The sequence below is a fragment of the Phoenix dactylifera genome, chromosome 1 (assembly GCF_051530095.1).
Source record: "Phoenix dactylifera cultivar Ajwa chromosome 1, Ajwa_hap1_PhDact_Kaust_v1.1, whole genome shotgun sequence".
Taxonomy (NCBI): Eukaryota; Viridiplantae; Streptophyta; class Magnoliopsida; order Arecales; family Arecaceae; genus Phoenix; species Phoenix dactylifera.
In genome coordinates this window covers 38,229,081-38,373,259 of record NC_143190.1, presented here as the reverse complement: position 1 = coordinate 38,373,259, position 144,179 = coordinate 38,229,081, and the positions used below count along the sequence as shown (strand labels likewise).

At 39.0% G+C, this 144,179-nt stretch overlaps 5 protein-coding genes, 1 long non-coding RNA gene and 1 pseudogene across 13 annotated transcripts; 2 read left to right on the top strand and 5 right to left on the bottom strand.

The window, feature by feature from the left end:
• The first annotated feature begins 75,259 nt into the window (after positions 1-75,259).
• Positions 75,260-84,874, top strand: LOC149768626 (uncharacterized). 2 transcript variants are annotated; one of them, XR_016413311.1, is made up of 3 exons: positions 75,260-77,609; positions 77,714-77,898; positions 83,256-84,874. It is a non-coding gene; the product is annotated as an uncharacterized LOC149768626 (long non-coding RNA). The 2 variants fall into 2 exon arrangements; XR_016413310.1 differs by lacking the exon at positions 83,256-84,874 and having other exon boundaries at positions 77,714-79,784.
• LOC113461220 (cysteine-rich receptor-like protein kinase 6) lies at positions 78,750-121,514 on the bottom strand. 4 transcript variants are annotated; one of them, XM_089930866.1, is made up of 7 exons: positions 121,459-121,514; positions 81,003-81,162; positions 80,450-80,583; positions 80,070-80,280; positions 79,546-79,783; positions 79,283-79,433; positions 78,750-79,212 (listed from the first exon to the last, which is right to left on the bottom strand). In XM_089930866.1, exons 2-7 carry the CDS (start codon positions 81,103-81,105, stop codon positions 78,862-78,864), a joined length of 1,188 nt encoding a protein of 395 aa, XP_089786992.1. In that variant the 5' UTR covers positions 81,106-81,162; positions 121,459-121,514; the 3' UTR covers positions 78,750-78,861. The 4 variants fall into 4 exon arrangements, with proteins under 4 accessions (XP_089786992.1, XP_089786993.1, XP_088580385.2 ...); XM_089930867.1 differs by having other exon boundaries at positions 80,450-80,580; XM_088724259.2 differs by lacking the exon at positions 121,459-121,514 and adding an exon at positions 83,232-84,045 and having other exon boundaries at positions 81,003-81,128.
• Positions 89,772-103,137, bottom strand: LOC113461548 (cysteine-rich receptor-like protein kinase 10). Its single transcript, XM_089923587.1, has 9 exons — positions 99,251-103,137; positions 93,239-93,407; positions 92,978-93,035; positions 92,801-92,872; positions 92,067-92,252; positions 91,718-91,928; positions 90,529-90,766; positions 90,301-90,451; positions 89,772-90,212 (listed from the first exon to the last, which is right to left on the bottom strand). Exons 1-9 carry the CDS (start codon positions 99,855-99,857, stop codon positions 89,862-89,864), a joined length of 2,043 nt encoding a protein of 680 aa, XP_089779713.1. The 5' UTR covers positions 99,858-103,137; the 3' UTR covers positions 89,772-89,861.
• On the bottom strand, positions 106,425-122,898 carry LOC103717695 (cysteine-rich receptor-like protein kinase 6). Of its 2 annotated transcripts, none has more exons than XM_089930864.1 (7): positions 121,459-122,898; positions 108,374-108,496; positions 108,136-108,266; positions 107,763-107,973; positions 107,267-107,504; positions 107,046-107,196; positions 106,425-106,940 (listed from the first exon to the last, which is right to left on the bottom strand). In XM_089930864.1, the coding sequence occupies exons 1-7, from the start codon at positions 122,288-122,290 to the stop codon at positions 106,596-106,598; spliced, it is 2,031 nt and encodes a 676-aa protein (XP_089786990.1). In that variant the 5' UTR covers positions 122,291-122,898; the 3' UTR covers positions 106,425-106,595. The 2 variants fall into 2 exon arrangements, with proteins under 2 accessions (XP_089786990.1, XP_089786989.1); XM_089930863.1 differs by having other exon boundaries at positions 108,136-108,269; positions 121,459-122,885.
• Positions 116,576-120,805, top strand: LOC149768625 (uncharacterized). The gene is made up of 2 exons (XM_089930889.1): positions 116,576-119,478; positions 119,510-120,805. Exon 1 carries the CDS (start codon positions 116,674-116,676, stop codon positions 117,652-117,654), a length of 981 nt encoding a protein of 326 aa, XP_089787015.1. The 5' UTR covers positions 116,576-116,673; the 3' UTR covers positions 117,655-119,478; positions 119,510-120,805.
• A 2,208-nt stretch (positions 122,899-125,106) lies between the features above and the next one.
• On the bottom strand, positions 125,107-126,477 carry LOC149768624 (cysteine-rich receptor-like protein kinase 8 pseudogene; annotated as a pseudogene). The gene is made up of 3 exons (XR_016395586.1): positions 126,236-126,477; positions 126,008-126,158; positions 125,107-125,920 (listed from the first exon to the last, which is right to left on the bottom strand). The product of XR_016395586.1 is annotated as a cysteine-rich receptor-like protein kinase 8 pseudogene (transcript).
• A 174-nt stretch (positions 126,478-126,651) lies between these two features.
• Positions 126,652-134,395, bottom strand: LOC149768623 (cysteine-rich receptor-like protein kinase 11). Of its 2 annotated transcripts, XM_089930895.1 has the most exons (4): positions 133,948-134,395; positions 132,779-132,906; positions 132,430-132,640; positions 126,652-126,713 (listed from the first exon to the last, which is right to left on the bottom strand). In XM_089930895.1, the coding sequence occupies exons 1-4, from the start codon at positions 134,090-134,092 to the stop codon at positions 126,697-126,699; spliced, it is 501 nt and encodes a 166-aa protein (XP_089787021.1). In that variant the 5' UTR covers positions 134,093-134,395; the 3' UTR covers positions 126,652-126,696. The 2 variants fall into 2 exon arrangements, with proteins under 2 accessions (XP_089787021.1, XP_089787020.1); XM_089930894.1 differs by lacking the exon at positions 126,652-126,713 and having other exon boundaries at positions 130,857-132,640.
• Positions 134,396-144,179: the final 9,784 nt, after the last annotated feature.

The window sequence follows — 144,179 nt, the reverse complement described above, 5'->3', positions numbered from 1 at the left end:
CCTTCGATTGCTTTCTTCTTCAATAATTGTTAAACGCATCCTCACCAAACAGCTGTGGAGACATTCTATCACAGAAAAATACAAGATTTCCATGTGATGGGCCATCAACATCATATAGTTAACAGAAGGAAACCTGAGGGGGAATTGGTGTACACATCAAAGTTGTCTTCTTTGTAATCATTAACCATCTTGTCTGAGAGATCTGTTTTATATGCTCTTTATCTTTATTTGTAAAGAAACCTGAAGAGGTTTTATCCGGAAAACAGGGGAGTTGGAAGAAAAGATGAACAGTGTTATTTCCCGTGAATTGAATTACCTCTTTACTTACACGATAGGACCTATATATAATAGTCCATCAACTAAATAACTAACTAACAAAGAAAACTAATAGTCTAACTGTGATTGGTTAAATCAGTTATCAGGCAGTTTCCCTCCAGCTAATAGTTGCTCTGTTCTTGAACTGGAGAAGCTTCTTCCAGGCTTCCAGGTTAATGCTGAGAGCTGCCTACGTGGATATATTTCAACACTCCCCCTCAAGATGGAGAGTACAAATTATGTACACCCATCTTGCGCATCAGAACGTGAAATCTACTTGCTCCGAGTGCTTTAGTTAACAGGTCAGCGATCTGCATATTGCCTGACACATGAAGAGTTCGGATGATCCCCAGTTGAATTTTATCGCGCACTATATGACAGTCAATTTCAATGTGTTTAGTTCTTTCATGGAATACTGGATTTGCAGCAATGTGTAATGCTGCCTGGTTATCACAAAACAATAGTGCTGGTTTTGGGTGTTGAACTTCCAAATCATTGAGAAGATGTAATAACCATTGAACCTCACAGCACGTAGAAGCCATGGATCGGTATTCGGCCTCAGCAGATGAACGAGAAACAGTGTGTTGTTTCTTTGATTTCCATGAAATGAGGGAATCGCCAAGGAAAATGCAAAACCCAGTGACTGAACGACGCGTATCTTGACAAGCTGCCCAATCTGCATCACAAAATGCTTTCAAGTGAACCTCAGAATGGGATGGAAGAAACAGACCTTGCCCTGGTGTGGCTTTTAAGTATCGCAATACTCTATATGTAGCATCCAGGTGTGGCTGTCTAGGGGAATCCATGAACTGACTAAGAACTTGCATGGAGTAACTTAGATCGGGCCTTGTGATGGTGAGATACAGAAGCCTGCCTATCAGCCTTCTATAAACTGTAGGATCTTCAAGCAATTGGCCTTCCAATCTACTTAATTTCAAATTCTGCATCATGGGACATTTCACAGGTTTCGAGCCGAGGTAGCCAGCATCCTCCAGAACCTCTAAGGCATACTTTCGTTGGCTTATGGAGATTCCTTTGGAACTTCTGGCAATCTCAAGACCGAGGAAGAATTTCAGAGTGCCTAGATCTTTGAGCTTGAACCTGGCATCAAGAATGCTCTTGAGATCATTGATGTATGAGAGATCATTCCCTGCAAGTATTATGTCATCAACATAGACAAGGAGTGCAGTGTAGGAACACCCATTCGTCCTTACAAACAATGAATAATCAGCCTTAGACTGAACAAAACCATGAAGTATGATGAAGGTAGAGAGTTTGGCAAACCATTGTCTTGAGGCTTGTTTCAATCCATAGATGGATTTATTTAGGCGGCACACCATCTTCCTTGCTTTCTCCCCCTGAAACTCATATCCAGGAGGTAAGTTCATATATACTTCTTCATCCAAATCCCCATGCAAAAATGCATTGTTGACATCAAGCTGATGCAAATGCCAATTTTTAATTGCTGCAACTGATAACAAGGTCTTAACAGTAACCATCTTTGCAACCGGGGAGAAAGTATCTTGATAATCTAGGCCAGGTCGTTGAGTATAACCTTTAGCAACCAACCTGGCTTTCTTCCTTTCCTCAGTCCCATCTGCTTTGAACTTGGTTTTATATACCCATTTACAATCAACTGGTTTATTGCCTTCCGGTAGTGGAGTGATTGTCCAAGTTTGATTGTCATTCAGTGCCTTCAACTCTTTTTCCATTGCATCACACCACTCAGGATACATGGAAGCTGCTGCATAGTTCTTTGGATCAACTGATGATGAAATGGATAGGGTGAAAGCATGATGAGATGGAGAAAGTCTTGTATAGTTCAAAAAAGGTGAGATGTCATAAGGATCTCCAGACTTTGTATATGACTTCTGCTGATCTTGGAGTGAGTGAAGATGAGGATTTGAAGAGGCCAAACTGCAATGGTACTCTTTTAGGTAAGTAGGAGACTGCCTAATCCTAGAAGATCTTCTAAGGTGCTGAGTAGGAGAAAGGTTGGGCAGTGGCACAGTTTTGGAAGAAGGTGTGGGATTGAGCCTAGAAGATCTCCGAAGGGGCTGAATATTGGTAGGCTGATTTGGCATTGCTGGTGCAAGAGAGAGTGAAGGAGACTAAGGGAAATAAACTGAGTTATGGGGTGTGCCATCATGCGTGCCAGTGGGTGTGCCACTTGAGACAAATTCTTCAGCATAGGGTGCAGTAATGGTGTTAGGACTAATTGGAAGTGAGTATTCAGGGACAACAACTGATGAGGGAAGAAATATAGTGTCACAAGATGAAAATGGTTTCTGCAATGTAGGAGAAATAATGTGTTGAAAGGGAAATTCAGATTCATGAAATACTACATCCCTGGAAACAAATGTTTGTTTAGATTGAATGTCATATAGCTTATAGCCCTTTATGCCATGGGGGTAGCCAAAAAAGATACATTGTTTGGCTCTTGAATCGAACTTAGACCTATGTCTTTTTAGAGTGGAAGCATAACATAGGCAACCAAACACCCTTAAATGCTTGTAAGAGGGTTTAGAGGAAAATAACATCTCATAAGGGGATTTATCAGATAATTTTGGAGTTGGTATTATATTGATTAAGTATACTGCTGTTAAAACACATTCTCCCCAGAATTGTAAAGTAAATTTGATTGAAATCGTAGTGCTCTAGCCACATTTAGTATGTGTTGATGCTTCCTCTCAACCACTCCATTTTGTTGAGGGGTATCAACACAACTAACTTGATGGATAATTCCTTTTGAGTTATAGAACTCCTTCATGTCAAACTCCTTACCATTATCTGATCTAATCATCTTAATCTTGGTTGAAAACTGAACCTCAATTAAAACGTAGAAAGACTTAATGATGTCTCTAGTTTGTGCCTTAGATTGCATGAGGTAAACCCAAGTAGCTCTACTATAATCGTCCACAATGGTAAGAAAATATCTTGAACCATCAAGGGATGTTGTAGAAAAAGGTCCCCATATGTCACAATGTACCAATTCAAAAACCGAACTTGCAACATGATCACTGGGAGAAAAATTCAGTCTTCGTTGTTTAGCAATAGGGCAAATGCTACAATGGCTGTTCAAACAAACATTTATCTCAGGAACAGACTTATTCAAGGTACTAAGACGTGGGAAAGAAAGATGTCCTAATCGGCAATGCCAAAGATCAAATTCATGTGAACTAGCAACAGCAGATGAGCTTGACAGTGGAGAGGAAGTTTTTGACAATGAAGAGTTCAGAGTACCAGTAGCAGTTTGGATTTCATTCAATTGAAGATGATATAATCCATCTTCAAGCTTCCCCATTCCAATCGTCCTCCAGTTCAACAGGTCCTGTATGAAGCAAAATGCAGATATGAACATCAAACAACAGTGGTTGGAAGCTATGAGTTTACTGGCTGAAATGAGGTTGAATGAGAACTTAGGAACACAGAGCACATCTGTCATTGTGAGAAACTTTGAAAGTTTAACCGTTCCCACATGTGTTGCAGAAGTTCGTTCTCCAGTAGGGAGCTTCACAGTGGCATTGATGCTAGCTTTGATTGTAGAAAAATGGGAGATAGAGCATACCATGTGATCTGTTGCTCCAGTATCTATAATCCAAGGGACACGGCTTTGATTTGGAGCAAAAAACATTCATCAAACAGGCTGAATTACCTGAAAAATTATGAATGGGTGGTGATCGGGCATTTTTGGCTGTCATTTGAAGACGCCCAACCTAATTCACCGAAGACTGTGGTGCATCCTTTATAGCAGCAGTCATCTCGGAAGGCTGCATTTGGGATTGTAGAAGGACTGAAATTATCTTTTGACACTGATCCGGAGTGATGGTGAGCTTAGAGAGATCATATGAGAGATCTGGAGCTTTGGCGCTAGAGATCTGATTAGCTATAGGGGCTTTTCCTTTTGTGAAGTTATAACCAGGTGGAAAACCATAAAGTCTATAACACTTATCCTTTGTGTGGCCTGATTTTCCACAATAGCTGCATATGGGTCTTTCTTTCTTGTGAAGTTGTCCCATAGCATTTTGTTTTTGAATGGATTTCGAATTAGAAGAAGGGTGATCATTGGGAATTAACCTGTCATAGGTTTTACTAGCAAATGCAGCAACCTCAGGGCTGTGAACTGTGGTAGCGATCTCACGTTGCCTTTCTTCCTGCAGCACGAGTGCAAATACCTTGTTGACTGGCGGTAAGGGGTCCATCAACAAGATTTGCCCACGTATACTTGAGTAGGAGTCATCTAACCCCATCAAGAATTGGATGACTTGTTCTTCGGATTGGTACTCTTGTTGTTGACGAGGTCTGAAATTTGCTAATTCTTCCCATAGTCCCTTTAAGCGGGTGAAATAGGAGATCACACTCCCATGATTCTGAGAAAGGGAAGAGATCATCTTTTGCAGTTGATAAATTCTTGGGCCATTGCTTTGTCCAAATCTTTCTTTTAGATCGAGCCAGATTTCTCTAGCTGTCTCCATGTAAATCACACTGGTGCTCATCTCCTTTGGGATGGAATTTAGCATCCATGCGGATATCACCATGTTACATCTCCTCCAAGCTGCATAGTGAGGATCATTCGGTGGAGGTTGGGAGATACTTCCATCAACGAACCCTTCCTTGTTCTTGACACTCAGGGCCATGAGCATTGACCTGCTCCAAATAGAATAGTTTTCCTCGTTTAAAACTAGGGAGATGAGCTGCAGACCTGTGCTGTCGCCATGATGTAGAAAATACGGGCTTGCCGGGTCTTCAACTCCGCTTAGAACTGGTGATGGTACCGAACTGGTACTACTGTGGGTGGGTGCAGCCATGGGAAGATGCCTTCAGTGCTCTGATACCATGTAAAGAAACTTGAAGAGGTTTTATCCGGACAACAGGGGAGTTGGAAGAAAAGATGAACAGTGTTATTTCCTGTGAATTGAATTACCTCTTTACTTACACGATAGGATCTATATATAATAGTCCATCAACTAAATAACTAACTAACAGAGAAAACTAACAGTCTAACTGTGATTGGTTAAATCAGTTATCAGGCAGTTTCCCTCCAGCTAACAGTTGCTCTGTTCTTGAACTGGAGAAGCTTCTTCCAGGCTTCCAGGTTAATGCTGAGAGCTACTTACGTGGATATATTTCAACATTATTCAAGCATGGTTTCAAGATCCGTGGCTAGCTAGGTAGATTTTAATTCCTTATGATTGGAATGGAGGTCAAAGAAATTATTGTGGAATTCATGAGAAGGTTGATTCTGCTGGTCATAACAGTTTGTTGGTGCTTTTGGAAGGAAAGAAACAGTCATCTACTGATGAAGAAAAAGACCTTCCAATTTAGGTCTCTCAATCATATTTTGAAAGGGCTTGGAGTTTCAGTACTACAGGCATTGTATTGGATGTTGAAGGGTCTATTGCCCCACTTGCAGGGTTTAGGGGTACCTTCTTATTCATTCTGGCTTACTTGGTCTTAGCTAAATCTTTTCTGAACATTTTATCTACTCCATGAAAAGTTTGGTGGGTTTTATCCCACCCTTTTCTCCGAAAAAACGAAGATTGCCTTATTTGCTAATTAAACTAAAGCCAGTTTGTTATTATATTATTAGGATAAGAAGGCACAGGATATGGTGTTAGTGTTGTGTAAAAAAGTGTCTGGATGCAATACACACATTTTAGAGGTCAGATTCTTGCTTGTAGTAAATGCATTATATGATGGAGGAGGAAGGGATGGTATTATCACGGGCGGCCCAATACATTTGGGGGCCTAGGGCGAACTCACTAAATGAGGCCTTTTTTAAAATAATAATAATAATAATAATAAATTTTTAATAAGTATAAAATAGAAGTGAAAAATTGTAACAAAATTATAGAAATTGCAACAAAATTAGGGGAATTAAACGCTGGATGTTGAAATTTGAAAATATAATTAAAAGGGGATTAGAAGAATAACAATCAAAAGGGGATTAGAAGAATCACACCGTGTATGCCCACTGAGTCACCGTCACAGTGTCAGACTGACAACAGTGACAGGCTCAGTCTCAGAAGTCAGACCGTCAGACGTGAGGGAGGGACTGAGGGGACGGACGGGCCCGCCGGGGTCACGGCCTCACGGGACTACGGGAGCCGGGGCCGGGGAGGGAGCCTCACGCCGTCTGCCGTCACGGCCTCACGCCTCACGGGAGCCGGGGCCGGGGGCGAGCGAGGAGCGAAGGAGGTCACAGCTCACGGGAGACGGGAGTGACGGCCAGACATGGTCACAGGAGCCGGGGCCGGGGAGGGAGGCGACTGGCAAGGAGGTGGAGCCGTGGAGCGGTGGAGGTCACTGCGGCCTGCGGGCTGCGGCCTGCGGCACTGCCTCTGCCTCACTGGTCACGGGAGGCGGGAGCCGGGGCCGGAGGCCCGGGAGGGAGGCGAGGAGGTCGTAGCCTCGCAGGATCGCCGGGATGCTGCCGGGGACTGGGAGGCGCTCAGGCGGAGCCGTGGAGGAGACGACCTCGCCGGCTCGCTGGATTGAGCCGGACGGGCCGACGGGGTCACGGCGACACGGCCTCACGGGAGCCGGGGGCCCGGGAGGGAGGCGAGGAGCCGAGGAGGTCGCGGGCGGTGGGACCGCCTGGATGCCGGGGAGGCGGGCTGGCGGGGACCGTCGCGGGATGCCGGGGCCCGGGGAGGCGGGGACTGGGAGGCGGACTAGCGGAGGCGCGGGAGCACGATGAGGATTTTAAAGAGAGCCAGAGACCCAGTCGAACAGAGTTATAGAAGTACAGAACAGAAGAGGATTGAGGACTGAGGAGTGGAGGAGAAGTGGAGACGATGAGGATTTTAAAGAGAGCCAGAGAGGAATGATGGGCAATGGCCGATGGGAGTGGAGCACCCGCGTCTTGTCGAGGTAGCCGTTGGCTCCTGCGGCCTTGCCTCTACTCTACAGACAGTGACACTGTAGCTAGCTAGGAGCGGGAGGCCAAGCTGAAAGGCTAGGAGCCTAGTAGCCTACGAGGCCGTCGCGCGGGGCTGCGGGGGCCTTCTCTCGAGCCGGGGCCTTGGGCGACCGCCTAGGTCGCCTAAGGCTTGGGCCGCCCCTGGGTATTATTGATGGTGGAATTGGATCTAGAGGAGGTGATGGAACTGTCCAAACTGAAGCTGGCTCAAAGAAGTGGGTCATGTTGCACTTCAAAATACAGCTTATTTCTAGAAGTGTCGCTTGTCACGGATTAAGCATTTCAGGCAATTTCATCAAAATATTTGGTGCAAACCTTTCCCTACTGAAAGGAGCCTAAAGAGCTAGTGATCTGTGGAATTCTCTAGAAGCCTACAGATGTAGCAAGAAGGCTAGATATTTTTCTAAGCTTTTATAGAAGTTGCTGTAAGAATCCTAACCATTAGAATTATGCCACTTTTACGTAATCCTAACCATTTATTGTACTTGGTAGATCCTATAAAAGGAAGGGAGGTCTCACTGGCCAAACCACCAAGTGAGGAGTTGAGAGTTCTCTAGTAAATACTACTCTTCATTCTCCCAAATTCTCTCTCTCGTGGGCTCTTCTCCTCTCTTTCTAAAAGTTCTAGCTTAAGGTGCTAGAGTGATAGGCTAACTTAGAAATCATTGTAGCCAAGCAAGGCTTCTAAGTGCCGCATGGGAACTCGAGGAAATACGAAGCCCGCGACATCCTGCCTGTGCTGCATAGCAGCAATCATGAAGAGTGCCACAAGAGTGTTTAAGGCATTGGAGGCACTGTTTGCTTGATAGATGATATCAAGTGCATTGAACCAGCCCATAGTTTTCTATAGATCTTGTAACATGCAAGTTTTTCGGTGGCAAACATAAGAGAGAAGAATTTGAAAGATGTCATTTAGAAATCTCAATCATCATTTTTCCTAGTTGCGGATCAAATCTTTTTCCCTCTGTAACGTTGATTGTATCCCACATGTGAACTCTTGGAGACTCGTCCAACTTTGAGCAGAAATTTGTGATAGTGGAGTACTTGCGACATTCATCAAACCAGATAATTGCAGATGGGCGTAGCTGAATGAGATCCAAAGATGCATTGTTGAGGCAATCTAAACATGCAGATGGTGTTGACATATTCCTCTAGTACCGTCCTGTTCCGCTGAGAGAACGATATTTTTGATCTTTTTTCTTTCCTTCATGTACTTATTAACCTTCAAGAATTCATATCCTGATGGCATTGATGTGTTCCTCTGGTATTATATAGTTCCGGTAAGAGAATGGTATTTGGGATGCCCCTGAGAGACTGCTTCGCTCATAGACTAGGATTTCTCAGCTGTCCCAGTTGGTACTGGTCAGGACAGACCAGGAAGCTATCTGGGTCCCTTGGTACCAAACAGATAGGTGGATCCCTCTCTTTTTTCTGAACAAAAGTGGGTTCTCTTTTATCTCCTCTTGTTCATCCACAGAAGGGAGGAAAAGTGAGAAATACAGGAAGAGAGGAAGGACAAGCAGGGAGAAAAGAGAGAGAGGAGAGGAAAAAGTCAAACCCCATAAACCTATCTATCGACTTCAAAATTCTATCAAGGATTTTAAAAAATGTAAAAATGCACTAATATTTTATTAAAAACAATAAAAGTTATAAAATTGACGAAAAAATTTAGGACAAAGGAAAAGTGGCATAATCTAGGATGCCAGCTTGTTATGAGTGTTGGGATAGAAATGCCCCAGTATTGTACTGACCTGGGACCAAACTGAGGTGGGTACCAATACTGAGACTTGAATCTTTGTTAACCTTCATTCATAAACTCCAATTTTCAGAGTTTATGTTGGAAATTCAGTCATCTGTCTATTTGTTGCAAACAGAATAATCTGAAATTCACTATACTTGCAATTGCATTTGGTACCCCTTTCTTTTTGAACGTACCAGAAACTATAGGTGTCATTACACAGAGATACTTAGCATAGACTGGAAGTGAGAAACGAAGATACTTGTTGCATCTGCAAAGGCAGTTTATGTATTTATATAAACTACTAAAGCACACAAGAAAAGTTTCCAATACTATTGTCAGTGGCACCCATCTTGCTTAAATATCAATCTGCCTTCTTAACCTGGTAAAAACTTACACAGTTCATTCCTTTGTCCATTGATACAGGTGAGGCTTGATTTAACCTGGACCCCTGCAAATCTCTGAACTTTGTGATAATCCAAATTCTGAGTGCATAACAACTTTATGAAGCCATTTTGTGTCCTAACTAATGTCAACATCCTTTTGTACCTTAACAATTGCTGAAATACTCATAAAAATCGAGTAAAAGTGATGCTGCAAGGATCAATTTGGATTCTATGTATACTTCAAAAAATCACGGAGTAGCTACAAACTCTGAAGTATCGCTATACCGGGGGTGTACCAGTCTATGTCATTTAAGGATTGGGTCTTTTGGGTGTTGGCACAGGCACACGTTGTCAGCTTCTTCTCTATCTGCAGAACCTGGTAGATCTCAATAATGTAGAGCTGAAATTTCAGCGATCTCATTCGGAACATCTAGTCGTAGTCTAGCTTAATATCTTGCAACTATCACCTCTTCAAACTCGTAAACCTCTGTTTACATGGACGGTTCCTAGAATTCCCAGTACCTGTCCATGCTATTGAATAGTCATTAGTGAAATCCGTGAAATTGGATAAATAGTGACTGCTGATGGCCCATGAGGAGAAACTGCATGCAGCCACCTCATTTCTGTTTCTTAGCTTGTATGGCTCCAAGAGACTAACATAAAACTCACTGTTTTTAAGTTTTTAGATTGGAATCCTTTTCATTTCCTCCAAAAGTTTTTAAACGAATGTTTAACTCAAAGCATAATTCTTTAATTTTATCGGTAGGCCACTTGAAACTCCCATTTTAGTTATAGGATGAATTACTGCAGATAAAATTTACTATCTAAACAATTGTATAATCTAAACAATTTTCAGTATTTATTTTGTCCCAGGCTCCTCTTCGGCAGGCATGTGGCGCCTCCACCGAAAGTCCTGATTAGGTCCAACCATTAACATGATAGGGTTCAGTGTAATCTACTAATAGATGACCAGGCCCGAGTGTGGCTCGGTCAACCCAATCACCTATAGAAGGTACACTTGACGCATCACATTATGAATGACAATTTCAATGGTCAGATAATCACCAAGCGTGTGGCGCCTCCAATGATTATCTAGCCATTAGACCCATTATCACCCAACTTAATGGTAGGCTATGACCTAGTTATCTCCATAACTATTTCATTTTATGGATCTAATAATTTAGAGGGTTTGATTTAATTGAAAATAGATGAGAAGAACCGGTTAATTTAGATCCTCTCACTAACTTCATCAAGTCAGATTAATAAGAACTAGATTTAATCCGGTTAAGGAGGTACCTAAATCAGTCATACTAATTTTTCTTAAAGGCATGGGTCAACTCGAATCATTAAGTGATCTAATCAAAATGTGATTGACCATGCCAACCAGGTAAGTGAGATCGGTGGTTAACTCGACAAAGACGAATCAGTGCGAGTAGTTCCTAATTAAAAACCACCGATCAAGTCTGCCAAACTTACCTTAGACACCGACTGGTTAATCAATTTTGATTTGATTACTCAAATGACTCGGTCTCAACCTCTGAGCCTCAATCAAGTTCCATCTTGGTCTAATCGAAACATGGAATTTGATTAACTATAACTATTGTATTTGACCTAGAATTTCTTTGACCTAATCTAGTTACTATTTAGTTAGATTTGATCAATTAACTCTAATTAGACCATGTTTGATTCTAACCCTAGGTCTAACCCAATTCTAGAACTTGACTTGAGCTAACCCAAAACTCCAAGAATTATGCAATGTCATTTAATTGAGTTCACAATTGTAGATCTAAGCTTTCATATCACTTAATTCTTAATTAAGTGTAAGCTTATGAAAATTTTAGATCATTGCATATTCTTTTAATTACATACAAATTACAAAATTTCAATTCTTACAACTTATTGTTCAGATCTGAGATTTGCAATTAATCATGTTAAAATTTAGATTTAATTCATGTTTAAATCTTAGATGATTTATGGTTATATATCACATATACAAACTAATATGAATTAACTTAAACAACATACATCATATGCATTTATTTTCAGATCTGATTTGTTATTCAAAATCAGAAATAAATAAGTCATAAATTTCATTTAGATCTAATCTAATCAAGTTTATGATTTCAGATTTATTCATATTCTCTATATCCCATATACTAACATGAATATACATCACATGCATCCTATTTTTTAGATCTAATTAATCATGTAAAAACAACAATTAAATCAATCATAAATCTTTTTTAGATCTGATCTAAACATATCTATGATTTTAGATTTAATTACAAAGATTAAAACTACGTTTAATCTTCTTTTCGTGGTTCATCTTCAATGATTGAATCACAGTGGCACCCCTATATACCATAAGAGATCCCATTGAATGGAAAAAGAGGGTTATGAACCCTTCTTTTTTCTATGACCGGATGGCCTGGTGATCATTCCAATCAGATTACTTGACTACTAGGATTAGAAAACTTGTTTTAGGCATAAATGTTTAAACTACTTTGAATCTATGGCTCTGATACCACTGTTGGGAACCCTAGTGATCGCATGCATATATTTTTAAAGATTTTACAGCGGAAGCATGAATTAAACTATTTAATTTCTGTGCATGCTAGAGATCATATCTTTACAACAAAAATAGATCCAGAACTTTAAACATTTATCGTAAACAAGTATGCATGATTCTATGTCTAACATGTAGGCATGCAGAATTTCAGCAACCTAGTTGATTACTAATCCTAATTTTTAATGAGATCAGATCTCATACTTTTTTGATTTGAGAACTTTTAGAGTTCACTGTCAACTCTTTAATCAGTTCATCCATAATGTGTTTCAACTTTACAAATCCTGTGACTCTTCACAAGGATTACCCTGGCCAAGGTTTTGCTAAATTGAACATAAGGGCATTATTTCCTGTCACCAGGAGGGATCAATTCTGTCTTGACTCATACACCGACTTCGCAAGTACTTGACTGCACCCAGTAACCTTCCGTCACTGAATTAGAAACTCGGATAGTTCGGTACCAAAGTACAGTGAGTTGCTTGCTAGTCACTGTGGTGATCTTAGGTCGGAGGGACACATATACCTATATCCACTCAGAACATCTCTTGATAGCAGAGTGTTTCGGAACTAGTCACGTTTAGTGAAGTGTACTCCTATACTTATGTGGCATATCAGTGTCTCTACACTCCTTGGTTAAGAGGACAACCAATGATATGACACACAACAACCTATTCTTGATAATGCTATTATCCTAGTAATAACACATCGTTTGGTCGCGAACAGGTTTAAGGACTCATAGACAAATCCTACTTTATCTTTTAAAGAATTTTAAGGACTTCATCACATTACAAGAGTTCAAGAATATGTACAAAATATATGTGATGAATAATGCCAAATAACCTTTTATTAGTTCATTAATTCATATACAATTCAATCATCAACAGGTTGACGATTGACTTTTAGGACATAATTCCCAACAGTTGCTTGGTTAGGACCAGGCTGAACAGGAGGACTAGAAAGTGGCCTAGGTTGGAGAAGGTAATTTTGTGTAGGTCGGGCTCCTGACGGTGTTGGTTGAGGGTCGAAGCACTTCACCACAGGTGTTGCCCAATAGACAACCCAAGAGGGGGGGTGAATTGAAAGAATAGATGTCCTACAAGCCAATCGCAATATGTATTGCGATTGGTTTTTCTTTTGATTTTCCAAATTTGTATGTGATATTTAATTATGAATAAAGGCTTTATGTTTCATCATATGCTGTTTCTTATATTTGTGATGAACCCCTTAGATTAGGGCAATGATTTTAGAGGTATGATGAGATCATACTAGTGAGACCTAAAATCCTAAAATCCTAATCTTAAGTATTCCCAGTCGTTGGTATATTGAGTCGGGATCAATGCTACCGACAAGACTGGTACATCTTATGTATACTCGATGCAGAGGGTGACTGATCTTACAATCATTTGTGTGAGACACTAATACAAAGATGTGGGTGCTCATTAGAGGAATGAGTTTACTGAATTGACCTACAAAGAGAAATCTTATGAAGTCTTACTTACATGTCAAAAGATGATTCTCTTAGTGGAAGTTGTGCAACTGATCCTTTGACCTGAGATCACCATGGTATCTTGTGCACATGAATCTATGTTTTGGTTTACACTCATTCATGACAATGAGTTGTGTACGAGGTCTTCTGGATATGGTGAATTATATATGAAGATTATGAGTAGGTAAACAAGAAATCAATCACTTCTAGTAAGAGAAGATAGCATCCCATTTATTCTAATTATATGATAATTTAGGGAACCTTTGGTCAAAGCAGAATGAAAATTAGAAAGAGTTTCTAATGTTTCATGATTCGGATTATCATTAGAAGATCAAGAGAAATATGAATATGAAATTGAGTTTGACATACATTCATACTCATATACATATTCGGGATGCAGTTTGATTGAAGGATTGAATTGTCCGGTAACTTGCCACTGGAGGGTATTTTTGGTATTTCCATTAATTTTTATATTTTCCGGATAGACATGATACGTTGCTAGACGTCAATCTTGTCTTGTAGGTTTGATCGAATTAAAGAGTTTAATTCGATTGTAATTTAGAAAAGATTCTAATTGTTAAGTTTGGGTTCGCGCAGTTTGGACCTAAATCGATTAGAAGATTTCTAATTAGGTTAGGTCAACTCAAACCCACACCTACTGCTGGCTAAGTATGGAACCCAATGGGACACACACAAAAAAACTGATCAAGGGTCTAATTGGATTAGATCATGTTTGCAAGATAGACATCCTAGCAGGTGTTGCAAATCTTAGCTCCTGATTCGAATTAGATTCGAATCTGATTTGAATTGGATTCAAATCTGATTCTTAATTGATCTAATTTGATTAGATCATATCCTAACATGGGTTAGCCAAGAGTTGGCACCTAATTGGCTTGGTTTGAGTGGATTAGATTTGATAAAATATTTATTTTTGACCGTTGGATCTTCTTCAAGCCGTTGGATGAAGACTTAATGGATCAAATGGATGGCGCCATGGATTGGATCCATTGGATTTTCATCATAGGATGATGGGAGATCATGATAGCGTGATGCATACCATTGGGAGGCGTGATGATGAAAAATACGTGAAGGAAAGAGAGAGAGAATACATGAAGATTGTAAGTGGATAAGGATGAAACATCCTTTTGATCTTATCCACTTAAATCTCTCTCTCATCCTCACGCCTAAGGGGATTATGGCGCCACTAATTATGGCCTTTGGATCATCATCAAGATTTGATCAATGGATGAGAATGGCTCCTACTTTTCATGCGTGAGAAGAAAAGAAAATAGGGAGGAGTACGGCGCATGAATGAAGAGACGTATCATGAAAGCCTCTCTTGGTTGGATAAGGATGAAAAAATACTAACTCCTTGGTTGGATAAGGATGAAAAAATACTAACTCCTTATCACAACCCTTCATTTGATATGTCCTTTGATTCATGATTGGATGGCACCCCTTCATGTAGGGATGTGTGGATGGGATGCATCCCTTGGAGATGCATCCGTACGCCACCTATAAAAGGGAGTCGCTCCCGGTGTTTTCATCCATCGAAACTCTAGAATTCCAACTCTCTCTCTTATCCCTTCTTTCTTACATTAGTTTCTTTCTTTCTGGCATTGCTTCTAGTGTGTCCTAAGCCAAGACAAGGTGGTCTTCTTTAGGACAAAAAGATTAGAAGTGATTTTAGAAGGTGAAAGAAAAATAGAAAGGAAGCAAAGCAAGCCATTAGAGTTCTTTAGAAGAATTCTGCATTAAGGATCAAAGTCTTTGGAGATAAAGTCATGAATCAAATTTTCATGTGGATCACCATTGGAGGGCGAACATTTCGACGCCTCGTGAAGATTGTACACAATGGATTAGCATTAGAGGTATTCTTCTATTTCTGCATTTATATTATATCATTTGATTGCTACCATTAAGGTGATCTTGGCTTAATAGGGTTTCATGTTAAGAAACTTTATTAAGAAAATACTTTAAATCCCTAGCTTCCGCTGCACCCACATGACATGTTAGAACCCTACAATGGTATCAGAGCCACCCTTAATTGGTTCAATCAAATGTTTATGCATGATGTATGATTGTTAATTTACTATGAGATAGTAATGTCATATGTTTAGAAGGATGCTGAATTATATGATATGATATATAATAAAATGTCATGATATGAATTTTTTCATATGAAGATATGTTGAAGCATGTTAATTGATTCAATCAATTGGTAATAATTTGTACATGCTATGAGATAGCTATGATAATTGCTTTTCATTTATATATGCTATGAGATAGATATATAGTTTATTGTAGCATATACATAGACATGTTAAATATGTTGTTGCCCAAGAAGACAACCCAAGAGGGAGGGGGGTGAATTGGGTTTAAGTAATAATTGCAAATTAAAACTTAATGAGTAACTAATTAAGATTATTGCAGGCAGATTAATTAGATTACTAGTTGTAGTGAGTGGAGAGGATGGAAGAGACAATGAACCAATTACAAACACAAGAGGTTTTATAGTGGTTCGGAGCTAACCCTTGCTCCTACGTCCACTCCCCAAGCTTCACTTGGGAGTTCACTATAATTCCTAGGATTACAGCCGGTTGTTTTACAAGTTCACAACCCAACTTGTTGTTTTCATGAGATCACAACGAACTCGGTCGGTTTTCACAGGCTCACCGACTAGAACCACCCGATTGTTTTTCTGGAATCACAATCGAACCCTTACACCGTTGGTTTTAACCTTAGCTCACCAACAAATCTTACAATCCTTGATTCAATCCCCTGATTGAATCAAATAAGAAAATAGTTTGGAAAAAGTTACAAGGTAAGCTTCTTAGTAAGCAAATATTAAACAATATGAAAAGAGAAGAGTTAGAAGCCCTCAAACAGATTTTGGAAGAGGAAGAAAGGGGCTTCTCAAACTCTAAGTCTCCTCTTTGAATGCGCTAAAGATTTGATGTCAGAAGGAGAGCCTTGAATGCGAAGGAAAGAGTTCGTTGGATGGAGTTCAATGCGCTTTTTCCTTCTTTCTCTTGTATTTACTCTTGAGAGCCTTTGGTAGGTGGAAATTCCTTTTTGTTTGAATGGAATAGCTCTTTTAGTGTCTACTACTGTTCACTCTGACTATTTAAGAAGTCCCCATTGAAAACAAGCTATTAGACACCAATTTATGGCCGTTCTGCACAATCTGCAACTCCTGACAATGTATCCGTTGGGATCGGAGTCGACTCGCTCGATCTGGAGTCGACTCGGCTATTGCTGGAGTTGACTCATGCTTTACTGGAGACGACTCGCCCACTGGTCAGGATTTGAATTAAAGTGCTGTCCCATTCTGGAGTCGACTCGGCTCTCAGAGCCCAAAAATTGATCTTCTGCCTTTGGAGTTGAACTGCCTTGGAGTCGACTCAGATCGTCTTGGAGTCGACTCGGCTCTCAGAGCCCGAAAACTGATCCTCTGTCTTTGGAGTTGAACTGCCTCGGAGTCGACTCGGATCGTCTTGGAGTCGACTCGGCTCTTAGAGCCCGAAGTTGGTTCTCTGACTTTTAGTCTTGCTTTCCTCTGAGAGTCGACTCGGACGTAACTAGGAGTCGACTCACCAAACTTCGGAGTCGACTCGTAACCTTCTGGAGTCGACTCGGTTGCAGGGTCTGAAATACATCGTTCTGTCTTTCTTCTGTTACCCTTAGGAGTCGACTCGGAAACGTCGGAAGTCGACTCGGCAACCATCGGAGTCGCCTCGAACCCTTCTGGAGTCGACACGCTGACAGGATCTTAAAATCAACTTTCTGTCCTTCTGTCAGTTCTCAGTCGGAGTCGACTCGTAGTGTACCGGAGTCGACTCGAGCTTGTGCCAGAATCTCTAAAACACTTGGAGTCGACTCGCAAGCTTCTGGAGTCGACTCGAGCTTCAGACTTTGGCTTAATTGTGTTCAACACTTAGCCGAATAATCTTGAACAACAGCTCGATGCTTTTAAAGATAAATTCACATATATTTGCCTGAAACTCTAGATTGAATTCATTAATATAACTTAAAATATACTCAAATGCTTTGAGCTCATCAAAATCAAATGGGGGTATAACCAATCACTCCACAATCTCCTCCTTTTTGATGATGACAAAACATTGAGTATTTGTAAAGTGAATTGCTCAACCAAGAGGAGATTTATAATAGAGTTTTGAAATGAATTCAAATGTCTAGTCATTTAATTTATCCAAAATTGAAAGGTATGAAACAGTAAATCCTGAAATTAAAGCTTCCCCTTTCATTTGGAATTGTATAAGCCTTCATATCATGCAATCAATTGTTTGGCTTATATGCGTTTAATGAATTTGCTTTCTTAAGATTTCAGATTCTTCCTCTCAACATATGCATTCAATTTTGTTTAGGTTCTCTGAATTTTCTTTTAATGTCCTGAAGCTTTTGAGCTTAAATTTTTAGTTTTAGAGAAAAAATCTGACAATTTGTTCTTGAGTATGATTCAACTAATCTCCGAATATTCCTTGAATAGATTCTGGAGATTACTCCTTGAGGAGCCCCAACAGAGAGATAATGAGCCTCGAGGTATCGAATCCACTAAGAACAAATTACTTTTTGCATTAAGGATTTTCTTTTTAGTGATTCCCTTTACATTTCAAATATACATATTTTCTTCCCCTTTTTGTCATCATAGCAAAAAGACACAGAATTAGAACTCAAGAATGCACAATTTTGAAAGGAGATTTCTACTCATTGTATTAAATTCAAATTTGAGTACAAGTGTGATTACATATCAAAAGAAGTCTTCAAGGGACTGTACATCATAAAAAACAGATAAGAATACACTACTTTTTCTTTGTAGTGGAGGATGTGGCTCCCGTACTCAGTCTAGTGTGTTTGATGACCATGCTTAACCCCTCATTGATGTTTCCTATTTGTTCAAGAATCTCCGAGGTGACTTTAGACTGTGTCGAGGAAATCTCGTTCACACTCTCCTGGAGGGTGTCAAGCTTGAGGATCAATGCATTAGCTAGCCGCTCTGCACCCTGACTCTGGTTGCCTAGCTCATGTCTGATGCTGTCTCGCATCTTCCTTGTGTCGTCCTTGACGTCACTCATGTTCCAGTATTGAGCTTGAACTAGGCTTCGTACATTGGATATTTCCTCCTTCAGGTGTGCAGTCATCTCTGTCACGGCTGCCAAGGAGGGGACTATCTCGGTGGAGGGAGCAGTCTGAGGACCTCGTAGCTCCCTCAGCAGATCATCCCTCAGCTCCCTCACTATCTCCTGCCTCAACTCTCGGAGCTGCTCAGAAGATATCCGGACTTCGAGAGGTTGCTGAGGTGGTGGAGCTGCAGATGGTCCGGCTGAAGTGGATGGGAATGAAGGACCAGAAGTGGAAGAAAAAGTGGGAAGATCTGTATAGTGCTCCTGGTCATGGTCAGGGCTAGGGGAGTGATGAGTGGTAGGGTCAGATGGTGTGGATGTGGATGGTTTCCGTACCCAGACTCCTCCGACCTTATGGAATCCGATTCGATGGAAGGTTCCCTCACCCATGCGATCTGTAAAACGCAGTGAGCGAGAGGGTTCCCCCTCAGGGATAGGGACCTCTAACTTCCTAAAGATAAGAGTGAATAGCATTCTGATGACCCAAAGATTGATTTAAAGATTGATTTTGATGATCACAAAACCTTGAAGTATAAATACTAATGTTTGTGTTGCAAGAAGAAAGATAATTTGTTTTGCAAGGAACATAGCAAGTTGAAAAATACAAGAAGGCCTCAAAAGCTCTCAAGAAAAGTTAGAAAAAAGCTACACTTTATTGGCCCAAGTTTCAAGTTCAAAGGATTCAAGTTAGAGGAGCAAATTCAAAGAAAGATTCAAAAGAATAGTCCTCGAGTCGACTCCTGGAAGTTTAGAGTCGACTCTGGCACTCTGGAGTTTCAAGAAGCAGTGCTCGAGTCAACTCCGATACTCTACGAGTCGACTCCGACTGAGAACAAACAAAAAGACAGAGAGTTGATTTTCAGCGCTACAGTGCTCGAGTCGACTCCTACTTCAGCGCTACAGTGCTCGAGTCGACTCCTACTTCAGCGCTACAGTGCGGAGTTGACTCCCAGCTACAGTGCCGACAGACTACTATTCATAAGTGACTCCTGTTTCAGCCGAGTCGACTCCTACTTCAGCCGAGTCGACTCCAGCACGCTGGGAGGCATAACGGCTAGTTTTTTCTTGACTCCAACGGCTCTATTTTTGTCTCTAATGGCTAGATTTTTGTTTCCACGCCATCTAAAGCTATAAAATCAAGAGGAGAGCTAGGGGAGAAGGTATGGAAGTGGGAGAGAACATTTAGGGAAGAGATTTCAAAGAGATTACAAGAGAAATCTCCCAAAAGCACAAAAGGGCCATTCAAAGTAAAAGAGAGAGAAGAAGAGCATCCAAGTGAATCCAAAGCTTCCTCACCAACTGTGTACTGCCTCGGTGATCCTCTACTTCATGCAAAATCAGAAGAGGGTCAAGTAAAGAAGAAGCCGAGTTCCTTCATCTACAAATTTGTTTGAGGGCTTCTTCTCTTTACTTTACTTGGTTATATTTGCTATATTTGCTTATTTGAGAAGCTTGTATTTGATTTAAACTCTTGCTCTAATATCTTGTAACTTGATTCAATCAAGGGATTGAATCAAGGGGTTAAGGTTTGTTGGTGAGCCAAAGGGAAAACCAACTTTGTAAGATTGTGGTTGGTGAGCCTTTGGGAAAACCAACTGGGTTGATTGTGAACCCGGAAAACAATCGTTGTAAGGTTGTGGTTGGTGAGCCTTTGGGAAAACCAACTGGGTTGGATTGTGAGCCCGTGAAAACAATCGGTTGGTTCTAGTCGGTGAGCCTGTGAAAACCGACCGAGTTTGTTGTGATCTCGCAAAACAACAAGTTGGGTTGTGAGCTTGTAAAACAACCGGCTGTAATCTGAGGGATTATAGTAAAATTCCCAAGAGGTCTTGGGGAGTGGATGTAGGTGCTGGGGTGCACCGAACCACTATACATCTTTGTGTTTGTGATGCCTTATCTCGTGTATTTCATGCCTTACATTCGTACTTGATTATGTAATATCTCTAGCTTTGTTTTCTATAGAGTTATAAGTGATTGTTTAGAATTTGCTTAGCTTCCTCTCCATTCTTATCATACACATAGATTAAAATTGATCACACAACTATAAGTTAATTTTAGATCAATTGCACCCTAAAGCCATAGTATAATTGCTCTAGCTTAATTTTCCACTACTTTACTTGTAATTGCCTAGAGCTTAAGTAAATAACATCTTATCATTCCGCTGCATTCAATTCAAAGTAAAAATTAGGAAACATAATTTTTAGAAAACCCAATTCATCCCCCCCCCCTCTTGGGTTGTCACCTTGGGCAACAAGTGGTATCAGAGCAGGTGCTCTTCTATTAATTATAGTCTTAACCGACTAGAGCTAAAGATTATGACAACCCCACATAACATATTATTTGCCGAGGGACTTTCCATAAACAGACCTCCACTGTTTGATGGAACTTACTATATTCAATGGAAAGCTAGAATGAAAATTTTTGTTCAATCACAAAACTATAAAATATGGAATATCATTATAAATGGCCCTCACACACTCTCTCAAGATGTTAATGAAAAGGACCTAGCACAATTAAATGCTAATGCTATGAACATATTATATTGTGCTATTCATGAAACGAAATTTAATAAAATTTCTGCATGCTTATCTGCTAAGGAGATTTGGGATACTTTAAAAACTATTTATGATAAATCTCAGATTAGCTCACATATGCTTCAATTGCATACTAACAATGAGACTGCAGAATCCTCCACATTAGCCGAGTCGACTCTCATTTTGTCCGAGTTGACTCCTAGAGAAGAACAGTCTGAAAGGCAGAGACTCAGTCTTGAAGATCCTGTGAACGAGTCGACTCCAAGTATTTCAGAGTCGACTCCCAAGTTAGCCGAGTCGACTCCAACAAGGCCCGAGTCGACTCCAACAAGGCCCGAGTCGACTCCGAGGCAGAACAGTTTAAAAGACAGAGAATCATCTTTTAGGCCTCTGAGAACGAGACGTCTCCCGAAGATCTCGAGTCGACTCTCAAGTCAGTCGAGTCGACTCCAAGTAAACCCGAGTCGACTCGAGGAAGAAAGAACAACAAAAAAATTCAAAAGCTTCCTAAAGACAAAGAAGAAGAGGAAGCAAGAAGAAAGAAAGAAAGAGATAAAAAGGAAGAAAGCCTTGACCAAGGAAGAGTCAAGCAAGAAGATGAAAGCTAGGAGCAACAATGATGATATTAGCTCCAAAGAACTACAAGAGGTAACTAACTTTTGCTTTATGGCACAAGAAGATAAGGTAAAATCTGAATCTACTTTTACATCAAATGATTTTCAAGAAGAATTTTCTTATGATGAACTTTTAAATGCTTTTCATGATTTGTATGGTGAATGTAGAAAATTAGCTATGAAAAATAAAAATTTAAAAAGCTAAATTTGGAAATTTCAAAAGAAAGAAATTCTATTGCTGAAATACAAGACAAACTAAATTCTGAAAATAAAAGCTTAAGGTTAATTTCAGAAGAATTGATTCAGAAAAATCATAGCTTAATCAAAACAAACCAAAACTTGAGTAAAGAAGTTGACCAACTGAAATCTCTTATTAACAAGTTCACTGGAAGTTCAGAAAGATTAAAAATGATGTTTGAAAATCAACATGTTATTTTTGATAAATCCAAACTTGGGTTAACTCCTTTGGTTAACAATAAATCTCTAGAGAAAAAGGTTATCAATGCATCAAGCAAACCATTAAATAAGATAACTTATTTCAAACATGAAAAGAATGGGCATAACAACTTTACCTATCGTTCTAACACAATTAAATCAAATGGTAAAGTTATTACTATTAAACAGATTTGGGTTCCAAAAGGAACCATATGTCCTAACTCTCAAGGACCCAAGCAAACTTGGGTACCCAAAATAAAAATATGAGGATGTAGATGTAGGTGTGCCAAGATACCCATGGAACAAATAGAACTTTCATACAAATGGGTGTTCTAGACACACGTCAAAAAAAAAATGAAACTTAAAATATACTTATGAAAAGTAATTAAAAAATAATAATAATTAGTAACCCTTACATCTCATCATTATTTTTGCTTTAGTATTTGATTAAAATATGAATTGCAAGTATTGATCAATTTTGTGATATAGAAAATACTTTTGGAAATATAATCAAATCACTTCATTTTATAGTATGCTTTACTCACTATTGGATAAGTTGCTAAATGATTAATCAATTTATTAAGAATAACTCTATGAATTCTCTATATGCTTGATTGAGAGTTTTTATCCATGGCATTATTGTTTATTGATCATAGATATGAAAATGTGTACTTGGTATGCCTTTGAATATATGCACTATGAATACCAAGATTAAAGAAACCATCTTTGGCATATAAAATCAACTCATGCTAGTAAGTACTTAATCTCAAAAGATCTTGCCATTGGCTTACTTAGATTATCTTCTGAAAAGTCAAAGTTTGCTATGCATGTTAACTAAGGAAATAAACAAAAATTAATTTCTAAATCTAAAGATGTTGTTTCCATCACTAAAGTTTTCAAAAGCTAACATTAGTTTTGTTCTTGGCACTCAAATTGAAATATTTTGGCACAAACTCACAAAAAGGGTTCAAATGAAAAAGGTTTGCAAACTATGAAAACAAAGAAGTATCATGGCATAGTTTTGAAAACCAATTTTGTATTAAGTTGTGCACAGAAAATAATATTGAATACAATTATTTCTGCACTAAGAACACCATAAGTAAAATAGGATTAATAGAATCCTTGAATACATATGGTTTCTATTAAATCTATTTTTGATGAAAACTACTTTTGATCTTCTGAAAAATAGAAAATGAACTATTGCATATCTTTCATATTTTTCAGTCGTACATATTATGCTTGATATGTTCTTATGAAAATAATGCCAAATCTGATAAAGATATTTCTATCCTTGGATATCATTCATCAAGCAATGCATATAGAATATTCAATGAAAAGATTCTAGTTGTAGAAATATCAATTCATTTTATTCTTTATGAGACTAATGATCTTTCATGAAAACACTAAAATCAGATTATTTGACATGTATATGATTAATCTTTTTGCATACATATAACAATCTAAAACTAAAACACTTAAGAATGAACAAGATTATAATTGGTCAAGTTAAACTAAATCATTTTTTTTTAAAGAGATAGAATTTGAAATCTTACCGATGAAATCTGAAAACTTGTTAATAATTAGAACCAAATTGAATTCTTCAGAAATGCACTTAATGAAGAAAAATTGATGACTACTAAAAGACTAAATCAAGAAAAGATGAAATAGATCTTGATGAAATTCTTGCATGATTAGAAGTAAAGATCACCAGTATCATTTGCTTGCTTTATGAGCTTTATATTCTGTCAAATGAATGTGTAGAACGCACTCCTATGTGGTTATTTCATTAGAAAAGATCTATGTAAAATAACCACCTTATTTAAAAACACTCATTACAAATATGATAAAGCAATATGTGATTTGGAACAAGCATCAAAAGCATGATATATAAAAGCTTGAGTAACTTTTTGATAAAAAGTAATAATGATAAATCTCTACATTAAAAAGAAGAATTTGTGATATCTTGCTTGCTCAAAGCATACATTGATGGCATCATTTTTAGTTCTATTAATGAAAATTTATATGGAGATTTTACTAAGCTCATGCAAAGTGAGTTTGAAATATGTATAATGAATGAATTAACATTTTTTTCTTGAACTCCAAATTAAGACAAACAAGAAAGGGGATCTTCATTGACCAAAAAAAACTCTTATAGAAGTTTGGCATGAAGAAGGTATGTCTATGATCCCATCTTGTAGAATTTGAAAAGGATGAGCAAAATAGATCTATTGTTTTTAAAGCTGTATTGAAGCATTATTTTATCATACAGCTAGCAGACCAGATTGTATGCTCATTATGTGCACTTGTGCAAGACTTCTCTAATGAATCATATTTTATTGATAACAAATAAATCATAATCTGAATTTTGATAGAAACAACTGTTTAAGATAAATTGATTAAAACTTAGCTAGCATATCTTATTGATAATTATCTTAAGCAAATAGAATCTGAGCTAAATTGATTCTAAAAATAAAAAATTTTGATTTGACCTTGATGAATCTTCCTATTGCTTCACATGCTTGTCCTTGAACCATCTTGGTTAATGAAACTATCTCTTTAGTTCAAGTGATATGTGCTTGCTTATATTTAGGCAATCTCTTGAGTAAAGTGACTCAACATTCAACTATTGTCATATCTTATATTAAGTCATCTAGTTAAAAATATGTTGGATGAATGGTTTGTATCTTGAAGAAACTAATGACTTTCTTTCAAGAAAGAAAAGGAGTTTGTTAATAATGCAGGATCCTTGAGCAAGAAAATGAGAGATATCAACTTGAAGGACACCTCCACATAAGATACAATAAACATTCACATGCAAACAAGAGAGAGGACCTTCTTCAGCCAAAAGTTCACACATAAGAAATCTAGTTTGACTTGAAGAATATAGAATGAATAGGTAATTTTAGATACCTCTCTCATAAATTAGCTGAGCAAAGTCAATAACTTAAATCTTATTGTGGCATGATTAAAATCTTTAACTATTAATTTCTTGATATCATGTCTATATATGTATTAATTGACTTATGTTTTTAGAAATTGATTCATGGTTTGCTCAAACTAAAATATTCCTTTGCCTATATCATAACCATGAAATACACAAGTATATGCTTAAAATGTTGATTTAAAATGACTTGTGAGAGGCTATGAATTCTTGAGCATAATAAAAATATTGTTTGCATGATATACATCTATATGATACATAAGATTATTTCTTTATTCTGCTCTTTCATGTAAATTACTTGAGAATAACAAAAAGAGAGAGAGATAAAGAAAAGAAAATGGATATTATTCAAGAGAAGTAAAATCTAAGTAAAGGCAAATACTCCAATCTTAAGGAAAAGCAAAACAAGCATAATATATTCGGCACATTTGTGAGACTTGTGTGAACATTCTTTTGAAAGGGATAAAATCCGTAATTAATTACACTTAAACAGGGAGAGTTTGAAGTGAACATTTTAACCTTTCTATATTGCTCATCATAGGGATGGTGCAATGGGGAGACTAGTGGTAGTACCCGGCACTATTTGACCCAACTATTCGGTGTAGGGTATATTAGGGACGGCACAAGAGGGAGGCTAGTGGTAGTACCTCGTGCCCCTTCCAACTCCACCGGATAGGGAGCAAATAGAGTATAGAGCATAAGAAAGTAAAAACGAAAAACAATATCAAAATGTTCGTTAATCGGTTACGAAAAGAAATTCAAAAAAAAAGAAAATGAATGACAAAGTAAATGAAAGTATATAAGAACAATCAAGTCAAGTTTTAATCACTTGAAAATACACCTTAAGGATGAAATCAGTGCAAGATTATATTTAAATAGGGGGAGTGTATTTGAAAAGAATTGATTTTGATCCTTGACATGCTTGTTCTTAATATTTTAATGCATGACTTAACACATAATATATTTTGCATGTGGCATGATGTTTTGAATTATGGGTTCTCAATATCTTGTAATGCTCCATGCTTGGATAAGTTGATTGAAATATGTCCTAACTTGGAATATGTCTTAACTTTGCTCACAAGTCTTTGCTTCACCCTTGCTTCAAACTAACTTGCGTTCCAATGCTTGAATGTTTGAAATACTACATAAAGTTTTTTTTTATAAGTAATATTAAAAAGAAATTTCAGTTTTATCATTCACGATTATCTTTGAAAGTTAAATAGATTTACAAAAAGAAGAAGAGAAGGATATTTCTATTTAGGCAAAATGAATTGATCTTGATCTATCTTTCCACTTGCCTAATTTTGATACATAATGTCCTAATACTTGTTAAAATATCCTCCATTTTGTATCGAAACTCAATATTAAATACAAAGATTCTGAAAGTGCTCAAATGTTATTGAAATATGTGTTTTCAATACAATGTAGAAGATACATATCTCAAATTATAATTTTGAAAGCCTTCTTGGAAATTCTTATGAAAATTCAGAATCTGATTTTGTATAAAAGCTTAAACTTAACTTAAAAATGCTTATATCGTTACATCTTTGTAACCTTAGTTATATGCTTCAATGATCGCGTCATTCAGGAGAATAACTCAATATGATTTCTAAATAAAAATTTTAACATAAGAAAAATAGAATAATTTTGATGCCTTGATTATTTGCCCTGATACGCATCTGAAACATACCATTTCTTATATTTAAAGCGTACTAATATTAGTCTAAATGATGTGTCTTTCAATGATCTTGATTGCAAGCAAATATTTTTAAATATATGATTTTATTTTGATATTAAAAAGATTTATTGTGATTCATGTATACATTGCTGAAAAACTATGATAAAGAAATTGAGTTCTATAAATATATACCTCAATGATCATGTATATATTTTTTCTCCCTACATTATTAAAGACTTCCATCAAAATATATATATATATATATTAAAAAAAAAAGGAGTGAATGATCTTAAAGCTATAAATATTTCAGCTCACTCAAATGATTCTTAAAAGAAAGAAAATGTAAATGCTTTTGAAAGAAATTGAGCTTCAAATGAATCATTTTCTGATTAATATTTCTATACATTTTCTCAAAGATTAAGAGAAAGCATAACTTGTTCTTGAAGGATTAAAAAGAGTGATTGCTATAAATTTTGAATAAATCTAGATCACTCTACATTCTTGATATCATAGAATTTCTGTTTTTATTTACGCTTATCATTAAAATCTGAAATTCAACAAAAAGAAAAGAATGATTAAAGAAGAATACATCTTTTGAGGGGGAGCTTAGACATATCAAGATTTTACATCTTATTCAAAAGCCACCATCACTTGATGCATTTCTTGAATGTTTTATGGATTGATTTTGATAAACTTCTTTATGTTGCCATTGCTTGCCTTGAGTTGAGTTCTATAAAGGTTGTCTTATCTCAAACCTTGAGTCTTATGAAAATATGCTGAAACTTATAGAAAATATATTTTCGAGATTGACAATTTTATTGAACATTATCTTCAAATTCTAAACTCTTAAATGGAACGATCAATTAAGGGAGAGAAAGAAAATTTCAGAAGAAAAGATCGTATGGAACTTAATCGCATAAATCCATAACTAAAGGAGAGAAAAAGAATACTAAATGAAAAGTGATCCTAATACTCTCCAATATGTATCATCTGAAATTTAATCTGAAAATCTTTACGATACACCTTGAGGCTTGTTATTTGGTTAGTATATCTTATGCATCAATCATGAACCAAATTGCAATTCAAATAGTTGATCTTAAGAGCCTCTAATTTAATGAAAAAGGGAGAGAATAATGTGTTGAAGTTTCTTGAGTATCTTTTAGAAAACCTATTTTTGGAATTCACTAATGAGTTCTTATTGGCTTGTTCTTTAGAACTTCAATTTTGTGCCAATTCATTATTATATGTACCAAAATGTGCTTCTTTTTAAAGGAATAAAGTCTTTAAAAGAGCTTTAAAAGAACCTTCAAAGCTTTGAATTTTATGTATGCTCTAAGATATATCATAAATTGCATTAATTCATATTTTGGTATTTATGCCACAATATTTTTACATCATAAAAGAACTTTGCAATCATACTTAATATATTGCTCTTATACTCTAAAAATTAGTTAAATTGCTCTCATGTTGCTAAAATACTTAATATATTGGGCAAAAGATCTTGAATGAACAAGCTTTCATACTTATTATTGAAGAGAGGTTAGATTTCCATTCGTGCTTTCTTTGAATATCATTCGTAGTACTTCTTGAATTGACTTAAGAAAGATTCCACCTACACTTGATTTGAAAACTATCTTTGGAATCACATTCGATGTGTTCTGCTCTGAAATTATCTTAATTGACTCTGATCTATGCTCATTAGTCTTATTCTAACATTATTGCCTTGAGTTATATGATTCATATTCTTGCAATAATTTGATATGCATTAACTAAAAATCAGAGTACAATAAGGAAAAGACATAATTAAGTATTATTATCTTTGTGCTTTATGTTACACTATCTTGCAACCTTTTTGATGTTGTCAAAAAGGGGGAGAAATATCTGAGTATATGCTCATAATGCTTTATGTGTTGATTATGTTAAGTTGATTAAATCTAAAGCATTATCATGAAGTATATTTTAAAGATACATATTTTCTACTTCATGCAACTTAGCTATGTATTACTTCTAGAACACAATATATTTTATATTACATATACTCCAAATTTTGTCATCATCAAAAAGGGGGAGACTGATGACCCAAAGATTGATTTAAAGATTGATTTTGATGATCACAAAATCTTGAAGTATAAATACTAATGTTTGTGTTGCAAGAAGAAAGATAATTTGTTTTGCAAGGAACATAGCAAGTTGAAAAATACAAGAAGGCCTCAAAAGCTCTCAAGAAAAGTTAGAAGAAAGCTACACTTTATTGGCCCAAGTTTCAAGTTCAAAGAATTCAAGTTAGAGGAGCAAATTCAAAGAAAGATTCAAAAGAATAGTCCTCGAGTCGACTCCTGAAAGTTTAGAGTCGACTCTGGCACTCTGGAGTTTCAAGAAGCAGTGCTCGAGTCGACTCCGATACTCTACGAGTCGACTTCGACTGAGAACAAACAAAAAGACAGAGAGTTGATTTTCAGCGCTACAGTGCTCGAGTCGACTCCTACTTCAGCACTACAGTGCTCGAGTCGACTCCTACTTCAGCGCTACAGTGCGGAGTCGACTCCCAGCTACAGTGCCGACAGACTACTATTCATAAGTGACTCCTGTTTCAGCCGAGTCGACTCCTACTTCAGCCGAGTCGACTCCAGCACGCTGGGAGGCATAACGGCTAGTTTTTTCTTGACTCCAACGGCTCTATTTTTGTCTCTAACGGCTAGATTTTTGTTTCCACGCCATCTAAAGCTATAAAATCAAGAGGAGAGCTAGGGGAGAAGGTATGGAAGTGGGAGAGAACATTTAGGGAAGAGATTTCAAAGAGATTACAAGAGAAATCTCCCAAAAGCACAAAAGGGTCATTCAAAGTAAAAGAGAGAGAAGAAGAGCATCCAAGTGAATCCAAAGCTTCCTCACCAACTGTGTGCTGCCTCGGTGATCCTCTACTTCATGCAAAATCAGAAGAGGGTCAAGTAAAGAAGAAGCCGAGTTCCTTCATCTACAAATTTGTTTGAGGGCTTCTTCTCTTTACTTTACTTGGTTATATTTGCTATATTTGCTTATTTGAGAAGCTTGTATTTGATTTAAACTCTTGCTCTAATATCTTGTAACTTGATTCAATCAAGGGATTGAATCAAGGGGTTAAGGTTTGTTGGTGAGCCAAAGGGAAAACCAACTTTGCAAGGTTGTGGTTGGTGAGCCTTTGGAAAAACCAACTGGGTTGATTGTGAACCCGAAAAACAATTGTTGTAAGGTTGTGGTTGGTGAGCCTTTGGGAAAACCAACTGGGTTGGATTGTGAGCCCGTGAAAACAATCGGTTGGTTCTAGTCGGTGAGCCTGTGAAAACCGACCGAGTTCGTTGTGATCTCGCAAAACAACAAGTTGGGTTGTGAGCTTGTAAAACAACCGGCTGTAATATGAGGGATTATAGTGAAATTCCCAAGAGGTCTTGGGGAGTGGATGTAGGTGCTGGGGTGCACCGAACCACTATACATCTTTGTGTTTGTGATGCCTTATCTCGTCTATTTCATGCCTTACATTCGTACTTGATTATGTAATATCTCTAGCTTTGTTTTCTATAGAGTTATAAGTGATTGTTTAGAATTTGCTTAGCTTCCTCTCCATTCTTATCATACACATAGATTAAAATTGATCACACAACTATAAGTTAATTTTAGATCAATTGCACCCTAAAGCCATAGTATAATTGCTCTAGCTTAATTTTCCACTACTTTACTTGTAATTGCCTAGAGCTTAAGTAAATAACATCTTATCATTCCGCTGTATTCAATTCAAAGTAAAAATTAGGAAACATAATTTTTAGAAAACCCAATTCACCCCCCCCCTCTTGGGTTGTCACCTTGGGCAACACATTCCATATGGGAGACTCAACCTAGGTTTGTCTAGGGGTTCACAGAGATACTTGTAGATGAGTTTAGAAAAGTTGATAGGAGTGTCTTGGAGTATGTGGAACATCAAAACTAGGTCTCTCTCTAAGATGAAGTCAAACCTACCAGTTTTGGGGAAGAGAGTCCTAGAAATGATACTTAGGAGAAGCCGCATTTCAGCCAAAAGCTGATTTGCGAACACCTCCTCTATGGGGGACTGAGGTGGACTCCCTAAGATAGCCGTAAGGGCCTCTGTCCTATCTGAGGGGTGTGTGGGAACGATCCCCTCTCGGAAGAGATGGAGGACTCGAGCAATGAAGTCCTCGAAAATGAAAACTGGGGCACCCGCTACAGTCCCATGGATACGCCGCTACCCCGTGCGACAGTACCATAAAATTTCCTAACTAACCCTGGATAGGTAGGGAGGTCAAGAGAACAAAAGAACTCTAAGCTCTGGGCCCTAAGGTGATGCCCTAGGTTGAACCCTTCCCGGGAGAGGAAGTCAAAGTTGACTTGCCTCCCGGTAGAGACAACCTTCCCGGCGCATGAGCGCGAGGGAACCGGCCTAGGCGGGGAAGGAACCGGAAGTGGTGGCCTCGTGGGTTCGTTCCGAGCCTTGGACCGTCACTCGGCCCCATTCGCGGAGGAGGGTCCCTTCCGACTTAGGACAACAGCTTTCCTAGGCATTTTTGATCTAAACACGGAGTGATGGACAAGAAAAATGGAGGAAAACTCGACGGAGAGGACCTAGAACGGGTCGGAGACGAGGTCGGAGATGACTCTAGAGCTTTCGAACAGTGGCGGCTGAAAATAGAAGTGAAGAGAAAAACATTCCGCTTAGGGTTAAAAGTCGGATTTCCGACCTCGAGTCGACTCTGGTAAGTCGCGAGTCGACTCGACCTCGAGTCGACTCCCAAATATGCGCGAGTCGACTCGCCCACGAGCCGACTCTAAAATCTTTTCGAGTCGACTCGAACTCTGGTCCATAACCAAAAAACTTGTTATTTCCATGCCAAAAGAGAGAGTTATGGAACTATCTAAGATTTAAGAACTGATTTGATGATCATAGATAAGAAACCCTATGTCTAACATAAGCTAATCATCAAAATCAATGAATTAGAGGAGAGTATCACTAGAATGGATCAATCACTTCTAATCCTCTTCTAAGTATACAAAATCGATCTTCACTCAAAGATTTTGTGAAGATGTCAGCAAGTTGATCATCAGTACAAACAAATTGAAGTGTCACATCACCATTCAATACATGATCTCTTATGAAGTGATGTCTTATCTCAATGTGTTTAGTTCTGGAATGCTGAATTGGATTTTTAGCTAGATTAATGGCACTTGTATTATCACAGTTAATGAAAATTTTATCTTGTTTAATGTCATAATCTTCAAGTTGTTGTTTAATCCACAAGATTTGAGCACAGCAACTTCCGGCAGCAACATATTCGGCTTCAGCCGTAGATAGTGCAACCGAGTTTTGTTTCTTGCTAAACCAAGAGATTAAGTTTTCTCCTAAGAATTGACATGACCCGCTGGTGCTTTTTCTATCAAGTTTACAACCAGCGAAGTCTGAATCAGTGTACCCTATTAAGTTTATGCTTGATTCTTTAGAGTACCATAGACCTATGTTTTTTGTTCCTATGAGATATTTAAAAATTCTCTTAACTGTAATTAGGTGTGATTCCTTAGGATTAGATTGATATCTAGCACACATGCATACACTAAACATGATATCAGGTCTACTTGCTGTAAGATATAATAAAGATCCTATCATACCTCTATACATCTTTTGATCTACTGATTTACCTGATTCATCTTTGTCTAGTTTGCATGATGAACTCATGGGTGTGCTGATTGGCTTGTTTCCATCCATATCAAACTTCTTAAGCATCTCCTTGATGTATTTTGCTTGATTGATGAAGATGCCTTCTTTAGATTGTTTGATTTGGAGCCCGAGGAAATAGTTCAGCTCTCCCATCATGCTCATTTCAAATTCACTCTGCATTAAGTCAGCAAATTCTTCGCAGAGGTGATTGTTAGTAGCACCGAAAATAATATCATCTACATAAATCTATACTACTAACATATCTTTGTTTTTCTTCTTTAAAAACAGTGTTGTATCAACATTCCCTCTAGAGAATTCATGGTCTAATAGAAATTTGCTAAGTCTTTCATACCATGCTCTAGGAGCTTGTTTTAGACCATAAAGTGCTTTGTTTAGTTTATAAACATGATTGGGGTATTGATGATTTTCAAAACCAGGAGGTTGTTCTACATACACCTCCTCATTAATATACCCATTCAAAAAGGCACTTTTTACATCCATTTGAAATAGTTTGAAGTCTTTAGAGCATGCAAATGCTAGTAACAATCTAATTGCTTCAAGTCTAGCTACAGGAGCAAAAGTCTCATCAAAGTCTATACCTTCTTCTTAATTATAGCCCTTTGCTACTAGTCTAGCCTTGTTCCTAATCACAATTTCATTTTCATCAAGTTTATTTTTGTATATCCATTTAGTTCCTATTATTGAGTATTCAGTGGGTCTTTCAACTAAGTTCCATACTTTATTTCTTGTAAATTGGTTAAGTTCCTTTTGCATAGCATTTATCCAATTTACATCACTTTCAGCTTCTTCTATGTTCTTAGGTTCAAAGTGTGAGACAAATGCAAGATGATTATTTAAGTTCCTAAGAGATGCTCTAGTTCTAACAGGTTGAGATGGATCATCTAAAATTAATTCTTTAGGGTGACCATGAGCATACCTCCAAGCCTTAGTAAGCCCATGATCAACAATTACCTCTTGGCTTGTTGAAGTTTCTCTAATTTGCTTCGGTTCATTCTCTTGTAATGTCATATCATCTATCCTTTTCTCAAGTATTCCTGCATCATCATCAAGAGCTACTCTCTTGCTAGGAGAGACATCATTAGTATCATCAAAAACAACATGTATAGACTCTTCAATAACAAGGGTTCTTTTGTTGAAGACTCTATAAGCTTTACTTGATGTAGAATATCCCAAAAAGATACCTTCATCAGATTTAGAATCAAATTTGCCTAAGTTATCTTTGCCATTATTATGAATGAAACACCTACACCTAAAAACATGAAAATAGTTTACTTTGGGCTTTCTATCTCTCCAAAGTTCATAAGGTGTTTTGTTTATAATTGGTCTCAATAAAACTCTATTTAAGATATGACATGACGTGTTAATGGCTTCTCCCCAAAAATACTTAGGGAGGTTACTTTCACACAACATGGTTCTAGCCATTTTCTCTAGGGTTCTATTCTTTCTTTCCACAACTCCATTTTGTTGTGGTGTCCTAGGTGCAGAGAAATTATGAGTTATCCCCTTTTTACTATAGAATTCATCAAATAGATGATTTTCAAATTTCGTTCCATGATCACTCCTAATAGCTATAATTGAAGCATTTCTTGAGTTAGTTACTTCCTTATGAAATTTCTTAAATACTGAAAATGCTTCATCTTTATGAGCTAAAAACATGACCCATGTGTATCTAAAAAAATCATCTACAATGACAAGACCATACTTGTTTCCACCAAGGCTTGTGGTTCTAGTTGGTTCGAAAAGATCCATGTGAAGTAGTTCAAGGGGTCTAGTAGTAGAGACACAATTTATGGATTTAAAGGAACTTCTAGATTTTTTGCCATATTGACATGCTTCACAAATTTTATTTTTCTCAAATTTTAGCTTTGGCAAACCAATCATAGAATCTCTTTTAACTAATTTTGATATTGTATCCATACTTGCATGACCTAATTTACGGTGCCAAAACCAACTTGCATCATTGACTTTAGAATCACTAGCTACTAGGCAACAGCTATTATTGGCGAGATCTTCAAGATCTACTACATAAACATTGCCACGTCTTATTCCTTTGAATACTAAGCTATTGTCAATTGAGTTGGTTATGAGGGCTTAAACAGAACATCAAAACCTCTATCACATAATTGACTAACGCTAAGTAAGTTATGCTTAAGACCATCTACAAATCGTACATTATCAATGAAGGTTGAAGAGGTGATTTGTACTTTACCTATGCCAATGATGTGGCCTTGATTATCATCTCCAAAAGTCACAGCACCTTCCTTTTTAGGCTCTAGGGTGAAAAATTGCTCCTTGTCACCCGTCATGTGTCTTGAGCAGCCACTATCCAAATACTAACAGTTTTTGTCGACTTTGGCTGCAAGACACTCCTACACAAGGAAATCATATAATTTTAGGTACCCAAGTTTTCTTGGATCCTTTAAGGTTAGTAATGTTGGTTCCTTTTGGAACCCAAATCTTTTTAATTTTTCTTTTAGCTTCTACTTTCCTATGGTCACACACATTAGCTTTATGTCCTACTTTTTCACAGCAAAAATAAGTTATATTTTTAGTTTTACTTTTCCCAGCTTTTACAAAAAAGTTTTTAAGAAATTTTTGCTTATTCTTAGGCTTATACCCTAAACCAGCTCTATTAAACACAGCTCGTTGATTATTAAGTATCATCTCCAATTTTTCAGAACTATATATAAACTTTTCTACAATAGGTTTGTATTTTTCAAGTTCTTTTGTTAACTTCAGTTTTTCTGTTTTTAGTAGGTTTAAGTCTTTTGTAAGATTATATTTTATAGTTTGTTTACTGTTTTTAAGTTCTGAAACTTTCTTAGTTAGTTTTTCGTTATCTTTAATTAAGGTATTAGTTTTTTGAGTTAACATTTGGTTGCTTGTTTTAAGTTCTAAATTTTCTTTGATGATAGAATCCTTGTCCTTAATTAATTTATCGTACTTATGGAAGTGAGATTGATTAGTTAGTTTTAATTCTTTATTTTTAAGATTTATTGTCTTATATTCATTCATTAGTTCATTAAAAGCATCATACAATTCATCAAAGGTAAAATCTAAATGCATTTCAGATGTTACCTCATTTTCATTTGCCATAAAACAGAAATTGGCATTTTCCTCTTGTTCCTCATCCGATGATGATGATGATGAATCGGAGTCCGTCAAAGTGGAGACGAGAGTTTTTTTTTCTTGTATCTGCTGCCCTTCTTCAGCAAGGGACAGTCGACTCTGAAATATCCCGGCTTCTTACATTCATAGCATCCGATTCCCTCACTTTTCCTTTTCTTATCTTTATCCTTGTTGTAGTAACTTGAGGAACCTCTCTTCTGATGAACAGACTTCTTCCGGTTGATGAATCTTCGAAACTTTCTCACGAGAAGAGCCTCTTCATCATCTCCCTCATTGTCTTCTTCTTCGTTGCTGCTACTGCAAGATGGATCTTTGTTAGAAGAAGTAGATTTGAGGGCTATTACCTTTTTTCTTATGAGAGGATTCTTCTTCCCTGTGTTGTTTCATCGTGAGCTCATGCGTCATCAGGAATCCAAGAAGCTCCTCGAGTGGCAGCTTATTCAAGTCCTTGGCTTCTTGGATTGCCGTTACCTTGGCTTCCCATGACCTTGGCAAAGATCAAAGAATTTTCCTGACAAGGTCACTGTTAGCATAACTTTTGCCAAGGCTTTTTAGACCATTGACAATATCAATAAATCTAGTAAACATGCAAGTGATAGTTTCATTAGAATCCATTTTAAATAGTTCATACTTATGAACTAGCATGTTTATTTTAGATTCCTTGACTTGATTCGTACCCTCGTGAGTCACTTCAAGTCTATCCCATATCTCTTTTGCAGAATTGCAAGTAGAGACTCTATTGAATTCATTACGGTCTAAGGCACAATAAAGCACATTCATTGCTTTGGCATTTAGTTGTGCCTTCCTTCTATCATTGTCATCCCAATCTTTTTCAAGTTTGGGCATAGTAATGTTATCTACAAAAATAGAAGGAATGTATGGTCCATTAACTATGATGCTCCAAATCTCATAGTCTTGAGCTTGGATAAATATCCTCATCCTAGCCTCCCAATAGGTGTAGTCGGTTCCATTGAAGAATGAAGGCCTATTGGTGGATTGCCCCTCAATAAGAGAAGATCCAAAAGGGGTTGTCATTTTGATCTTTTACTCTTTTAATATAAGAGCTCCGGCTCTGATACCACTTGTTGCCCAAGAAGACAACCCAAGAGGGGGGGTGAATTGGGTTTTAAGTAATAATTGCAAATTAAAACTTAATGAGTAACTAATTAAGATTATTGCAGGCAGATTAATTAGATTACTAGTTGTAGTGTGGAGAGGATGGAAGAGACAATGAACCAATTACAAACACAAGAGGTTTTATAGTGGTTCGGAGCTAACCCTTGCTCCTACGTCCACTCCCCAAGCTTCACTTGGGAGTTTACTATAATCTCTAGGATTACAGCCGGTTGTTTTACAAGTTCACAACCCAACTTATTGTTTTTACGAGATCACAACGAACTCGGTCGGTTTTCACAGGCTCACCGACTAGAACCACCGATTGTTTTTTCGGGATCACAATCGAACCCTTACGCCGTTGGTTTTAACCTTGGCTCATCAACAAACCTTACAACCCTTGATTCAATCCCCTGATTGAATCAAGTAAGAAAATAGTTTGGGAAAAGTTACAAGGTAAGCTTCTTAGTAAACAAATATTAAACAATATAAAAAGAGAAGAGTTAGAAGCCCTCAAACATATTTTGGAAGAGGAAGAAAGGGGCTTCTCGAACTCTGAGTCTCCTCTTTGAATGCGCTAAAGATTTGATGTCAGAAGGAGCCTTGAATGCGAAGGAAAGAGTTTGTTGGATGGAGTTCAATGCGTTTCTTCCTTCTTTCTCTTGTATTTACTTTTGAGAGCCTTTGGTAGGTGGAAATCCCTTTTTGTTTGAATGGAATAGCTCTCTTAGTGTCTACTACTGTTCACTCTGACTATTTAAGCAGTCCCCATTGAAAACTAGCCGTTAGACACCAATTTGTGGCCGTTCTGCACAATCTGCAACTATGTATCCGTTGGGGTCGGAGTCGACTCGCTCGATCTGGAGTCGACTCGGCTGTTGCTGGAGTCGACTTATGCTTTACTGGAGATGACTCGCCCACTGGTCAGGATTTGAATTAAAGTGCTGTCCCGTTCTGGAGTCGACTTGGCCAAACCTGGAGTCGACTCGGCTCTCAGAGCCTAAAAACTGATCTTCTGTCTTTGGAGTTGAACTGCCTCGGAGTTGACTCGGATCGTCTTGGAGTCGACTCGGCTCTTAGTGTTAGATGTATGCCCTAGAAGCCAATCTGGCTGATACATTATTAATTCTAGGGACATAATTTTGTACTTGACTATTTATTATTGAATAAATAAAAGGCATCTTTTCATTCATATTATTTATGTGTCTCTAAATCGTCCAAGAAATTAATAAGATGATGATACATATTCTCAAAGCGTTGAGAATTTGAGCCATGTATCATTGGTGATTAATTTCTAAATGCTCCTGATCAATGGATCATCACGAGGACGGTGATCGATCCGATCAGTGCACAGATCACTTTCCTTCTGGATGGACAAGACTTGAGTCCACAGTGTAGGGACACTGAAGTGATAGTGCAGGTGCTTGTTAGAGAACAAGGGTACTGAGCGTGACCAAGACAAGAAGTCACTTGGATGTCTATCCACTCGTCAGTGACTTACTTGATGTTGCAGTAGTGTGACTGGTCCTTTGACCTGCGGTGCTTCGGCTACTCACAGTGAGGTTATTGTAGTTTGACTGCACACATACATGGTCTCTAGCCATATGGGTCTATGCAGTGTAGATTGGGTGCAGTAGGTTCACTGTAGGAGTAGGGTATGCACCTACAAGGAATCTATCGACCTTGATAGAAGAGGAGTGATCCTATGTGATTTGTTAGACTGAGTTCTAAGACCTTGGCCAGGGCAGTAATATAAAGTGGAGAAAGAGTTTTTCACTATCGAACTCGAGTCGAATAAATCTTGACATATGACAGACGATGGAGTTTGACGAGTTGTCCATGACCTCCGTCCTGTAGGGATCCACGATAGTAGGACTGTATCACACGTTAACTGCACCTAGAGGTTCATCATTCCATTCTGCTGGGTAGTCACTACATGCTGCTAGGTGTCACTGGTGGATGGTGGGACTCACAGGGATTATCTCGATGATCGATAAACCCTAATGAGTTGAGTTGGAATCGTTCCAACCCATTGAAAGGAGTTTTTAATGATATAGTGATAGAGATCACAATATATCTCACTACCAGTCAGAATAGAACCTATGGGGTCACACACACTAGAAGTATTGACCGATCCGATGGTTGAAAAGTGATTATGAATCACGAGTAATCAATTCGATTGATAAGAAGTTGAAGAAGGAAAGGGAATTAATTAATTGGACTTGAAACATGAATCCTACTTCGAGTAGGATTCCTAGAGTCCTAATTGGATTAGGACTGAGAATCCTAGTTGGAGTAGGACTGGGATTCCTACTTGGAATAGGATTCCTGCAATCCTAATGAGATTAGGAGTTTTGAATCAAAATTGGATTCCTACTTGGAGTAGGATTCCTAGAGTCCTAATCGGATTAGGACTTCGGATTCAAATAGAGTCCTAATTGGATTAGGACTAAAATTAAATATGTCCTGTTGCCCAGAGATGGTCACCCAAGAGGGGGGTGAATTGGGTGTTTTAAAAACTTTTGACTAATTAAAAATAAAACACACGAATATATGCACTAAAGTAAAGAAGGAGGAATGAGAAAGGTCAATCGCAAACACAAGGTTTTATAGTGGTTCGGAGCTTCCACTGCTCCTACATCCACTCCCCAAATCACCTTTGGAAATTTCCACTATAATCCACGATTACAGTACGGTAGTTTTGCGAGTTTACTACCCAACTCGTTGTTTTACACCGGGCTCACAACAAACCCTAAAACCCCCAATTTCACTTAGGCTTGGGACGCCTTTTCCTTGTTCCAAGTTCTTTGACTGGAACAAGCACCACAACGAAAGAGTTTACAAAAGAAAGGAAAAGCTCTAAAAAGCAAATATTGCAATTATGAACAATAGAACCCGGAAGAATCCTTTTGCCGTTGGAAGCGTGGGAGATATTGATTCTTCCGATGTGGAGCGCGTAGGATTGAGTGTGAGCTTTGAATCCCAAGCGCACGAGAGTGATTGAGCTTGAAATCACTTGGGAAGCTTGAAAACACTTGATTTCTTCACTTGAATGCACTCACTCCCTTGAACTTTTCTTTCTTACTTCTCTCTTGAATGATCTAGCTTTGGGTTGGTGAAGAGTTGTTGAGAAGCACTTAAGAGGTCCCTTTTATAGCCCAAAAAGCAAATATAGCCGTTAGAGACAAAGAAAGAAGGATTTGAAATTCAAACCAAACCTGAAAAGCTGTCAGTCGCGTCCCAGTCGCTCCGGGGACGTCTCCGCTTCAACGGGAGACGTCTCGGCTACAAGATTTTACTTTTTCCGTTGTCTGGGGTCGACTCGGCACTTTCAGGGGACGTCTCGACTTGTTTGCACTTTTTGAATGGGGACGACTCCGCTGATCTGGGGACGACTCCGCTTCTTTATCTCCGAAGAACATGTCCTCTGGTATTTCCTGAGAGAGTCGACTCCGCTCCTTCAGGGGACGTCTCGGGTTGTCTGCACTTTATGCATGGGGACGACTCCGCTGTCTCAGAGTCGACTCCGCTTCCTTATCACCCAAAAAATCATTCTCTGGAAAACCCTGAGAGAGCCGTCTCCGCTATCTTGGGGACGACTCGGGAAGTCTCCTTTTTACTTGCGGGGATGACTCGGCTTACTGTGGAGACGTCTCGCGCATATCTCTTGAAAACTGCCTTTCTGCCGCGACTGAGAGAGTCGACTCCGCTACTGAGAGAGTCGACTCCACTAACGCGGGGACGACTCGGCAGGTGTCGGGGACGTCTCCAAGTGTGCCGATTCTTCCTGTTTGTGCCAGAGACGTCTCTGAAACTATCCGGAGACGTCTCGGCTGTCCCTGATCTGTTTTCTTTAACTCAAAATATTCTTCAATAAATTCATAAAAATTATGGAAACTTGCCTAGACATTTCTTAACAATATTCTTAATAAGACACATGAATTCCTCAATTAAATTGTTAAGATATAATGGAATTTTACTCTAGTGTTTTGTATTCATCAAAATCTATTAGGGGGTCAACAATCTCCCTCTTTTTGATGATGACAAAACACTGAGTATATGCAAAATTTGAGATTTAAACATATACACAGTATTTGATCAGATGTACAAGTATAATGTTTTGATTAGAACTAGATACAATGTGCATCACTCAAAGTATTCAATTTTCAGTTCTTTCCTTGTGCATAAGATTGATCTTTATAGTTCTTAAATGATTTTAGCATATCAACTGAATTTGAATCAAGTTAAAATGAAGTATTGATGCTGAGGATAATTGAAAGCTAGATTCTTTTTGACTCCCCCTTTCTTTTCCAGAAGGGCAATTATCTTAAGGTCAATATTCTTCAATTTTATCTTTTCTAAATCAACTTTGGAGTATGATTATAAATTTTGCATTCCATATTCAATATCCATATATATAACTGCTCCCCCCTTTCACTATCTCTACATTCAATATCTACTCCCCCTTTTTGTCATCAACAATGAAGGGGACAAATTATCTCTATATTCAATATATTCAGTGTTCATTTGACTCCCCCTTTGATATTCAGGTTGTGCTCCCCCTGTTTCATATGCTTTGATACGTTGTGCCAAATCTGAATACTTAATGTATGTTATGAGATTCTTATGACACATCAAGAGGCACATTCACATTCATAGAAACACATACATAGAGTTGGCAATGTACACAGTTTTCAAAAGGGATTGTATTCATGTATCATTGTGAACCTTTGAAGTCAGTACATAGTCAAAAAGAAGAAATCATTACAAGTATTGATTTCTAATACAAAAGTGTTTCAAAAATAGCCTAGGATTTACAAAAAGAAGATCCTACAAGATATCCATCATCGGCGATGTTGCTCATGGGCCCTACCAGCTGTATTTTGTTCATAAACCTTACAAGCTGCATCTATGAATGTGTTGATGGAATCCATGAGGGTCTTAAATTGATCTCCCTGTGACTTGTGGAAACCTGCCACAAGTGCCTCAAACTCTATAGTTGCCATTTCAATTCTTCCTCTGAGTTGGGCAACTAAGGTGCTCACATTGCCATCTGGTTTTGTTAGCTCTTTAAGACTCTTGGAAATGCTCTTCAAGCTGTCCTTGAGCTCTAATGATCTGATGGTTTGGGTGGCACCCACACCAATTATTTCTTGTGTTGTAGCTTCAATTTGACTTCTAATATCCTTCATCTCTTGTAGAAGCCCTTCATGTGAAGCTCTGATGGGGGCCAACTCTGTGGAGATCATGGATCTCATCTCCTCCCTCATCTGCTGGCAAATGGCAGATGCTAAGGTGCGCATCTGATCTTCTGACAGAAAGGAGGGCCCACTAACTGGAGGAGGTGGTGGCATGGATGTGGAAGGTCCAGCTGAGCTGGAGGGAATATCAGGGATATCCATGTGGCTAGGTGGAGGAGAGTGATGGTCAGACTCATGATGTGGGATCTCAGGCTCTAGGATTTGGGTTTTTCTCTTTGGTACCTTGACCCACGATCCATCTATCTTATGAAATTCCATTCTTCTCATTGTGCCCTCATTGTAATAGTCGGTGTTTCTCAAGGGCTTTGCAGGTTCATTTGTTGGAATGGGAACCTTGAAGTGTTTAAAGATTAAGGTAAAGATCATGCCATAGGGTATACTAAACCTAGAATACCTATGACATAGGGCAATGTAATTTAGCATGAGTCTAGGGAGGTTTAGAGGGATCCCTAGTAGGATGTGGTGCATTATAACTAAGTCTCGCTCCGAAACAAAATCGAAGCGACCGGTTTTAGGAAATAGGACCCGGTTGACAATACTTAAGAGAAGTCTCATCTCTGCATTTAGGTCCTGGAAATTGACAACATCAAGAGGGCCGCAGTCCTCTCTTCCTAAAAGTAAATTTAGGGCTGACTCCCTTTGGGGATGTGAGGTTGGAGCCTCACCGTCCCTAGGAATTTGTAAGACAGTGGATAGGACATCTTCATTGACTTCTACTAATGTCCCTTGGACATATCCAGTGTACCCTAGGTCCCCTAAGGCCATATTGCTAAAAAGTTCTCTAACTAGGCCGGGGTAGGTCGAGGTATTGAGGGTACAAAAGTGTTCCCACCCTTGGGCTCGGAGTCTCTCTCCAATAGAGAACCCCTCATGATCTAAAAAGGAGAAATCTATGTACCTTCCTGTCGTGACTGTGCGATTTGCACAGGAAATAGTCGTGGTTGGCGGAGCAACCGGAGGAGACGGCGCGGAGGGTTCTTCCCGTCGTTCCTCACCGTCGGCCGCTACCCTAGGTCGCCTTCCACGGGTCGTCCTAGCCTTCTTTGGTGCCATGGATGCTAGGGTTTGTGATGTAGAGCAAACGGAGGCTAGGGTTTGAGGTGGAGAGCAAATGGAGGCTAGGGTTTTTCGTTTTGGTTGGGGATGAAGGAGGAAGCTCGGGTCGGCTCGAGCGATTTCAACCTATTTAAAAAGCCCTCATTCGGTCCCCGAGACGTCTCTGCGACTAAGGCGAGACGTCTCCCCTTGGGGGGACGTCTCTGCGATTTGCCAGAGACGTCTCCGGCACTGAAAAATTTCAGACTGTATTCTATCTTCTCCCAATTTCTGTTTAATCATCCTAATCAACATGATCTCTTTTGATAAACTTAGAGTGAATTTGTTTGTGATCCTCCCCCTTAATGATACATCCTATAATAATTTGATAATGATTTTTGAATTATTAATATTGAAATGAGGAATGTTTGACCAAATTTCGAATACCTATGAAATAGGCTCTGAAAATATCTCCATGAAGAGTCCAAGGGAGGGTAACCATCCTCCGGAAAGTCAAACAGTTCGTCATTTAGCTTACATGAATTCATGTTTTCACTTATGTTTACCTTGAGGTTGATTACTAGTTTGCGCAGCAAACAATGCAATACAAGTTCAATTCATTTGCTAGGATCATACAAGCTCAAAGCATTCCTTAAGAAGTTGAATCTATCTTTACAAAGGGGCTTTGTAAAGATATCAGCCAATTGATTTTCAGTGCATACATATTCAATCATCACATCATTTTTCAGCACATGATCCCTAATAAAATGATGCCTAATCTCTATATGCTTTGACTTAGAGTGTTGAACAGGATTTTTTGTTAAATTGATTGCACTTGTATTATCACACTTAATTGGTATATTATCCATTTTGATACCGAAGTCTTCAAGTTGTTGCTTAATCCAAAGAACTTGGGCACAACAGCTTCCAGCTGCAATGTACTCAGCCTCAGCTGTGGACAAGGCAACTGAATTTTGTTTCTTGCTAAACCAAGAAACCAAATTAGCACCCAAGAATTGACATGTGCCACTTGTGCTTTTTCTGTCGAGTTTGCACCCGGCAAAATCAGCATCGGAATAAGCAATTAAATTTATGTCAGATTGTTTAGAATACCATAAGCCTACATTAGATGTCCCTACTAGATATCTAAAAATTCTCTTAACAGCTTGCAAGTGTGATTCCTTAGGACATGCTTGGTATCTAGCACACATACAAACACTAAATAATATATCTGGTCTACTAGCAGTAAGGTAAAGTAAAGAGCCTATCATACCTCTGTATAATTTGCAGTCTATACTTTTACCTTTTTCATCTTTGTCAAGCTTGCAACTTGAGCCCATGGGTGTGCTGATTTCTTTTGCATCCTTCATCTTGAATTTCTCCAACATTTCTTTGATATACTTGGTCTGACTGATGAAGATGCCTTCCTCTGATTGTTTTATTTGCAGCCCAAGGAAGAAGTTGAGCTCACCCATCATGCTCATTTCAAATTCTCCCTGCATAAGCTTGGCAAACTCTTGACAAAGACTATCATTAGTAGCACCAAAAATTATATCATCCACATAAATTTGTACAAGCAATAAGTCATTTCCTTTTCTTTTAATAAAGAGGGTTTTGTCTACATTTCCTCTCTTAAATTTGTTCTCAATTAGGAAATTACTTAATCTTTCATACCATGCCCTAGGAGCTTGCGTAAGTCCATACAATGCTTTATGCAATTTATACACATAATCTGGATGTAAGTGATTTTCAAAACCTGGAGGTTGTCCTACATAAACTTCCTCCATTATATAGCCATTTAAGAATGCACTTTTTACATCCATTTGATAGAGTTTAAAATCCATGAAGCATGCATATGCTAAAAGCAGTCTAATAGCCTCTAACCTAGCAACAGGAGCAAAAGTTTCATCAAAATCTATTCCTTCCTCCTGATTATATCCTTTGGCCACTAGCCTAGCTTTGTTTCTTATTACTATTCCATCTTCATCTAATTTATTTCTATACACCCACTTGGTGCCTATAATTGAAACATTAGGGGGTATTTTCATTAGAGTCCAAACTTCATTTCTTTCGAATTCGTTTAATTCCTCTTGCATAGCATTCATCCAATTACCATCTTTTTCAGCTTCTTCTAGTGATTTAGGCTCTATTTGCGAAACGAAAGCAAGATAATTACTAGTGTTTCTTAAGGAGGATCTAGTTCTTATACCTTGTGAAGGATCACCAAGGATTAGATCCTTTGGATGACCATGTGCATACCTCCATTCTTTAGGAAGATCTTGATTTCTTGATGGAGGTTGGTCTTCTTCATCTCGCTGATTTGTATCTTCTTTGATCTCATCCTCATGTTGTTTGTCTTGAGTGGAGAGTTCCTTCATTTGGTCTTCAAGTATACCTACATCACCATCTTCTTTTTTTCTAGAAGAATCTCCATTAGTTTCATCAAAAACAACATGAATGGATTCTTCAACAACGAGAGTTCTCTTGTTGAAGACCCTGTATGCTCTACTAGATGAGGAATAACCTAAGAAGATCTCCTCATCTGATTTAGCACTAAATTTACTTAGATTGTCCTTTCCATTGTTCAAAATAAAGCATCGACAACCGAAAACATGAAAATAACTTATATTAGGTTTCTTACTTTTTATCAACTCATAAGGTGTTTTCTTTAAGATGGATCTAACTAAAGCACGATTTAAGATATAACATGAAGTATTTATTGCTTCAGCCCAAAAATACTTTGGTAGATCCGATTCGCACAACATGGTACGAGCCATATCTGCTAGTGTGCGATTCTTCCTTTCTACCACCCCATTTTGTTGGGGTGTCCTAGGTGCCGAGAAGTTGTGATTGATACCATTTTCTTCACAAAATTTTTCAAAATACTGATTTTCAAACTCGGTACCATGATCACTCCTAATTGCTTTTAGTTTAAGATTGAGTTCATTTGAAACCCTATTATGAAACTTGATAAAAGCGGAAAAGGACTCATCTTTGTGTGCAAGAAATGAAACCCATGTAAAACGTGAAAAATCATCAACAATTACAAGACCAAATTTCTTACCCCCTAGACTAGCAGTTCTAGTGGGTCCAAACAAATCCATGTGAATTAGTTCTAAGGGTTTTGATGTTGAAACTATGTTCTTAGACTTGAAAGAACTTCTTGTTTGTTTCCCTAATTGACATGCAGCACAAATTTTATTCTTTTCAAAGTCTATTTTTGGTAGTCCTTTGACTAGATCCTTTGTAATTAATTTTGAGATTAAATCCATGCTAGCATGCCCTAACCTACGATGTCATAACCAACTAGTCTCATTGACTTTGGGATTCATGGCTACAAGACATTGGCCATCCTTCATGGTGAGATCATCAAGATCTACCATGTAAACATTTCCATGCCTATGTCCTGTGAGTATGATCTCATTGTCAAAAGGACTACTAATTATGCATAGTGATGATTCAAATGATACTTTAAAGCCCTTGTCACAAAATTGACTTATACTTAACAAATTATGTTTTAGTCCATTAACTAACAATACATTGTCAATAAATGAGGAGGGTGATATGGAGATTTTACCAACACCAATAATTCGGCCTTTAGCATTGTCTCCAAATGTGACTACTCCTCCTTCTTTTGATTCCAAGGTGACGAAGAGACTCTTGTCACCGGTCATATGCCTTGAGCAACCACTATCAAGATACCACATTCTCTTTTTATTTCCGGCTGCAAGGCATACCTGCAAAATGATCATGTGAAGCTCTTAGGTACCCAAGTTTTCTTGGGTCCTTCGTGGTTAGTGTAGTTGATTCCCTTAGGCACCCATACTTTAGTTATGCTTTTAGCTTTTACAAATGTATTCTTGTTAGTTTGGATTTTTCTTTGAATACAAGAGTAGGCTTTATGTCCATTCTTTCCACAAAGAAAGCATGTTGGTTTTTCAGTTTTTACGTCTTTTGCTTTTACAAAGAAATTCTTTAGATACTTTTGTTGCTCATTAGTTTTATATCCTAATCCGGCTTTATTAAAAACAGCTCTTTGATTTGAAAGAATAAGATTTAATTTTTCAGAGCTTTGTGTAAATTTTTCAACAATTGGTTTGTATTTATGTACCTCATTCTTAAGATTCAAATTTTCTTTGACTAGTTCTTCCTTATCCTTTTTAAGAGATTCAACATTTTGTGCAAGTGAGGTATTATTATCGAGTAGGGATTTTACTTTTAGATTTAATTCCTTAATTAGTGTTTTTGCCTTTTCATTTTCAATGCTCAGTTTTGAATTTTTGATTTCTAGGTTAGTAGTGTTAATATTTTTAATGCTCTCCTTTTCAATTAATAAGTTTTCAATATTTTCCTTTAGTTTTTGATTGGAGGCTTTTAATTCTTTATTCTTTGCTCCTAACATACTACAATCACCCATAAGTTCTTGAAAAGCCTCATATAATTCTTCTAAAGTAAAATTTATGGTTGGGTTTTGACATACCTCGTCGTCTTCGAACGCCATGAAGCATAGATTGGCGGTCTCTTCCTTCTCTTCCTCGGAGGATGATGTGTCACTATCATCCCACGTTGCCTTCAATGCCTTCTTCTTCTTCTTTCCAAAATACTTCTTTTGTTGAGGGCATTCGGAACGAATGTATCCCGGTCTCTTGCAATCATAGCATACGATTGGGTCTCTTTCTTTTTCCTTTTCTTTTTCCCAATCATTTCTCCCTCCAAATTTCTTTCTTGGGAAGGGTTTCTTTCTTCTCATGAATTTTTTAAACTTCCTTACTATCAAACCCAAGTCCTCATCTTGACTTTCTTCTTCACTCTCACTGCTCTCTTCTTCACATACACTTGAGGTAGCCTTGAGTGCGATTGTCTTTTTCTTTGGCAACTCTTCTTCATGCTGCTTCATCGTGAGCTCATGCGTCATCAATGAGCCCAAGAGTTGTTCTAGCCCCAAAGTGTTGAGGTCTTTGGCTTCTACAATCGCCGTGACCTTTGCTTCCCATGCTTTTGGCAGTGACCTGAGAATTTTACTCACAAGTTCGGGGTTAGTGTAAGATTTGCCCAAGCTTTTTAGGCCATTAATAATTTCGGTAAAACGTGTAAACATGCATGTGATGGTTTCATTAGGTTCCATCTTAAACAATTCATATTTGTGAACTAGAATGTTCACTTTGGACTCTTTGACTTGATTTGTACCCTCGTGGGTAACTTCAAGCCTATCCCATACTTCCTTAGCGGAACTACATGTAGAGACTCTATTGAACTCATTTACATCTAAAGAACAAAATAGTGAGTTCATGGCTCTAGAATTGAGTTGAGCCATCCTATCATCATTCTCATCCCAATCCTCCTCAGGTTTGGGAACTCGAATGCCATTAACCACATGTGATGGTTTTTGTGGTCCCTTGACTATAACCCTCCACAAGGCATAGTCTTGTGCTTGAATGAAGATTCTCATTCTAGTCTTCCAATAGGTATAATTTGTCCCATTGAAGAGTGGAGGTCTATTGGTTGCTTGCCCCTCGGCAGGGACATTGTTAAAGGGTGTTGCCATCTAGATCTTTGGCTAAGACGGTTAGGTCTTTCAAGAAATACACAGAGCACCAGCTCTGATACCACTTGTTGCCCAGAGATGGTCACCCAAGAGGGGGGTGAATTGGGTGTTTTAAAAACTTTTGACTAATTAAAAATAAAACACACGAATATATGCACTAAAGTAAAGAAGGAGGAATGAGAAAGGTCAATCGCAAACACAAGGTTTTATAGTGGTTCGGAGCTTCCACTGCTCCTACATCCACTCCCCAAATCACCTTTGGAAATTTCCACTATAATCCACGATTACAGTACGGTAGTTTTGCGAGTTTACTACCCAACTCGTTGTTTTACACCGGGCTCACAACAAACCCTAAAACCCCCAATTTCACTTAGGCTTGGGACGCCTTTCCCTTGTTCCAAGTCCTTTAACTGGAACAAGCACCACAACGAAAGAGTTTACAAAAAAAAGGAAAAGCTCTAAAAAGCAAATATTGCAATTATGAACAATAGAACCCGGAAGAATCCTTTTGCCGTTGGAAGCGTGGGAGATATTGATTCTTCCGATGTGGAGCGCGTAGGATTGAGTGTGAGCTTTGAATCCCAAGCGCACGAGAGTGATTGAGCTTGAAATCACTTGGGAAGCTTGAAAACACTTGATTTCTTCACTTGAATGCACTCACTCCCTTGAACTTTTCTTTCTTACTTCTCTCTTGAATGATCTAGCTTTGGGTTGGTGAAGAGTTGTTGAGAAGCACTTAAGAGGTCCCTTTTATAGCCCAAAAAGAAAATATAGCCGTTAGAGACAAAGAAAGAAGGATTTGAAATTCAAACCAAACCTGAAAAGCTGTCAGTCGCATCCCAGTCGCTCCGGGGACGTCTCCGCTTCAACGGGAGACGTCTCGGCTACAAGATTTTACTTTTTCCGTTGTCTGGGGTCGACTCGGCACTTTCAGGGGACGTCTCGGCTTGTTTGCACTTTTTGAATGGGGACGACTCCGCTGATCTGGGGACGACTCCGCTTCTTTATCTCCGAAGAACATGTCCTCTGGTATTTCCTGAGAGAGTCGACTCTGCTCCTTCAGGGGACGTCTCGGGTTGTCTGCACTTTATGCATGGGGACGACTCCGCTGTCTCAGGGTCGACTCCGCTTCCTTATCACCCAAAAAACCATTCTCTGGAAAACCCTGAGAGAGCCGTCTCCGCTATCTTGGGGACGACTCGGGAAGTCTCCTTTTTACTTGCGGGGACGACTCGGCTTACTGTGGGGACGTCTCGCGCATATCTCTTGAAAACTGCCTTTCTGCCGCCACTGAGAGAGTCGACTCCGCTACTGAGAGAGTCGACTCCGCTAACGCGGGGACGACTCGGCAGGTGTCGGGGACGTCTCCAAGTGTGCCGGTTCTTCCTGTTTGTGCCAGAGACGTCTCTGAAACTATCCGGAGACGTCTCGGCTGTCCCTGATCTGTTTTCTTTAACTCAAAATATTCTTCAATAAATTCATAAAAATTATGGGAACTTGCCTAGACATTTCTTAACAATATTCTTAATAAGACACATGAATTCCTCAATTAAATTGTTAAGATATAATGGAATTTTACTCTAGTGTTTTGTATTCATCAAAATCTATTAGGGGGTCAACATGTCCTAATTTGGATTAGGGTTTCTTAAGTCACAATTAATTATTAATCTAATGAATCAATAAGACTCCTAATTGGATTAGGATTGAAGAGTTCAATTGAGTCAAAATTGATTTAAGTTCTAATTGGATTAGGACTTACCTAAATTGGATCCAAATTGGTTCACCCTTGGGCTAAGCCTAATTGGATTAGGGCTTGATCACATTAGGGCATTCCAATCCCTACCTAATATGGATTAGGGTTTACCATGAGGAAGGGGATAAGCCCCTCCCCTTTCCACGTGGAGAAGGGAGAACAGACGGCGCCCCCTCTTAGGAAAGACATCAAGAGCTCCTAAATGTTAGGAGCTCCACATGTCTATAAAAAAGGGACTTGTGGGCGGCACCTAGGGCATAGAAGAAGTGCTCTCTCCTCTCCTTGCTGCCGCCACCCTCTCCCTTTCCCTTGGTTCAGCCGCCAACAAGAAGAAGAAAAGAAGAGAGCCTTGTCCGCCTCCTCTTCCTCCAATCCTTCTTCCAACGCAGGGAAAAGAAAGGCTGTGTTCTTCTTCCTTGAGTTCATCCTTCTTCTTCCTCCTCCCAAGCATAATCAAGGGTTGATTGAAAGGGAGGAAATCAGCCATCAAAAGAAGTCTTTGCAAGGGAGCTAGCACCCCGGGAAGACAAGAGAGCTTTGATCGGATCACTGCTTCGTGTGGATACCCGTAGAGGCCGGACACTTGAACGGCTTCAAGCGAACCTTCATCCTAGACCACGAACTTCAGTTTGCGGTGATCATCTACCCGCACAAGGTGAAGATCTGATCTTCTAATGAATTTAAAAGTTTTTAATTCTTTCCTAACTACGAACGGTTCATGAAACAACGTTCATGCGATGAACGTCGATCCCGCTTATGCCGATTCCGCTGCCATCTGAATTTATTTGAAATATCAGCGGCATGGGCGGGTTCCCAACAGTGGTATCAGAGCCTAGGCTTCGTAGATTAAGGTAAGAATTAATTATCTAAAGGCTTATTAGATCTGAAAATTGAATGATCATGCATGCTGAAAATTTCTGCATGCAGATTTTTCAGAGGTGCTGATTTTTGCATGCTGATTTTTATGTGATAAAAAGATGATTCTAATTGCATTGTTAATGGGATTACAAAGTTTAGAATCATGATTAGCATGATCAGCAACCTATGTCATGATATAATCAGTTAGTTTTCAGATCTGAAAATTATAATTGTTGCATATGGTGATGATCATAGGATTCAAACCCTTTTGGTATCAAATGTAATGACCTGCGATGTGATCTGCAATGTCATGTAATTTTTCAGATGCTTGCATGCATCTTATTTGATGTTTTGAGAGGCCTGCGTGCCTCCTAAAAGGAGATGTAATTTATTTTTATTTTTATTTTACATCTGGTTGTATTTGTGTGATGTGATGTACGTCAACGATCAAGTTGAAGACAAGGCATGAGATGAACAGGGGTCTAAGTGGTTGATGGCGATTGGATCAAGAGTTGATCAAGGATCGAATCAAGGAGGCTTGGAACCAATTCAAGAGTTGAAGATTAGTTGATCGATTGACGTGCATGTGCTTGTAATACGACCTAACTAGAATCCATGATCATCACCTATTTAAAGTTTAGCTTTAATTAATGCTGCGTTTACAACTGCCTGCAATGTGCCGTTTGCATGTGATGTGAATGAGAGTCGGGTAGATAGGTTTACATGTGATGTAGCAAACCCAATTGAGACCTAAATCAAAACCTCCTCAATCAAGTCGAGAGTGAACCGACATGAGCAAGTCATATTAGATTAATTGATCTAATTGGTGTCTAGAAAAGCATGAAAGGTGGTTACTTAATTAGGACCTTACTCTCTGAGTAAGGGGAGCCTCCCACCTGCTTACCTGGCCAATTGTTCAATTACCTCTTATGAAGGGCTCAAGTTGCAAACACTAAGACCTGATTAACCAATATTAAGTCAATAGGTCTTCCACTGTAGTAGAGCTGCTAAGGCCTTTCTGATGTTGATTTGTCTCGACTGGACACAGTGGTCAAGTTGCATCGGGGGGCTGGACCTCTCTATAGACATGAGATGTTGTAGGGTAAAGGTGGGGTTGGGCACCAATAACTGTTAGGTGAGGACCCAATGACGACTTTATTCCTACGGTTATACGGTGGGTCTGACTTAACTAAGAAATGGGACCAATAACTGTTAGGTGAGGTCTTCATGGCTTAGAGACCAAGTTGCACTGTAACATGCTTGAGAAGCATTGTACAAGAGTTGTACACTCATCCATCTATGTGTCACCAATAACTGTTAGGTGAGGTGGCATGTAAATTGATGGGACCGCAGTACCTACTAGAAATCCTAGTCGCGTAGGATTTCCGTTTTCCTACCAGGGGAGTGTGAGGAATTCGAGAAAATAGTGGGAGTTACATTTGTTCTAAAAGACCTTAGAATAGATTAAGGATCAAGTACAAAAGTCTAACTAGAATCTTTACTCTCTGCAGATACAATGTCAGCTTCAAACCCTTTGACCCGTATTCTTGAGACCAACCGACTGACCGGAACCAATTACAAAGACTGGCTTAGAAACCTCAAAATTGTTTTGGACTGTGAGAAAATAGGCTACATACTCGATTCAGATATCCCCACACTACCAACACGTCCTACTGATGTTCAGCGTGAGATGCATAAAAAGTGGTTGGATGATGACATTAGAGTAAAATGCTATATGATGGCATCCATGTCAAATGAACTCCAATGCCAGCATGAAAATATGAAGACTGCTAGGGACATACTGGCACACCTGCAAGAGTTGTATGGTGAGCAGAGTCGCACAGCTCGTTTTGAAGTGTCCAAGAGGCTCTTCAAGACAAAGATGCGCGAAGGGCAGTCTGTCCATGATCACGGTCTGACCATGATCAAGGACCTAGAGGAGCTTGAGAAGCTCGGTATGGACATGCACAAGGAATTGCAAGTAGATCTGATCCTTCAATCCCTTCCTGTTGCCCAGATAGACAACCCAAGAGGGGGGGTGAATTGGGTTTTAAAATAATTTAGATAATTAAAACGATGTGGTTGATTAATTAAAAACTATTGCAAGTTATTTAATTAATGCTAAGTGCTGTGAGTGATGTGAGGGGAAGAAGAAGAGAGACAATCCAATGCAAACACAGAGTTTTATAGTGGTTCGGAGCTACCCCTTGCTCCTACGTCCACTCCCCAAGTCTCTCTTGGGAATTCACTATAACCCCCTTGGATTACAGCCGGTTGTTTTGCAAGCTCACAACCAAACTTGTTGTTTTACGAGCTCACAACGAACTCGGTCGGTTTTCCCAGGCTCACCGACTAGAACCAACCCCGATTGTTTTCCCGGGCTCACAATCAAACCCTTACACACGTTGGTTTTTAACTTGGCTCACCAACCAACCTTAGTCCCCTTGATTCAATCCCCCGATTGAACCAAGTAAATACAAGTTATAGAAAGAAAGGAAAATAAGCTTCTCAAAAGCAGATGTAAAACAATATAATCAAAAGAGGAGTTTAGAAGCCCTCAAACGCTTTTAAGCTGAAGTAGAGGAATGGCTTCTTGAACTCCGGTCTCCTCTCGAATGTGTAGTCAACTTGAATGCTGGAGGAGAAGGCTTTAATTGCTGGAAAGATGTAGGTGGAGCTGTAAATGCAGATCTTCCCTTTTTCGTTGAAGAGCACGTTGCAGAGCTTGAATCCTTGATTAGTTGGAGTGGAATGACTGTTCTCTGCCTTGCTACAGTCTTCTGTGGCTATTTAAGCCAACCCCCACGGAAACTAGCCGTTACACTGCTTTTTCTGCCCGTTCTGCACACTCTGCGCAGCCTGACAATATGACCGTTGGTGGGTTGGAGTCGACTCGCGCGATCAGGAGTCGACTCGGCTGTAGCGGGAGTCGACTCAAGCTTTTCCGGAGTCGACTCGGCAACTGTTCCAAATTTGAATTAAAGTTGCCGTCACGACTGGGAGTCGACTCGTCTTGACCCGGAGTCGACTCGCCAACTTCTGGAGCTGACCTGGCAATTTTGGAGTCGGCTCATCCACTGAAGTCCGTGGATCCAATTTTGAATTTTGTCCACTCGAGTCGACTCGACTGTCCTTGGAGTCGACTCGAATCTCAGAGCCCGAACTCCCGATTCTCTGTCTTTTGGCTTATCCAGTCTTGGAGTCGACTCGAACTTCCTTGGAGTCGACTCGGCTCTCAGTTTCCGAAAGTTGGTCTTCTGCCTTTTGACGTGAAGCTTGTCTTGGAGTCGACTCGAGCTGTCTGGGAGTCGACTCGAATCTCAGACTCGAAAACTGCTCTCTGACTTTTCTTTGTGTACCTCTTGGAGTCGACTCTTACTACCCTGGAGTCGACTCGTTGAACATTGGAGTCGACTCGCGCACTTCAGGAGTCGACTCGTTGACAGGTTCTGAGATGAGGCTTTCTGTTCTTCTTTCTGTTCTCAGTCGGAGTCGACTCGTACTAGTCTGGAGTCGACTTGAGCTCGTGCCAGTGAACTTGATACGCTTGGAGTCGACTCGTGATACTCGGGAGTCGACTCGAGTCTCAGACTTTGGTTCAGCAGACTTCTTAACTTATCCAAAATACTATGAACCAAATCTAGAGACACTTGGACAGGATTTTCACTGAAACACTCAATTGAATTCATTAGTAATCACAAGATATACTCAAATGCTTTGAGCTCATCAAAATCAAATGGGGTTTTAATCAATCACTCCACAATCTCCCCCTTTTTGATGATGACAAAACTTTGAGTATATGTAAAATGACTTGCTCAATAAATAATGAAATAAAATCCATAAATGAATTCAAATGTCTGATAATTTAATTTATCCAAGTTTGAAAGGAGTGAAACAGCAAATTTTGGAGTTAAAGCTCCCCCTTTCATTTGGAATTATATAAGCCTTCATATTATGCAATCAATTGTTTGGCTTATATGTCATTAATGATTTAGCTTGATTAAAATTCAGATTCTCCCCCTCAACATATGCATTCAACTATGTTTTGATTCTCTGAATTTTCTTTTAATGCTATGAAGTTTTTGAACTGAATTTTTTGTTTTTAGAGGGAAAATCTGTCAATTTGTTCTTGAGTAGGATTCAGCTAATCTCCGAATATCCCTTAAATAGATTCTGGAGATTACTCCATTAGGAGCCCCAAAAAAGAGATAATGAGCCTCGAGGTACCGAATCCACTTAGAACAAATTTGTGTGTCTTTTTATTGATTTCCATTGATTTCTTTTACATATTTCATCCATATTTCTCCCCTTTTACATATTGTATACATATTTCTCCCCCTTTTTGTCATCATACGAAAAAGGAGGTAATCACACGCAATCAATGGCACAACCAATCATCAAATGGCACAGAAATGAAGATAAGATGTCTACTCATTGTATTGATATGAATGTGAATACATTTGAGCATACAATACGTAAAGCAAAGCAATACAAAACAAAGCAAAAAGAACATCTATGGTCTCCTCGAGGATGAAGATCCCCCCCTCGAGGATGTATCTCCCCCTCTCGATGATGCATCTCCTCCTCTGGAGGATGTGGCTCCTCCTCTCGAGGATGTGGCTCCTCCTCTCGAGGATGGTGCTCCTCCTCTCAATCGGCTCTGCTCCATGAGGAGGGTGATGCCGAGGAGGAAGGTCCGGCGGAGGTGGTAGGAGCAGGAGGAGTGGATGGAAGGTCTGGATGGTCTGGAAGGTCTGGGTAGTCTGAATCGGGCTCAGGACTGGGTGAAGGTCTGGTGGTCTGAGCGGTGAGGGTAGACTTCCTAACCCATACCCCCTCTCTCTTCCGAAACCCCATCCTGTGCATGGTCCCCGTACACAAGCGATCTGTCCATCGCAATGCACGAGAGGGTTCCCTCTCAGGAATGGGAATCTCGTACTCCCTAAAGAGAAGAGTAAAAATCATGCCGTATGGGAGGGTGAGCCTAGGTCTATCTAGGGGCTCACACATATACCTATATATGAGTTTGGGGAAGTTGACCGGGGTGTCCTGAAGAATGTAAGACATAATAGCTAGGTCCCTCTCATTTACAAAATCAAATCTTCCTGTCTTAGGGAAGACAGACCTGGACAGAATACTCAAAAGGATTCTCACTTCAACAGGAAGTGAGCTAGCAGATACCTCGTCTAGGGGGGACTGAGGTGGATGCCCTAAGACGACCGTAAGGGCCTCAACTCTATCCTCAGGGTGTGCGGGAGCCACCCCTACTAGTGGAAGGTGGAGGATGTGGCCAATAAGATCCTCCGTGACAAACACAGGGACACCGGCTACTGTGCCCTCGATACCCCCATCTCCCCGATGGACGGTACCGTAAAACTCTCTAACGAGCCCTGGATATGTGGGGAGGTCCAATGTAAGGAAGAACTCTAAGCCCTGGGCTCTAAGCCTATCACCTATGGTGAACCCTTCCCAGGAGAGGAAGTCGAAATCGACATACCTCCCGGTAGAGACGACCTTCCCGGCCAATGGCCTCGCGGGAACCGCCCTAGGCGGGGAACGAGCCGGAGGTGGTTGCCTCGCGGGATCGTGCCGCGCCTTGGAGCGCCGCTCGGGACCGGCCTCGGGACGGGACCTCTTCCTAACCACGGTCTTACGAGGCATCTTGACCTAAACGGAAAGAAACACCTAAAGGACGGAGAAAGGTCGACGGAGGAGACTCGGGACGGACCGGAGACGACCTAGGAACGGACGAAAACCCTAAGAACCGGTGAAAAATCGACCGAACAGAGGTTGGAGACGATCGGGGAAGACCTAGGAGTCGGCTCTAGGGCTTTTTGAACAGTGGCGGCTTGAAAGAGAAGTGTTTGCGAAACGACAAACCTAGGGTTAAAAAGTCGGATCCCGACTGCGAGTCGACTCCCCTGAGTCGCGAGTCGACTCGACCTCGAGTCGACTCCAGAATATGCGTGAGTCGACTCTCCTTATGCGCCTGTAGACTTCAAGTCGACTCCCGACAATGTGCGAGTCGACTCCCCCTCAGCTGCCATCTTTGCGAGTCGACTCCCGCAAATGCGCGAGTCGACTCCCCCTTAGGAGCCGGCTCTGAAACTTACTCGAGTCGTCTCTAACCTTGGCACGCACCTAAAAGTCATGCTATAACCGTGCCAAATGAGGGAAAATCACCTAATTGGGATCTGATTTGATGATCATTGAATGTAAACTCTATTTTAACCGCATTCTAATCATCAAAATTAATTAATCTAGTGGAAACTCCCACTAGGATGGATCAATCACTCCTAATCCCCTCCTAAGCACGCTAAACCTCTCTTCACTTAGGGATTTTGTAAAAATATCTGCTAATTGATTATCAGTACAAACAAATTGGAGTGACACATCACCATTCAATACATGATCTCTTATGAAGTGATGTCTTATCTCAATGTGTTTAGTTCTTGAATGTTGAATTGGATTTTTAGTTAGATTTATGGCACTTGTATTATCACAATTAATGGGGATTTTATCTTGTTTAATGCCATAATCTTCTAATTGTTGTTTAATCCACAAGATTTGAGCACAACAACTCCCGGCTGCCACATATTCAGCTTCTGCAGTGGATAATGCAACCGAGTTTTGTTTCTTGCTAAACCATGAGATTAGGTTTTCTCCTAGAAACTGACACGACCCGCTGGTACTTTTTCTATCAAGCTTACATCCAGCGAAGTCTGAATCTGTGTACCCTATTAAGTTTAGGCTAGATTCTTTAGAGTACCATAGCCCTATGTTCTTAGTTCCTATTAAGTATTTAAAAATTCTCTTAACTGCAGCTAGGTGTGATTCTTTAGGATTAGCCTGATATCTAGCACCCATGCAAACACTAAACATAATATCAGGTCTACTTGCAGTAAGATATAGTAAAGATCCTATCATACCTCTATAAAGTTTTTGATCTACAGATTTACCTGATTCATCTTGATCTAATTTGTATGATGAGCTCATGGGGGTGCTGATTGATTTGTTTCCTTCCATATCAAACTTCTTGAGCATCTCCTTGACATATTTTGCTTGATTGATGAAGATGCCTCCTTCAGATTGTTTGATTTGAAGCCCAAGGAAGTAGTTCAGCTCTCCCATCATGCTCATCTCAAACTCACTCTGCATCAAATCAGCAAACTCTTCGCAGAGGCGATTGTTAGTAGCACCGAAAATGATATCATCAACATAAATCTGTACTAATAGCATCTCCTTATTTTGCTTTTTCAGAAATAATGTTGTGTCTACATTTCCCCTAGAGAATTCATGTTCTAATAGGAATTTACTAAGTCTCTCATACCATGCTCTAGGTGCTTGTTTTAATCCATAAAGTGCTTTGTTCAGTTTATACACATGATTAGGGTATTGATGATTTTCAAAACCAGGAGGTTGTTCTACATACACTTCCTCATTAATATACCCATTTAAAAATGCACTTTTTACATCCATTTGAAATAGTTTGAAATCCTTAGAGCATGCATATGCTAATAATAGTCTAATAGCCTCAAGTCTAGCTACGGGAGCAAAGGTTTCATCAAAATCTATGCCTTCTTCTTGATTATAACCCTTTGCCACTAGTCTAGCCTTATTCCTTATAACAATTCCATTTTCATCTAGCTTATTTTTATATATCCATTTTGTACCTATAATTGGATATTTAGAAGGTCTCTCTACTAGATCCCACACTTTGTTACTAGTAAATTGGTTTAGTTCTTCTTGCATTGCATTTATCCAATTTACATCATTTTCGGCTTCTTCTATATGTTTGGGCTCAAAGTGTGAAACAAAAGCTAGATGGTTATTTAGATTTCTAAGTGAAGCTCTAGTCCTAACCGGTTGAGATGGATCATCTAGAATGAGTTCCTTAGGATGCCCGTGAGCATACCTCCAAGCTTTTGTTAGCCCATGATCCACAATAGCCTCTTGGCTTGATGATTCTCCTTCAATCAACTTTTGATTATCATCTTGTAATCCCATCTCATCTATCTTTTCCTCAAGTATTTCAACATCATCATCAAAATTAACTTTCTTACTAGAGGAGATGTCACTAGAGTCATCAAATACTACATGTATAGATTCTTCTATGACTAAGGTTCTTTTATTAAATACTCTATAGGCTTTACTAGTTGTAGAATAACCTAAGAATATTCCTTCATCAGATTTAGGGTCAAATTTCCCTAGATTATCTTTCCCATTATTATGCACAAAACACCTACATCCAAAAACATGAAAATAATTAACCTTTGGTTTTCTGTTTTTTCACAGTTCATAAGGTGTTTTCTTTATAATGGGTCTCAATAGAACTCTATTTAATATGTGACAAGAGGTATTAATGGCTTCTCCCCAAAAGTACTTAGGGAGGTTACTTTCACATAACATAGTTCTAGCCATTTCCTCTAGTGTTCTATTCTTCCTTTCCACAACTCCATTTTGTTGTGGTGTCCTAGGTGCTGAGAAATTATGGGTTATCCCCTTTTTACTACAAAATTCATCAAATGATTGATTTTCGAATTCGGTACCATGGTCACTTCTAATGGCTATGACTGAAGACTCTCTAGCATTTGTTACTTCCTTATGGAACTTCTTAAAAACAGAAAATGCTTGATCCTTATGTGCTAGAAACATGACCCATGTGTACCTAGAGTAATCATCTACTATAACTAGACCATATTTATTTCCACCTAGGCTTGTTGTTCTAGTTGGACCAAATAGGTCCATGTGTAGTAATTCTAGAGGCCTAGAAGTAGAGACACATTTTATGGATTTAAAAGAGTTCCTAGATTGTTTGCCAAATTGACATGCTTCACATATTTTGTTCTTTTCAAATTTTAATTTTGGCAAACCTATCACGGAGTCTCTTTTAACTAGTTAGTTATTGTGTCCATGCTTGCATGACCTAACTTACGGTGCCATAACCAACTAGCATCATTATCTTTAGTTTCATTTACAACTAGACATTGGTTATGTTTTGCAAGATCTTCTAGGTCTACAACATATACATTTCCACGTCTAATTCCTTTAAAAACTAAACTATTATCATTAGGATTTGTTATAATGCATAGTGATGGTTTAAACACAACATCATATCCTATATCACATAATTAACTAATGCTTAACAAGTTATGCTTAAGACCATCAACATATCTAACATTATCTATAAAAGAAGAAGGGGTGATTTGAACTTTACCAATACCAATGATATGACCTTGGTTGTTGTCTCCAAAAGTCACAGCACCTCCCTTCTTAGCTTCAAGGGTGAAAAATTGATCTTTATCACCCGTCATGTGCCTTGAGCAGCCACTATCCAAATACCAGCGATTTTTGTTGACCTTGGCTGCAAGACACTCCTACACAAGCAAATCATGTCATCTTAGGTACCCAAGTTTTCTTGGGTCCTTCATGGTTAGTCAAGTTGGTTCCTTTTGGAACCCATACCCTTTTAATTTTTCTTTTTATTTTACTTTTCCTATAGTCACATGCATTTGCCTTATGTCCTATAGTTCCACAACAAAAGCATGTTATTTTCTTAGTTTTAGTTTCTCCAGCTTTAACAAAGATGTTACTAAGAAGTTTTTGTTTATTTCTTGGTTTATACCCTAAACCCGCTTTATTAAATACTGCTCGTTGACTATTTAGTATCATGTTTAATTTTTCAGAACTATATGTAAATTTTTCAACTAAGGGTTTGTATTTGTTAAGTTCTTTAGTTAATGTTTGATTTTCTGCTTTTAGATCATTAAGTTCTTTTGTAAGATCCTTATCTAAGGTTTGTTTATATTTTTTAAGTTCTGAAAATTCCTTAGTTAGTTTTTCATTATCTTTAGTTAAGGTGTTAGTCTTTTGAGTTAAAAGTTGGTTGTTTGTTTTAAGTTCAATATTTTCTTTGGTGATTAAGTCCTTATCCTTAACTAATTTATCGTATTTATGTAGGTATGATTGATTAGCTATTTTCAGTTCTTTATTCTTAAGATTTATAGCCTTATATTCTACCATTAACTCATTAAATGCATCATAAAGTTCATCAAAAGAAAAATCAAGATGCGTATCGGAAGTTACCTCGTTTTCGTTGGCCATGAAGCAGAAATTGGCCTTCTCTTCTTGTTCATCATCTGATGAGGAGGATGATGAGTCGGAGTCGGATAGTGTAGTGACAAGAGCCTTCTTCTTCTTGTACTTACTCCCCTTCTTCAGTAAGGGGCACTCTGCTCTTATGTGACCCGGCTTCTTGCACTCGTAACACCCAATCCCCTCGTTTTCCCTTTCCTTACCTTTGTCCTTGCGGTAGAAATTTGAGGGGCCTCTCCTTTGATGATAGGACTTCTTGTGGTTGATGAATCTCTTGAACTTGCGCACAAGAAGAGCCTCACCATCATCTTCCTCATGTTCTTCTTCTTCACTGCTGCTACTGCAGGACAAGTCCTTGTTAGATGAAGTAGATTTAAGTGCTATTACCTTTTTCTTATGGGAGGACTCTTCTTCGCTGTGTTGCTTCATGGTTAGCTCGTGAGTCATTAGGGATCCAAGGAGCTCTTCGAGTGGAAGCTTGTTCAAGTCTTTAGCTTCTTGGATTGCCGTCACCTTGGCTTCCCATGACCTTGGTAGACAGCGAAGTATTTTCCTGACAAGATCACTGTTAGTATAGCTCTTGCCAAGGCTTTTTAGGCCATTGACAATGTCAGTAAACCTAGTGAACATGCTAGTGATTGTCTCATTAGAATCCATTTTAAATAGTTCATACTTATGAACCAATATATTAATTTTGGATTCTTTAACTTGATTCGTGCCCTCATGGGTCACTTCAAGTCTATCCCAGATCTCTTTTGCAGAGTTGCAAGTAGAGACCCTATTGAATTCATTTCTATCTAAGGCACAATAAAACACATTCATAGCTTTAGAGTTTAATTGTGCCTTCCTCATGTCATGTTCATCCCAATCCTTTTCTAATTTGGGTACCTTAACACCCTCTACATATGTGGATGGGATGTATGGGCCATTCACTACAATGGTCCACATCTCATAGTCTTGGGCTTGGACGAATATTCTCATCCTAGCCTTCCAGTATGAGTAGTCGGATCCATTGAAGAAAGGGGGTCTTTGGGTGGACTGACCCTCAATGTGAGAAGATCCAAATGGGGTTGTCATTTTGATCTTTTAACTCTTGAGTGGAAGAGTTTTTGGCTCTGATACCACTTGTTGCCCAGATAGACAACCCAAGAGGGGGGGGTGAATTGGGTTTTAAAATAATTTAGATAATTAAAACGATGTGGTTGATTAATTAAAAACTATTGCAAGTTATTTAATTAATGCTAAGTGCTGTGAGTGATGTGAGGGAAAGAAGAAGAGAGACAATCCAATGCAAACACAGAGTTTTATAGTGGTTCGGAGCTACCCCTTGCTCCTACGTCCACTCCCCAAGTCTCTCTTGGGAATTCACTATAACCCCCTTGGATTACAGCCGGTTGTTTTGCAAGCTCACAACCAAACTTGTTGTTTTACGAGCTCACAACGAACTCGGTCGGTTTTCCCAGGCTCACCGACTAGAACCAACCCCGATTGTTTTCCCGGGCTCACAATCAAACCCTTACATACGTTGGTTTTTAACTTGGCTCACCAACCAACCTTAGTCCCCTTGATTCAATCCCCCGATTGAACCAAGTAAATACAAGTTATAGAAAGAAAGGAAAATAAGCTTCTCAAAAGCAGATGTAAAACAATATAATCAAAAGAGGAGTTTAGAAGCCCTCAAACGCTTTTAAGCTGAAGTAGAGGAATGGCTTCTTGAACTCCGGTCTCCTCTCGAATGTGTAGTCAACTTGAATGCTGGAGGAGAAGGCTTTAATTGCTGGGAAGATGTAGGTGGAGCTGTAAATGCAGATCTTCCCTTTTTCGTTGAAGAGCACGTTGCAGAGCTTGAATCCTTGATTAGTTGGAGTGGAATGACTGTTCTCTGCCTTGCTACAGTCTTCTGTGGCTATTTAAGCCAACCCCCACGGAAACTAGCCGTTACACTGCTTTTTCTGCCCGTTCTGCACACTCTGCGCAGCCTGACAATATGACCGTTGGTGGGTTGGAGTCGACTCGCGCGATCAGGGGTCGACTCGGCTGTAGCGGGAGTCGACTCAAGCTTTTCCGGAGTCGACTCGGCAACTGTTCCAAATTTGAATTAAAGTTGCCGTCACGACTGGGAGTCGACTCGTCTTGACCCGGAGTCGACTCGCCAACTTCTGGAGCTGACCTGGCAATTTTGGAGTCGGCTCATCCACTGAAGTCCGTGGATCCAATTTTGAATTTTGTCCACTCGAGTCGACTCGACTGTCCTTGGAGTCGACTCGAATCTCAGAGCCCGAACTCCCGATTCTCTGTCTTTTGGCTCATCCAGTCTTGGAGTCGACTCGAACTTCCTTGGAGTCGACTCGGCTCTCAGTTTCCGAAAGTTGGTCTTCTGCCTTTTGACGTGAAGCTTGTCTTGGAGTCGACTCGAGCTGTCTGGAAGTCGACTCGAATCTCAGACTCGAAAACTGCTATCTGACTTTTCTTTGTGTACCTCTTGGAGTCGACTCTTACTACCCTGGAGTCGACTCGTTGAACATTGGAGTCGACTCGCGCACTTCAGGAGTCGACTCGTTGACAGGTTCTGAGATGAGGCTTTCTGTTCTTCTTTCTGTTCTCAGTCGGAGTCGACTCGTACTAGTCTGGAGTCGACTCGAGCTCGTGCCAGTGAACTTGATACGCTTGGAGTCGACTCGTGATACTCGGGAGTCGACTCGAGTCTCAGACTTTGGTTCAGCAGACTTCTTAACTTATCCAAAATACTATGAACCAAATCTAGAGACACTTGGACAGGATTTTCACTGAAACACTCAATTGAATTCATTAGTAATCACAAGATATACTCAAATGCTTTGAGCTCATCAAAATCAAATGGGGTTTTAATCAATCACTCCACACTTCCTGATTCATTTGGTCAGTTTATAGTAAACTACCACATGAATAAGATTGAATGCACTAAGACTGAACTGATAAACATGTTGGTAACTGCTGAGGGAGCCTTGAAAGGTTCAAGGGGCAATGTCCTTGCTGCTGAGTTGACTTCTGGTTCAAAGAGAAAGTCTACTTGGAAGAAAAAGAAGCCTGCTAAGAGGCAGAAGAAAGACAAGAAGCCAAAGAAGGAAGTTCAAAAGAAAAAGGCTAACGACAAAGGAAAATGTTTCCACTGCAATGTCGATGGCCACTGGAAGAGAAACTGTCCTTCATACCTCGAGAGCCTGAAGAACAAGAAAGGTGACACACCTTCAGAAGGTATAGACTTGCTCATAATTGAAACTAATCTAACGGTTTCTTCTACTTCTAGTTGGGTTATAGATTCTGGTTCTAGTGCTCATTTATGCACTACCATGCAGGGTCTAAAGGAAAGTAGAAGGCTGGCGGAAGGTGCGGTAACCCTTCGGGTTGGCAACGGGGCAAAAGTTGTTGCTGTGGCTGTGGGCACCTACCATCTGCGACTACCGTCTGGATTTAGTTTATTACTCAGAGACTGCTATTATGTACCTGTTGCTAGCAGAAATTTGATTTCTGTTTCATGTCTAGCACAGGAAGGTCATGTTTTTACTTTTGACAAAGACTGCTGTTCTATTTATTTCAGAAATAAAATAGTTGCACGTGGTTTCATGATCGACAGTCTCTATCATTTACATATGGATGTATCTGTGAATGTTACCGAGCAAGAAGTGAGTGCCAAAGGATCCAAAAGATCTAAAGATGAGATAAACCAAAGATATTTGTGGCACCTCAGGCTTGGCCATTTTGGAGAAGACAGAATGAACAAAATGGATAAAGATGGGCTTTTAGGCTCATTGACTTCCGAGTCATATCCAGTTTGCGAGTCCTGTCTTCAAGGAAAAATGGCTAGACTGCCCTTTGTAGGACATGGGGAGAGGACCACTAAAATACTTACCCTAGTACATACAGATGTATGTGGCCCATTCGATGTGCTAGCCAGGGGACGTTATTCTTACTTCATTACCTTTACCGATGATTATTCACGGTATGGGTATGTGTATCTTATGAGACACAAGTCTGAATCTTTTGAAAAGTTCAAAGAGTTCAAGAATGAAGTAGAAAAACAAACTGAAAAATCTCTTAAGGCTCTTCGATCAGATCGAGGAGGAGAATACCTTAGTGGGGAATTCCGGGACTATCTCAAGGAAAACGGCATAGTCTCACAATGGACACCTCCGGGTACACCTCAACTCAACGGGGTGTCAGAGAGGAGGAATCGGACCCTATTGGATATGGTCAGGTCCATGATGAGCTTCACTGATTTACCTATATTTCTTTGGGGAGATGCCTTACTCACAGCGATTTATTTATTGAATAGAGTTCCCTCTAAATCCGTTCCTACCACACCGTATGAGATATGGCATGGTAAGAAACCAAGTCTGGGTCATCTCAAGATTTGGGGATGTCCGGCCCACGTCAAGAGACTACAGGCGGACAAACTAGAGGCTAGGACCATAAGTGCTCGTTTTATAGGATATCCTAAAGAGTCATTAGGATACAATTTTTACGTCTCAGAGGATCACAATGTGTTTGTGAGCCGTCATGCCATCTTCTTGGAAAATCAGTTTATCCTTGATAGAGGCAGTGGGAGGAAAATTGAGCTTGAAGAGAAAGTCTCTGAAAAGCAACGAGTCATGGATCCTATAGAACCCATTCATAAAGAGCCAGTACACGATGTCCCTCGACCACCTCGTAGATCTAGTAGGGTCTCCCATCCTCCTGATAGATACTTAGGTATACTAGAAGAGGATACCGAGGAAATGTTCCTAGTGGGAGATAGGGATCACATACAGGATCCCAAAACCTACAACGAGGCGATATCTGATATCGATTCCGAGAAATGGTTGGAAGCTATGAAGTCAGAGATAGACTCCATGCATTCCAACCAAGTCTGGACCTTAGTAGACCCACCAGAAGGTATTGTACCTATTGGATGCAAATGGATCTACAAAAGGAAAATAGGTTCGGATGGAAAGGTAGAGACCTATAAGGCAAGGCTTGTGGCGAAAGGGTATAGTCAGCGCGAAGGCATTGACTATCAGGAGACCTTTTCACCTGTAGCCATGCTAAAATCCATCCGAACATTGCTTGCTATTGCAGCATTTCATGATTATGAAATCTGGCAGATGGATGTGAAAACTGCTTTCCTGAATGGATATCTTGATGAAGATATCTATATGGAACAGCCTTTGGGTTTCACTTCCAGTGATGGAGATCACAAGGTCTGCAAGCTGCAAAGGTCCATCTATGGACTAAAGCAAGCGTCTCGGAGTTGGAACACTCGTTTCGATGACGCAATCAAAACGTTTGATTTCATCAAAAACGAAGAGGAACCGTGTGTTTACAAAAAGGTTAGTGGGAGCGCTGTCGTATTTCTCGTACTGTACGTGGACGACATCCTACTGATAGGGAATGATATTCCCATGCTAACCTCGGTCAAGGTCTGGTTGTCAAAAGAATTCTCCATGAAAGACCTTGGGGAAGCATCCTATATTTTGGGAATAAAGGTCTATAGAGATAGATCTAAAAGGATGCTTGGCCTTTCGCAGAAGATGTACATAGAGGAGGTGCTGAAGAGGTTCAGCATGGAAAACTCCAAGAGGGGTCTCTTACCCCTTAGGCATGGAATTCATCTCTCCAAGAAGATGTGCCCCAACACATCTGAAGAGATTCAACGCATGAGCAAGATTCCCTATGCATCGGCAATAGGAAGCCTCATGTATGCCATGCTATGTACACGACCTGATATAGCTCTTGCTGTGAGTGTCACAAGCAGATATCAGTCGAATCCAGGTGAAGAACACTGGACAGCTGTGAAGAATATTCTTAAGTACTTGAGAAGAACTAAAGATTTATTCCTAGTTTTTGGAGGATCATCAGAGTTAAAGGTAGAAGGGTACACAGATTCAGACTTCATGACTGATGTCGATGACAGGAAGTCAACATCTGGATATGTGTTCTTGTGCAATGGTGGTACGGTGAATTGGAAGAGTTCTAAACAACCGATCATTGCTGATTCTACTATGGAAGCTGAATACATCGCCGCCTCTGAAGCTGCTAAGGAAGGCTTCTGGTTCAAGAAATTCATTGCAGAGTTGGACGTGATGACATCAGATGCCATAACACTCTACTGCGATAATAATGGCGCCATAGCCCTTGCTAAGGAGCCAAGGTCTCATCAGAAGTCTAAGCATATAGAGCGGCGCTTCCATCTCATACGCGACTATGTTGAGAAGAAATATGTAGAGGTGCAGAGAGTAGACTCCGCGGATAACGTGGCAGACCCGTTCACTAAGCAGCTAAGTCAGCAAAAGACTGAAGCCCACCTTGAGAAGATGGGGCTTAGATATATGACTGATTGGCTTTAGTGCAAGTGGGAGATTGTTAGATGTATGCCCTAGAAGCCAATCTGGCTGACACATTATTAATTCTAGGGACATAATTTTGTACTTGACTATTTATTATTGAATAAATAAAAGGCATCTTTTCATTCATTTTATTTATGTGTCTCTGAATCGTCCAAGAAATTAATAAGATGATGATACATATTCTCAAAGAGTTGAGAATTTGAGCCATGTATCATTGGTGATTAATTTCTAAATGCTCCTGATCAATGGATCATCACGAGGACGGTGATCGATCCGATCAGTGCACAGATCACTTTCTTTCTGAATGGACAAGACTTGAGTCCACAGTGTAGGGACACTGAAGTGATAGTGCAGGTGCTTGTTAGAGAACAAGGGTACTGAGCGTGACCAAGACAAGAAGTCACTTGGATGTCTATCCACTCGTCAGTGACTTGATTGATGTTGCAGTAGTGTGACTGGTCCTTTGACCTGCGGTGCTTCGGCTACTCACAGTGAGGTTATTGTAGTTTAACTGCACACATACATGGTCTCTAGCCATATAGGTCCATGCAGTGTAGATTGGCTGCAGTAGGTTCACTGTAGGAGTAGGGTATGCACCTACAAGGAATCTATCGACCTTGATAGAAGAGGAGTGATCCTATGTGATTTGTTAGACTGAGTTCTAAGACCTTGGCCAGGGCAGTAATATAAAGTGGAGAAAGAGTTTTTCACTATCGAACTCGAGTCGAATAAATCTTGACATATGACAGATGATGGGGTTCGACGAGTTGTCCATGACCTCCGTCCTGTAGGGATCCACGATAGTAGGACTGTATCACACGTTAACTGCACCTAGAGGTTCATCATTCCATTCTGCTGGGTAGTCACTACATGCTGCTAGGTGTCACTGGTGGATGGTGGGACTCACAGGGATTATCTCGATGATCGATAAACCCTAATGAGTTGAGTTGGAATCGTTCCAACCCATTGAAAGGAGTTTTCAATGATATAGTGATAGAGATCACAATATATCTCACTACCAGTCAGAATAGAACCTATGGGGTCACACACACTAGAAGTATTGACCGATCCGATGGTTGAAAAGTGATTATGAATCACGAGTAATCAATTCGATTGATAAGAAGTTGAAGAAGGAAAGGGAATTAATTAATTGGACTTGAAACATGAATCCTACTTCGAGTAGGATTCCTAGAGTCCTAATTGGATTAGGACTGGGAATCCTAGTTGGAGTAGGACTGGGATTCCTACTTGGAATAGGATTCCTGCAATCCTAATGAGATTAGGAGTTTTGAATCAAAATTGGATTCCTACTTGGAGTAGGATTCCTAGAGTCCTAATCGGATTAGGACTTCGGATTCAAATAGAGTCCTAATTGGATTAGGACTAAAATTAAATATGTCCTAATTTGGATTAGGGTTTCTTAAGTCACAATTAATTATTAATCTAATGAATCAATAAGACTCCTAATTGGATTAGGATTGAAGAGTTCAATTGAGTCAAAATTGATTTAAGTTCTAATTGGATTAGGACTTACCTAAATTGGATCTAAATTGGTTCACCCTTGGGCTAAGCCTAATTGGATTAGGGCTTGATCACATTAGGGCATTCCAATCCCTACCTAATATGGATTAGGGTTTACCATGAGGAAGGGGATAAGCCCCTCCCCTTTCCACGTGGAGAAGGGAGAAGAGACGGCGCCCCCTCTTAGGAAAGACATCAAGAGCTCCTAAATGTTAGGAGCTCCACATGTCTATAAAAAAGGGACTTGTGGGCGGCACCTAGGGCATAGAAGAAGTGCTCTCTCCTCTCCTTGCTGCTGCCACCCTCTCCCTTTCCCTTGGTTCAGCCGCCAACAAGAAGAAGAAAAGAAGAGAGCCTTGTCCGCCTCCTCTTCCTCCAATCCTTCTTCCAACGCAGGGAAAAGAAAGGCTGTGTTCTTCTTCCTTGAGTTCATCCTTCTTCTTCCTCCTCCCAAGCACAATCAAGGGTTGATTGAAAGGGAGGAAATCAGCCATCAAAAGAAGTCTTTGCAAGGGAGCTAGCACCCCGGAAAGACAAGAGAGCTTTGATCGGATCACTGCTTCGTGTGGATACCCGTAGAGGCCGGACACTTGAACGGCTTCAAGCGAACCTTCATCCTAGACCACGAACTTCAGTTTGCGGTGATCATCTACCCGCACAAGGTGAAGATCTGATCTTCTAATGAATTTAAAAGTTTTTAATTCTTTCCTAACTACGAACGGTTCATGAAACAACGTTCATGCGATGAACGTCGATCCCGCTTATGCCTATTCCGCTGCCATCTGAATTTATTTGAAATATCAGCGGCATGGGCGGGTTTCCAACACTTAGAACCCGAAAACTGATCCTCTGTCTTTGGAGTTGAACTGCCTCGGAGTCGACTCGGATCGTCTTGGAGTCGACTCGGATCGTCTTTGAGTCGACTCGGCTCTCAGAGCCCGAAGTTGGTTCTCTGACTTTTAGTCTTGCTTTCCTCTGAGAGTCGACTCGGACGTAACTAGGAGTCGACTCGCCAAACTTCGGAGTCGATTCGTAACCTTCTGGAGTCGACTCGGTTGCAGGGTCTGAAATACATCGTTCTATCTTTCTTCTGTTACCCTTAGGAGTCGACTCGGCAACCATCGGAGTCGCCTCGAACCCTTCTGGAGTCGACTCGCTGACAGGGTCTGAAAATCAACTTTCTGTCCTTCTGTCAGTTCTCAGTCGGAGTCGACTCGTAGTGTACCGGAGTCGACTCGAGCTTGTGCCAGAATCTCTGAAACACTTGGAGTCGACTCGCAAGCTTCCGGAGTCGACTCGAGCTTCAGACTTTGGCTTAATTGTGTTCAACACTTAGCCGAATAATCTTGAACAACAGCTCGATGCTTTTAAAGATAAATTCACATATATTTGCCTGAAACTCTAGATTGAATTCATTAGTATAACTTAAAATATACTCAAATGCTTTGAGCTCATCAAAATCAAATAGGGGTATAACCAATCACTCCACATATGTTACAATTATAGAATGTACTTGAGACTAGTAAACCCTCAATAAAAATTATATTAAGTCATAGTGTTGAAAAACTTTGAGCTAACTCATTCTAAAATAATTAATCTAATTGGTGTCTAGAAAAGCACTAAAGGTGGTTACTTAATTAGGACCTTACTCTCTGAGTAAGGGGAGCCTCTCACCTGCTTACCTGGCCAATTGTTTGATTGCCTATTATGGATAAGCTTAATGTTGATAAAATGCTACTGATATCCTTCTTTCATACCTCGATATTATTATGTCAAGATCCATGCTAGTTTTTTGTGCAACCACAAGGCTTGCAATGGACTGATGTTATACTGTCTTGGTGCATAGAGATGCTTATGGCATATTTTAATATGTTGCTTTGTTGTGCAACCACAAGAGCAATATTATTTAAATATGACTATATGGAAATGAAGGGTTTGACTTAACTAAGACATTATAGTTTGTTGTGCAACCAAAAGGCTATAAGTGTTTTAAGAGGACAAGATAAAGTTGAGAATTACTATGTGATCAACTTTAGAAATCTTGTGACTCATCACAAGGATTACCCTGGCCAAGGTTTTGCTAAATTAAACACAAAGCATTATCTCCTATTTCCAGGAGTGGTCAATTCCATCTTGACTCACGCACCGATTTCGCAAGTACTTAACTGCACCTAGTAACCTTCCGTCCCAGAATTAGAAATTCTGCTAGTTCGGTACCACACTCCTACACTGTGGTGATCTCAAGTCTGAGAGATACTTATATCCATATCCACTCGGAATATCTCTTGACAGTAGAGCATTCCGAAATTGGTCACGTTCAGTGAAATGTACTCCTACACTTCACCTGTGTGTCATATCAGTGTCTCCACACTTCTTGGTTAAGAGGACAACCAACGTATATGTCTCACAACGACCTAATCTCGACAATGTTGTCGTCCTATTAACAGCATATCATTTGGTCGCGAACAGGTTTAAGGACTTGAAGATAAATCCTCCTTTATCATAAAATAAGTCCTAAGGACTTCATCATATATAAAAGTTCATTTGAAGATGAAATGATGAATAATGCCAAATAACACTTTATTAATTTGTCAATTCATTTACAAAATTCAATCATCAACACGCTGACGATTGACATTTGACAATTATAGCAACGAATTTGAGATTTATCATACCTCCCTCCATTTGATCTCGAATTGTTTCCTCTTCCACGTCCTCTTGATTGATACCATTCTTGCTTCTTTTCTTCTTTATTGAATGATCCACGATCACCTCTTCCTCTACCACGTCCATTTCCACGTCCACGACCTCTTTCGCCTTTCCAACTACGATCTTCTTTTTCTTTCAAAGAGACTTTTGTTTGTAACATTTGTTCTAAAGTCTCTTGCTTCTTAACAACCTTCTCTTCATGAGCTTGTAGTGACCCCATGAGTTGATCGATTGTCATGGAGTCTAGATCTTTGGACTCTTCAATGGCTACAACGATAAAATTGAACTTGGGATCCAATGAACGAAGGATTTTTTCAATAACCCTCGTATCACTCACATTTTTGCGGTACCTTCTCAGTTGATTTACGAAGGTCAATACCCTTGAAGAGTAATCCGAGATTGATTTGGATTCTTTCATATGTAAGGCTTCAAATTCACCACGCAAAGATTGAAGACAAATCTTCTTGACTTTGTCAACTCCTTGATAGAAGTTTTGGAGAATCTCCCAAGTTTGCTTCGAAGAAGTTGCATTAGCAACTCGTTGTAGCATGCCATCATCCAAACATTGATGGATGATCATGATGGCCTTCTGATCCTTCTTTCCTGTGGCTTGTAAGGACTCCTTTTGAGCTAGAGTCAAGGAATCTTCATTCTCCGATTTCGTGTAGCCTTTGTCAATGATCTCCCACAAATCTTGAGATCCTAAGATTGCCTTCATACATACACACCAATTTTCATTGTTATCCTTGGTGAACCGCGGCATTAGAAACAGAAGCATTTCATTTGCCATCGCTTTTTCTCACAAGAAAAGTCTTGGCTCTGATACCACTTTGTTGGAAATCAAGAGGATTCACACTCACAAATTATTCTATGGAAGAAAAATGGAGAAAATTTTAGGCACACATGAATAACTTGTATTCCACTTAATTCCAAAAAACAACTAGAGTACATGGATATTTATAGGCATCATTAGATGGTATTTTAACCTTTCTAATTGAATTGGTCATTACACCATTCATAACCCTAAATAAATCTCAAATAACTCCCTCTAAATAAATCCCTTATAACTCTATGTAACTCCCACATGACTAAAAACCCAAAAGACATGTAACTCCCACATGACTAAAAATCCAAAAGACATGTAACTACCAATTCCACTCCATCTGACTTGTTAACTATATGCAACATGTCAATTACCGACATGGAGCCCCGTTAAGAAACTCCATGGATATTTGGATATTTGATCATTGATGAGAACAAGGACAAGCTTTTCCAGCGAGGTTGATGATAGATTGAATGTATGAATTGCAACTTGAGTTTCTTTTCTTGCCCTACAGCATGAAGCAATAGTCCGAGGATGATCTGAACAATGGAATAAAAAGCTTACAAGAATATATATATATATATATATATATATATATATATATATATATATATATACACACACACTCCTGTTGAGTATCTTGTTTTCCCTTATTATCAATATTTGGCTGAGTCATTTTTTCTTTTTACATTGTTGGTTTCTCCCTCTTCCTTTTTTTCTTCCCTTTCTTCGTGGAAGACTAATGATTGGGCCTTGGAAACACCTTCTCTTAGGCCATTAATATTAGTGGCTCATATATATTACTTTTCACTGGTCTAATGCAATGGCTCATATTGAGTTTATGTTGATTATCTTTTTAGCTTAGTCCAGACCTAGCTTAGTTAGAAAGTTAGCTGAGCTCCAACAAAATTTGGAGCTTGACTTATAAATGAGTCAAATTTGGAAATGCGTTATTTACAAAAACAATAGGGAAACTTAGCTCATTTCAACAAAAGCAGGGCTTTGAGCATATGCAAGCCGACCTTGAATAGCTTAAGTTAGGCTCAGGTCCAACTTGAGCCAAGTTTAAACAGCTTTATCTTTCTTATCATCCAATTTTTTGAATTTTTATTAATTTATTTTTAATGTGCATTATATGTGTGTATCAGTATGGGTACGTATACAAAATGTCGAACCTGTTTATTTATAGTCACTTATTGTCTGCATAATTTTCATACGTAGGGAGTAGGGTATCTTTTCATAATTTTCTACTCCCAGCAATCTTAAGAAACAACTAATGTTTTGGATATATTATTATATCTTTCTGGAGGAAAATTTAGAATGAACCCAAAATTTCATCTCTCTCTCTCTCTCTCTCACACACACATACGCAGGGCCGGCTCGGGCCTTAGGCGACTTAGGCGGTCGCTTAAGGCCCCCGACCCACGGAAGGCCCCCATCCCACGGTCCCCACTGCATAGTTTTTCTTTTTTTATTTAATCTGTAGCATTCTGCCTTTTCCATCCGTCTCCAATAGCTAGAGTCGTAGCTGGGCGCTGGCCTGGGCAGTGGGCCATCAGGAAGAAAGGAATTTGGTTGGCTTGATACACGCCTGAAGCCACTCTCATCTTTCATCCCTTCTCTTTTTTGGTTTTGGTCTTGGTTTTCCTTCCCTCACATTACTCCTGACCCAGCCGGGCCATCAGGAAGAAAGGGGGATTGGAAATGGACTTCTTGGAGGGTGGAGATTCTTTTAATTTTCTCCTCTCGGTTTCTTCTTCCCTCTTCCCTCTTGGGTGGTACAGAGAGAAAAGGAGGGAGGGGGTTCAATGGCTGCTGTGTGATGTTGCAGTCGCTGCTTGGGTACTCACTTGAAGGGGAGATGGTGGGATGGGACTTTTATTAATTAGATGGAGTGAATTTCCCATAATGCCCCTACTTTCTTTTATAGGAGGCCCCTTTCTGGACAAATTCTTTTTTTTACCTTGGCCATGAAGTGCCATGAGATGACCTTTTTCTACTCTGCTCTTGCTTGACGGGGTAAACAGTATTGTCAAGCATTATCTCAGTTATTTAATCAGTTTCATGGCCCTTCTTTTAGGATAATTATTTTTCTGTGCTCCCATTGAAGAATTATATTAAATTAAAAAGATTTTTTGTCTGTTTTTGTTAGATTCATGCATCTTCGTTGAAATAGTGTACTTAATAGCTATCTATTTTTATATCATTTTTTAAGTATTTTATATTTATTAAAAAATTTATTATTAAAAAAAAAAGGCCTCATTTATTGGATTCGTCTTAGGCCCCCAAATGTATTGGGCCGCCTCTGCACACACGCACAACTTTATGTTCTTGAACCAAACTTATAAATTGTATCCTTGGTTGGGGCATTTTCGGTGCATCCTAAATTTCAAAATATCGAGTGGACTCTACCGCCGCGGTCTCTCTCTCTCCCACATCCCACCGTCGGTGGAGGAAGAGGAAAACCTACCGTGACTTCGAACGATTGAGCTCAACATTCTCCTTCCTTCGAACCCTTTAAAATCGAAGATCTCCGGTGTCCTACCCCCGATGGCGACGGTACGCGAAACATCATCTCTCTGACCTCTTCTTGATCCAACCGTTGCTTCTTCTCTTATATTGTTCTTCTGCTTTTTCTCTTCACCTTCCCCTCTTTCCTGGATTTTTTATTTTCTTGAAATTTAGATTTATTGTTCTCCTTCTTCACACTGTTGACCTGGATTTCTTTATTTTATTTTATTTTATTTTACTTTTTCTGTTGGTAATCCAACCTCTTTGTATTTCTCCGATTTGGATTAGGCTTGTGAAACAATTGTCTTTTCTAGCCCCCTTTTAGTACGACATATTGTTGGTCTGAGGAACATGATAGATATGCTTCATCAGTCCTGATATCTTGCGTTGTCTTTGGCGTCAGACCTTCTTGAATTAAAGAAGTTGCATTTCTTTGATAATGGGAAGCTTTTCGTGAAATCTTAGCTTTGCCTGCGTTACGGGAAGAAGGAGCACGTCAACATCCAGACCTTTTTGAATTAAAGAAGTTGCATTTCTTTGATTATGGGAAGCGTTTCTTGAAATCTTAGCTTTGCCTGCGTTAAGGGGAGAAGGAGCATATCAACATCCAGACCTTTTTGAATTAAATAAGTTGCATGTCTTTGATAATGGGAGGCGTTTCTTGAAATCTTAGCTTTGCCTGCGTTAATGGAAGAAAGAGCATCTCAACATCCAGACCTTTTTGAATTAGAGAAGTTGCATTTCTTTGATTATGGGAAGCGTTTCTTGAAATCTTAGCTTTTCCTGCGTTAAGGGAAGAAGGGGCATCTCAACAGCCGGACCTTTTTGAATTAAAGAAGTTGCATTTCTTTGATTATAAAAAGCATCTCTTGAAATCTTAGCTTTGCCTGCGTTAAGGGAAGAAGGAGCATGTCAACAGCCAGGAGGAGATCCTGTTCTCAGAGACAGCGATGCTCAGAAGCAATGCAGTTGCGAAGAACATCTTTGCCACATGAAAATGCACTGCACCGCACGGTTATTCTTTACCAGGTACAATTTATTTCTTCATCATGTTAGTGAAGCCAAAGATTCAAGATTTCATTTTCGTTGGCTCTCATTCATTGAAGACATGTTTCTTTTTTGCTTGTTAATTACATGACTGTTCTTTTCATGAATTGTTAAGTAGCAAGGAGATATGCCCAAAATATATCATGGGTAATGCTTAGTGTTGTTTGTTGCTTGGCCTCCTCTACAACCGGAATTCTATGTTCCAGAAATGCATATGTGTGTAATTGGAATCCAAAACATGGGTGGAGCATACTCTGGGCAGGAAATTTGCTGGGTTTGTAATTATTTTAAGGTGCCAACCGACCACCACTGTGCTCTCATGCATATATTCAAACTTACAAAAGGCTGGGGTTGCCCAGATGAGTTCTTTGTTGCCTTTGGTAGAAGGAATTTTGACAAAATAGAAACACATAAACAATTACTGCTTATTAAGAAATCACAATTATTATCTTTCCCAGTTCCTGATCTAATCGTTTTGCTTGACTGCAGCCTCACTTGCGAACATATTTGGGATCATCCAATTTTTGTAATAAAATTGTGATCATGTAGTACAGGTGGCGATCATCATACGTGATAAATTGCACCATTTCCATGTGGGATCCTGAGATGTGGTTTTTAGGCATGTTGAACATGCTAGAAGGCCGATACTGCCTCAACAGAGAGCAAGGCCATAGGCCCAGTCCAGGATTTCACCTAGGTTTTGTTGAAGGATTAGGAGGAGAGCAAAGGTTCGAGGTTAACTTGGAAGTTCTGTTGGTGGTCTAGCAGTTTATGCCTTAGCATCTGCAATAGAAAAGTTCTGCAATGGTCGCAAGGCCATAAACCGTGGTAATGACGGAAGAAAGCAAAAAGTAGTTGAAAGAACTTTCCAAGAAAGAAGCATCGGCAACATTGCCTTGGAACCCAACGAGTCATGAATATTAGATTCTAAATGTTGCTAGAACTGCAATTCTTTGCTTTTACTGATGATTTCAATATCTTACAGGGTACAACCAATGATGTGACAGCCTTTCTAATCCTTGGAAGAAGAAGATAAAAGACTTAGCGACTCCGATATTTCAAGAGTGGGTCAAAAATTTAATACAGTGATGGTGATTAACAAGGGAGGGGAGGCACCCATTTTTGTTATTTGGACAGGGTACAACCAATGATGTGACAGCCTTTCTAATCCTTGGAAGAAGACAGATAAAAGACTTAGCGACTCCGATATTGTAAGAGTGGGTCAAAAATTTAATTCAGTGATGGTGATTAACAGGGGAAGGGAGGCACCCATTTTTGTTATTTGGAAAATTCAGGCAGTGCGACTACCAATATACTCATGACTAGAGCAGAAGACCTCTTAATTAGTATTGGAATAATAACATAAAAGGTTAGCCCTTATATTCACATTTGCTGAAACTTGATTACCAGTCTGAGGATGCACAGCCATTACAGTAATGTTGATGAAACAATATTTCTTCTTATTTACTTTAGGAAGAAGCTGGTGAATTCACGTCTACATGTAGCCACTAGCTTTCGATTGCTGCAAATATGCATATTGGGTAATTGCACTTGTTTGAGGAGGTTGAGTGATGTAAACATAGACTAAGACTTGGTCATGGGAAATTTCTACTGAGGGTTACTTCCCTGCTTCATAAATTCCCCAGAAACTCGAATAGGTACTCACTTCCTATGTATTTCCTTCAACTTTTTTAAAATTCATTTGCTTGTATTCATTTCTGCATCTACTCCCAGTTTTGGCAACTAAGGTTTAAAGCATGACATACCTAGAGACATGGTGTCAAAGGATGAGCTTCTCATAATGGAATCATCGGAATACAGAACAAAATCATAAACTTGCAAAAATAATGTGCTTGCTTCCTGGTACACCTTACAGATTACTCCTTTGACTTCATAACTTGATTGTTGACTAGGCCAATATGACTGAATTGCTTATGATGTTTATAAGTTTTTCCATTAGATTACAGTTTCTTAAATTTACTAACTTTTAAGATGTTGATTATGTGGTAGTAAAATTTGTCTTGGTACCTTTATTTTTTGGTGCTAACAAGGTGACAAAATGCTATAAAATAATGAGGGATTGTTAGTTCTTCTAAAACAGAGTGATCAGAGTTTCTTCAAGTCCTCTTATCATGCCTAGTGATTAGTATAATACCAGTTCTATCAGGACAAACGACATTTTCCTCTGGTCTCTTTCCTCAGCTCTTAGGTTGCTGTAGTTCATACTTTTAATTGCCCAATTAAATTAGAGCAAAGATCATCTTTGCTTTTATGCACTTTCCTTCTCTTGTCTATTTGGATTTGCAATTGTGTATCCACTACCATTCTTTGGTAATTTTGCTTGAGGTTAGGTTTATCTCCTCATTCTCTATACATCATTTTCTTGAACTTTGTTTAAATTCTGGAAGATAAGTAAACATGGAAATAAAGGAAATCAAGTAATAGATTGTCTTGTAAGAGAATGGGCAGACATAAGGCACACACATTGGATTTCCAGTGTTTCTGAGGGTTTGATAAAAAATGCAGGTGTTACATCCATGATGAAAAATCTTTATAATTTTGCAGAAAGACCATAATTGTTCAAGATATTCATCAACCTTCTTCTGCTTACCTTCATACATTTATCTAGGTTCAAGTTCTGTAGTCGACACCTCATTTGGTGACACTGGTATTAACTTGCTTGAAGATTTGTCATGCGTACCTCTAGATAAATCAACTTCATTTGAATAAGCATATGAATCAATGCCACTCTTTCCAATGCAAAATGCTGGTCTAGAAGGAGCCGGGAGAGACACAGAGATACTGCTGAGCATCACAACAACTTGTAACATATTGGGTCTATCAGATGGATTTTTCTGGACGCACAATAAGCCAATCTGAACACATCTTAACACTTCGCCTCTTGGGCAATGGTTGCCTAAAGATGGGTCCAATATCTCCAAAATTGTTCCTTTGACCCACCGCTCCCAAACCTGCATGAAATGAATTTATTCAGTCATCTGGGACAGAACAACAGTTGTTTTTATGCAATTGAAAACTCACATAGCTCACTGTATCTTCAACATATTCAGAATTAGAACAATCACTGTTTTTTCTGCCTGTAACGATCTCTAAAACCAGAACACCAAAGCTGTATACATCTGACTTGATAGAAAACTGCCCATGCACGACATACTCCGGTGCCATATACCCACTGTAATAAAATGAGTATATTATTTAAAATACTCTTTAATCAACCATCACTGGAATGCATAGGTAATTCTTTCAGATAGAGAATGCTTAGGTTATTCAAGATTTCTACTTACAATGTTCCAACAACTTGGTTCGTGGTGCACTGACTTTGGTCTCCACCAAAAAGCCTAGCCAAACCAAAGTCTGAAATCTTTGGGTTCAAATCTGCATCTAATAAGATATTGCTGGCTTTTAAATCCCGATGTATAATTTTTAATTGAGATTCTTCGTGCAGGTACTGTAGGCCTCGAGCAATCCCGCCAATGATCTTTTTCCTTTTCTCCCAGTTTAGCTGTTCATGCTTCTCAGGATCTATATCATACAAACTTGATAATCAATTAAGAATGATCAATTAAGGCAATACATATTAGAGTAAGTCCAAAGAGGGCTTGAACATAAGATGGTCAGACATTTGTTTCTTCTGCACTAACAAAAGGGTTACACTAGAAACACAACTAGATTTAGTTGGAAGAGGAGAGCCTACATTTAAACAAACACCAAAGTTGGAGGTTCAGTATTAAGTTATAGTTCAACTATATTATGGTCGCTGCATACGTTTCTAAAGATGGTCAGTTTTGAGTGGATGAAGAAATTATACCAAAAAGAATGTTGTCCAGACTTCTGTTAGGCACATATTCATAAACAATCAACTTCTCTTGTTCTTCCAAGCAAACACCCAGAAGCCTTACAAGATTCCTGTGCTGGAGTTTTGCAACTAAAACTAGCTCATTTCTCAGCTCTCTGAATCCTTGTGATGAACTAGCTGATAACCTCTTCACTGCTATTTCTCGTCCATCAGATAGTAGTCCCTATACAGAATTATAAGGTTAACAGGAATTATATAGAACCAGAAGAAATTAAAGATAAATATAGAACTGATTTGGATCAAGAAGATTACGTATGATAAATTTTTATATTGGAGTACAATTCTATTGAGATTAGATATAAAGAAGTTGATGCAATAGGCTACCATGATACCTTGTAAACTGCACCAAAGCCACCTTCTCCAAGTTTGTTCTCTTCAGAGAAGTTAGCTGTTGCAAATCGTAGTGTAGATATATCAAGTAATAGGGAATCGACACTTACGATTTCCTCCGGGTGACTCCCATCTACTGAAAGTGCACGGAATTTTGATACAATTATAAAAAAATGCTTTTGAATCTTACAAATAATGATAACAAGATGATATAATTGGACCAGAAAAAAAATTTGGAAGATGATGTTGCTTAATTAAACCAAAACAACTCTAAATCAAGACCAATATATAAGTCGTTGCCTCTAAAGGCAGCGACTTGTGGACTGCTGGACCTAGTTATTACAGGCTTATTAAAGGCCATTGAAATAATAATCAAGCAATGCGCACTTTTTATTGCTTACAGTAAACCTTTCTGGTCATAACTTCTATAGTTACTTCACCTAAGATTTCATCCTTTTTCCCTCTTGGTAGAACTTGCTCAAGCTCTCCAACAAAAATGTAAAGACTGGATATTTTGTGAAACAATAGAAAGCATTTAATTCATGGGTTACTTACATGGTAACTTTACCAATGGCTTCCTCCTCGTCGAGAAACAAATGCAAATTATGGAGATAAGCATGAATGCAGTTACTAGAGGTATCGCAATAGCAAGGACCATACCGATGACCTTGTTCTTCTTTCCTGCATTGATAAATGACCACTTTCATCTGCATTCCTATATCAACATAGCACATTGACGATAACAAGACATGGAGCCATTGATTAAGACATACATCATATTAGTGCATCTTTATTGTGTGTTACAAATGTTTGTGGCATGTATGGCAATTGAGGCCGGTCATATTGTTGGAAAGCTTTTATTAGTATTTGCCCTATAAACCTTATGATTCTTGTCTAGCAGGCTTGTTGACTAGAGTGTCTCAGATAAGTGGATTGAGTTTGGATACTTTGTGGTGAATGTTTTACAACATAGACAGTTGAATAGTCCTCGATCATTGCCATGTCATTTGATTGTAGAGATAGACAACTATCAAATATGGCATCGTGTTGCATTCCAAATGTTGTACATCACTATTGGATGCTAAACAGTCATCTGTCTCTATGATAGGATGTCATGGCAGTGATTGAGGGTTGTACAGTTCTCTCTGGTGCAAAGCATGCACCATAGAGGATCCCAACTCAAGTGAGTTAGGTGTGAAGCAGAACTAGGGTTCCAAAATGGATTGCCATTTAAAAGAAATCCATGTGCAAACTTTTCGTGCTCCTAGGTTAGTAATCAGCATGTGATCCTATGGAAGTGTTAATTTGGTGCAATTATGATAGTGTGAACTACCTTTGATCAAACAATGATATACTTGTGCTAGCTGGCAAACCCTTAAATTAAAGAAAGGTTATTACTTTCGCTGGTTTGTGGAAATAACCCTTGTATATTACAACACCAAGCATTAGTGCCTTGCTCTATTGCTTATATAATATTGCTTTCTTTTTTTTTCACTAGAGGCCAATAAGGAAGAGTTGATCTTTACTGTTACTTTAAAAAGTTTTTTGTATGTATACCCTCATAAATATACGAAATTATATAAATACCCTTATAAAATTACTATTTGCATATATATTCTTTTTTTTCTTTTTTGCATATATACCTAAACCATTTAATGTCGCTAAAAAATAAAATGACTGAAATATCTTTATGGATAGATATGCAAAAGAAAGATGTAAGGTATGCACACAAATAACAACTTTATAAGGGTATTCATGCAATTTCTCATATTTAGAAGGATATATATTCAAAAAATTATTAAAAAAATTAAAACTTAGTTGAAATTTGCCAAGTCTTTTATGATTCAGTTGGATGGATAAGTCAAAAAAAGATTGAGTCATATTGTCAATTTTTTTTTTAAGATATTGACTTAGTCAAGTTGGAATATTAGGTGATCATTTTTGTAATGTTATTCTTCATTTGATTTTGATATAATTATCATTATTGTATCTATGACATCTACATATTCTTCATTATTTTTAAAAGATTAAAACATATTGAATTTAAATTAATTATAAATGTTTAGATTAGTAAAATATTTTTTAGTGATTTGTAAATATTAAGTTATTGTTTGTTTTTGAGGCAAGAATTTCATAAGAGCAAAATAATTTATTCTATAAGAGTTGATATTAATATGATTTAATAATTTTTATTATTTTTTATTAATGAATTATCTTTACTAGATTTTGATAATTTTTTAATAATTTTTTATAAGTGTATACCCTCCTAAATATGCATAATTGCATGAATACCCTGTTAAAGTTGTTATTGCATCTATATTCATATAATTTTTTATTTTATTTTTTTTGCATGTCTACCTGTAAAGATATTTCAGCCATTTCAATTTTAAATCATTTATTTTTTAACGGTGTTCAATAGTATGGATACATATATTAAAAAAAAAGTTAAAGAAGAATATACATACAAAATATGTGTTTTATGAGGATACACAAATAAATAACAATTTTATGAGAATTTTTATATATTTTAGAGGATATACATGTAAAAAGTTCTACTTTAAATCACCCATCACTTCTCAACTAAATTATGCAGAAACATGCGTTTAGCCAAACAAAACAAAAAGAAAATGTAGCCATAAAACTCAAATTGATAGGATGTTGGTAAACAGATTAGAAATGATTGGATGTCAAACAGAGTAGGAAGGACTCATCTATTCCCTAATAAGTCACCGTCGATAAACTAGTTTCACTAGTTCACTAGCACCGGTCGGCTACTCCCCTTACCGTCTTCCTCTGGTGTTTTGGTAGGTGGTGCGTTCTCCAGCGGCCCCCCAAGTCTTAGCGACGGTGCCCCGTCGAAGATCTTGTATATTTCGTACCTAAAATTGCAGCTCGCTGTGAACACCCTCCCTCCCTCCTTCCCCTCTAGCTGTGTCGGTCTTGGGTCAAGGATATTTTGGAGGCACTGCTGGCACTGGCTTGGCGACAGGTCCTGTGTGCACTGCACCATACCATATATCTCAGGAAAAGGAGCCTTGGTGGAATTCACCATCAGCCCGGTGGCGAACCTCCTCGTCGAGTTGGAGACAGCCCAATCGGTGATCGCGCTCATAAGCTCGTCCACAATCTTGTCGAACCGGCTGGGGTCGGTCATGTTGTCGACGTTCGCCTGGATATCCCGCACCGAGGTGTCGACGGTCGAGAAGAAGCGCAGGTTGGAGTAGCGAAGGAGGCAGTCATCGTAGTATACGATGGCGCCTTGGTTGTACGGGCAGAGCTGGGGGGCGTCTTGGATTGCGTCGCTGAGGCAGGAGCGGCAGATCGAGGCGTTGGTGTCGCCGCGGCACATGGCGAGGCCGTAGATTTGGTCGGGGATCTGGCCGACGGTGGCGTTGAGGAAGCCACCGGAGAGAGAAGTGTTGGAGGCGAGGGAACCGAGGAGGAGGTTGAGGTTGGTCTCATAAGTGTTGTTGGCGGTGTACTTGCCGGTGCTGCCACACTGTGTGTCGACGGGATCGCCGGCAGTGGGAGGGGAAAGGAATACGAGGAAGAGAAGGCATAGGAAGAAAGGGAGGGAAACTTGGCGAAATGATACCATGGACTACGGTTACAGCGGCAACCCAGTGCTTCTGGCCACGACAGAGCAAATTAAAGGTGTTAGGTATGCCTGGCTGTGGAAACAGGGTGCGAGCTAGAGGGAACTGGGAGGCGACGCGTTCGGAGGAAATGCCTTGGGAACGAGAAACGACTAAGAGCAGCAGCGGTCGACTTGGTCGTCGTTTTATTTTGCGATTTACCATGCCGACGAGGATGCGACTGTGAGGCAGCGTTGGCCCAGTATGACCACTTAGATTATGGCGAATTAGGGTTCAGTCCAGTGGCATGGCTACATGGATTCGATCAATAGGTGTTAAAGACCAGATGCAATTGCCTTGCCAAATTGCATTTGTATCTCGGCATTCATGATTTTTCCTACTCAAACCAGAAACAATCCACGAGGGTCCTGGAAGCTGGAATGCCCACCATAAGATCGGCAGGTGTTCTCATGTTTGTAAAATTTGCAATCTAAATCTTATGTTTGTCCCAGTCAAGTTCCATGCTAAATAAATAGCAAATACAAACACCCGCTCTTTTTTTTTTGGTACAATACGCGCAATCTTTGTGGAAGAAAATGAAAGGAGTACTGGTTCTAGCAAAAATAAATGAAAGGAGTGGTTTGTTAGACCTGAGGAAAGGTTGTTGGTCAACATAGGTGGGCTTAAAAAACTATGTATGGACAACAGGATTCCATTCAACTTGCGGAAAAGAGGGACAAAAGTACTCCCTGGACTCTGTGGAAAGCATCGTGTAGGTCGTTTAATATGGCACTATATCAGCTTATACATGGACTCTGTAGAAAGCATCGTGTAGGTCGTTTAATGTGGCACTATATCAGCTTATACATGGACTCTGTAGAAAGCATCGTGTAGGTCGTTTAATATGGCACTATATCAGCTGATACATGGACTCTGTAGAAAGCATCGTGTAGGTCGTTTAATATGGCACTATATCAGCTAGTATAAGAATCTTAAAGTAGATGCCACAGGGGACCAGACGGGAACCAACATAGAAGGTTCCGTTAAATCTCCAGAGGATAAACTCACCTCGTCCCTCCGATCTCGTTGATCCAACTGCTTCTTGCTTCTTCTTTTTTTTTTTAAGAAAAGAGAAAAAAAATCCCCTTTTTTCTTTCACTTTGTACCTGATCAATTTCTTAGGGTCCCGTGGGTGGTCGTACATTCTTGATCCCAATTTTTTTTAGGATTTCTCTTGCTTTGTTAAATAATTATCTTTTGTAGTAACACCTCTAAATTGATACATTGGTAGCCTGAAATCTGAATAACTTGATGTGCTTCATTCCGTCTTTGTTGCTGCCTCTTCGCGTTGCCATGGGCTGCAGCGGAATCGGACGCTGATGACAACGAGAAGCGCTTGTTGAAAGATTGGGTGATTCAGATTGTTACCTGGGTTAAGGGGAGACTGTGAATGTTAGCAGCCAGGAAGAGATTTCATCTTTGGCTAAAGTGATGCACAGGAACATTGAAGCTGCAAAGAAAATTGTCACGACATAGAGTTCCAATGCACCATGGTTATTATTTAACATCTAGGACTTATTTTTGTTTGTGTTAACAAACAAAAATTTTAAGATTTAATGTTTATTAAATCTTATTGATTGAAGACGAGTTTCATGAGATAGATAACACTAAAGACCATGCACTTTGGATTTTCGCTGCCTAGTTAATTGAATGGTTCATTTTCTTAACGGTTAGGTAGCAAGGGGATATGCCCAACATGTATTGTGGATAATACTTAATGTTGCATTTTGCTAGATTCCCTCAGCACAATTAGGGAGCGTTTGGTAACCCTAACAAGATCACCACGATGATCTAAGATTTCCAGTGATACGAATGCTAGGGGTGATTTGATCTCTAGTGATCTAAAATCAATATGTTTGGTAGGCCATGGTCCAGTGATTAAAAATTTTCGGATATCCATGAGTAACTTGTTTGGTATGGTGCGGGAATCCAAGATCACCGACCATATAATACCGCAAATACCTCTGATATATCTTAGATGGATATTTTTATATATTTTTAATTCTCATGAATCAAAAATGTAAGTCAATATGCTAATTCCTATAATAGCTTCATAATTTTGTCACATATTCTACTTTTAGTAGCCCTTATCGCAAGAAAATCAGACCATATTCTCGTTCTATCAACAATACTCTTCATGACGTCAAGTTTAAAAAATTAAATTATAGTTAAATTGTTACAATATCTAACATGTTCTTATTATTCTATTAAGACTACCATGACTCGGCTCATATGCCAAAGAATTTAGTTTTATGGCTTGGGTCCCATTCAAAAAATTTGTAGTCGTTAAGAACTATTCAAGAGGAAGGAATTCAAGATCTTTTCAAGATAGAATGGAAGTTAGATGCTCATCTAGCTGGTTCAGGTTTTACATGAATAAAATGTCTATGTGAATAAATGTGAAAAATTTGGTATACTAGTTCTATTGGATATTATTTATATGTATAATATCTATGTAGCCAACATATGAATAAAATAGGATAACACTAAGAATTGTAACACTCGAATCATTAAAAAGCCATAAATTTCAAAACTCCACCAAATCCACAAACATCTAAAGTATTCTTTTCACTACAAACGTCCATAATAAACAAACCATAAGATTTATACTAGGCAAAATTAAACATGAAGGTCAAATGAAAGAAACCACCACCAACTATAGCTGTAAGGAGGTCTAGGTAGCATCACACTGGATCAAAGTCAAATGAGGGTCTATATGCACCGCCCTCTAACTGCTTTAGCACATATCTTCTCTTAAACTGTTGAGATAGGGTAAAAAAAGTTAATTTTAGACTTATCTTTGGTAATAGCCTTGCCAGCAATCAACATATCATCCTTGCTCAAATCTTTAATCTTCATAATTTCCTCAAACAGAGCCATACGCCTCTCATCACTTTGCCCCTTCTTCTCAAAAAAGTTGGTAATTCTCTTGAAGTCTTCCCTACTTCCTTCACATGCACTGTTTATCCTTTCAATCTTAGTGACCAAGTTATCAATGATAGTATCATTATGGTTTCTCTTTTTACTTAGTAAGCCTTTTTTTTTTATTCTCTATCACTTATTCACTATTTATTTATGTATTTTATTCTATTTTTTCTTTTTCTTTCCTTTCCTTTTCCTTTTTTTTTTTCTTTGCTTTTCTTTTCTTTCCCTTTTATTTTTCTTCTCTATTTCTTCGCCGTTTCTTCTCTTCGCCTTTCTCTAGAACCTTCTCTTCCTCCCTTTCCCCACTTCTCCCGTTCCTTTCTTTCCCTCTTCATCTCCTTCACTCTCTAACGCCCTCTCTCGCCCTCACACATTCTCTCTCGCTCCCCAAGCCCTCTCTCTTCCTCTCTTTATTCTCCCAACTTCTCCTTCTCTTTTCCTCTTTTCTCCTCTCTTTCCCTTAATTCTCTCAGACTTCTTCTCATCCCTTTCTTCTTCTCAACCCTTCCCCTACCTCTTATCTCCTCACATGAAGCCAAGGAGGAGAGGTCCTCCGCACGAGAGGGGCCGGGCCACGGCCGGCGGCTCCCTCGGACATGCTTGCGGCCGACGCCCGCAGCCGAGCCTGCGGCTTGCGCCCGCGGCCAAGCCGAGGCCGGCGGCTCCTGCGACGTCCGCGGCTGCTCCCCGCGGCACCGGCAACGGCTGCACAGAGGTGAGTCCCCACCCCCTTCTTCCCCTTTTTCTTCTTCTTTCTTTCTTCTTTTAATTTATCTATCCTCCCGAGTGGATCGGGAGGAGGAAGGGCAGGGAAAATGGAAACAAGGTGGTCGGGAGGCTTACCTCTTTCGGGGATGAACTACGACAGCCCTGCTTCGACGCCTCCGCTCCGACGCCTTCGTTCCCGGTTCAAAGAATTTCCTCGGAGGAAGAAGGAAGGGCACGGTGATAGGATGATGCACAAGTAACCCAAATGACTCGCGGCGAAAAGAAAAAAGGATTTTTTTTTCTTTTCTGGAGTCTCCTACAGCTATGAAGGATAGTTTGGTCAGCATATTTTAATCTAAGATCACTGCGCTCCGGTGATGTTGGATACCCGTCCTCAAGGATGGGTTTTCGATCACTGGACTGAATGAAAAAATGGAGGTGATCCGATATCACCGCCATGTGGGATTACTAAGATGTAATCAAACACGGTGATTTTATCACTTTCATCCGGATCACCCTTGATCCTGGGGTTATCACTCCACATACCAAACGCCCCCTTAGTATTCAGTGCTACATTTGGAACTTATGTGGCTAGGAGTTTGTGTGGGTGTGCAAGAGCCCTAACTGGGCTCAAAAAATATTTGAGACATGGATAACATAGGTGCTAGTCACAAAATTTGCTGGGTTAAATAGTAAATTTTAGGTGTTAGATAACCATGGCTATATATTTGTTAGGGATGGCAACATGTCGGGAATAGATCGGCTATGCCATTATCCGTACCTGCCCCGTACTTGCCTCAGGGCGGGGCGGGGCAGGTAGAGTCAAGAAAAGGGGTGGGGTAAGTAAAATTAAATGAGGTAGGTTGGATGGGTTGAGTCAGACAAAATCAATTTTTTTATTACATATGAATCAATTTATTTATTTATTTTTTTGCCTTGAGGAAGAAATTTGTGAAGATATATATATATATCCAGATCGGGTTCGGAGTGGGTTTTACCATTATCCATATCTGCCCCGGATCTATTACGGGTTAGGTGAATTCTGCTCCATTCAAATTGGGTCGGGTCGGGTGTCTGATGGGGCGGAGTAAATTGCAAGCCCTAGTGTTTGTGCATTCCTACTAGGTTTAGACCTAAAAACGTTTTTTTTTTTTCGGAAGGGGGTGAGGGGTAGGCAGATGAGCTCTTGGTTGCCTTAGGTCGAAGGAATTTTGAATGCCATGGATCAGCTCTTAATTGATTAAATCATAACTATTATGTGAAAACAGATAGATGTAAACAAAGTTCACAAGTATTTGGTGATCACATATAGCTAAAGACATGAAATCTCGTCACAAGTATTGAAAAGTAAAAGAACATGCTTGGTCACACTGACCAGTAATTTCACCCAATGCCTTATTGCCGATTGGCAGCGCATTTTACCAAGTATTTTTGTGGCATTTAAATTTTTACTATAAATAATGTCCAAACATTGAGTCTCCCTTTAAAAGCTAGCTATCAAAGTAAAACTTTCATGAGTTGTCTTGTGGCTTATTGTTTTACAAAAAGTCAAAGAAGTTAAAACTTTATGCCGAATCACTGATGCTTCCTTTCCTAGAATTTGAAAGACAAGCTTATATGATGAGATTAATGTAACAAATTGCTGTCATGCAGAAATTAAAATGAAATTATTTTCATAGCAAGTGGATATCTATTTGGCAGCTAGGCCATTTCAATAACTTCCTTCCGAAGTAGCATAATAATAATTCTAAGTTTCTGAGTTAGCTTTTCATGCCTTGCCCCCTGAAAAATAGCAAAATATGTAATAATCATAACTTTGAAAGATGCCCCTTCGAACTTATGATTTGAGATGTATATAGGACTCTTTAGGAATAATGAAGGCCAATATCTGGTTAAAGTTTTTCTTTCTGATGTAAATATCTAGTTAACATAGGGAAAGAAAAAGAATATATTGTACAATTACTGTCTCGTCATATATAATAAGGTATTTTTGATTACCTTGCTTACACATCAAACATATTAAACTATCTATATGTAATTTGTGAAGTCGGCATATACTTCCAAAATTACAAAAACAACCAGCCATCTAGATTTAAAAGGCAGGCTGATGGAGTACAAGCATTTATTAGTACAGTTGTTTCTCCCCCTATCGAGGGTTTAGTTCGGTAATTGACGCCTCATTTGAAGAGAATAGAGTCGATGTACTTGTAGACTGCTCATGTTTACCTCTAGATGGACCGGCATCTTCAACAAATCCATATGACTCGGTCATGGCATTTGCATAAAAAAATGCAGGCTGTGAGGGAGTTTGGAGTTTCATTTTGTACCTGTTGAGCATCAAAAAAACTGATAACATGTTTGGCCTGTCACTTGGATTTTCCTGTACGCATAACAGCCCAATGTTGATGCATCTCAAGATTTCGTGGCTTGAATAATTTTCAGCCATACTTGGATCAACTAATTTCAGTGCTGTCTCATTGGTCCAACATTGCCATGCCTGGTAAAGGTCTGTTAGAATATGGCGTAGTCATCTCTAGACTTATATCATAGTAGAAAATGTAAATGTGAATTTTGTAGTTACTTACGTAGCTTAGAAGATTCATCACATTTCCAGGGTCATAGAAACTATTGTTCCTTCGTCCGCTGACGATTTCCAAAACTAATACACCAAAACTAAAGACATCTGACTTAAGGGAAATACTCCCATGTATAGCATACTCTGGTGCCATATATCCACTGCAAACCATTAACAATCAAATAATGTGAATCATTAAGGCTTAAAGCACAGTGAAATTTAGGCTTCAAAAACTTACTATGTTCCTACAACTTTAGTTGTCTTGCTTTCGGTATGGTCTCCACCAAAAAGTCTTGCCAATCCAAAGTCTGCAATCTTGGGATTCATGCTTGCATCTAACAAAATGTTGCTAGCTTTCAGATCTCGATGAATAATTCGTACTCTAGAATCTTCATGAAGATACAATAGTCCCCTAGCAATCCCTCGAATGATGTTGTGTCGTTGTTCCCAGTTTAGTTGTTCACTTTTGGCTGCATCTAGTTAATCCAGATAGAGCATGTTTAATGTTATGTACCACTGCCAAAAATGGTTAATTTATTAATTTATAGAGATCAAATTGTATGCTAACCGAAAGAGCATTGCTGGTTTAGTTGGTTAGAATAAACCTATTTACGTATATAATGTATGCTTATACGGTACCAGTTATTTCTCACTTCTTCCTCAGTTTCCTTTGACTATCCAATTTGACCTCGAGTAGTTCTAGATGCCTAGCCTTCCGGAGAAACCAAAACAAACAAAACTCTGGGCTTATGTATCACCTACTACGGAACTTCTTTGAGTGAATTTTGTTCAGAACTTCCTATTATTTTTTAAGTTTTTTGGCCCTCTTGTTTTGTAAATATGAGTGTCTTTTCTATGCATCTTGGAGTACCTGTATGAATCTTTTGTGAGCATTTTCATTTTATATACTCATTTTGGCATATGTTAAGAATATAGTCATGTTTTCATATCTAGCAAACATTATTGTGTGTCTTCACAATCTTATGCTATGCGATTATATTATGAAATTTTCTTTTCGCTTTGTTAGCTTCATAGATTTTCTTACTAAGCCTATTAATCTTAGATTAATTGGCAGGGATTTTAGCAGACCAGTTTTGACCTCAAATGTCAAACTTACATGTGTATACTCTTTCAGTCATAGATGTTCTGTACTATATTTTGGGTCTAATTTTGGTATATGGTTCATTATAAAATTAACAATTATAACCATTTGTAAGCATAAACAAGAAGACTTATCCCATCTAGTTTGGGTCACGTATTTTGGAATCTTATAATGTCATTGGTCCATATCCAAGCCAAGCTGTCTGAAATGCTGAAGTCATTTCTCATATGAAAAATTAAACCTTAATTTACTAAATATGTTTCAGCAGACTTTGCAAGCAAGGTTTGTTAGGGACTTGGAGATATCTAAGCAATGGAAAAAGTACCAAATATAAATGTGTCGAGGCTCTTATTCTGGATGTATTCATAGACAAGCAACTGCTCTTGCATTTCCAAGCAATAACCCAACACTCTTACAAGATTCTTATGGTGAAGCTGAGCAACGAAGTCCACTTCATTTCTTAATTGTTCCAGTCCTTGCCCTGAACTTTTTGAAAGCCTCTTTACAGCTATTTCCTGTCCATCTGATAATGTTCCCTGTTAGAAAGCATAAGAGAACTAAGTATTTTATCAATTTGTAAAAGAAAATTACAAGATAGCACTATACGCTGTTTATTATTGAAATTAATGAATCTTTGTCTAAACAGCCAGTAGCTTATACTAATCCATTACTACCTTATAAACTGTGCCAAAACCACCCTCTCCAAGCTTATTTGCACTGGAGAAATTATTAGTGGCTTCTTTGATTGTAGGCAAATCAAATAGCGGAGAACTTTTCCTTGTAATATCATTGATGTCTTCCCCTATTAGAAAAAGAATGAGCAAGATAAAAAAACTTCTGCCGTGTGCACAAATCAATATTTAATGAAAGAATGTGAAGGAAATAGTAGGAGAACTCACAGGGCATTCTGGATATGAATATCATTGCCCAACAATGTTGCTGATAAATATAGCATGTTTTATAGGTGATTTATTCCTCACTTACATAGACTGCATTGGTTTTTCAAAGTATTATTTTACTAAATAAATAAATAATAAACAACCAATTATCTTGTTTGATCATTACATGAAACCTAGCACGGTCCCCATTGTTTAGGCGGCCACCTGAGCACCTAGGTACCTTGGCACTTGTTGCATACATGGATACTAGCTAGTGCAGCCATCCAAGCACCTACCTGTGTATTTGCACATAACCACTATCTAGTTCTTGAAGGTGTACCTAAGATGGATGTTTAAGGTTGCACTACCTTGTACTAATATCTAAATGTTTTTTATGATTTTTGAAAAAATTAAATAATATAATCATTATCACAAAATTTATCTGTATGTGAGAGTTACTACATTTCATACAAATTTAGTGAATCATTGTGTATTTTAACTCCAATAACAGACCTATGTCCTTGGTATACCATGAAGGACCTTAAAGGGCTTGCTGCCCAGGTTTCCCTTATTGGTCTGACAACATTGTGCATCCACAGAGTCTGGCAGATATTTGGGTATAGATGCAATAAGAGAATCCATTTGTAGTTATAAGCTGAACCTAAGACTGTTTAAATTGACACGCCAGCAAAGGCAGGCCATAGAACCATGCAAATCTGATGTCTAGTGTAAAGCACATTCACATGGTGATGTGATGAAATATGGCTGACCAGGATTTAGGGCATGTATTATCTCTACCTTTAATCCATGATGATGGGTTTCTTGTTCATTTATGGTTGATCAAATTATTTTCCATCTTTTCTCCAGAATGGTGATACATTTTGGGAATTCAATCACCCATTTACCATCATAGTTTATTCTTTGGCTACTCTATAACCAATGACAAGAATTTGAGAATGTCTGTTGGCTACATACCGTTTCTTTTCTTTATAGCCTTCTGTCTCCACAAGCAAATGCAAGCAAAGCATGCTATTATGAGTATGACTACCACAAGGGCGAAAACAATAATGCGACTTCTTGCTACGTTCTTTTCATGTCCTGCACCAAGTGAAAATTTCATGTATAGCTGCCCTTTTGGTTATCATTTGAATATTTGGTTAAGAGATGTTAAAGGCTATAATTACCAAACACGAATGTGGCAAGTCTACTTTCCTCAATGTTGTAAAATAGATTGCATGACTCAGATGACATAAATAATATGATTGAAACATAAATAATATGTTTGTCCACACAAATGTGCCTGTGAGCGCAAACAGAAAATACTTTATAGGTTATATAATTCTATTCTTTAGTTTTAAGATTCTTAATCATAAGAGTTTCTTATTTTGTCTAAAAGAACCTCTTTCCACGGACTGGAGCTTTTTTTTTTTTTGAACCTAAATTGCAGGTTGTGATAGCTTCTTGGTACTTATCTTGGTCTTCGCATTGTCTGTTGGAACTTTCATTTTCTCTGCAGGAATGACTGGGTTCCTCCCATTGAGAGCATTGACAGGAGACTCACATCTGGAAAGATAAACTCCTCTCTTTCAGAGGTAGGCTTATGTTTGATGAATATTATTCTTTCTTCTTTTCCAACCTTATGCCAGCCTCCTTTGTTTCATGCTGGGTTATCAAGAGAATTGACTCCGTTAAGCATTATTTCTTTTGGAAAGGCTGAGAATAGGTTTGGTGGGGATTATGTCTAGCAAAATGGAGTTTGTTTTATAGGGATAAAATGAAGGGTGCTTTTTTTTTTTTTGGTTTGAAGAACTTGAGAAATATGAATCTGGCTATCCTCAGTAGTTGGTGGTCACTTTATTTTAAAGGTTTGGGAAAAGGAAGGAGTGGAAAAACATAGATCAATTATTATTGTAGGAGAAGTCCTTGTTCAGGGGACTGGTACTTGTCTTTGCTTGCCTCATTTTTCTGGAAAGACACCCTGAAGATGGAGAACTTTTCCAGATATGTGATTATTTTCTCTGTGTTGGTAAAGAAGTTTTGGCTCGACTTCTGGTTAGACAAGATCACTCCAATAGACTTATTTCCTAATCTCTTTTGGATCTATGAGGGAGTGGGCTCTCAGAATTAGGCATTTTATTTAGAAATCATTCGTTAAGTTCTTAAATCTACAAATAATCACAAATAATCCTATTGGAGGTTCAAGCAGTGACTTCTAAGGTTGGTAGAAGATGAAGATGGAAATCATCTAGAATCTGTTCTGTGAAGTCCTTCAATTGCTTTCTTCTTCAATAATTGTTAAACGCATTCTCACCAAACAGCTGTGGAGATATTCTATCACAGAAAAATACAAAATTTCCATGTGATGGGCCATCAACATCATATAGTTAACAGAAGGAAACCTGAGGGGGAATTGGTGTACACATCAAAGTTGTCTTCTTTGTAATCATTAACCATCTTGTCTGAGATATCTGTTTTATATGCTATTTATCTTTATTCAAGCATGGTTTCAAGATCCGTGGCTAGCTAGGTAGATTTTAATTCCTTATGATTGGAATGGAGGTCAAAGAAATTATTGTGGAATTCATGAGAAGGTTGACTCTGCTGGTCATAACAGTTTGTTGGTGCTTTTGGAAGGAAAGAAACAGTCATCTACTGATGAAGAAAAAGACCTTCCAATTTAGGTCTCTCAATCATATTAAAAGGGCTTGGAGTTTCAGTACTACAGGCATTGTATTGGATGTTGAAGGGTCTATTGCCCCACTTGCAGGGTTTAAGGGTACCTTCTTGTTCATTCTGGCTTAATTGGTCTTAGCTAAATTTTTTCTGAACATTTTATCTACTCCATGAAAAGTTTGGTGGGTTTTATCCCACCCTTTTCTTCGAAAAAATGAAGATTACCTTATTTGCTAATTCAACTAAAGCCAGTTTGTTATTATATTATTAGGATAAGAAGGCACAGGATATGGTGTTAGTGTTGTGTAAAAAAGTGTCTAGATGCAATACACACATTTTAGAGGTCAGATTCTTACTTGTAGTAAATGCATTATATGATGGAGGAGGAAGGGATGGTATTGATGGTGGAATTGGATCTAGAGGAGGTGATGGAAGTGTCCAAACTGGAGCTGGCTCAAAGAAGTGGGTCATGTTGTACTTCAAAATACAGCTTATTTCTAGAAGTGTCGCTTGTCACAGATTAAGCATTTCAGGCAATTTCATCAAAATATTTGGTGCAAACCTTTCCCTACTGAAAGGAGCCTAAAGAGCTAGAGATCTGTGGAATTCTCTAGAAGCCTACAGATGTAGCAAGAAGGCTAGATATTTTTCTAAGCTTTTATAGAAGTTGCTGTAAGAATCCTAACCATTATAATTATGCCACTTTTACGTAATCCTAACCATTTATTGTACTTGGTAGATCCTATAAAAGGAAGGGAGGTCTCACTGGCCAAACCACCAAGGGAGGAGTTGAGAGTTCTCTAGTAAATACTACTCTTCATTCTCCCAAATTCTCTCTCTCGTGTGCTCTTCTCCTCTCTTTCTGAAAGTTCTAGCTTAAGGTGCTAGAGTGATAGGCTAACTTAGAAATCATTGTAGCCAAGCAAGGCTTCTAAGTGCCGCATGGGAACTCGAGGAAATACGAAGCCCGCGACATCCTGCCTGTGCTGCATAGCAGCAATCATGAAGAGTGCCACAAGAGTGTCTAAGGCATTGGAGGCATTGTTTGCTTGATAGATGATATCAAGTGCATTGAACCAGCCCATATAGTTCTATAGATCTTGTAACATTTAAGTTTTCGGTGGCAAACATGAGAGAGAAGAATTTGAAAGATGCCATTTAGAAATCTCAATCATCATTTTTCCTAGTTGCGGATCAAATATTTTTCCCTCTGTAACATTGATTGTATCCCACATGTGAACTCTTGGAGACTCGTCCAACTTTGAGCAGAAATTTGTGATAGTGGAGTACTTGCGACAATCATCATACCAGATAATTGCAGATGGGCGCAGCTGAATGAGATCCAAAGATGCATTGTTGAGGCAATCTAAACATGTAGATGGTATTGACATATTCCTCTAGTACCGTCCTGTTCCACTGAGAGAACGATATTTTTGATCTTTTTTCTTTCCTTCATGTACTTATTAACCTTCAAGAATTCATATCCTGATGGTATTGATGTGTTCCTCTGGTATTATATAGTTCCAATAAGAGAATGGTATTTGGGATGCCCCTGAGAAACTGCTTCGCTCATAAACTAGGATTGCTCAGCTGTTCCGGTTGGTACTGGTCAGGACAGACCAGGAAGCTATCTGGGTCCCTTGGTACCCAACAGATAGGTGGATCCCTCTCTTTTTTCTGAAAAAAGTGGGTTCTCTTTTTTCTGAAAAAAAGTGGGTTCTCTTTTATCTCCTCTTGTTCATCCACAGAAGGGAGGAAAAGTGAGAAATACAGGAAGAAAGGAAGGACAAGCAGGGAGAAAAGAGAGAGAGGAGAGGAAAAAGTCAAACCCCATAAATCTATCTATGGACTTCAAAATTCTATCGAGGATTTAAAAATATGTAAAAATGCACTAATATTTTATTAAAAACAATAAAAGTTATAAAATTGAAGAAAAAATTTAGGACAAAGGAAAAGTGGCATAATCTAGGATGCCAGCTTGTTATGAGTGTTGGGATAGAAATGCCCCAGTATTGTACTGACCTGGGACCAAACTGAGGTGGGTACCACTACTGAGACTTGAATCTTTGTTAACCTTCATTCATAAACTCCAATTTTCAGAGTTTATGTTGGAAATTCAGTCATCTGTCTATTTGTTGCAAACAGAATAATCTGAAATTCACTATACTTGCAATTGCATTTGGTACCCCTTTCTTTTTGAACGTACCAGAAACTATAGGTGTCATTACACAGAGATACTTAGCATAGACTGGAAGTGAGAAACGAAGATACTTTTTGCATCTGCAAAGGCAGTTTATATATTTATAGAAACTACTAAAGCACACAAGAAAAGTTTCCAATACTATTGTCAGTGGCACCCATCTTGCTTAAATATCTATCTGCCTTCTTAACCTGGTAAAAACTTACATAGTTCATTCCTTTGTCCATTGACACAGGTGAGGCTTGATTTAACCTAGACCCCTGCAAATCTCTGAACTTTGTGATAATCCAAATTCTGAGTGCATATCAACTTTATGAAGCCATTTTGTGTCCTAACTAATGTCAACATCCTTTTGTACCTTAACAATTGCTGAAATACTCATAAAAATCGAGTAAAAGTGATGCTGCAAGGATCAATTTGGATTCTATGTATACTTCAAAAACTCTGAAGTATCGCTATACGGGGGGTGTACCAGTCTATGTCATTTAAGGATTGGGTCTCCATTTTTGCTACTAGCATGTCAATCAGCCATATTGCCTTGGGAAAGGAGTTAGAAGTTTTACAAGGTGTCTTTTGGGTGTTGGCACACGCACACGTTGCCAGCTTCTTCTCAATCTGCAAAACCTGGTAGATCTCAATAATGTAGAGCTGAAATTTCAGAGACCTCATTCAGAACATCTAGTCGTAGTCTAGCTTAATATCTTGCAACTATCACCTCTTCAAACTCATAAACCTCTGTTTACATGGACGGTTCCAAGAATTCCCAGTACCTGTCCATGCTATTGAATAGTCATTAGTGAAACCCGTGAAATTGGATAAATAGTGAATGCTGATGGTCCATGAGGAGAAACTGCATGCAGCCACCTCATTTCTGTTTCTCAGCTTGTATGGCACCGGGAGACTAACATAAAACTCACTGTTTAAGTTTTTAGATTGGAAGCCTTTTCATTTCCTCCAAAAGTTTTTAAACGAATGTTTAACTCAGCATAATTCTTTAATTTTATCGGTAGGCCACTTGAAACTCCCATTTTAGTTATAGGATGAATTACGGCAGATAAAATTTACTAATCTTAAAGTAATTATTTTGTAAGAGTTACCTTTCTCGACTTGATTAACCTTGTTTGGGTGCATTATTTTGGGAGACCTCTCTAAAAGGATGGAAGTCTCTATTATGAAGAATTTACTAATCTATTTAAGTTTTCATAAAATTAAGCAGGCCATGCATTGGAAAATGTATTAAATTTCCCCTTATTACCTCAGCAATTTTGATGGTCCTCTATGATGCTCCATCAAAAGCTAATAGGGAGCAATCTCATGACCATTTTGGAGCAAGTTCTAACTTGATCGTGCTTCACACTAATACCTGGTTTGTCAGTTTAAAGAGATATTGGCATGCAATCACATAGTTTGAAGAGGTTAGATTTTTACCTCTGGTAGCTGCACCAGTTGATGGAGGCCGAAGGGATGGCACTGTGGATGAAGGCGGCGGAGTATCCCGAGCTGTAGCTGAGTTGGTGAATGCATCATACCTCAATATACATCTTGCTCCTAGAGCAATTCCTATCAGATCAGCGTAGCAGCAATTCCGAAGGCGGTCCAAGGAGTCTCTAAGGGCTGGTTTGGTTCGCGGGAAGTATTTTCCCTCCTAGGAATATGATTCCTGGGAATCAGATTCCTAGGAAGAGGATACCTAGGAAAGTACTTTTGGCATGTTTGGTTAACCATGGGAAAGTGACAAATTTTCAAAGTGCTTATGTTTGGTTGACCATCCACTTTCCTAGGAAAGTTATGTATAATTCCTATTATGCCCTTAATAAAAATTAGGTCTTTAATGCCTCTTTAATGCTTCTTTAATGCTGAAGGGTCTTTTTGGGAAAAAATAAAAAAGGAGTGATTCCCACCTCATGGGAAAGTAACTTTCCCATGTTTCTAATGGGAAAGACTTTCTCATGAAATGTGGGAATTATATTCCCATGGGAATACAACTTTCCCATCTCTCTCCTTTGAAAACTCCAACCAAACAAGAGGCATTTCATTACTTTTCCGTTGACCACATTTTCCCCCCTCCTTTTCCTGCGAACCAAACGAGCCCTAAAGCACTGGATACATTGATCTCCCGACATATCTCTCGTGCACTGAACCAGCCCACGCAGCGTCAAAGAGCTCGTGACATTGACTTCACCGGTGGCAAACATGCGAGCGGACGAATTGTAAGCTGCCCGCTGGAAAACTGCATCCATCATCTTTCCCAGTTGCTGATCAAATCGTTCTGATTCCGCGGCAACCTCCGGCTCCCGCAACAAAACGATTGAGGAATTTTTCACTCTGGAGAAGAAATGTTTGGTTGTGTACTGCATGTGGCATTCATCATCCCACGCAGTTGCACTTCTCTCGTATGGGCATAGTTGAATGAGATCCTGCGATGCTTCATTAACGCAATCCGAACATTCTTGGGAGCTGACATCGCCCCGACAGAGAGCGAGACCATAAATTTGGTCCGGTTCCATGCCTTCGGTGTCGCCGGATATTGGAGTCTTGGAGGACAAGGAAGAGAGCAAAACATTGAGGTTTGTCTGGAACGTGCTATTCATGGTGTAGTTGCCTGCGTTTTGGCAGTTGTAATCAATAAAGTCGCCGCCGGTTCTGGAGCGATGGAGCACAACGAGGAAGGAAGAGAGCAAGAGTAACCGAGGGATCTTTGGAAGAGGAGGCATCAGTCACATGCCTTGCGAATTGCAACGCTTGGAGGCTCAGGGCTGATAAATTTCAGATCGCAGATGTAATATATAATTAAATGTGAAGCTGCAAGTCTTTGCAATTATTGCCGGGTTTGGCGTGCCTTGCTGGGTGGAGAAACTATCGCCTACACTGCATGCACCATGTGGCTGTACATGCAGTCAACCACAACTGCTGATTCCAATGGTGGTGCTCGTGTGGACAATAATTTTTCGCCTAGGTTAGGTGAGATAAGAAGAAATAAATCGGAAATATTAAGGGTGGTCTAACGATCTGAAGCTTCGTGGTGACTTATTTAGAAAGATTCCTTTCATGTGGAAAGTTTTTGAGAAAGTCATGGGTGCGAGGATTGCGTGACTTTTAAACTTGCATGACGTTTGCAGCGATGTGGATGCCATTTGGAATTGCACTAGATTTTAACTTGGTGACGAGGATTAGATTTTGGGAGGATCGTGGGATTGGTTCTACCCCTCTTGCTTATCTTTTTCAAGATCTGCTCGGAACTATTAGAAGGAACTCTTCAGTGGCTTCTCATCGGAACGGGAGATCTAGGAAGTGGAAAATCAATCTACTTGGCCCTCTATCTTCTAGTGAAGTAGCACAGTTTGATCAACTTTAGAACCTCATCATGTCTTCTGTTCATACTTCCAAGGATGCTGATGTGCCAGTTGGGAAGCTTAGTAAGAATGGACTATTCGGTGTAGATTTTAATGCCCTCTGGAAAGCCCGGGTACCTGAAAAGGTGAAAGTTTTCATGCGGCTAGCCCTAAAAGATAGACTTCACATGGGTGATCTTCTTGCAAAGAAAAGTGGGAGGTTGAATTCCCTCTATGTGGCACCATCTCTGATATAAGTGGGTCCAGCCCACTTGGGGAGGCCCAAAAAGCCCACTAGGGCTTTACCTCTTGCTTTTTTTTGGCAGAGCCACAGGAGAGCGCGCGTGAAGAAAAGAAGAGGTGCATGAACATCAAGAGGTGCGGCGGCACATAACGAAAAAAAAAAAGGGGAAACAGAGAGAGAACAGTGCATGGCGGAAAGAAAAAAAAACAAAAAGGAGATAGAGAGGCACAAATGGTGTAGTGATACTGAGAGGAAAAGGACACAACTTGCCGCATCAATTTTGCATGCCATACGGAAGAAATAGGTTTTTTTTCTTATTTTTTTTGATGTGGTTTTTCACACAGTGATTTAACAAATTGAGTTTCTATCTAAGAATTGTATTGGATGCTATAGAGAGTTGTAGTATTCATTGCTAGAGATCTCATTACATTCTTAGGTTCATCACATTATAGTAGTTTGGGTAAGATCATTGTTACTCTTAGGAAGGTGATATTGGAGTTTTTTCAATTTATTGAGAACTCAAGTTTTGGGCATAAACTTGAGTATTGTAAACTCTATATTCATTGTAGTGGATTGATCGGATTTGCATTGTGGTTTTTTTCCTCTATACTGGATGGTTTTTTCCCTCTATACTGGATGGTTTTTTCCAAGCAAATTTGGTGTGTTTTCTTTTTGCTCACCAGGTGTTTGATATATTGCCTGTATGAATATTGCTTCTAGTTGGTTTTGGTTTTGGCTTAGTTTATTCTGCAATATCCCTGTTTTGGCCCCAACAAGTGGTATCAGAGCCGAGGTTGTGTGAGTGTGGAGATATTGTGGGAGTAGATGGAAAATTCTTCGGGTACCATGATGAAACTTAGTGCTTCTAATTATTTTATTTGGAAGCCTATGATGGAGGATATTCTTTACTGTAAAGATTTACATAAGCCCATTGAAGGTGCTAATGCTAAGCCAAAGGACATTAGTGATAGTGACCGGAAGATGATGCACAGGAAAACTATTGGGTATATCAGACAGTGGATTGATCTTAGTGTGTTCCATCATTTATCTCAAGAGACAAATAATGCCTACAATCTTTGGATGAAGTTAGAGGGTCTATATGAGAGGAAGACAATCCAGAACAAAGCCTTTGCAATTAGGAGGCTTCTGAATTTGAAGTTAAAAGAGGGAAGATCTATTTCTGAGCATTTGAGTGAGTTCTAAAACTTGGTGAACCAGTTGACCACAATGAAGATAGTGCTAGATGATGAGTTGCAGGCATTATTGCTGTTGAGTTCATTGTCTGACAGTTGGAAGACTTTGGTAGTGTCACTTAGCAACTCTGCTCCTGATGGGATACTACAATTTACTCTGGTGAAAGATAGCTTGTTTAATAGAGAAGAGACTTGGGTAAGGACAATGCACATGCTCTTATTATAGAAAACAAGGAAAGAGGTAAGAGTAGAGACTTTAAGGGGCGCGGTACTTCCAGAATTCAGTTTAGTGCAAGAGGAAAATCAAGTGCTTCTACTGTAATAAAGAGGGTCATATGAAGAAACACTACAATGATTGAAAAAAGAAATTAAAAGAGGAAAAGAATCAGAAGAAGGCCAATAATGAGACACCACTGCTTATGTTTTAAATGAAACAGTGGCAGTTCTCTATGTAGGAGAGCCACAGGAGAGCCGAGAAGCCTCTATTCTGGTAATCGGTTGCTTCCTTCGGCGGCTCGAGACCCCCTACTCCGATGGCATCACTCCTGATCCAGTTCCTTGGAGTGGAGGAAGGAGAGAGTGAGAGGCAGTGAGAGGTGAGGGATAAAGCCCCTCTGTGGGAAGTCCATGGGCTTTTATAGCCCTCAGTTAGAAAAGAGGTGGAGTGCGATCGTGGCTATTAGGCGGTTATAACCGCCTCAATAGTTGGCAATTACGGTCGTCTTCTTCCTCCTGAAGACACTAGTTTGGGTTTCCAGATGGGCCGCCGACTATGGTCTAAGGCGGCCCATCTGGCCCGGTATTGACACTATCTAAGAGTTGTATTGGATGCTATAGAGAGTTGTAGTATTCATTATTAGGGATCTCATTACATTCATGGGTTCATCACATTGTCGTGGTTTGGGTAAGATCATTGTTACTCTTAGAAAGGTGATATTAGAGTTTTCCAAATTTGTTGAGGGCTCAAGTTTTAGGCATAAACTTGAATATTCATTATAGTAAATCTATATTCATTATAGTGGATTGATTGGATTTTTCCTATTGTTTTTTCCGTCTACACTTGAGGATTTTTTCCGCGTAAATTTGATGTATTTTCTTTCTACTCTCCAGGTGTTTGATATATGGCTTGTGTGAATATTGCTTCTAGTTGGTTTTGGTTTTGGCTTAATTTATTTCACAATATCCTTGTTTTGGCCCCAACATCTGAGACCGTCTCCTATTTCTTCATCAGATGTCCAGTTACCTGGTCCATTTGGGTTGCAATTTTCTCTCACCTTAATATCAAAGGTCGACTTGTTAACTACCTCTCACTTTAGTCTTGGTGGAGGCGCAAGAAGGTTCTAGCCCCTTTGAGGAAGGGGTGGGATCAGTTGCTTATGGCACTTTCTTGGCACAGTTGACACGGGAGTTTAGAATTTTTTGAAGGAAGAAAAACTCTTCAACTGCAGTCCTGCAAAAGACCACCCACACGTTCTCCATATGAGGCAACCTTTGCTTGGGCAAGGCCCTAGATAGCCATAGGACCATCCTTAATCTCCTTGCCCCTTTGTATTTATAATTGTTCTTTCTTTTCTTCCTTCTCTCATTTTTAACCATCTTCTTACTCTCTTTGTAAATATCTTTTTCATTTTACATCAAAAAAAAAAAAAGAGAATATCGTAAGTGAGTTCAGCATATTTAAGTGAGAGGGCTTATGTGTACACATTAGAATCTGTTTATGCTTCTTCAAATTTTCTAATTTTCTATTTTGAGGCAAATAAATGTGTAAGACCCATACAGATGCATGTTTAGTCTCACATCGACTATACACTGGGTAGATTTAAGATACTTACATCGGGCCAAGGAACTCAAGTAACATATTTCAGCTTTTTTTTTTTTTGTTGAGGTCTTGAATTGTTATGAATGATATAATTTCAGATCTGGTTCAGAGCCTATGTGGACTAGAAAACACTACAGCATGGATCTAATGAGTTGATCATGGGCTAATTGTGGTATTTGTAATTGAACTTATGGTACTTATGAATGGATTTAAACTCTTAGCCTGGCCATAATGCCAAGGCTTAATTGGGGGGAGCATATGAGGATCTGTGCAGGCATGTATTTAGTCCTATATAACTATGCACTGGACAGATCTTGCATACTTATACAAAATCAAGAAACCTAAATAATGTTTTTTGACTAACTTGTTTGGATAAAGTTGTAGGTTGTTACAAATGGTATCAGAGCAAATTCAACCCATGACTTATATGGACTGGAGGACATTGCAACATAGGCTTATTTGATTGACCCTGAATCAGTCATAGTATATGTAATTGGATTTGAATTAATTTGGACCTTTAGCTGCTGAGGATACCAGGGCGTAAATAAAAGGTGTATGTAAGGATCTGTGCGAGTATATGTTTATTCTTATATCTACTATGGACTAGATAGATTTTAAGTACTTATAGCGGACCTAAGAACTGAAATAGCATCTTCTAGCTAGTTCTTTTTAGTGAGATTTTGTGTTGCTACAAATGGTATCATAGCTGACTCGGCACATGACCCATGTGGATTAGGAGATACTACAACACAAGTTCGTTGAGCTAACTATGATCCGATCGTAATATTTGTGATCGGATTTATGATACTCATGAATAGATTTGAATGGATTTGAATTCTTAGCTTGGCAAGGATACTAGAGTTTAAACGGAGAGAGCATATGAAGATTTATACATATATGTATTTAGTTCCATATTGGTTGCACTGGATCAATCTTAGATACTTATATAAGGCCAAGAAACTTAAATAATATTTTTCTGGTAGCTTTTTTGGATAAAATTCTAGATTATTACATAATGAAAACATAATTTTTTTTTCAAAAAAATTGCCAGTTGTATTCTTGCGATGAAACAGACCCTTATTATTGTTTACATTTCTTTACTAGGGTAAACACTAGGCAAAAGCTCAACAGAGCTTAGGAAAGTACTTGGTAAAATAATTCCTCACTTCTATATTGGAGCTTCTCCCAATTTGACATGATTGTTATAGATTATTTTACATGATTGCTGATAAATTGGCTGGACTAAACCATTGTGCCTCTCCCAATTCAAGTCATAGATGGTGTATATTTGTGGTATGGCTCGTAAGATTTGCTTAACCATCAGAAACCATTGCAAGAAGCTCATCCTTGGGAACCAGGTCAATCCGATAGCAATCATGTGTCAAAATAAACAATGGTTTAGTCCAGCCAATGTTTTCTTCCGGCGGGGAGCAGACGATCCAAATGATCTCTCAACATACCCAATACGTGCTGCAGTGTCGTTCAGAGATCGATCAAAGTTAACCTTCAGCACATCAATGGTAGGGAAGTAACATTAATACCACCCATAGTAACTTAGTAAGTGAGTGTCTGTGTCTGTGTGTGTCTGTGTCTGTGTGTGTGTCTGTGTGTGTCTGTGTGTGTCTGTGTGTGTGTCTGTGTGTGTGTGTGTGTCTGTGTGTGTGTGTGTGCTCTTCTCCTTTGAAACCGCCTCTCAATACTTGCTTGCCAAATAAGCTATCCAACATTAACAATCATGGACTTTGTTTCTTTCTTTACCTGTGGCAGAGATAGAAGATTAAACAAGACCAACGAAGGAGGCGGCAAAAATCAAACACGATATATTTTCTAACCTTTCTAACATTGCCTGGCAAAACTACAAAGTACCAAAAACCTGGTTACAGTCGGACTCGCAGTCCGCACATAGGTCACATGATTGCATACCGGCATTCAGAATCCCTCTTCTGTTAAGAATAGATTTACAAGGAATTCTAAACCATGCCAATTTCCACCATTTTTTTTTTTTTTACCCTCGCTGTTGTATGTAGCTTCCATATCCAGGTAAAGGATGAAGCATTGTGCTGATAAGGCAAAGGCAACAGTAGCTTATCTATCTCCTCTACAAGAGCTTTAGCATGCCTGTTCTTCCCCCAATACAGCTGACCAGACCAGACAGCTTTTTATGAAGGAATCTTACATATATTGTCCATCATTTCAGCAGGAAAGATAGAAGACAATTTGGATTTGTTCCAAGATATTTCAGCAGTGATAAGATTAACCACCTTTCGATTTTCTATATCCACTTCCATATTGATGAAGGTAAGCTAAGCATTTAATTTGAAATCCAAGGGTCATGAGTTACATTTACCCGAGTACCGGAGGAGACTAACATCCAAATAACTTGATGTTGAATAGAAGCAACATTCAAGCAGATCTTCCTCCATATAAGCATTCCGAGATCCAGAAAAGTGGTACTTGGCACATACCATCTAAACCCATAAAGAGTTAGGCCGAAGTACTAGAGGTCGGACATACTTTTAGCCGCTCTAACCTAGGTAGAGTGAGAAGCCTTTATCATTTGTGCATCTGCTCCATTGGTTGATTATTTACTCTACCTGTTTTGAAGATGTTGCTACAGGGTAGGTTTATACGCCCTCTTTTTCTGTATAATTGCCTTGAAGTATAAGGTTTCGAATAAATTAGTAAACATTATCTCAATGGAAATCTGATATTAGGTTATCTTATTAAAAAATGGAAAGACATAAGACATATGTTGATGCGCTAATGTTTCAAAGGACCCGAGGGATACTACATGTATTACATCCACAATATTCAGACTTCAGGTTGTTCAAAATACTCATCCACAACCTTCTTCTTACCTATATCTATCTTGGTTCAAGCTCCGTTATTGATACCTCATTTGGCGATATCGGTGACGACCTGTTCGCAGAGCGGTCATGTGTATCTCCATGAAAATCATTTGAATAAACATCTGAGTTCGTGCCACTCTTTCCAATGTAAAATGCAGGTTGGGAGGGATCTTGAAGAGACACAGAGTCGCTGCTGAGCATCGTAACGACTGTAGACATGGTAGGCCTGTCAGATGGATCTTCCTGAACACACAATAGTCCAATCTGAATGCATCTCAACACCTCGTTTCTTGGGCAATGGTTACCCAGAGATGGGTCCAAGATCTCCAAAATTGCTCCTTTTGTCCACTGCTCCCATGTCTGCATAAGGCGAATTTACTAAGTAAATAATCTATTATAGAGATACAGTGTGCATGTGGGAGTGGGTGGATGCTGTTGCAGGTGCTGGTGTAGTTTGAAACTCACATAGTTCAGAAGGCCTTTGGAAGATTCAGAATCAGAGGAACCAATGTTCTTCCTGCCTGTCACGATCTCTAAAACTAGAACTCCAAAGCTGTATACGTCTGACTTGATTGAAATTTGTCCACGCATGGCATACTCTGGTGCCATATATCCACTGCAACAAATTGGATAGCCTATTGGGATCAACCATAACAATGGGTAAATCTATCAAGATTTTCACTTACAATGTTCCAACAATTCGGTTTGTGATGCCTTGACTTTGGTCTCCACCAAAAAGCCTAGCCATGCCAAAATCTGAAATCTTTGGGTTCATGTCTCGATCTAATAAAATGTTGCTGGCTTTTAAATCCCGATGTACAATTTTTAGCTGAGACTCTTCATGTAGGTATAGCAAGCCTCGAGCAATTCCACCAATGATCTTGTATCTGGTTGCCCAGTTCAGCTGTTCTCTTTTTACAGGATCTGTTCCATACAAAAATAGTTAATTAAGGTAACACGTATTAGAATAAGTTGAGAGGATGGAATTTAGAGATGACTAGACCTTTTTTCCCCCTGTGCTGACAAAAAGGATGAAGTTAGAAATGAAAGTTCTAGATTCAATAGAATATAAGCAGCCACTAAACCTAAACAAATACAAAAGGTCTAGAAGAGTAATAATAGGCTGCAAAAACTATGATAACACAAATTCTAAAAGGGTGAGATTTCTGTGGAAGGCAGTACCAAAAAGAATGGTGTCCAGGCTTCTGTTAGGCACATATTCATAGACAATCAACTTCTCTTCTTCCTCCAAGCAAACGCCCAAAAGCCTTACAAGATTCCTGTGCTGGAGCCTAGCAACTAAAACTAACTCATTTTTCAGCTCTCCTAGTCCTTGTGTTGAACTTGTTGATAACCTCTTGACTGCTATTTCTCGTCCATCGGGTAATAATCCCTATACAGAATTATAAGGCTTGAAGTATAGAACCAAAAGACTACAAACATATTTATACAGAACCGATTAAAATGAAGAAAAATAAGAGATGATAAATCTTTATTTTGATGTATGACTGTTATTTTTAGGTGAAAAAATGTGCGATTGTTGCAATCATGTTACCTTATAAACTGCACCGAAGCCACCTTCTCCAAGTTTATTCTCTTCAGAAAAGTTTGCTGTTGCAACTCTTAGCTTGGATATATCAATTAATAGTGACTCAATACTTTCGATCTCTTCTGCGTTACTCCCATCTACTGAAAGAGAACATTTTGAAAAACCGTTATCAGAAATTTTTATAAATATATAAGGATAAATTTCACTCAAGCAACAGCAAGCATTTGATTTATGGATTACTTACAGGGTAATTTTATTGCTGACTTCCTCCTCCAGAAGCAAATGCATATAGCGGAGATTAGCACCAGAGCACTCACTACAGGTATGGCAATTGCAAGAACCATACCTGTCACATTCTTCTTGCTTCCTGCATGGATAAATGAGCAATTTAATATATATATATATATATATATATATATATATATATATATATATATATATATATATATATATATATATATATATATATATATTGCACAATCTATGATGTCAAACATGAAGCCATTAGTTGAGTCACATTACATCAGGGAACTTATATTGTGAGTAGTGGATCTTTATGTCATAATATGAAAACTCAGAGAGGTGGGATAACATGTGGAAATTGAGAGAAACGGAATAACTTGTTTCAATGTTCACTGTAAACCACATCTTTGTCATTTAAGTTGGGCAGGAATCGAAGTGTTTTGAGTGAATGGATTGGGTTTGAGACAGGGCCATGAATTCTTGAAAGATTGTCATATAAGAAGAATCTGATTGCAATTATTTTATCCTCTGATCCCTGCTGTCAGAACATGTTCTATGGAAGTTTGCTAATGTGAGGCAACTACGATTGTTGGTGAGCATTGTGAACTATCTTTGATCTGATAAACTGGCGGAAGTTTCTCTCAGAAAAGAGATTTGTAGAAAATTCTCAGAATAAACTGGTGGGAGTTGGCCTAAATTTTAATAATGGTTCTTTTGTGGAGAATGACACTTGCATACACTACCAGAAAATACGCGTACAGTGACGGAAAATTAGTGACGGACCGTTATCAGTCACTATTTGTGACTGATTAGTGACCAACAGAAATTTGGTCATCGTGGTGTAAACTTAGTGACCGATTAGTGACACTATTTCTCAGCCCTTAGTATTAATCCCCAGCTGCACAGCCTAATAAAAAATGGTATTCTTTGTTGTGTTACAAATGTTTGCGGCATGTATGGTAATTGAGGCCGATCATATTGTGGGAAAGCTTTTATTAGTATTTACTCTATAAACCTTATGATTCTTGTCTGATAGTTTTGTTGACTGGAGTGTCTCGGATAAGTGGATTGAGTTTGGATACTTTGTGGTGAATGTTTTACACCATAGAGGTTGTATAGTCCTCGATGATTGCCACGTCATCTGATTGTGGAGACATACAACTGTCAAATACGGCATCGTGTTGCATTCCAAATGTTGTACATCACTATTGAATGCTAGATAGCTGTCTGTCTCCATGATCGAATGACATGGCAGTTGAGGATGATAGTGTTATTTTGATGATTAACAAGCAATAATCGAGAGTATGTTATAAGTTAATTCGATACTTCATTTATAAGTCTGTTACTCTCAGTATATTTGTATAACAAGTTAAAGATGCATTTCATTGTTTACTTAGATGAATCTAATCTTGAGTTGCAGCAAAGTGTGGATTGAGTCGACCCCAAGGTTGATTGGGTCGACCCCGGCACATCAAGAAAGCATCTGGCACACTTCTGCAAAAATGGCACAGATGAACAGTAAGTTGGGTCGACCCAAGGAAAGCATGAGTCGACCCAAACTTCAAGCTTCTCAACAACTCAGAAAATGGTTCTCTGGAAATACTGAGAGGGTCGACCCAAGATGAAGTTGAGTCGACCCAAGCTTGAGTCGACCCAAACCCTGAGAGGGTCGACCCAAAGGCAAGACAGAACAGATGACAGAAAAGGTTCTCTGGAAACCCTGAGAGGGTCGACCCAAGAAGAAGTTGAGTCGACCCAACTGAACCTTGAGTCGACCCAAAGAAATGTTGGGTCGACCCAAGTGAAGGAAGGCTGAATTGCAAGTTTCTGTGGTTCTGAGAGGGTCGACCCAAGGAAAGGTTGAGTCGAGCCAAGTGAAAGTTGGGTCGACCCAAGGACAGGTTGAGCCGACCCAAACACGGGCAGAAGCATAACGGCTAGTTCTGCAGAAGTACTTTTTGTCCTTCCAACAGTGAGTAACGGCTAGTTTTTGAATTCTAACCATTGGGGCTTGTCCAATGGATGAAGAAAACTATTTAAAGTGGCACTATTCATCAGAGAGAACATCCTTTTGCAAGAATATCAAAGAGTACACAAGAAAGACAAAATGCCCTAATCTTCTTCATCCAAGTGCTTCATTCAAGAGTCAAAAAAAAATGGTTGAGCAGATTCCAAAAGTCATTAAGAGCTCCATCCACCCTTGAAGAGGGAAGCATCCTTGACAAAGAAGAGAGAAGTCACATCAAGCGATAACTATTCTCTAAATTCTTCTTTGTAGATTATATTGTTATATTTGCTCATCTAGGAGCTTAAATCTTCTTACTTTGGTTATTAAACTCCTTGTAAAGGTTAGTTGGTAAGCCCGCAAAACCAACGGAATAGGTTGATTGGTGAACCCGTAAAACCAATTGTAAAGGTTCGTTGGTGAGCCCGGAAAACCAACATAGGTTCGTTGGTGAGCCCGTAAAACCAACATAGGTTTTTGGTGATCCCGGAAAACCAAAGTGTAAAGGTTTTTGGATTGTGAACCCGAAAGACAATCCAACTGTAATCCGCGGGATTATAGTGAATTCCCAAGGGGTCGCTTGGGGAGTGGACGTAGGTGCTAAGGAGAGCACCGAACCACTATACTTCTTGTTGTTTGTATTGTGATTTGTTTAATTCCACTAACTCATCATTTAACATAAGTAAGATAGTTAAAATTAAGAGAAACCAATTCACCCCCCCTCTTGGCTTGTCACCTTAGGCAACAAGTGGTATCAGAGCAAGGTGCTCCAATAGTACTTATTGATATCACAATCAAGAGTTAAAGATCATGACAACCCAAGTGGGATGTTCTATGAGTGAGGGACAATCCACAAATAGACCTCCTCTATTTAATGGCACAAACTACACATACTGAAAAGCTAGGATGAGGATATTCATTCAAGCTTTAGACTATGAATTATGGTACATTATTACTAGAGGACCTCACACACCCACACTTAATATAGAGGGCACTATCATACCCAAACCAGAAATGGATTGGAATGAAAGTGATAGAAGATTAGCACAGTTAAATGCAAAAGCAATTAATGTACTTTACTGTTCATTAGATGTAAGTGAATTTAATAGAATATCTACTTGCGTCTCTGCAAAAGAAATTTGGGACAAACTTGAGGTCACTCATGAAGGGACTAATCAAGTTAAGAAGTCAAAAATAAACATATTAGTACACAAGTATGAATTGTTTAAAATGGAATCCACTGAGTCCATAACTGATATGTTTACTCGTTTTACTGAAATTATAAATGGGCTTAAGAGTTTAGGAAAGTCTTATACTAACTTTGAATTGGTGCGAAAAATTCTCAGGTCTCTACCAAGAGTTTGGGAGGCCAAGGTAACTGCAATTCAGGAAGCTAAGGACCTCAACACACTGCAATTAGAGGAACTTCTAGGATCACTCATGACCCATGAGTTGACCATAAGGCAAAATTCAGAAGATGAGGTCAAGAGAAGAAAGCCCATTGCCCTAAAGTCTACCACCCCTAAACAACAAACTGAGTCGGAAGATTCAGATGATGATGATGAATTGGATGAAGAAGGAATGACTATACTTGGAAGAAAATTTAGAAAGTTTATGAGAGGTAAGAATAGATTTCATAAAAAGAAATCCTTCTTCAAAGGTAGCTCAAGCAAAGAAAAGGGTAAGGACAAAGAAAAAGAAAAAGAAACTCCTATTTGTTATGAGTGTAACAAACCTGGGCATTATAAGATAGATTGCCCAGAATTGAAATGGATGGCAAGAAAACTGAAAAAGAAGAACTTCATGGCTGAATGGAGTGAAAGTGAGGAGTCAAGTTCAGAAGAGGAAGATCATCAAGAGACGGCCCAAATGTGTCATATGGCCAATGACGATGAGGTAGATTCTGAACTTGAATGTGATTTTACTGTTGATGAATTACATGATGCATTTTTAGAACTAATGGAAGAACATAAAAAACTAATCAATAAAAATAAAGTTCTAAAAGAAGAAAATCAATCTCTTATCAAAGACAAGTTAAAACTATCTCATAACTATGAAACATTAAGTAGGAAACTCACAAATGAAACCAAGAATCTAATTGCTGAAAATGTCAAGTTAAAAGAAGATGCTGAAAAATATAAATCCTTAGTAGATAAGTTTACACTTAGTTCAACCAAATTAAATATGATTCTTGATAGTCAAAAAGCTGTATATGATAAGGCTGGATTGGGTTATAAAACAAATAGGAATCAAAAATACTTAAAGAATATTTTTGTTAAAGCTAAAAATGAAAATATTACTTGTCATTGCTGCAATAAATCAGGACATAAAGCATATGAATGTAACTATAGAAAGTCCAGTCAAAACAAATTGAGTAATAATCATAAGATCAAATTCAAGAAAGTTTGGATTCCAAAAGGAACATCAAGTACTAACCCTAAAGGACCCAACATAGTTTGGGTACCTAAAGCTCTTTTTTGATCTTTATTGCAGGGGTGTCTTGCAGCTAATAAAGAAGAAAAACGATGGTATCTAGATAGCGGCTGTTCAAGACACATGACCGGTGACGTAGACCAATTTGTCACCTTGGAATCTAAGAAGGGTGGAGTAGTAACCTATGGAGACAATGGTAAAGGGTATATCATTGGAAAGGATAAAATTTTCATTACTCCATCTATTTTTATAGAAAATGTCTTATTAGTTAAGGGTTTGAAACATAACCTACTTAGCATAAGTCAATTTTGTGATAAAGGATTTAAAGTCACATTTGAAGCATCAGTATGCATAATCACAAATCCTAAAGCTAATAGCATTGTACTTGTAGGACAAAGGCAAAGAAATATTTACATGGTAGATCTACATGATTTAGGCAAGAAAAATGGATTATGCTTAATTACTAATGAAGAAAAAAAAATGAAACAAGTTGGCATCGTAGACTAGGACATGCTAGTATAGAATTAATATCAAAACTAGTCAATAAGGAATTAATAAAAGATGTGCCAAAGTTGATTTTTGAAAAGGATAAAATCTGTGGACCATGCTCATTGGGAAAACAAACTAAATCATCCTTCAAATTAAAGAATATAGTATCAACAACTAGGCCTTTTGAACTCATACACATGGATCTATTTGGACCCACTAAAACTGCGAGTCTAGGAGGGAAGAAGTATGGACTAGTTATTGTAGATGATCTTTCAAGATATACATGGGTTTCATTTTTGGCACATAAGAATGAAGCATTTTCAGAATTCTTGAAACTTTATAATAATATCACAAATGAAAAGAAGCTCACCTTAGTAGCAATTCGAAGTGATCATGGTACTGAATTTGAAAATCAACACTTTGAAGAATTTTGTAATAAAAATGGTATTTCACATCAATTTTCAGCACCTAGAACGCCTCAACAAAATGGGGTTGTTGAAAGAAAAAACAGGACATTGGCAGAAATGGCACGCACGATGTTGTGTGAGTCAAATCTTCCAAAGTACTTTTGGGCTGAAGTTATAAGCACTGCTTGTCATATTCTAAATCGAGTTTTAATACGACCAATAACCAAGAAAACTCCTTATGAACTTTGGAAGAATAAGAAACCAACTGCTAAATATCTTAGAGTATTTGGATGTAGATGTTTCATCTTAAACAATGGCAAGGAGGATCTAAGTAAATTTGATGCCAAGTCAGATGAAGGTATCTTCTTAGGATACTCCACATCTAGCAGGGCATACAGAGTATTCAATAAAAGAACCCTTGTAGTCGAAGAGTCAGTTAATATCATATTTGATGAGTCTGATAGTGAGTCTGCTAGGAAAGAAAATATTCTTGATGATGATACAGGAATTATTAACTTTGAAAAGTTGAATATTGATGACGTGCCAATTCAAGATAAAGGAGATGATTGCGTGCCACCACAATCTCAAAACTTGCCAAAGGAATGGAGGTATGCATCTGGACACCCTAAAGACTTAATCATTGGTGATCCATCTCAAGGGGTAAGAACTCGATCCTCTCTCAGAAATTTAAATGATTATCTTGCTTTTGTTTCACAATTAGAACCTAAGACTTATGAAGAAGCTGAAAAAGATACTAATTGGATAAATGCCATGCAAGAAGAATTAAATCAATTCAAAAGAAGTAATGTATGGACATTAACTGAAAGACCAAAGCATAACTCTGTAATTGGAACAAAATGGATCTTTAGAAATAAATTAGATGAAAATGGGTTAGTTATAAGAAATAAAGCTAGACTTGTAGCTAAGGGATACAATCAAGAAGAAGGGATAGATTTTGATGAAACATTTGCTCCTGTAGCTAGATTAAAGGCTATTAGATTACTTCTAGCATTTGCATGTTTCATGGATTTCAAATTGTATCAAATGGATGTAAAAAGTGCATTCTTAAATGGTTTTATAGAGGAAGAAGTATATGTAGAGCAACCTCCTGGTTTTGAGAATCATGAATTGCCAAATCATGTGTTTAGATTACATAAGGCATTATATGGATTGAAGCAAGCACCTAGGGCTTGGTATGATCGATTAAGCAAATTTCTGCTTAATAATGACTTTAGTAGAGGAAATGTAGATAAAACACTGTTTCTCAAAAGAAAGGACAAAAATCTATTAGTGGTACAAATATATGTAGATGACATAATCTTTGGTGCCACAAATGATACTCTTTGCAAAGAATTTGCTGATCTAATGCATGGAGAATTCGAAATGAGTTTGATGGGAGAACTAAGTTTCTTTCTAGGATTACAAATCAAACAAACTAAAAAAGGTATTTTCATTCATCAAACTAAGTATACAAAGGAAATACTAAAGAAGTTTGGGAATGAAAATCATAAGGGAGTAGACACTCCAATGAATCCTACTAGTAAGCTAGACAAAGATGAAAAAGGAAAGAGTATTGATATTAAGCTTTATAGAGGACTAATTGGATCCTTGCTCTACCTTACTGCTAGTAGACCAGACATCGTATTTAGTGTAGGAATATGTGCTAGATACCAATCAGATCCTAAGGAGTCACATTTAAGTGTTGTTAAAAGAATCCTTAGATATTTAAGAGGAACTACGAATATAGGATTATGGTACTCAAGAGACTCCTGTCTAGATTTGCTTGCATACTCAGATGCTGATTTTGCTGGATGCAAATTAGATAGGAAGAGCACTAGTGGAACATGTCAATTCTTAGGAAACAACTTAGTATCATGGTTTAGCAAAAAGCAGAATTTAGTGGCACTGTCAACAGCTGAAGCTGAATATATAGCTGCTGGCAGTTGTTGTGCTCAAGTACTATGGCTTAAGCAACAACTAGAGGACTATGGAGTTAAGCTAGATAATATTCCTATTAAGTGTGATAATACTAATGCCATCAACCTTACTAAAAATCCGGTTCAGCATTCTAAAGCCAAACACATAGAAATAAGATATCATTTTATTAGGGATCATGTGCAAAATGGAAACATATGTATTGAGCATATATGCACTGAAAAATAATTAGCCGACAAATTCACAAAACCCTTAAGTGAAGATAGATTCTGCACGCTAAGGAGGGAATTAGGCATATATGATCCTTTCTATTGAAGAGATATAAAAGGGAGCAAGCAGTCTCATGATACATTCCTCCCATTTCTAAAAACTCATGAAACATGAGTCAAAATTGTCATATATAGATTCCTTACTCATGTATCATTGTCCTAGAAAGAATTTGTAAGGATTGGAAGCAAGAAAAATTTTTAGAAGCAAAAAGGAAGAGAAAGAAAAAAATTCTGAACTTGGGTCGACCCAACCCAGAATAAGGTCGACCCAACGTTGAGTCGACCCAACGTCGGGACCCCACTGTTAAAAGGAAGACCCGTGAGCTTTTTTAGGGCACTGTTTGCCCTTGTCCTCTTCTGAAAACTCTATTCTCCACTCTCCAAACTCCTCCAATCAACTCCAAATGCTAGATTACTTCAAGATCTTGGAGAAATGTGACCCAAAAGAGCCGTAGCCAAGAGATCCGGAAGAGTCTCACGGATCCAACGTGAGGAAAGAGAAGCTACGGAGCTATCTACAGTGTCTCCACAACGTGAGGCACGTGCAGAGCCACCTCCTCCTCCCTCCCCCTCAGTACAACTTGCAAAGTTTGCGGGGAGACCGGTTACAACGGGGAGAAGGATCCATTCCGAGTTCTTTGATCAAGAAGGGTTCCGTTTGGGGGAATGGATCCGAAGGCAAGGTTGGGAGTATCTTTGCTCCCTAGATGTGGTGATCTACCCCGGACTAGTTCGGGAGTTCTATGCCTTCCTCAAAACTGGGATGGGAGGGCTCATTTCGGAAGTTCGAGGAGTTAGGGTTCGAGTTTCCGAGGAGAGTTTGAGTGAGTTGCTTCATCTCCCCTGCGAAGGAGCAACTCCAGAAAAGCCAGAAAACAAGATGAGAGCCCTGCAGTTGATACTTGAGAATGAAGACTTCGACTTTTCGGAGAAGGTAATAGCGAACTCTCTTTCTGCAGAAATGAGGTTGTTGCTCAGCATCATAAATAGGATTCTATTTTCGAAGAGCGGGAGATTCGATCTCATTACAGAGCGAGATCTAGTAGTGATGGAGCATATTATTCAGAGTATTCCCCTGAATCTCCCGGCCATGATACTGAGGCAGATGAGGAAGGTGATCTACAACTTCAGAGTATCCCTGCCTTATGGTATGATACTCACCTTGATCTTCCGACAACACGACATATCTGTCGAGGGGGAGATCTCCAGGCATCTGCTTCATACTGATACATACACTGCACGATCACTTATTCGCATAGGCTATGAGAAAGTGAACGGGCAGTGGGTTCATACTGAAGCAGGGATTCAGGGTGATGCACCTGAGGGTGATGCACTAGATATTGGAGACCCTATCCCTGAGGATGAGGAGCATATGGATCATCCTACTGCACCTTCAGAGGCTGGACCATCGTCATCTGTTCCTGCGGGAGATACAGATGAGTTCTGGAGTAGGATGACAGAGCTTATGTCAGCTCAGGCGAGGACTATCACTGATGGGCTGACGAGTAGATTAGACATCATGTCTGCTGATATCAGTGATCTGAGGGAGCAGATGGGAGCTCTACGGAGAGAGAGAGAGACTCATGGACCATCTGTGCCACAGGCTGCTGAGTCAGAGATTTCGGCACAGAGTTATCCAGCTCATCGTGCTCCACGCCAGACTCAGTCTCATCAGGCTCGACCTCCCCTCGCCACGTACACTAGGAGGATGAGGACTAGATCCCAGCCATTAGATACTTCCTAGGCTGATATTAGTATTTCTGTTTAGAGCCTAGGATAGGTATCTAGTTCTCATATGTATTTTGTGTTGATCATGTATTTTAAACTTTGATTGATGAACATTGTATTTGTTTTTATTTTTGGCATTATTGTACTAAAATGTTCCTATTTTGATCAATGAAGTTTGAATGTTTGTTATTTATTGTGTCTATTCCCATGCACCTATTTGATGATAACAAAAAGGGGGAGAAGTAAAGAAAGAGAAGTAAGTTGTGTAAGAAAAGAGAAATAACTTGTAAAACAAATTGAAAATTATAATGGAAAAGCATATACATTTAAGGAGGAGCAATTTGTAACAATAAAAATGATCAAATCAAAAATTTCTATCAAATTTCAGAATTTGGCACATAGAATTTCAGAATTTGGCACGCACCTTTCACACCTCGATACATAACCTGAAACTCATGCTTTATCTCAAATTTTTGGAGTTTCAACTTTAATGAAATATAAATGAAAGGGGGAGCAATTTAAAAAGTCAAATTGGAAACATTTGAATGATATAGGGGGAGACTTCACTCTCATATTTGAAAAGCTGAAATTCAGCAACTTGAGCCCTTTTAAAACTGATTTTAAGATAAGTATCAATAGGCTCATACTCTATATTTTGTAATCATCAAAAAGGGGGAGATTGAGGATGATAGTATTATTTTGATGATTAACAAGCAATAATCGAGAGTATGTTATAAGTTAATTCGATACTTCATTTATAAGTCTGTTACTCTCAGTATATTTGTATAACAAGTTAAAGATGCATTTCATTGTTTACTTGGATGAATCTAACTTTGAGTTGCAGCAAAGTGTGGAATGAGTCGACCCCAAGGTTGATTGGGTCGACTCCGGCACATCAAGAAAGCATCTGGCACACTTCTGCAAAAATGGCACAGATGAACAGTAAGTTGGGTCGACCCAAGGAAAGCATGAGTCGACCCAAACTTCAAGCTTCTCAACAACTCAGAAAATGGTTCTCTGAAAATACTGAGAGGGTCGACCCAAGATGAAGTTGAGTCGACCCAAGCTTGAGTCGACCCAAATCCTGAGAGGGTCGACCCAAAGGCAAGACAGAACAGATGACAGAAAAGGTTCTCTGGAAATCCTGAGAGGGTCGACCCAAGAAGAAGTTGAGTCGACCCAACTGAACCTTGAGTCGACCCAAAGAAATGTTGAGTCGACCCAAGTGAAGGAAGGCTGAATTGCAAGTTTCTGTGGTTCTGAGAGGGTCGACCCAAGGAAAGGTTGAGTCGATCCAAGTGAAAGTTGGGTCGACCCAAGGACAGGTTGAGCCGACCCAAATACGGGCAGAAGCATAACGGCTAGTTCTGCAGAAGTACTTTTTGTCCTTCCAACAGTGAGTAACGGCTAGTTTTTGAATTCTAACCATTGGGGCTTGTCCAATGGATGAAGGAAACTATTTAAAGTGGCACTATTCATCAGAGAGAACATCCTTTTGCAAGAATATCAAAGAGTACACGAGAAAGACAAAGTGCCCTAATCTTCTTCATCCAAGTGCTTCATTCAAGAGTCAAAAGAAAGTGGTTGAGCAGATTCCAAGAGTCATTAAGAGCTCCATCCACCCTTGAAGAGTGAAGCATCCTTGACAAAGAAGAGAGAAGTCACATCAAGCGATAACTATTCTCTAAACTCTTCTTTGTAGATTATATTATTATATTTGCTCATCTAGGAGCTTAAATTTTCTTACTTTGGTTATTAAACTCCTTGTAAAGGTTAGTTGGTAAGCCCGCAAAACCAACGGAATAGGTTGATTGGTGAACCCGTAAAACCAATTGTAAAGGTTCGTTGGTGAGCCCGGAAAACCAACATAGGTTCGTTGGTGAGCCCGTAAAACCAACATAGGTTTTTGGTGATCCCGGAAAACCAAAGTGTAAAGGTTTTTGGATTGTGAGCCCGAAAAACAATCCAACTGTAATCCGCGGGATTATAGTGAATTCCCAAGGGGTCGCTTGGGGAGTGGACGTAGGTGCTAAGGAGAGCACCGAACCACTATACTTCTTGTTGTTTGTATTGTGATTTGTTTAATTCCACTAACTCATCATTTAACATAAGTAAGATAGTTAAAATTAAGAGAAACCAATTCACCCCCCCCCCTCCTGGCTTGTCACCTTGGGCAACAGCAGTGATTAAGGGTTGTACAGTTCTCTTTGGTGCAAAACACGCACTGCAGAGGATCCCGACTCAAGCGAATTAGATGTGAAGCAGAACTAGGGTTTCAAAATGGATTGCCATTTAAAAGGAATCCATGTGCAAACTTTTCATGTTCCAAGGTTAGTAATCAGCATGTGATCTTATGGAAGTATTAATTTGGTGCAATTATAATAGTGTGAACTACTTTTGATCAAACAAGATATACTGGTGCTAGCTAGTAAACCCTTAAATTAAAGAAAAGGTTCTCTACTTTGGCTGGTTTGTAGAAATGACCCTTGTATCTTACGGCACCAAGCATTAGTGCCTCGCTCTGTTGTTTATATAATATTGCTTTCTTTTTCTTTTTTTTTACTAGAGGCCAATAAGGAAGAGTTGATCTTTATTGTTACTTTAAAGGGTGTTATGTATGTATACCCTTCTAATATACAAAATTATATAAATATTCTCGTAAAATTACTATTTTCATGTATATTCTTCTGTTTTTTCTTTTTTGTATATATACATATACCATTTCATGTCTTTAAAAAATAAACGGCTTAAAAATAAAATGACTGAAATATCCTTATGGGTAGATATAAAAAAAAAGTTGTAAGGGTATACACACAAATAGCAACTTTATGAGGGTATTTATGCAATTTCTTATATTTAGAAAGATGTATATTTAAATAATCTATTAAAAAAACAAAACTCGGTTGAAATTTGCCAAGTCTTTTATGATTCAATTGGATCGATAAGTCAAAAAAAGATCGAGTCACATTTTGGTAATGCTATTTACCATTTGATTTTGATATAATTATTATTATTGAATCTATGACATCTACATATTCTTCATTATTTTTAAAAGATTAAAGGATATCGAATTTAAATTAATTATAGATGTTTAGATTTGTAAAATATTTGTTAGTGATTTGTAAATATTGAGTTTTTTTTTTGAGGCAAGAATTTTGTAAAAGCAACATAATTTATTCTATAAGAGTTGATATTAACATGATTTAATATTTTTTGTTATTTTTTTAATTAATGAATTATCTTTACTAGATTTTGATCATTTTTTAATGAATTTTTTTTAAGTGTATACCCTTCTAAATATGTGTAATTGCATGAATACCCTCTCAAAGTTGCTACTTGCATCTATATCCATATAAAATTTCCTTTTTGCATGTCTACATGTAAGGGTATTTCAGTCATTTCAATTTTAAATCATTTATTTTTTAAAAGTGTTGGTTAGTATTATGTAAAAAAAAGTAAAAAAGGGGTATACATGCAAAATTAAATATTTTATAAGGACATACATATAAATAACAATTTTATGAGAATATTCATATAATTTTATATATTTTAAAGGTATAGATGCCCAAAAAAAAAAAAATCTACTTTAAATCACCTAATACTTCTCAACTAAATTATGTAGAGACATGCGTTTAGCCAAAAAAAACAAAAAGAAAATGTAGCCATTAAACTCAAATCGATATGATATTAGTAAACAGATTAGAAATGATTGGATCTCAAACAGAGTTAGGAAGGACTCATCTATTCCCTATTAAGTCGCCGTCGATAAACTGATGCTATTGAAACTAGTTTACTGGTACCGGTCGGCTACTACCCTTACCTTCTTCCTCAGGTGTTTTGGTAGGTGGAGGCACTACCGGCGCCGGTGCGTTCTCCGGCGGCTCCTCAAGTCTTAGCGACGGTGCCCCGTTGAAGAACTTGGATATCTCGTACCTAAAATTGCAGCTTGCTGCGACCACCCTCCCTCCCTTCTTCCCGTCTAGCTGTGTCGGTCTTGGCTCAAGGATATTTTGGAGGCACTGCTGGCACTGGCTCGGCGACAGGTCCTGTGTGCACTGCACCAGACCATATATCTGAGGAAATGGAGCCTTGGTGGAATTCACCATCTGCCCGGTGGCGAACCTCCTCGTCGAGTTGGAGACGGCCCAATCGGTGATCGCGCTCATAAGCTCGTCCACAATCTTGTCGAACCGGCTGGCGTCGGTCACGTTTTTGACGTTCCACTTGATCATCCCCGAGGAGTCGACGGTCGAGAAGAAGCGCTGGTTGGAGTAGCGAAGGAGGCAGTCCTCGTAGTATACGATGGCGCCTTTGTTGTACGCGCAGAGCTGGGGGGCGTCTTGGATCGCGTCGCCGCTGAGGCAGGAGCGGCAGACCGAGGCATTGGTGTCGCCGCGGCACATGGCGAGGCCGTAGATTTGGTCAGGGATCTGGCCGACGGTGGCGTTGAGGAAGCCACCGGAGAGAGAAGTCTTGGAGGCGAGGGAACGGAGGAGGAGGTTGAGGTTGGTATCATAAGTGCTGTTGGCGGCGTAGTTGCCGGTGCTGCCACAGTGTGTGTAGATGGGATCGCCGGCAGTGGGAGGGGAAAGGAATATGAGGAAGAGAAGGCATAGGAAGAAAGGGAAGGAAACATGGCGAAATGATACCATGGACTACGGTTACAGCGGGAGAACACAGTGCTTCTGAGCACGACAGAGCAAAGTTGTTAAGTATGGCTGGCTGTGGAAACAGGGTGCGAGCTAGAGGAAACTGTGAGGCGACGCGTTCGAAGGAAGCTGGAAATGCCTTGGGAACGGGAAACGACTAAGAGCAGCAGCGGTCGACTTGGTCGTCGTTTTATTTTGCGATTTACCATGCCTACGAGGATGCGACTCTGAGGCAGCGTTGGCCCAATATGACCACTTAGATTATGGCGAATTAGGGTTCAGTCCAGTGGCATGGCTACATGGATTCGATCAATAGGTGTTAAAGACCAGATGCTATGGCCTTGCCAAATTGCATTTGTATCTCGGCATTCATGATTTTGCCTACTCAAACCAGAAACAATCCACAAGGGCCCTGGAATGCCCACCATAAGATCGGCAGGTGTTCTCATGTTTGTAAAATTTGCAACCTAAATCTCACGTTTGTCCCAGTCAAGTTCCATGCTAAATAAATAGCAAATACAAACACGCACTCTTTTTTTTGGGTACAAAACACGCCATCTCGTGGAAGAAAATGAAAGGAGTGGTCTGTTAGACCTGAGGAAAGGTTGTTGGTCAACATAGGTGGGCTTAAAAAACTATGTATGAACAATAAGATTCCATTCAACTTGCGGAAAAGAGGGACAAAAGTACTCCGTGGACTCTATAGAAAGCATCGTGTAGGCCGTTTAATGTCCTGTTCTACTGACCTGTGGCTCTACCATTTGTAGAGAAGAAAGAAGTCACAACACAAAGGAGGCACCTTATCAGCTAGTATAAGAATCTTAAAGCAGATGCCAGAGGGGACCAGACGGGAACCAACATAGAAGGTTCCGTTAAATCTCCAGAGGACAAACTCACCTCGTCCCTCCGATCTCTTGTTGATCCAACTGCTTCTTGCTTTTTTTTTCTCTAAAGAAAAGAGAAAAAAATTCCCCTTTTTTTCTTTCACTTTGTACCTGATCAATTTCTTAGGGTCCCGTGGGTGGTCGTACATTCTTGATCCCAATTTTTTTAGGATTTCTCTTGCTTTGTTAAATAATTATCTTTTCTAGTCACACCTCTAAATTGATACATTGGTAGTCTGAAATGTGAATAACTTGATGTGCTTCATTCCGTCTTTGTCGCTGTCTCTATGCGTTGCCATTGGCTGCAGCGGAATCGAACGCTTATGAGATCCTGTCCGAATTCCAGAAGCTGTAAACTTTTCTGACAACGAGAAGCGCTTGTTGCAAGCTTGGTTGATTCAGATTGTTGCCTGGGTTAAGGGGAGACTGTGAATGTTAACAGCCAGGAAGAGATTTCATCTTTGGCTAAAGTGATGCTCAGGAATATTGGAGCTGCAAAGAAAATTTTCACCACATAGAGTTCCAATGCACCATGGTTGTTATTTAACATCTAGGACTTATTTTTGTTTGTGTTACCAAACAAAAATTTTAGGATTTCATGTTTATTAAATCGTATTGATTGAAGACAAGTTTCACGAGATGGATAACACTAAAGACCATGAACTTTGGATTTTCGCTGGCTAGTTAATTGAATGATTCATTTTCTTAACGGTTAGGTAGCAAGGGGATATGCCCAACATGTATTGTGGTTAATGCTTAATGTTGCATTTTGCAAGATTCCCTCAGCACAATTAGTATTCAGTGCTACATCTGGAACTTACGTGGCTAGGAGTTTGTGTGGGTGTGCAAGAGCCCTAACTGGGCTCAAAAGATATTTGAGACATGGATAACATAGGTGCTGGTCACAAAATTTGCTGGGTTAAATAGTAAGTTTTAGGTGTTAGATAACCATGGCTATATATTTGTTAGGGATGGCAACATGTCGGAAATAGATCGGCTATGCTATTATCTGTTCCTGCCCCGTAATTGCCTCAGAGCGGGGCGGGGCAGGTAGAGTCAAGGAAAGGGGTAGGGCAAGTAAAATTAAATGAGGTAGGTTGGATGGGTTGAGTCAGTTAAAGTTACAAAATCAATTTTTTTTCTTACATATAAATCAATTTATTTATTTATTTATTTGCCTTGAGGGAGAAATTTGTGAAGATATATATATATATATATATAGATATACAGATCGGGTTCGGAGTAGGTTTTACCATTATCCTTATCTGCCCCGGATCTATTACGGGTTAGGTGAAATATGCTCCATTCAAATTGGGTTGGGTCGGGTGCCTGATGGGGTGGACTAAATTGCAAGCCCTAGTGTTTGGCCATTCCTGCTAGGTTTAGACCTAAAAACATTGTATTTTTTTTCGGGAGGGGGTGAGGGGCAGGCAGATGAGCTTTTGGTTGCCTTAGGTCGAAGGAATTTTGAATGCCATGGATCAGCTCTTAATTGATTAAATCATAACTATTATGTGAATATAGAAAGATGTAAACAAAGTTCACAAGTATTTAGTGATCACATATAGCTAAAGACATGAAATCTCGTCACAAGTATTGAAAAGTAAAAGAACATGCTTGGTCACACTGACCAGTAATTTCACCCAATGCCTTATTGCCAATTGGCAGCGCATTTTACCAAGTATTTTTTGTGGCATTTAAATTTTTACTATAAATAATGTACAAACATTGAGTCTGCCTTTAAAAGCTAGCTATCAAAGTAAAACTTTCATGAGTTGTCTTGTGGCTTATTTTAAAAAGTCAAAGAAGTTAAAACTTTATGCCGAATCACTGATGCTTCCTTTCCTAGACTTTGACAGACAAGCTTATATGATGAGATTAATGTAACATATTGCTGTCATGCAGAAATTAAAATGCAATTATTTTCATAGCAAGTGGATATCTATTTGGCAGCTAGGCCATTTCAATAACTTCCTTCTGAAGTAGCATAATAATAATTCTAAGTTTCTGAGTTAGCTTTTCATGCCTTGGCCCCCAAAAAATAGCAAAATATGTAATAATCATAACTTTGAAAGATGTCCCTTGGAACTTATGATTTGAAATGTATATAGAACTCTTTAGGAATAATGAAGGCCAATATCTGGTTAAACTTTTTCTTTCTGATGTAAATATCTAGTTAACATAGGGAAAGGAAAAGAATATATTGTACAATTATTGTCTCATCATGTATAATAAGGTATTTTTGATTACCTTGCTTACACATCAAACATATCAAACTATCTATATGTAATTTGTGAAGTCCATATATAATTCCAAAACTACAAAAGCAACCAGCCATCTAGATTTGAAAGGCAGGCTGATGGAATACAAACATTTACTAGTACAGTTGTTTCTCCCCCTAACGAGGGTTTAGTTCGGTAATTGATGCCTCATTTGAAGAGAATAGAGTCGATGTACTTGTAGACTGCTCATGTTTACCTCTACATGGACCGGCATCTTCAACAAGTCCATATGACTCTGTCATGGCATTTGCATAAAAAAATGCAGGCTGTGAGGGAGTTTGGAGTTTCATTTTGTACCGGTTGAGCATCAAAAAAACTGATAACATGTTTGGCCTGTCACTTGGATTTTCCTGTACAGATAACAACCCAATGTTGATGCATCTCAAGATTTCGTGGATTGAATAATTTTCAGCCATGCTTGGATCAACTAATTTCAGTGCTGTCTCATTGGTCCAACATTGCCATGCCTGGTAAAAGTCTGTTAGAATATGGCGTAGTCATCTCTAGACATATATCATAGTAGAAAATGTAAATGTGAATTTTGTAGTACTTACATAGCTTAGAAGATTCATCACATTTCCAGGGTCATAGAAACTATTGTTCCTTCTTCCGCTGACAATTTCCAAAACTAATACACCAAAACTAAAAACATCTGACTTAAGGGAAATACTCCCATGTATAGCATACTCTGGTGCCATATATCCACTGCAAACCATTAACAATCGAATAATATGAACCATTAAGGCTTAAAGCACAGTGAAATTTAGGCTTCAAAAACTTACTATGTTCCTACAACTTTAGTTGTCTTGCTTTCAGTATGGTCTCCACCAAAAAGTCTTGCCAATCCAAAGTCTGCAATCTTGGGATTCATGCTTGCATCTAACAAAATGTTGCTAGCTTTCAGATCTCGATGAATAATTCGTACTCTAGAATCTTCATGAAGATACAATAGTCCCCTAGCAATCCCTTGAATGATGTTGTGCCGTTGTTCCCAGTTTAGTTGTTCACTTTTGGCTGCATCTAGTTAATCCAGATAGAACATGTTTAATGTTATGTACCACTGCCAAAAATGGTTAATTTATTAATTTATAGAGATCAAATTGTATGCTAACCGAAAGAGCATTGCTGGTTTAGTTGGTTAGCACAAACCTATTAACGTATGTAATGTATGCTTATACGGTACCAGTTACTTCTCACTTCTTCCTCAGTTTCTTTTGACTATCCAATTTGACCTTGAGTAGTTCTACATGCTCAGCCTTCCTGAGAAACCATAACAAACAAAACTCTGGGATTATGTATCACCTACTACGGAACTTCTTTTGAGTGAATTTTGTTCAGAACTTCCTATTATTTTTGAAGTTTTTTTGGCCCTCTTGTTTTGTAAATATGAGTGTCTTTTCTATGTATTTTGGAGTACCTGTATGCATCTTTTGTGAGCATGTTCATTTTATATACTCATTTTGGCATATGTTAAGAATATAGTCATGTTTTCATATCTAGCAAACATTATTGTGTGCCTTCACAATCTTATGCTATGTGTTTATATTATGAAATTTTCTTTTTGCTTTGTTAGCTTCATAGTTTTCTTACTAAGCCTATTAATCTTTAGATTAATTGGCAGGGATTTTAGCAGACCAGTTTTGACCTCAAATGTCAAACTTACATGTGTGTACTCTTTAAGTCATAGATGTTCTCTTGAAACATAGCTCCTGATATGCTGCTGATACGCCTCTGTTACAGCTGCTGAACTCAACCTGGGCTCCACCAAAGCTTCACTGATATGCTGCCTGATACGCCACTGATACGCTGACTCACATGCTGATGAGGATTGGTGTGAAGAGATGGAGCTGAGCTGGAGCTGAGGAGGAAGCTTAACCACTAACCATATTCAGTTGATCAGTTCAACTGATAACTGAATTCAGTTGATTCCAGTTGTACTAGTTAAGTTAGTTTCAGACTTACTTATAAATAGATGTGTTCATGATGTAATCAAAGAATTTTTTCTGTGAAGAAATAAAGGAAGTCTTCCTCCATCTATTCTTCTTCCCTCACTGTTCAAAGTTTCAGTTTTTGTCATGGTATCAGAGCAAGTCTCCATGGCAGCGTCTCATTCACAGCATTCTTCTTCCTTTTCTTCTTCTGCCGATGATCAATCAAGCCCATATTTCCTGCATCATGGAGACAATCCAGGTACTACTCTAGTTTCACAAATGCTTAGTGGGGAAAACTATCCAAGTTGGTGTAGATCAATGGAAATGGCACTAAGTGCAAAGAACAAGATAGCTTTTGTTGATGGATCACTTCCCAAACCAGAACCATCCAACCCATTGCTTTCAGTATGGATTAGATGTAATGATATGGTGACTTCTTGGATTCTAAATTCACTGTCAAAAGAGCTAGCTGAGAGTGTTCTTTATATCAACTCAGCTAGAGATGTTTGGAATGATCTACGAGAAAGATTTTCACAAGGTAATGGACCTAGAATATTTCAAATTCAAAAGTCCATTGCTTCTTTGTCACAGAATCAATCCAGTGTTAGTTCCTACTTCACTAAACTCAAGGGTCTATGGGAGGAATTATGGAATTATAGGCCAAATCCTATCTGTTCTTGTGGTGCAATGAAACAGTTAATAGAATATCAAAATCAGGAGTGTACCATGCAATTTTTGATGGGGTTAAATGACACTTACTCACACATACGAGGTCAGATCCTCTTGATCGATCCTCTTCCCTCAATAAATAAAGTTTTTTCATTAGTATTACAAGAAGAGAAACAGAGGGAGGTCACTTCTGATGCTAATCCGAATGTGAATAATATAGCATTCTTGAGCAGATCTGCTACTAAATCAGGAGTTAGCCATTTTCAAAAAAAGGATCGCCCCATGTGCAGTTACTGTGGTATGATGGGGCATACAAAGGACAAATGCTATAAGTTGCATGGATATCCTCAAGGATACAAGCCCAAAACTAGAGGACCCAAAATACTGAATCTCAAGTTTCTGTGAATCAAGCAACTTCCCAGAAGTTACCATTTACAGCAGAACAATGTCAACAATTACTTGCATTGATCAATCCTACTGCAAATGGTGATTCTAAAGTCACTCAATCCTCTGTCTTCTTGACTCCTGGGGCATCTTCATCAGGTTCTAAAAGTGAGAATCTAGCAGTAAACATGGCAGGTATACCCCCTTCACATTTCTTGGCCTCTGCTTTTTCTTCATCCCCAAGACACTGGATACTTGACACGGGTGCAACTGACCATATGGTGCACTCTCTTTCCATGCTGACAACCATTACTTCTGAGATTTTTACATCAGTCAAACTCCCAAATGGAATTTCTGTGCCGGTTACACATATTGGCACTGTCAAGATTTCAAAACATATCACCCTCACAAACGTTTTGGTGGTCCCTTCATTCTCTTTCAATTTGATTTCTGTCAGCTCTCTATTAAAGCAAATGTCATGCTGCCTAATCCTCTTGTCTAACTGCCTATTCATCCAGGACCTGTGCACTTGGACAACGATTGGTTTGGCTAAAGAACAAGGTGGCTTATACTATATGATCCAAGATCATATTGCTGAGGTTAACAATGTTTGTAAACCATCTGCTAATACTGTCACTGCAGACTTGTGGCATTTTAGATTAGGTCACCCCTCTTCATCTAGAATGCATTCTCTACACAATTGTATTCCTAATATTGCAAACACAAAGCTACAATACTGCACCATTTGTCCTTTAGCAAAACAGCACAAACTACCTTTCCCTGTTTCATTGAATAAAACCCAATTCCTTTTTGAGCTTGTTCATTGTGATGTATGGGGACCTTTTAGTGTTCAGGCATATGATGGTTCTTGTTATTTTTTAACCATAGTTGATGATTACAGTCGTTGCACTTGGGTTTTCTTAATGAACTCAAAGTCACAGACACAATCCCTCATACAGTCATTTTTTGAGTTGGTGGAGACTCAATTTCGTGCCAAGATCAAATCAGTACGTACTGATAACGGCTCTGAATTCAGTCTTCATGAGTTTTTCAGTTCGAAAGGAGTCATTCATCAACATTCATGTGTTGAAACTCCTCAACAAAACGGTATCGTAGAGAGGAAGCATCAGCATCTTCTAAACATAGCCAGAGCACTTAGATTTCAATCTAATATCCCTCTCAAATTTTGGAATGACTGTATATTGACAGCGGCATACCTTATTAACAGAACATCATCCCATTTGCTTGCCAATAGGTCTCCCTATGAAATGTTATTCTCTTCAAAGCCAACTTATGATCATCTTAGAACATTTGGCTGTTTGTGTTATATGTCAACACTCACTCGGAACAGAACCAAATTTGATTCTCGGGCTGAGCCTTCAGTTTTCCTTGGCTATCCATATGGAATAAAAGGCTATAAGGTTTACAATTTACAAACCAAGTCTTTTTCCATCACTCGGAATGTAGTTTTTCATGAACACGTCTTCCCATTTAAACAATTTCCTTCTTTACTTTTAGAGTATGCTGATTCACACTGTATTATACCAAATTCCATACGCGACAACCCTCTATTGCATAATCTTCCTTCACCTGTTCCTTCAGAGCCTTACCTTCGACATACTTCATTCGAACCTTCCTTGAATCAAACTGAACCAGTCTCACAACCACAGTCCAACGCTGAACTAAGAGTTCAACCTGTGAGGAGATCTACTCGAAATAGAAGACCACCTTCCTATCTGCAGCAGTATCATTGTCAATCAGCCACTTGTTCTTCTGCTTTTCCATCCATGATGGCAGGTTCTACTACTTCTTTAGGTAAACAGTATGACATATTCTCCTTCCTTGGCTATAATAAACTCTCTCCCACCTATAAGTCATTTGTTCTTACCATTAGCAAAGAGATTGAACCCACCTCATACAAGCAAGCTGTTCAATGTCCTGAATGGAGGGAAGCCATGGCCAAAGAAATTGATGCTCTAGAACAAAACAATACTTGGACCATCACAGATCTGCCACAGGGTAAAGAAGCGATTGACTGCAAATGGTGTTACAAAACTAAGTTCAAATCAGATGGAACTGTGGAGCGCAAAAAGGCTCGATTAGTGGCCAAAGGATTCACTCAACGAGAGGGATTTGATTATTTTGAAACCTTCTCCCCAGTGGCAAAGCTAACTACCATCCGAATTCTTTTAGCTGTTGCAGCTGTGAACAATTGGTATCTTCATCAGCTTGATATCAATAATGCTTTCCTACATGGTGATCTGCATGAAGAAATCTATATAAAAATACCTCCTGGTTTTACTAGAGAGGGCGAGCATAAAGTTTGCAAACTAAATAAATCCCTTTATGGTTTGAAACAAGCTTCTAGGCAATGGTTCTTCAAACTTTCTGAATTTCTCTTAGCTACTGGTTTTAAGGTTGCAATTGATCAGAAATTCAAAATCAAAGATTTGGGTGAGCTCAAATATTTTTTGGGACTTGAAGTTGCAAGGTCTACAGATGGAATTTCAGTCTGTCAGCGCAAATTCACCCTTGATCTACTTTCAGACACGGGTTTTCTTGGTGCTAAACCATCTAAAACCCCCATTGAGCAGAATTTAAAACTGACTAAGGATGAAGGCTTGCCTCTTGCTAATCCTACTGAATATAGGCGACTCATTGGGAAACTTCTATATCTCACCATCACTAGACATGATCTATCATACTGTTTGCAAGTTCTAAGCCAATTCATGGACAAGCCTCATCATTCTCATCTCACTGCAGCCCATCGTGTGCTGCGATATCTTAAGGCTACTCCTGGACAGGGTCTATTCTTCCCATCTTCCTCTGAATTAAGTATCAAGGCTTACTCTGATTCAGATTGGGCTGGTTGCCCAGAAACACAGAGGTCTCTTACAGGTTACTGTGTATTCCTCGGTGACTCCTTGATTTCATGGAAATCAAAAAAACAGTTGACTGTGTCACGATCCTCGGCTGAGGCAGAATATCGAGCAATGGCTGATACCGCTTGTGAGATAACGTGGATTAAGTACATTCTGACTGATCTTATGGTTCCACACTCCAAGCCTGCTTTACTATTTTGTGACAATAAAGCAGCCTTATCCTTAGCCACTAATCCGGTTTATCATGGAAGAACTAAGCATATTGAATTGGATTGTCATTTGATTCGAGAGAAAGTTCAGTTGGGGATCATTCACATATTGCATGTCCGCTCTCAATATCAATTAGCAGACATTCTCACTAAAGCACTCAACTCTTCTCAGTTTATTCTCCTTTTGTCCAAGATGAGTATTCACAATATTTACTGCTCATCTTGAGGGGGAGTCTTGAAACAAAGCTCCTGATATGCTGCTGATACGCCTCTGTTACAGCTGCTGAACTCAACCTGGGCTCCACCAAAGCTTCACTGATATGCTGCCTGATACGCCACTGATACGCTGACTCACATGCTGATGAGGATTGGTGTGAAGAGATGGAGCTGAGCTGGAGCTGAGGAGGAAGCTTAACCACTAACCATATTCAGTTGATCAGTTCAACTGATAACTGAATTCAGTTGATTCCAGTTGTACTAGTTAAGTTAGTTTCAGACTTACTTATAAATAGATGTGTTCATGATGTAATCAAAGAATTTTTTCTGTGAAGAAATAAAGGAAGTCTTCCTCCATCTATTCTTCTTCCCTCACTGTTCAAAGTTTCAGTTTTTGTCATGTTCTGTACTATATTTTGGGTCTAATTTTGGTATATGGTTCATTATAAAGTTAACAATTGTAACCATTTGTAAGCATAAACAAGAAGACTTATCCCATCTAGTTTGGGTCACGTATTTAGGAATCTTATAATGTCATTGGTCCATATCCAAGCCAAGCAGTCTGAAATGATGAAGTCATTTCTCATATGAAAAATTAAACCTTAAATTACTAAGTATGTTTCAGCAGACTTTGCAAGCAAGGTTTGTTAGGGACTTGGAGATATCTAAGCAATGGAAAAAGTACCAAATATAAATGTGTCAAGGCTCTTATTCTGGATGTATTCATAGACAAGCAACTGCTCTTGCATTTCCAAGCAATAACCCAACACTCTTACAAGATTCTTATGGTGAAGCTGAGCAACAAAGTCCACTTCATTTCTTAATTGTTCTAGTCCTTGCCCTGAACTTTTTGAAAGCCTCTTTACAGCTATGTCCTGTCCATCTGATAATGTTCCCTGTTAGAAAGCATAAGAGAACTAGGTATTTTATCAATTTGTAACAGAAAATTAGAAGATAGCACCATACGCTGTTTATTATTGAAATTAATGAATCTTTGTCTAAACAGCCAGTAGCTTATACTAATCCATTACTACCTTATAAACTGTGCCAAAACCACCCTCTCCAAGCTTATTTGCACTGGAGAAATTATTAGTGGCTTCTTTGATTGTAGGCAAATCAAATAGCAGAGAACTTTTCCTTGTAATATCATTGATGTTTTCCCCTATTAGCAAAAGAATAAGCAAGATGAAAAAACCTCTGCAGTGTGCACAAAGAAATATTTAATGAAAGAATGTGAAGGAAATAGTAGAAGAATTCACAGGGCATTCTGGATATGAATATCATTGCCCAACAATGTTGCTGATAAATATAGCATGTTTTATAGGTGATTTATTCCTCACTTACATAGACTACATTGGTTTTTCAAAGTATTATTTTACTAAATAAATAAATAATAAACAACCAGTTATCTTGTTTGATCATTACATGAAACCTAGCATGGTCCCCATTGTTTAGGTGGCCACCTGAGCACCTAGGTACCTTTGGCACTTGTTGCATACATGGATGCTAGCTAGTGCGGCCATCCAAGCACCTACCTGGGTATTTGCACATAACCACTATCTAGTTCTTGAAGGTGCACCTAAGATGGATATTTAAGGTTGCACTACCTTGTACTACTATCTAAATGTTTTTTATGATTTTTGAAAAAATTAAATAATATAATCATTATCATAAAATTTATCTGTATGTGAGAGTTACTACATTTCATACAAATTTAGTGAATCATTGTGTAATTTAACGCCAATAACAGACCTATGTCCTTGGTATACCACGAAGGACCTTAAAGGGGTTGCTGCCCAGGTTTCCCTTATTGGTCTGACAACGTTGTGCATCCACAGAGTCTGGCAGATATTTGGGTATAGATGCAATAAGAGAATCCATTTGTAGTTATTGAACCTAAGACTGTTTAAATTGACATGCCAGCAAAGGAAGGCCATAGAACCATGCAAATCTGATGTCTAGTGTAACGCACATTCAATGCACATGGTAATGTGATGAAATATGGATGACCAGGATTTAGGGCATGTATTAATCCATGATGATGGGTTTCTTGTTCATTTATGGTTGATCAAATTATTTTCCATCTTTTCTCCAGAACGGTGATACATTTTGGGAATTCAATCACCCATTTACCATCATAGTTTATTCTTTGGCTACTCAATAACCAATGACAAGAATTTGAGAATGTCTGTTGGCTACTTACCGTTTCTTTTCTTTATAGCCTTCTGTCTCCACAAGCAAATGCAAACAAAGCATGCTAGCATGAGTATGACTACCATAAGGGCGAAAACAATAATGCGAGTTCTTGCTACGTTCTTTTCTTGTCCTGCACCAAGTGAAAATTTCATGTATAGCTGTCCTTTTGGTTATATCATTTGAATATTTGGTTAAGAGATGTTAAAGGCTATAATTAACAAACACGAATGTGGCAAGTCTACTTTCCTCAATGTTGTAAAATAGATTGCACGACTCAGATTGTAAATCCCGGCCCATCTGGAGACTTGGGAGGAATAGCGGTGGAGATCGGCAACTGTTGAGGCGGTTATAACCGCCTGACAGCCACGATCACTACCACTTCTCCTTCCCCGCCGAGGCTTATAAGAGCCCAGGGACTCTTCTCAAGGACGCTTTATCCCTCACCTCTCACTGCCCTCACTCATTCTTTCTTCTGCTACAAAGAACTGAAGCAGGAGTGGCGGCGCCGGTGGAGGAGGTATCCCCTGCTCGACACCGTCGCCGAATCACCGGAGGAAACATCAAATGCTCCGCTCTGGAGCTAGGTAAGTCTTGATCCCTTCTCCCTCGTATCATTCATACTTCATTCAAGTAGGATCTAGTCTAGCTATGAAACAAAACCAAAAAGGGAAAATGAAATAGAGATCGAAGAGTGAAGAAGAGAAGGAAGAAGATGAGGAGGAGGGAAGGGAGAGATCTTATCTGCAGTGTTCGGCCTCTGAGCCAACACTGACACGATCGGCCACGGTCGTGGCCCCGACCGTCGATGGCCGAAGACCCTTCTCCTCCCGATCATCTCCTTCCCCTATTAGCCAAACCCTAACTCTTGATCCATGGAAGGAGGGGTCGGTCCAAGCACATCCGGTTCCCATGGGGTGGAACCGGTATGTTCTTAGGGTTGCCGGAGAGGAGGGCTTCTTGCTTCCTTCTCGATCTTGGTGGCCCGAGGGAGAGAACCCCTGATTCGGCCGCAGCTGTCGTCGGCCTCAGCCAAGGTGGCGGTAGAGCCAAGGGATCTTCCCTCCCTTGATATGCCGACGGAGGAGGGCTTCTCCTCCCCTCTATTGCATCGAATCCAGAAAAAAAAGACCAAGAAGTAGAAAGGGATCTCTATGTTCCGGCCGAAGATACCATCGGGTCGACCACGGGCGTCGGCCGCAGGGCCGGCCGCGTGCCGTGCGGACGCCGCTGGTCGGCCGCAATGCTGTCAGCTACGGGCCAATCTCCACCCAAGCTCACCTCCTTGCTTCATGGGAGAAGAGGAGGAGGAGGGGATGGGGACGGGAAGAAGAATGAAGGAGAAGAAGGTTCGGGAAGAGCGGAGAAGAGAAGAAAAAAAGAAAGAAAAAGAAAAAGAAAAGAAGAAGAAGAAAAGAAAAGAAGAAAAGAAAAGAAAAGAGGAAAGAAAAATAAAATAAAAAAATTGATATGGGCCGAGTTGGGCTTGATTCCAGCGGTGGGCTTCATAGAAACCGGACTTTAAAGACCCGAGGCCAGGTGGGGCCCAGGTCCGAGCCCAATATTTTTTTAAAAACCCAGAATTGACTAAACCAGTATGCAATTGACCCAGGTCTAAACCAGTATGCAATGGACCCAAGCCTGAACCAGAAATTAAATTAGGCTATGGACCCGAAAATGAAATTGAGTCCTATGGATGGGCTGTAAATGACTTTAAGATTATGAATAAATAGAAATTAAATGTGCAAGTGACATGTAATTTAATGAGCTTGCTAGGTATTGGAGACTTGGCATTTGGTGAGCAAATTAAGATAAGTAACCTGTCTTAATCTTATTATGAATCATGTATTACATTTTATATGATGAAAAAGTATTATTTATAGAATTGGAATTGTGTATATGAATTGTGGAAAATGTAAGTAACCCGGATATAATCTTATGTTTTATCAAATACTTGTGACTATTTGATTATGAAATTGTATATGATTATTTATATTTTTACAAAATTAGGATCCAACATGTGTTAGCAAATAATTGCATGATTTTGGATAAATAGCATCCATCATGATTATTATATTATTTACACATGATTATGATGATGTAGAAAGATGCATGGAAAGAAAAATAAAGTTTTCAGCATGATCATGAATTTTATTTAGCATGATGCCATTATTCACTTTCCAATGTACCGATGAGAAAAGATTTATGAAAAGCATGATATGTTTTTAAGAACTCTCAGATCGCTATGCACGACCCCCGCCAGTGGGTAACAGTAACTAGGCATACGACCCCAGCCAGTGGGTAAAAGTAACTTGGCTTTACGACCCCCGCCAGTGGGTAATAGTTACTGGAAGAAGATCCTGCTAACGGGGAACAATAGTTGGCAAAGATTATGGCCCTCGCCAGCGGGTTACAGTAGCTCGGCATACGGCCCTCGCCAGCGGGTTACAGTAGCTCGGCATACGGCCCTCGCCAGCGGGGAACAATAGTTGGCAAAGATTATGGCCCTCGCCAGCGGGTTACAGTAGCTCGGCATACGGCTCTCGCCAGCGGGTTATAGTAGCTTGGTTTAGACCCTGCCAACGGGAAACAATAGTTGGCAAAGATTATGGCCCTCGCCAGCGGGTTATAATAGCTTGGCTTAGACCCTGCCAACGGGGAATAATAGTTGGTAAAGATTATGGCCCTATCACGGGTAATCATAGTGACCATAGCTGCACTATCATCTGAGAGCACGAATTTCAAAGCATGAATAATGATGAGTACGGATTTCAAAGCATGAATAATGATGAGTACGGATTTCAAAGCATGAATAATGATGAGTACGGATTTCAAAGCATGAGATAATGACAAAAGTTTTATGATGCATATCCATGTTTATGAAGTTGCATAAATGGACATGCATAGTTTTATGACTGGTTTGTTATATGAAATGCTTACTTTGTTACAACTGTTAGTTTCTTAAATTAATGCACTAGTATGAGAAAATATTATGCTTGATCAGATAAGATTATGCATGGTTAGTTACTGAGCTTTATAGCTCATACCCATTTATTTATGTTCTTACAGATGAATAGGAGATGCTAGGAACGAGGAGCGTGATATGCTTCAGGGTTATGGGGAAAAGAAAATGACACATTAAATGTTGCTATTTTTAGATGCTTTGTAATCAATCTTTTATTGAGGAAACATTTGAAGTTTTTAAGTGGCTGCGTGTTATTGCGGGCAAAAGTTTGCAATAGCACGGCCGTGTCATGATCCGAATTCGGAGCGTGACACAGATGACATAAATAATATGATTGAAACATAAATTATATGTTTGTCCACACAAATGTGCCTGTGAGTGCAAACAGAAAATACTTTATAGGTTATATAATTCTATTCTTTAGTTTTAAGATTCTTAATCATAAGAGTTTCTTATTTTGTCTAACAGAACCTCTTTCCATGGACAGGAGCTTTTTCTTTTTGAACCTCAATTGCAGGTTGTGCTAGCTTCCTGGTACTTATCTTGGTCTTCACATTGTCTATTGGAACTTTCATTTTCTCTACAGGAATAACTGGGTTCCTCCCATTGAGAGCATTGACAGGAGACTCACATCTGGAAAGATAAACTCCTCGCTTTCAGAGGTAGGCTTATGTTTGATGAATATTATTCTTTCTTCTTTTCCAACCTTATGCCAGCCTCCTTTGTTTCAAGCTGGGTTATCAAGAGAATTGACTCCGTTAAGCATTATTTCTTTTGGAAAGGCTGAGAATAAGTTTGGTGGGGATTGTGTTTAGCAAAATGGAGGGTGTTTTTTTTTTTTTTTGGTTTGAAGAACTTGAGAAATATGAATCTGGCTATCCTCAGTAGTTTTATTTTGAAGGTTTGGGAAAAGGAAGGAGTAAAAAAACATAGATCAATTATTATTGTAGAAGTCCTAGTTCAGGGGACTGGTACTTGTCTTTGCTTGCCTCAGTTTTCTGGAAAGACACCCTGAAGATGGAGAACTTTTCCAGATATGTGATTATTTTCTGTGTGTTGGTAAAGAAGTTTTGGCTTGACTTCTGGTTAGACAAGATCACTCCAATAGACTTATTTCCTAATCTCTTTTGGATCTATGAGGGAGTGGGCTCTCAGAATTGGGCATTTTATTTAGAAATCATTAGTTAAGTTCTTAAATCTACAAATAATCCTATTGGAAGTTCAAGCAGTGACTTCCAAGGATGGTAGAAGATGAAGATGGAAATCATCTAGAATCTGATCTGTGAAGTCCTTCAACTGCTTTCTTCTTCAATAATTGTTAAACACATTCTCACCAAACAGCTGTGGAGATATTCTATCACAGAAAAATACAAGATTTCCATGTGATGGGCCATCAACATCATATAGTTAACAGAAGGAAACCTGAGGGGGAATTGGTGTACACATCAAAGTTGTCTTCTTTGTAATCATTAACCATCTTGTCTGAGAGATCTGTTTTATATGCTATTTATCTTTATTCAAGCATGGTTTCAAGATCCGTGGCTAGCTAGGTAGATTTTAATTCCTTATGATTGGAATGGAGGTCAAAGAAATTATAGTGGAATTCATGAGAAGGTTGATTCTGCTGGTCATAACAGTTTGTTGGTGCTTTTGGAAGGAAAGAAACAGTCATCTACTGATGAAGAAAAAGACCTTCCAATTTAGGTCTCTCAATCATATTTTAAAAGGGCTTGGAGTTTCAGTACTACAGGCATTGTATTGGATGTTGAAGGGTCTATTGCCCCACTTGCAGGGTTTAAGGGTACCTTCTTGTTCATTCTGGCTTACTTGGTCTTAGCTAAATCTTTTCTGAACATTTTATCTGCTCCGTGAAAAGTTTGGTTGGTTTTATCCCACCCTTTTCTCCGAAAAAATGAAGATTGCTTTATTTGCTAATTCAACTAAAGCCAGTTTGTTATTATATTATTAGGATAAGAAGGCACAGGATATGGTGTTAGTGTTGTGTAAAAAAGTGTCTAGATGCAATACACACATTTTAGAGGTCAGATTCTTACTTGTAGTAAATGCATTATATGATGGAGGAGGAAGGGATGGTATTATTGATGGTGGAATTGGATCTAGAGGAGGTGATGAAACTGTCCAAACTGGAGCTGGCTCAAAGAAGTGGGTCATGTTGTACTTCAAAATACAGCTTATTTCTAGAAGTGTCGCTTGTCACGGATTAAGCATTTCAGGCAATTTCATCAAAATATTTGGTGCAAACCTTTCCCTACTGAAGGGAACCTAAAGAGCTAGAGATCTGTGGAATTCTCTAGAAGCCTACAGATGTAGCAAGAAGGATAGATATTTTTCTAAGCTTTTATAGAAGTTGCTGTAAGAATCCTAACCATTAGAATTATGCCACTTTTACGTAATCCTAACCATCTATTGTACTTGGTAGATCCTATGAAAGGAAGGGAGGTCTCACTGGCCAAACCACCAAGGGAGGAGTTGAGAGTTCTCTAGTAAATACTACTCTTCATTCTCCCAAATTCTCTCTCTCGTGTGCTCTTCTCCTCTCTTTCTGAAAGTTCTAGCTTAAGGTGCTAGAGTGATAGGCTAACTTAGAAATCATTGTAGCCAAGCAAGGCTTCTAAGTGCCGCATGGGAACTCGAGGAAATACGAAGCCCGCGACATCCTGCCTGTGCTGCATAGCAGCAATCATGAAGAGTGCCACAAGAGTGTCTAAGGCATTGGAGGCATTGTTTGCTTGATAGATGATATCAAGTGCATTGAACCAGCCCATATAGTTCTATAGATCTTGTAACATTTAAGTTTTCGGTGGCAAACATGAGAGAGAAGAATTTGAAAGATGCCATTTAGAAATCTCAATCATCATTTTTCCTAGTTGCGGATCAAATATTTTTCCCTCTGTAACATTGATTGTATCCCACATGTGAACTCTTGGAGACTCGTCCAACTTTGAGCAGAAATTTGTGATAGTGGAGTACCTGCGACAATCATCATACCAGATAATTGCAGATGGGCGCAGCTGAATGAGATCCAAAGATGCATTGTTGAGGCAATCTAAACATGTAGATGGTATTGACATATTCCTCTAGTACCGTCCTGTTCCACTGAGAGAACGATATTTTTGATCTTTTTTCTTTCCTTCATGTACTTATTAACCTTCAAGAATTCATATCCTGATGGTATTGATGTGTTCCTCTGGTATTATATAGTTCCAATAAGAGAATGGTATTTGGGATGCCCCTGAGAAACTGCTTCGCTCATAAACTAGGATTGCTCAGCTGTTCCGGTTGGTACTGGTCAGGACAGACCAGGAAGCTATCTGGGTCCCTTGGTACCCAACAGATAGGTGGATCCCTCTCTTTTTTCTGAAAAAAGTGGGTTCTCTTTTTTCTGAAAAAAAGTGGGTTCTCTTTTATCTCCTCTTGTTCATCCACAGAAGGGAGGAAAAGTGAGAAATACAGGAAGAAAGGAAGGACAAGCAGGGAGAAAAGAGAGAGAGGAGAGGAAAAAGTCAAACCCCATAAATCTATCTATGGACTTCAAAATTCTATCGAGGATTTAAAAATATGTAAAAATGCACTAATATTTTATTAAAAACAATAAAAGTTATAAAATTGAAGAAAAAATTTAGGACAAAGGAAAAGTGGCATAATCTAGGATGCCAGCTTGTTATGAGTGTTGGGATAGAAATGCCCCAGTATTGTACTGACCTGGGACCAAACTGAGGTGGGTACCACTACTGAGACTTGAATCTTTGTTAACCTTCATTCATAAACTCCAATTTTCAGAGTTTATGTTGGAAATTCAGTCATCTGTCTATTTGTTGCAAACAGAATAATCTGAAATTCACTATACTTGCAATTGCATTTGGTACCCCTTTCTTTTTGAACGTACCAGAAACTATAGGTGTCATTACACAGAGATACTTAGCATAGACTGGAAGTGAGAAACGAAGATACTTTTTGCATCTGCAAAGGCAGTTTATATATTTATAGAAACTACTAAAGCACACAAGAAAAGTTTCCAATACTATTGTCAGTGGCACCCATCTTGCTTAAATATCTATCTGCCTTCTTAACCTGGTAAAAACTTACATAGTTCATTCCTTTGTCCATTGACACAGGTGAGGCTTGATTTAACCTAGACCCCTGCAAATCTCTGAACTTTGTGATAATCCAAATTCTGAGTGCATATCAACTTTATGAAGCCATTTTGTGTCCTAACTAATGTCAACATCCTTTTGTACCTTAACAATTGCTGAAATACTCATAAAAATCGAGTAAAAGTGATGCTGCAAGGATCAATTTGGATTCTATGTATACTTCAAAAACTCTGAAGTATCGCTATACGGGGGGTGTACCAGTCTATGTCATTTAAGGATTGGGTCTCCATTTTTGCTACTAGCATGTCAATCAGCCATATTGCCTTGGGAAAGGAGTTAGAAGTTTTACAAGGTGTCTTTTGGGTGTTGGCACACGCACACGTTGCCAGCTTCTTCTCAATCTGCAAAACCTGGTAGATCTCAATAATGTAGAGCTGAAATTTCAGAGACCTCATTCAGAACATCTAGTCGTAGTCTAGCTTAATATCTTGCAACTATCACCTCTTCAAACTCATAAACCTCTGTTTACATGGACGGTTCCAAGAATTCCCAGTACCTGTCCATGCTATTGAATAGTCATTAGTGAAACCCGTGAAATTGGATAAATAGTGAATGCTGATGGTCCATGAGGAGAAACTGCATGCAGCCACCTCATTTCTGTTTCTCAGCTTGTATGGCACCGGGAGACTAACATAAAACTCACTGTTTAAGTTTTTAGATTGGAAGCCTTTTCATTTCCTCCAAAAGTTTTTAAACGAATGTTTAACTCAGCATAATTCTTTAATTTTATCGGTAGGCCACTTGAAACTCCCATTTTAGTTATAGGATGAATTACGGCAGATAAAATTTACTAATCTTAAAGTAATTATTTTGTAAGAGTTACCTTTCTCGACTTGATTAACCTTGTTTGGGTGCATTATTTTGGGAGACCTCTCTAAAAGGATGGAAGTCTCTATTATGAAGAATTTACTAATCTATTTAAGTTTTCATAAAATTAAGCAGGCCATGCATTGGAAAATGTATTAAATTTCCCCTTATTACCTCAGCAATTTTGATGGTCCTCTATGATGCTCCATCAAAAGCTAATAGGGAGCAATCTCATGACCATTTTGGAGCAAGTTCTAACTTGATCGTGCTTCACACTAATACCTGGTTTGTCAGTTTAAAGAGATATTGGCATGCAATCACATAGTTTGAAGAGGTTAGATTTTTACCTCTGGTAGCTGCACCAGTTGATGGAGGCCGAAGGGATGGCACTGTGGATGAAGGCGGCGGAGTATCCCGAGCTGTAGCTGAGTTGGTGAATGCATCATACCTCAATATACATCTTGCTCCTAGAGCAATTCCTATCAGATCAGCGTAGCAGCAATTCCGAAGGCGGTCCAAGGAGTCTCTAAGGGCTGGTTTGGTTCGCGGGAAGTATTTTCCCTCCTAGGAATATGATTCCTGGGAATCAGATTCCTAGGAAGAGGATACCTAGGAAAGTACTTTTGGCATGTTTGGTTAACCATGGGAAAGTGACAAATTTTCAAAGTGCTTATGTTTGGTTGACCATCCACTTTCCTAGGAAAGTTATGTATAATTCCTATTATGCCCTTAATAAAAATTAGGTCTTTAATGCCTCTTTAATGCTTCTTTAATGCTGAAGGGTCTTTTTGGGAAAAAATAAAAAAGGAGTGATTCCCACCTCATGGGAAAGTAACTTTCCCATGTTTCTCATGGGAAAGACTTTCTCATGAAATGTGGGAATTATATTCCCATGGGAATACAACTTTCCCATCTCTCTCCTTTGAAAACTCCAACCAAACAAGAGGCATTTCATTACTTTTTCGTTGACCACATTTTCTCCCCTCCTTTTCCTGCGAACCAAACGAGCCCTAAGGCACTGGATACATTGATCTCCCGACATATCTCTCGTGCACTGAACCAGCCCACGCAGCGTCAAAGAGCTCGTGACATTGACTTCACCGGTGGCAAACATGCGAGCGGACGAATTGTAAGCTGCCCGCTGGAAAACTGCATCCATCATCTTTCCCAGTTGCTGATCAAATCGTTCTGATTCCGGGGCAACCTCCGGCTCCCGCAACAAAACGATTGAGGAATTTTTCACTCTGGAGAAGAAATGTTTGGTTGTGTACTGCATGTGGCATTCATCATCCCACGCAGTTGCACTTCTCTCGTATGGGCATAGTTGAATGAGATCCTGCGATGCTTCATTAACGCAATCCGAACATTCTTGGGAGCTGACATCGCCCCGACAGAGAGCGAGACCATAAATTTGGTCCGGTTCCATGCCTTCGGTGTCGCCGGATATTGGAGTCTTGGAGGACAAGGAAGAGAGCAAAACATTGAGGTTTGTCTGGAACGTGCTATTCATGGTGTAGTTGCCTGCGTTTTGGCAGTTGTAATCAATAAAGTCGCCGCCGGTTCTGGAGCGATGGAGCACAACGAGGAAGGAAGAGAGCAAGAGTAACCGAGGGATCTTTGGAAGAGGAGGCATCAGTCACATGCCTTGCGAATTGCAACGCTTGGAGGCTCAGGGCTGATAAATTTCAGATCGCAGATGTAATATATAATTAAATGTGAAGCTGCAAGTCTTTGCAATTATTGCCGGGTTTGGCGTGCCTTGCTGGGTGGAGAAACTATCGCCTACACTGCATGCACCATGTGGCTGTACATGCAGTCAACCACAACTGCTGATTCCAATGGTGGTGCTCGTGTGGACAATAATTTTTCGCCTAGGTTAGGTGAGATAAGAAGAAATAAATCGGAAATATTAAGGGTGGTCTAACGATCTGAAGCTTCGTGGTGACTTATTTAGAAAGATTCCTTTCATGTGGAAAGTTTTTGAGAAAGTCATGGGTGCGAGGATTGCGTGACTTTTAAACTTGCATGACGTTTGCAGCGATGTGGATGCCATTTGGAATTGCACTAGATTTTAACTTGGTGACGAGGATTAGATTTTGGGAGGATCGTGGGATTGGTTCTACCCCTCTTGCTTATCTTTTTCAAGATCTGCTCGGAACTATTAGAAGGAACTCTTCAGTGGCTTCTCATCGGAACGGGAGATCTAGGAAGTGGAAAATCAATCTACTTGGCCCTCTATCTTCTAGTGAAGTAGCACAGTTTGATCAACTTTAGAACCTCATCATGTCTTCTGTT

What these genes read in the sequence shown, in the direction of transcription:
- LOC149768623 (XM_089930894.1), bottom strand. Translation starts at nt 134,092, where the DNA reads ATGAAATTTTCACTTGGTGCAGGACAAGAAAAGAACGTAGCAAGAACT. An exon ending in GGCTATAAAGAAAAGAAACG is followed by an intron (nt 132,907 to 133,947) that starts GTAAGTAGCCAA and finishes TTTTGCTAATAG; the next exon opens with GGGAAAACATCAATGATATT. An exon ending in GTTTTGGCACAGTTTATAAG is followed by an intron (nt 132,641 to 132,778) that starts GTAGTAATGGAT and finishes GCTTTCTAACAG; the next exon opens with GGAACATTATCAGATGGACA.
- LOC149768625 (XM_089930889.1), top strand. Translation starts at nt 116,674, where the DNA reads ATGGGAGGGCTCATTTCGGAAGTTCGAGGAGTTAGGGTTCGAGTTTCC.
- LOC103717695 (XM_089930863.1), bottom strand. Translation starts at nt 122,290, where the DNA reads ATGGTATCATTTCGCCATGTTTCCTTCCCTTTCTTCCTATGCCTTCTC. An exon ending in AACCGAATTGTTGGAACATT is followed by an intron (nt 107,197 to 107,266) that starts GTAAGTGAAAAT and finishes AATTTGTTGCAG; the next exon opens with TGGATATATGGCACCAGAGT. An exon ending in CCAAAGGCCTTCTGAACTAT is followed by an intron (nt 106,941 to 107,045) that starts GTGAGTTTCAAA and finishes CGCCTTATGCAG; the next exon opens with ACATGGGAGCAGTGGACAAA.
- LOC113461548 (XM_089923587.1), bottom strand. Translation starts at nt 99,857, where the DNA reads ATGCCTCCTCTTCCAAAGATCCCTCGGTTACTCTTGCTCTCTTCCTTC. An exon ending in AAGAAAAGAAACGGTATGTA is followed by an intron (nt 93,036 to 93,238) that starts GCCAACAGACAT and finishes AATCCTGGTCAG; the next exon opens with CCATATTTCATCACATCACC. An exon ending in CTAGACATCAGATTTGCATG is followed by an intron (nt 92,873 to 92,977) that starts GTTCTATGGCCT and finishes AATATCTGCCAG; the next exon opens with ACTCTGTGGATGCACAATGT.
- LOC113461220 (XM_088724259.2), bottom strand. Translation starts at nt 84,045, where the DNA reads ATGGTATCATTTCGCCAAGTTTCCCTCCCTTTCTTCCTATGCCTTCTC. An exon ending in GCCATTGGTAAAGTTACCAT is followed by an intron (nt 80,584 to 81,002) that starts GTAAGTAACCCA and finishes GTGCACTTTCAG; the next exon opens with TAGATGGGAGTCACCCGGAG. An exon ending in TTGAAGATACAGTGAGCTAT is followed by an intron (nt 79,213 to 79,282) that starts GTGAGTTTTCAA and finishes CATTTCATGCAG; the next exon opens with GTTTGGGAGCGGTGGGTCAA.